Source organism: Petromyzon marinus, chromosome 4 (genome assembly GCF_048934315.1).
Source record: "Petromyzon marinus isolate PM22_M1 ecotype Great Lakes invasive population chromosome 4, UKy_Petmar_22M1.pri1.0, whole genome shotgun sequence".
Classification (NCBI taxonomy): Eukaryota; Metazoa; Chordata; class Hyperoartia; order Petromyzontiformes; family Petromyzontidae; genus Petromyzon; species Petromyzon marinus.
The window spans coordinates 14,682,430-14,826,608 of record NC_133670.1 but is presented as its reverse complement, the minus strand read 5'-3'; the positions used below and the strand labels follow the sequence as shown (position 1 = coordinate 14,826,608).

Genomic DNA, 144,179 nt, shown 5'->3' with positions numbered 1-144,179 from the left:
AACAGAGACTATGTAAAATAAATGTAGGCTATTTTCAGATTGAAAATTATCATAAGAATTTCGCAATTCAAGCCGCCCACGTCTGTAATATTTTCGGTACCCAGCTTTAAACCATTGTATGGAATCACAGTATTACCTGTACAGCTTCTCTACGAAGCGCTTTCAGTAACGCACACGCACACTTTAAAATAGATAGGCCGCCCTTCTCTCATTGTTGGCCATGATGCCCGTCTTACCTCTCTACCTGTATTCCCCTGGAGCTGCTGCTCCCTGAGTTTGCCGGAGCTGCCACTCGCTGGCCCTGCCCACCTTGATGCTGGCATCTCATCATCGGTGATATTGACATCCACCTGACGGACGTGGCCGCCATCACGGCCGTGCTCCCGCCAGACGCTCTCACTTGGGCACTGCAGTGAGAGCAGACGATGTGTGGGGTCCTCACTATGCGGTGAGAGTAGACAATGTGTGGGGTCCTCACTATGTGGTGAGAGTTGACGATGTGTAGGGTCCTCACTATGCTGTGAGAGTTGACGATGTGTAGGGTCCTCACTATGCGGTGACATTGACGATGTGTGGGGTCCTCACTATGCGGTGAGATTGTCGATGTGTAGGGTCCTCACTATGTGGTGAGATTGTCGATGTGTAGGGTCCTCACTATGCGGTGAGAGTTGACGATGTGAGGGGTCCTCACTATGCGGTGAGAGTTGACGATGTGTAGGGTCCTCACTATGTGGTCAGAGTTGACGATGTGTAGGGTCCTCACTATGTGGTGAGAGTAGACAATGTGTAGGGTCCTCACTATGTGGTGAGAGTTGACGATGTGTAGGGTCCTCACTATGTGGTCAGAGTTGACGATGTGTAGGGTCCTCACTATGTGGTGAGAGTAGACAATGTGTAGGGTCCTCACTATGTGGTGAGAGTTGACGATGTGTAGGGTCCTCACTATGCGGTGAGAGTTGACGATGTGTAGGGTCCTCACTATGCGGTGAGAGTAGACAATGTGTAGGGTCCTCACTATGCGGTGAGAGTTGACGATGTGTGGGGTCCTCACTATGCGGTGAGAGTTGACGATGTGTAGGGTCCTCACTATGTGGTGAGATTGTCGATGTGAGGGGTCCTCACTATGTGGTGAGATTGTCGATGTGAGGGGTCCTCACTATGTGGTGAGAGTTGACGATGTGTAGGGTCCTCACTATGCGGTGACATTGACGATGTGTAGGGTCCTCACTATGTGGTGAGATTGTCGATGTGTAGGGTCCTCACTATGCAGTGAGAGTTAACGATGTGTAGGGTCCTCACTATGCGGTGAGAGTTGACGATGTGAGGGGTCCTCACTATGCGGTGAGAGTTGACGATGTGAGGGGTCCTCACTATGTGGTGAGATTGTCGATGTGTAGGGTCCTCACTATGCGGTGAGAGTTGACGATGTGAGGGGTCCTCACTATGTGGTGAGAGTTGACGATGTGAGGGGTCCTCACTATGCAGTGAGAGTTGACGATGTGAGGGGTCCTCACTATGTGGTGAGATTGTCGATGTGAGGGGTCCTCACTATGTGGTGAGATTGTCGATGTGAGGGGTCCTCACTATGTGGTCAGAGTTGACGATGTGTAGGGTCCTCACTATGCGGTGAGAGTTGACGATGTGAGGGGTCCTCACTATGCGGTGAGATTGTCGAGCAAGATGGCCGCCCGAGGCGTGCGTGCCCCCGGGGCGCCCCCGGGGCGCTCCCAGCAGCGGCTGGCGGGGGCCGTTTGTGAGGGGGCTGAGGGAGCCATCAGAGGAAGCCGATGGAGCCGAGGGGGCCGACGGAGAGGGGGGGCCGGGGGGGGCCGACGGAGCCAGGAGGGGAGCGACAGAGCCGGGAGGGGGGGGCGACGGATCCGGGCGGGGTGACGGAGCCGGGGGGGCCGACGGAGCTGGGGGGGGCAACGGAGCCAGGGGGGAGCCGATGGAGTCGGGGAGGGGGGCGACGGAGCCGGGGGGGGGGGGGGTGGGCGACGTCGCGAGCAGCGGGAGCCGACACTGACTCACTCACACATCATGCACTGACTCACTCACACATCATACACTGACTCACTCACACATCATGCACTGACTCACTCACACATCATACACTGACTCACTCACACATCATACACTGACTCACTCACACATCATGCACTGACTCACTCACACATCATACACTGACTCACTCACACATCATACACTGACTCACTCACACATCATACACTGACTCACTCACACATCATACACTGACTCACTCACACATCATGCACTGACTCACTCACACATCATACACTGACTCACTCACACATCATGCACTGACTCACTCACACATCATACACTGACTCACTCACACATCATACACTGACTCACTCACACATCATACACTGACTCACTCACACATCATGCACTGACTCACTCACACATCATACACTGACTCACTCACACATCATACACTGACTCACTCACACATCATACACTGACTCACTCACACATCATACACTGACTCACTCACACATCATACACTGACTCACTCACACATCATACACTGACTCACTCACACATCATGCACTGACTCACTCACACATCATACACTGACTCACTCACACATCATACACTGACTCACTCACACATCATACACTGACTCACTCACACATCATACACTGACTCACTCACACATCATACACTGACTCACTCACACATCATACACTGACTCACTCACACATCATACACTGACTCACTCACACATCATACACTGACTCACTCACACATCATACACTGACTCACTCACACATCATACACTGACTCACTCACACATCATACACTGACTCACTCACACATCATACACTGACTCACTCACACATCATACACTGACTCACTCACACATCATACACTGACTCACTCACACATCATGCACTGACTCACTCACACATCATACACTGACTCACTCACACATCATACACTGACTCACTCACACATCATACACTGACTCACTCACACATCATACACTGACTCACTCACACATCATACACTGACTCACTCACACATCATACACTGACTCACTCACACATCATACACTGACTCACTCACACATCATACACTGACTCACTCACACATCATACACTGACTCACTCACACATCATACACTGACTCACTCACACATCATACACTGACTCACTCACACATCATACACTGACTCACTCACACATCATACACTGACTCACTCACACATCATACACTGACTCACTCACACATCATGCACTGACTCACTCACACATCATACACTGACTCACTCACACATCATACACTGACTCACTCACACATCATACACTGACTCACTCACACATCATACACTGACTCACTCACACATCATACACTGACTCACTCACACATCATACACTGACTCACTCACACATCATACACTGACTCACTCACACATCATACACTGACTCACTCACACATCATACACTGACTCACTCACACATCATACACTGACTCACTCACACATCATACACTGACTCACTCACACATCATACACTGACTCACTCACACATCATACACTGACTCACTCACACATCATACACTGACTCACTCACACATCATACACTGACTCACTCACACATCATACACTGACTCACTCACACATCATACACTGACTCACTCACACATCATACACTGACTCACTCACACATCATACACTGACTCACTCACACATCATACACTGACTCACTCACACATCATACACTGACTCACTCACACATCATACACTGACTCACTCACACATCATACACTGACTCACTCACACCATGCACTGACTTCCTCACACATCATACACTGACTCACTCACACATCATACACTGACTCACTCACACATCATACACTGACTCACTCACACATCATACACTGACTCACTCACACATCATACACTGACTCACTCACACATCATACACTGACTCACTCACACATCATACACTGACTCACTCACACATCATACACTGACTCACTCACACATCATACACTGACTCACTCACACATCATACACTGACTCACTCACACATCATACACTGACTCACTCACACATCATACACTGACTCACTCACACATCATACACTGACTCACTCACACATCATACACTGACTCACTCACACATCATACACTGACTCACTCACACATCATACACTGACTCACTCACACATCATACACTGACTCACTCACACATCATACACTGACTCACTCACACATCATACACTGACTCACTCACACATCATACACTGACACTCACACATCATGCACTGACTCACTCACACATCATACACTGACTCACTCACACATCATGCACTGACTCACTCACACATCATGCACTGACTCACTCACCATGCACTGACTCACTCACACATCATGCACTGACTCACTCACACATCATACACTGACTCACTCACACATCATACACTGACTCACTCACACATCATACACTGACACTCACACATCATGCACTGACTCACTCACACATCATGCACTGACTCACTCACACATCATACACTGACTCACTCACACATCATACACTGACTCACTCACACATCATACACTGACACTCACACATCATGCACTGACTCACTCACACATCATACACTGACTCACTCACACATCATACACTGACTCACTCACACATCATACACTGACTCACTCACACATCATGCACTGACTCACTCACACATCACGCACTGACTTCCTCACACATCTTACACTGACCTACTCACACATCATGCACTGACTCAATAACACATCATGCACTGACTCACTCACACCATGCACTGACTCACTCACACCATGCACTGACTTGCTCATCACGCACTGACTCACTCACACATCATACACTGACTCACTCACACATCATACACTGACTCACTCACACATCATACACTGACTCACTCACACATCATACACTGACTCACTCACACATCATACACTGACACTCACACATCATGCACTGACTCACTCACACATCATACACTGACTCACTCACACATCATACACTGACTCACTCACACATCATACACTGACACTCACACATCATGCACTGACTCACTCACACATCATACACTGACTCACTCACACATCATGCACTGACTCACTCACACATCATGCACTGACTCACTCACCATGCACTGACTCACTCACACATCATGCACTGACTCACTCACACATCATACACTGACTCACTCACACATCATACACTGACTCACTCACACATCATACACTGACTCACTCACACATCATACACTGACTCACTCACACATCATGCACTGACTCACTCACACATCACGCACTGACTTCCTCACACATCATACACTGACCTACTCACACATCATGCACTGACTCAATAACACATCATGCACTGACTCACTCACACCATGCACTGACTCACTCACACCATGCACTGACTTGCTCATCACGCACTGACTCACACATCATACACTGACTCACTCACACATCATACACTGACTCACTCACACATCATACACTGACTCATTCACACATCATACACTGACTCACTCACACATCATGGACTGACTCACTCACACATCATGCACTGACTCACTCACACATCATGCACTGACTTTCTCACACATCATACACTGACTCACTCACACATCATACACTGACTCACTCACACATCATACACTGACTCACTCACACATCATACACTGACTCACTCACACATCATACACTGACTCACTCACACATCATGCACTGACTCACTCACACATCATGCACTTTCTCACACATCATACACTGACTCACTCACACATCATGCACTGACTCACTCACACATCATGCACTGACTCACTCACACCATGCACTGACTCACTCACACCATGCACTGACTTGCTCATCATGCACTGACTCACTCACACATCATACACTGACTCACTCACACATACACTGACTCACTCGCTCATCATGCGCTTACTCACTCACACATCATGCACTGACTCACTCATCGTGCGCTTACTCACTCACACATCATGCACTGACTCACTCACACCATGCACTGACTCACTCACACATCATGCACTGACTCACTCACACATCATGCACTGACTCGCTCATCATGTGCTTACTCACTCACACATCATGCACTGTCTCGCTCATCATGCGCTTACTCACTCACACATCATACACTCGCACAACCACTGACCCATTCACTCATCATACACAGGTTCACTCATCGTGTGCTGGCTCACTCGCACATCATACACTCACTCACACTGCCGCTGACTCACTCACACATCATACACTGACTCACTCATCATACGCTGACTCGGACATCATACGCTGACTCGCACATCATACGCTGACTCGCACATCATACGCTGACTCGCACATCATACACTCACTCACGCTGCTGCTGACTCACTCACACATCATACACTGGGAGTGTCGTGCTGCCAGCTGTGGCTGCAGTTTTTTTGTCGTACGTGTCAAGTATATCGGGTTTTTTTCTTCTTTGGTTCTTTCGGTAAAGTCACGTAGAATGAGAATAAAATAATAAATTGATAAAATAAAATAACACAATAATGTGTTGTTTTATTTTTTTATTTTATTTTATCAATTTATTATTTTATTCTCATTCTACGTGACTTTACTGAAATAACCAAAGAAGATGAATCATTGCAGTCACGAAAGCTTTAAATCGAAATTTATATCGTTTTTTGTTAAATTTAAAATCACAGTTCCTATGATTATTGTTGTTACATTATTTTTATAGCTTTATTTTGGTGATTCAAAAACATATGGTTAATCTAAATTGTCTAATGGTTGTTGTTGTTGGCTTGCACCACATTGATTTTTGCACACAGCGTTTTAATATTTTTTTTGTGTGGAATATTTGCTGGTTTATTCCAGGATGTTTCTGTTACGCGTTGTCGCTTTAAGATGTTCTGTGTTCAAATTCTGTTTGATGCGGTTGCACCCGGCTTTAGAGCCGCATGGCTCACAGGGCTATACCTAATAAATGAAACTTGAAACTTGAAAACTTGCGAGTATACAATGTGTGGGGTCCTCACTATGTGGTGAGAGTAGACAATGTGTGGGGTCCTCACTATGTGGTGAGAGTAGACAATGTGTAGGGTCCTCACTATGTGGTGACAATAGACAATGTGTAGGGTCCTCACTATGTGGTGAGAGTAGACAATGTGTGGGGTCCTCACTATGTGGTGAGAGTAGACAATGTGTGGGGTCCTCACTATGCGGGCCTCCGCTGTCTAAGTGCAAGTTGCCGTCACCTAGGACGCTGCCTCTCCTACGCCACCTCTTCAACCCGTGTCTCCGCATCATCCTCGCTGTCTCAGTTTATTTTTCTCTCTCTCTTTCGTTCTCTTTCTCTAATACTTTTCCTTCCTTCCACCCTTCCCTTTCTCCATTCCTTCCACCAGCCTCTTCCTTCCCCACTCAGCACTATTACCCCGTCTTGCATTCCCTTCGTTTCTTCCTTTCATCCTCCATTCCACGATCCCTCCATCCTTTCTCCCTGTCCCCCCCTTCCACACTTGAACCTCTCGCATAATGTCCGTGATGCAGTCATTTTTAGTCTGTTGATGGTCGGCGATGCGGCAATCGATAACGGATTTTTTTATGCCAATGTTTGGAGTTTCGACATCGCGGAGTAGCACTGATTTCGGATTGATTGGTACCCCAGTCACGGAGTTAAGTACACCCCTGTAAAAAAAAGTGTCCCAGAAATAAAATATTTAATTGCCTCGGCCACTTTGTATTATTTGTTACCCCGGGGTACCGCCATGAGGATCACTTCATCCCCCTCCTTACTCGACACAAATCCCCTTCTCTCTTTCCCATCCTTATCACCCCCTCTCTCACTACTCCTCATGTTTCCTCCCCAACTTGTTCTCTCTTCTCTGCTTCCCTCCCTGTTCTGCAAATAAACCTCCGCGACACAGGCGTACCGGTCGATCTACCCAGCGATCTTTCGGCAGCCTACTTGTCTTGCTTCTACTCCTTAGAGGTGAAATAGAAGGTAACCCTGCGCCTATACCGCTTCTTCCTTCCTCTTTATCAATTGATGCTTCTGAATTTACGATTTACTCTCGTCTGGATATTCTTCATCTGCACATCAATGGTCTCTCAAAAATAGCAAAACAATCTCAAAATTAATATCTACAACCGCGACCAGGACATTGTCCATGTTACTGAAGCCTGGCTCTCACACACACACACAAAAACATGGACTCACTTGGTATAAATAACTTAAACTCCTTCCCAATGAAAGACTCTCCAAGAAAGGCAGTGGCATCCTCATGTATGTCCAGAGTTTTTTTATTCCCTTCCTCCGTGCACCAAAACCATCTCGAAGCCCTCTGAGAATCAACCTCCCTGGCAACCAACAAATCATCCTCATGTGCTGTTGTTATTGACCGCCGAAAAGCCGTAGCTCTGAGTCACCACAACTCCTGTCGGTGCTGCATCTCAGCCCTACCTGATGGGGAGCCGATTATCACTGCGACTTAAAATGGCTCTGCGACAATCCCCCAGCTGAAGCCTAAGTGCTCACTGACAAATTCGACAAATCAAAGCAATAAACTTATTCAAATCTGAACTAAAGGGGTATTTATTTGTACAGGCATACGCTGGATAATAGGCATTTATATTATGGTACAACTGACTCGTAACATTTTGGCCACTCCACCACCCCTCCTGTGAAGGTTCCCCTAATTCTGGCGAAATGTTGGGATTGTGGTCTGGGGTATGGAGACGAAAGGATTTATTTATTTTAATACATTTTCTCTGTGATGAGAATTTTCTTGTTACGTTAATTTTTTCTCTCGTTGTTTATGTATTCAGATTTGCTAAGTAGTGGAGTATTATTTTGTGTCATCTGTGTAAGGGACTGGCTAATTGGTGTGCATCATTGGCACGAATGACGCTATATAAAATGAAGTTATTATTACATTCAATACCTCCCAACAGATCTGCTCGCTGATGCAGCCCAACATGAAAAATACAGATCGATATTCAATTCTCAATGTTATTATTTTATCAAATGCTTCTGAAAAGTTTGTGAAAGTAGTTTACTGGGGAACTACCCTCGCGACCATTCAATTGTATTTGCTACCGGACACTCAAAAGTACCTGAACTCCCACATACAATTTTCTTCAAATGTTCCTTGAAGTTGCTTTGCTCATCATGATCCCAAACGTTTCTGTAAAGTCATAAAGACCGTTAAAGGTAAAATGTCCGACTATGGAGTACCATCGAGGCTCTGCCTTACTGATCAAGTTACAATTATGAATGGGTTTATGTATGTGTGTTGAACTTCTTTTGCACCGTACATACCCAACCGTGCTAATCGGAAGTGTTTAACTCACACTTTGCATCTGCAGCCCATACCTTCGGCACAGACCCCCAGATCAATGGTACCCCTTTTGACCTTCCATCCACCCACACCACCCCCCCCAAGTAAATTTATATTTAAATTCCTACCAATCTCAGCCCTTGAAGTCTTCACGATGCTCTTCTCATTAAAACGTCTTCTGGTGATGGTGCCAATGGCCTGCCTATCTTTGCCCTCTATCATGCGACAGGACCTCATGGCAAAAACCTCTAGCCCATATATTTAACCTTCCATTCTTGAGGCATCTATTTTTCTTGAATGGCAAACAGCCTTGGTACGCCTGCTGCACCAGAGGTGGTGCTACGAATGACCCAAATAACTACCGCCCCCCATCTCAATCCTCTCTCCTCTCCTGAAAATATTCGAAAGTATGTTTTAAATTGCAAAATCACCATTCTTCATTTTGAACAATGACCTATTCATTCCCAAGCAATCTGGCTTACGAGAAAAAAAACAGCACAATATCTGCAGTACTCTAAACTCTTTAATTAATCGTCACCAGTCTTGAATCTCGTAGCCAATATGCAATTCTGTTTCTCGACCTGTCCACAACATTTGATACTGTAGCTCATGATATAGTATTACAAATGTTAAATGCTTACATTTTTCAAAGTGTGCAATCAACTGGATCCTCAGCTACTTGTCTGACCAGTTTCAATATGGATGTGAATTCTGAAAAGACCCCCGTTGTTAAGGTGCGGCGTGCTTGGTCCTCTCCTGGTCAAACTTACACACTGGCATTAATCCATTTGCCAATTACACCGCCTTGATAGTCTCGGGGAAGTTCATGGATAATTTACAGCTACAGCAGACCTTTGATCATTTACAACCCCAGCTTAATTCCTTAAAGATAGTCCTCAGTGTTATAAAGATCAAAGTCATACTGTTCTCTGGCTACTCCAAACCTAGTTTGGGCTCCCTTGCTTTGTGTTTCTGGTCTCACATCCCATTGAACAGATCGATAACTCTAAGTATCTACGTGTCATCATGTACTCAAAACTGTCCTTCAAGTCCCACATGGATTATATGGCCAATAAAATAATGTATATAACAATTAGATTATTTTCTTTGTTCTTTGGGTCTTTCGGTAAAGTCACGTAGATAAGTTCAAATTAATAGAAATAAAATAAACAAAACACTACGACGTTTCGATCGCAACACAAGTGGTCGTCATCAGGCGGAGAGAAAGGGGGGGTAAAGCCTCTAAATGCAACTGTTTACAAAGGTTTAAAAGTGGGTGTAGCCCAAGTGTCAGAACGGAGTGGGCGGGGCACAAGAGTCTAGGCTAGCAGTGGATAGAGCATCCTATAGAGATGGAGTCTAGGCCATGATAGAGCAAAAGCTATAGAGATGGAGCCTAGGCTAGCAGTGGATAGTGCATGCAATCGACATGGTGTACTTGAGGTAGTCTAGGCCAGCAGTGGATAAAGTATGCTATTACTAGAGGTAGTCTAGGCCATCAGTAGATAGAGCAAGCTAAAGGCGTGGTGTACTCGTGGTAGTCTAGGCCAGCAGTGATTAGAGCATCCTATAGAGATGGTGTACTAGAGGTAGTCTAGGCCAGCAGTGGATAGAGGAAGCTATAGCCAGTAGTCTAGGCCAGCAGTGGATAGAGCAAGCTATAGACGTACTGTAGCAGTAAGCACAGCATCCCACCTCGCCTCCATTTAGATATAGTAAAAGCCACCATCCTCCCCATCTTTGACTATTTAGACATCATCTACGCCGAAAATGACTTGTTCCATTTTGTCCACTCGGCCCCCGCTTTGCTCGGGACGCTCCCCTCCAAAACGCATCATTGCAACGTCTACGTCACCTCCGATTTGTCCTCCCTGAACACCGTGAAAGTTCTATAAAAACTAATTCGTCAAATATCTAAAGGACCTTGTAAATTCTGCTAATTCTCAGCCGCAACCTCAGGAGTGCCTCCTCCCTATTCCTCCTTAAAAAATACCCGCTGCTAAAAACTCGGTTTGGCTTCATGTCCTTCCACGCTGCTGCGTCCCCCCCATTACTGGAATGCCTTCGCCTCTCATCTTAGTCTTGGTTCCCTCCCTCCACTCCCAGCTCAGAATGCGCACAGTTCGGCTGCACCTGTACCTGCTCGTTTGCAGTTACTTTTCGCATTGCCGTGATGGTTGCTGTTTCATTTTCTTGATGGGTTTGTTTCGCCTCACTGTCATCTCCCGTCCAACCGTTAATACCTTGCCATTCTTTTTGGTGCAATATGCCTCTTTACTGTATAGTGTTCACATTATTCCGAAAGAACCAACGAGTAAACATCGTTCTTGTTTGTTCTCTGCCGTTATTTTTGCCCGCATCTCCCACGCTTAATGTGTTGATGTTGCCTGTTCCTCTGCACAGCTCACTTTCAGACTGGAGGAATCCGATGAGCTATGAAGCTCTTTTATACAGATGTCCAGGAGGGTGTTGTTGCAGTTGTTCTGTGCCGATCCGCAATGGGCCTCCCTGGAAAACTATCTGGTTAACTGGCTAAGCGGGAGTTTCCGCTGAACAAAATAAATACCGAGTTGAATTGCAAATTTGTGCAGCGTCTTGAGATGCCGTTGCTTTGAGACTCTTAATCAATGCAAATTCTACCTATGCGACTGTGGTCTTTGGAATATATGTTGCTCTTGCTGCAGCTCAGTAGCACATGCACCACTTCATTTTTTATTGGAACTGCTTAACAATAAAAAAAAACAGATTGAAGAGCCAGCACAACCCTAAGTGTGTGTATGCTTCGAGTGAATGACACAATGAAGTGAGCATATTTTACAGCCACTTAATACAAGTCCCCACCTAAGCTCTTTACAGAGCAAGCCATTTTAAAATATGTAGGCCGGTCTGTGGTGCATAATATTTATGTATACGTGTTACAATGTGCTGAACATTGCTCATTGTATATATTATAATAGGGGTTTCCCCCTTTTTTTTGGCAACAAAACTGAAACCTTTTTACAAGGATTCATGTCTGCATTAACAACAATACCTGCAGTCAAAATGCACACAAAAAAACATACTATGATAATATATGCATTGTCCTTCAAACTGATTGGTCCACACCAAGGGACGGCTTTCTTTTGAGCCTCGACCCAATTGGTGCTCGACCAGATGACGCCAAAAGGCGTACAGGTTAATGCAGACATGAATCCTTGTAAAAAGGTTTCAGTTTTGTCGCCAGAAAAAAAGGGGAAAACCCCTATTATTACATTTTGGTACTGGCAAAGGAGGTCTAATAATGTATATATTGTCAAGTGGCGCATTATTCCCCTTTGAATCGACGCCAGTCTAAAGTTATTCAATCATCAACATCAATTTTATTTTGCCTATTATAGCTTGACACACGACTTTTTAATCATCAGATTAACAGTTGCCTGAGTAATGTGTCAGTGTTGGTTAACAACAGGATGAATTAGGTTTACAATTATATGTTTCATTACCATCCATTTCAGGCCGCTATAGATTAAGTCAATAAAATCAATGGGACAATTACACATCTATATGTGGAGCGCTCCCATTAATTTGCAGGGTTGGGACCCCTCAAGAATCAACAGGGCATGAAAATGATCAGTGGAAAGTAATTAAATAACTAAACAGAAAACCTGAGCAAAAAAATACAAACACATTTCATCTGTGGCTATTTGCCAGAGCGCGCCTGCGTGTGTACTTGAATATTATTTCGACAATCGTAAATCATGCTGTGAATAGATGATGTTCTTTAAGATCATGGTAATCTAAGATGTTATTATTTTTCAGCCTCATGTGGGAAATCCTGCATTTTGTGTTTATTTTTATTGGCACTGTATTGCGTTTAACGTTCCTCATTTTCTGTATCTCTAAACTTCTGCTGCTCCTGATTGGGTACCGTTTACGGTGTGTCCTCAAAAGAGACCTGTTATTTTTATATTCCCACAATGCATATTCCCATGTTTCTCTCTCAAAAAGGATCATCCTATCTGCATGCATTGCAGATTCCCCTTCTTTTTTCAACACCAATCAAATTATTAACTCGTGCATTGTACAGCTTAAACACCTGTAAAGTGCTTGTTCATATATCATCGCAAGTAACTTAAGCCAGAACTAATTTTAAAATGATTGCTTATTTTTTACATGGAGAATTGCTGGCATGTGTTGGGTCCATAAGTCGGAGCATCTGATAAGACCCTCAGACATTATTACTAATTGGTATATGTATTGAGGGAAGTTAAAAAACATTTTAATAAACAAACCGATCATTTTACAGCCGATGAGAGTTTATTGCAAGCTGTAAATAGAGCCATATTACTTTTCCCAACACATTTTTTTTCCAACTTTCACAAATTATTAGGACACACTTGGTCATGTAGGTGGGGGCTGCTCATCGCACCCACATGTACACATGACAAGAGGCCTCATCACATGCCTCAATCATGTGATCGGGTCACTTTCAAGATCACGTGGCACGTAGCATCCAGGATTATGGGGCGATGTAATGAAATGTCAGCCCAGATTTGAGTAATAACCACAGCAATATTCTTCTGTTTGGGGTCCCAGGAGCGCACTGGGAATAGACCTTTTCCACTGTTTATCCAGCGCTGCCTGAAATTAAACGATGTTGGTTTGCGAGCGCCGCGCGGTGCCATCTGGCGCCGTTCTCCTTGCCCAAAGCGTATGTTTAGCAGACGCGTATTCCACGCCGCGAGCAAGGCCCCCATATGTGTGCAATTTTGTTCCTGCTTCGGCCCGCCGATGGACAGCCTCTGACTTTGTTTTTTTTTTAATGATTGTCCAATGTTATCCCTCTTTGCCCCCGTCAGTGTGCGGAAATTCTCGCTGCCCACACTGACGCAAGTCGGCGAAAACCAACGATGCGATTACATCACACGCGGACGCACACTTAGCGATGCTGTTAAAGTACATGTAGTAGAGTAGAGTTCAAGTTCTTACAAGATGGATTTTGTACACTAAAACCGCAACATTATGGACCAATCTCTCAAAAGCGCGCATATTCCTAAAATGACCCCTGCAAGTGAGCACATTTTTACAGCATCCATAAGCATTGCTAATTTTTATCTTGTTAAATTTTCACAATGTTTCAGGCTGAATCTGCGTCTGTACTTTGTAAAATGAAAGAAATCGCAAGGGCTTTTTGGGCCTGAAAATTGACTCTCATGAAATACCATGTTTACGCTGTGAATACGTAGGATGTTATGACAGTGTACATTAATGGTTGAGGCTTGAATGACTCCTACTAAGCTTTAAGCTGATCTGTGCTGGATAACATTAGGCACCCTGTTTGCCTTGGCTCTAAGTGAGGAGCTTTGCGTTAAAGAGACACCATACGATCTAGTTACCTCCACAGGGAGGGCTGCTCACCATTGGATGGAATTAATTGCATGGCACAATCCAAGCACAGAATTACCCTAGTGGTGTATGAATTTTGCTTCAAACCATTGCGAATCTTTTTATAATATTTTTTTACATTTTATTTAAAGGCACCAACGCTTATGAGTTAAAAAATTGTACCCTTGCAAATAATCCATTATATTTGCAAAAATTACATTTGAAACTTGACGTAAAGCACATGTTGTTGTAATCGCATTCTGTGAGCTTGAAATTAATTATTGGACATTATCCATTTTCCCCACCATATTTTAGGAGAATAGCATTTCCCTGACTTACTGAAATGTAGAGAGTTGTGATGGTGTCATTCTATTTTTACCTAATGTTCGTTTTAAATTCTGATTTAATTACATATGGGTTGATGGTGTTGCTTTACTCTGTAATAACTTTACATTATAACTTTAATAAAAACAAATGTATTATTTTTATATCAATATTTTGCTTGGGAGCGGTGACACAGTGGTTACCTCGCTGGACTATGAACTAGGTGACGTGAGTTCGGTTCTCAATCACAGATGGTATCAGCAGCATGTGGTGTCTAAACGTGCCATGCGCTGCCTCATTCACCAACGTGCACTGACCAGCATGGTGAAGTATGTTAAAATTATTCCCGTGATTAACTAAGCATGTGGACGCCTTCAGCAATAGATAGACAAGTTATAATTATTTTAACTTTGCATTAGTTCATACACATAAGTCATTACTTATATCTAATATTTTAATGTATTTTTTTTACATCCTCCATTGACGAGTCAACAATAATATTACCCAGTTTTCTAAAATTCTGGGATAAAAATAAATAGTGGAACATTTTCAAGTGGATAGCCTGAACTAAACATTGGCCTTATATGATGAAATATTATTTGTCAATGACCTTCATTTTGTTTTCCATCAATTAATTCAACACACTGCATGACGGATGAGAAGTCAGAGCACGAAACTTCACTCTCACTTTGGGCAGCACAGACTTAGCCCGTAAATTCACATTTTATCATTCGCTTCAGCCTGGGAGAGCACACACACACACAGGTGTGAGTGAGAAAAGCCTCCTCTCCCCCTCAGGTCCTCTCCATGGCCCGGTGATGTAGTGCCGTCCGGATTAGCAAGTTAAATATGCCGGTAATCTATCGCCACTCCTTATGAAAAGGACCTAATTAATTCCAACTCTCGCACTTTATGGGGGCATTTCATTAAACGCCTGCCTGCAGTAGGCTCCTAAATGGGGGCTCCAGGGAACGGGCCAGAATCGCTAATTTATTACCCAACCGCATGCTTCTTTGTCGGCCGCTGGTGCCCGGTGGAATCTACTGCGCGTTCTGCGGGCCGTGGGCGATGAATCTGCCGCGTGCTGCATCATGTGTATAAGGGCGGTACTCTCTTTACGTTTGCGGCATTTAAGAGTGCACCGCAATCCACCATGAGTAACTGCCGCATCATAAATGCAAAAGAAATGCATTATTTTAATATTTTCTGCAGGTGACTGCGGTTCTTTTCATAGCGGGGAGGCCATTTCTGTGCAAAATAATAATCGCGAGCACTTAACATCGCCACTCGTAAAAGGAAAATTATGTGATTTGATTAAATGCAACCGTAATTAAACCTCCCTCCTATTGCAGTAGTTTGATTGTCACTCCGTTTGGAAGGTGTTGAGGTTGTGCACAATAGGCACATGCCGTGCATTCTTCCCTTGCAGCAGTTATTCTTATATTCATTAGGCACATCTGGCTCATGGGCATATTGAACGTAATTACATATCCTCTCGTAGCAGGTGAGGAATTCAAAGTTGACTAAGAACCGCATATCTTCATTTTTTACCGCCCGCGGTGGGAGCATAGCGAAACACAGAGCAGTTGATGACAACTAATAAATGCTGAACTCTGATTGTGCACACCACTTAGCAGTCATGGATAAGTTTTGAATAATAACGAGGATTTTATAAACGATGTACTGAAGAGGGAGGCGGACGGGGTGGGGGGGGGGGGGGTGAGAGAAGAATCCGGGAGGCACAATCATGTTCACAATTTTGCAGATGAATCGTTGGCAGTGCCTTAACCTTTCTGACGGCCTTTTATAAAACGGTGTGTGTTTTCGCATATTTATTTTTCATTATTAAGTCTAGGGCAGTTGAGGAATTGCTGACATTTTGGGACAGGCACATTAGGTGATCAAATCGTGCAGTAGCTAGCTGCGAGCACGGGCGTTGTGTCCTGCACCACCCGTCGCGCCAGCCGCCACGCGCTCGCAGGGACCGCGTTGCCACCGGCTAACTCCAGAAGCGACGATGCAGCAGCAGCAGCAGAAGCGACGATGCAGCAGCAGCAGCAGCGGCAGCAGCGGGAGCAGCAGCGGCAGCAGCGGCAGCAGCAGCAGTAGCGGCAGCAGCAGCGGGAGCAGCAGCGGCGGCGGCGGCGGCGTCAGCTCCCGTGCGTTTGAAACCCGCAGAGTGGGCACAGCGAGAGTTTTACAGGCAATGGCCAGGTGGCTCAGAGGGGAGCTAACTCCCGTGTCACGGAACTCCGCCGGCACCGATGAGCTCCCGGGCTCCGGGCTGGGACGAGCATAAATTGGCACAGCTGCCCCCAGGGTCAGAGGGGTTCTCAACGCGCTCAAGTGATGATGACTGTAGGAAAAAAAAATACATAGCGTTGATATTTGCATTTCATTCAGCCGCACTCTGAAGGAACAAAAGAGACATCAGAGACGCAGCTAAATAGGTTTTACAGCTTACGTGCACCTTCTGCAGGGCAGGTAAATGGTGTCTGGGTGGACCAAAGGTTTTTGGAGATCTTCCAAGTGCAATGTTTGATGGTCTGTGACCCAGTTTGAGTCTTCACCTCAGCCTTCTTGATAATATGCTGCGGTAATAGCATGCAATCAGCCTTCCTGCCGTCTTATGGACATCCCATTTGGTCACTGGTATTTGTGTAAGATTCTATGGTATTTACTGTAAGCCTAGAAGATAGGGCACCAGCGGCTCACCCGACTACAAACCTCGGGAGGGGGGGGGGTGGGAGGGGCACAATTGTTTCTCCAATGTTGTACAAAGTCACTCAATTTGGGAAGCAAATTTTATTTCATATCATAGTTCATAGTTCATTTATTTGGTATAGCCCTGTGAGCCATTCGGCTCTTGAATCGGGTGCAACCGCAACAAACAAAAAACATGAACAAGAAAACATCTTAAAGTGATTATGTGTGACTGTGCAAACAGAAAATACAGGAAAAAAATATCAAAATATTCCTGAAATAGCACCGTACACCAACGCTGTGTGCAAAAATCCCAGTGGGATGCAAGTCAAATAACAACAACAACCACAAGACAACTAAGATTAAGGCCATCAGTCTAACTCCGTACTACAATAAACAAAAACATGGCCAAAACAAACAAAAACTTTTCGAAATCACCAAAATAAAAGCCATGAATCCAATGTAACAGTGATCATAGGGACTGTGACCGAATTTTTAACAATAAACTACATAAATAAATTATAACACCAAAATCTAGAGCCATATTTTAGGCCACTGAATAGCAGTGGCAGCTAGGGTTGTACAACTCCTCTAGAGCAGTTTTGAGTGAAGATCTCATAGGTAGTGATTCAAGTTGCAGTTTATTGGCAATAGCATTCCAGACCCTGGGGGCATCAATAGCAAAGGCCCTTCCTCCAGTTTTTGTACGGCAATAGGGAATGTGAAGCTGGTAAATGAGCGAAGACCTGAGGTCAAATTTGTTCTTTGAAACAGAGAGGAGATCCAGTAGGTAGTCTGCGGAATTTTTTGTAAGTACATCGTGAATAAATAAGATCTGGTGCACAAGCCGTCGAACATTAAGAGATGTTAAGTTTGACCCAATGTAGAGATCACAGTGGTGAGTCCTATATGGGCAGTTCAATGCAAATCTTAAGGCCGAGTGATAGATGGAATCAAGCTTCTTCAGTACAGTACTTGGGGCTGATTCATACACGATGTCACAGTAGTCAAGTAGAGGCAGTATGGTAGCTTTTATCAATTCCAAACGGAACATTGGGGGGAAGCAGTGCTTGTGTCGATACAGAAAACCAATTTTTATTTTTGTCTTTTTACCAATATAATCAATGTGATCTTCAAAACTAAGTTTTGAATCCAGGATAACCCCAAGATACTTATAGATCTTGACTTGCTCTATTTGATAATTATTCAAGGAATGTAATTGGGGAAAAATAACTTCCTGCTTTAGTCCCGGAGAGAAGCATAGCACCTTGGTTTTGGAGGTATTCAGGACTAGTTTAAGAGAAACTAGCTGATGTTGTAGTTTGTTGAAATCACCCTGGAGCTTAGCAATCACGTCATCCGGAGAGCGGCCAGCAGTAATCAGTATCGTGTCATCTACAAAAAGATTTACCCTGGAATGATCCAGTTCAGTGCCCAAGTCATTGACATGAAGAGAGAACAAGAGGGGGCCGAGGATAGATCCCTGTGGAACCCCTTTTGTTATCTTCACACTGTTTGACCTCCAACCATCTGTGAATACAGTTTGGGTGCGAGAAAAGAGGTAATTTTTTAACCATTTTACTGTGTTCTTGGAAAAACCGAGGCAATTTAGTTTACTAAGCAGGGTGTCGTGGTCAACTGTATCAAAAGCTTTGGACAGGTCAAGAAAAAGACAGGCACAGTACTGCTTATTATCAAGGCTATTGTAAATTTGATTCAAAGAGTCTAATGCAGCAGATGTGGTGCTGTATTTTTTCCGGAACCCAGATTGTTTTAGATGTAGTAGATTGTTGGTGGACAGGAAACTGCTAATTTGGTAGTTCAATAATTTTTCACAAATTTTCATCAATGGGGACAAAATTGAGATAGGTCGGTAGTTATTGGGATCATCTTTAGGGCCCCCTTTGTGAAGTGGACGGACATAGGAATGTTTCCATTCTAGAGGAACTGATGCTTCTTTGATGGACAGGTTGAAAATATGGGCTATAGGTTTGTATATTAGGTGACCAACAGTTAGTAGAGCAAAGACAGGAAAACTATCTGCTCCGGTAGAGGAGGACCCTTTGAGGTAGGACAGTTGTTTCAGAACATTACTTTCGTAGATTGGTTGGAAATTAAATTCGTTTAATGTTTGGACAGGGGTGTAGGAATTTTCAGGAGCAGGGGTGACTCCCAATACATTATCAAAAAGATTACCAGCTTCAGAAAAATGAAGGTTAAAATTGTCAACTATTTTTTTGGGATCTGAAAAATATTCCCCATTTCGGTGCAGCTCAACGGGCAGATTTTCTGTTTTGGATGCCTTTTCGATAGATTTGATTGTTTTCCAAAAAGTCCTGGCATTTCCATGTGATTGAGAGTGGAGAAAAAATAGGCATTTTTTGCATATAAAATAGGTTTTCATGATGTACCGAATAAATGTATCTCAAATTGGACTAAATATCAAGAATGATAAACGAAATGTATTCACAATTTTACATTCGTTAAACACGGCTTTGACGAGACACACTTCTGTGGTGGAGCGACTGTGCCCCTGCTTTTCCTCCCCGTGAGTGCAGTTCTGTTGGGCACCATGTTCTCTGCTGGTGTGATCTGTGTGCAGCGAGTCTCACGATCCTATAGTACAAAGAAATATCAAAAGTAACTTCTCCTTAACTTGCTTTCAAGGATCGTGTGTCAAAGTCGCGCAGATGGTGTCGTCCAATCGATATCAAAGTCAAGGTAAGGGTTCTCACTGTGGGTGGAAACAGTTTCTACAAATTTGACAGAGAGGCCAATACAATAGGGGCATTGTGCAAGTCACGGTGCACACGTTGCTGAAATATTATAGCCCGGTGTGAGCCGTGACAAAACAAGCACAGACCAACGTTACGAACATGTGACGGTGACGGTGGGGACATCATCAGCGTTAATGGTGCGTTACGTCCCTCTGCATGTCATTAAGCTGGCATTTCCTGAAATTAATTCTCATTGGACATGATAATGACTTTGTCATCAGAAAATCTGAAATGGTTAAATGATAATCATTGATAACAACAAGGGTTTTAAAGTTGGGCCCAGGATAAATACGAGCGAACCCATGGTGGTGAATAAAAAAATCGCTAAACAACTGACAAAGAGAGCAGAATATGTGTACAGTACCTGAGACAGCAATTAAAGGCGGACTTTAATCAATACTATGAAAGAGAGACGTGGACGAGAGCAGGTTGGAGTGCTTTGGGAAAGCTGAACGTGATGATGAAAAACAACAAACCAATCTGCCTTCTACGTGACTTTACCGAAAGAACCAAGAATATGAATCCCTGCAGTCACGAAAGCTTTAAATCGAAATGTACTACCTGCTATGATGTATATGAATCATAAACATGGACATGAATGAAGAAATTAAGAACTTACATAAAAAAGTGCAATGAAGCGTGACGGGATGCAGGCTTGGAATTCCTCGTACATTGAGTGCCAGACAGAGGAGCGTGTGGATTCGAGGACATACGCACGTTAAAGGCACAACACCAACGGTTAGGGAAAGTAAGTGGATTTGGGCAGCACCCGTCACTGGCAGGGATAGTGACCGATGGTCAAGGGGAATGGGAGAGTGGCAGGACGCTCATCGATGAGTTGGATCTATTCAATCAGCTCGTGTGCACGTGCAACGTGGTTTGTTACGTAACAATCCACGTGCAACGTAGATGGTTACATAACAATCCACGTGCAACGTGGATTGTTACGTAACATGATCATGAGAGGTGGCGGTGGTGTGGTGAGCCCCCTTCATCTAACAATGGATTGATCATGGCTGACTGATGATGTAAGTATTATCCATTTATAAAAAAAATGCCCATTATTGTGCACATATATTTTGTCTGTCAGTATGTACAACGTATGGTTATCAAATGTTCCCAAGTGTTTCTGTCAAGTTAACTTGCATGATAAAGTCCCGTTTGATCTTTACAAATACGGTCATTGAATATTATAAAGAACTCCAATTGAAACCATCGGTGTGCGTGATACTGTTTTTTAATGACAATACATCCCTCGGTTGTCAAAAGTATTCTCTTCATGCATCTAATTGGGATAATTATAGAGCGTTGTGTGCGTAAATGGAGACACTCGATCATTTAGGCGTTGGTGTGGCGTTTAGTAAAGTGGAAGAGCCCACTAAAAGATGTCTATACAGTATAAATATACTGTACGTGGAAATGTAATTTCATCAGTAACAATATTGTGTCGATTTCCAGGTAACCGGTAAGCTCAGCGGTCACCCACTTTGCGATACAGAGAGGTATCTTGAAGAGGAGATTAACCTTTGACATCCTGTACTTTCAGCTGGATAAAATAAATAGCCCGCTTCAAGACTGCAAAGGAATATTTCTTCTTTATTCTGTACAATCTTATCGACCAATGTTGTTGTTGTTGCCTTTTTTGTTTCACGAAATAAACACATTTATGGGCATCCCTTTAATATTATTCACAGCCACGTTTCAGCAAAGGTTGCCTTTTCTCCCTGTCAAGGTTGGAAAGTAAAATTGCGAAATTGGAAAAAGTGAAATGAACACTGCAAGATTTAGCCAAGAAATATGCTACAGGGCACTGAAGCCGTGACTCTGGAATGGCACCACCACTGCGTTACCAGACACGCAGCTTAATTTCCCCTTAAACTCACCCACCGACCATTGCTCCAATTGTCATCGCCGTTTGCTGCAGCGCAGCATATCAATGGGTGTACTCGGGAACAGAGGACTCCACGTGCCAATTGGCCCGGGAACAATAATATCGCTTCGAGTGTCGGGTGTTGTGTCTGGCATCACGCTCGCACACTACGGCATGGGTCTTTTAGTAGGCACTGCGTGAGAGCGAGCACTCCGTGGAATGGAGCTGTATGACGAGCGGTGTAATCTGTGGCTAAAGCTGATGGCAATTTGTCAGTAGCAACCTGCTCCCGGACGGAACGTTGTAATAATGCAGACTTTTACAAGGACATCTGATGCAACGGCAAGCCCATAGCTGATGATAATGATGAAACTACAATAGATCACAATACATATACAATACATATATACATTAATGTAACATGAGTAAGTATAACTGTAACTTAATATGCCAAAAGTTGAAACAATGCAAGTTATATTTCGTGCATTTCACTGTCGAAAGTCGCCGATGTTGACTAAATACAAATGAGTAATATTTTTTTTTACTTTTTTAAAAACACGCTTTAATGAAATGTACCCTACTAGTAATGGCAGAACTCCACGACTCCAGGAAGTGGCCCCAAAGCTTGCCATAACGTAAGGAACCGTGGTGATTTACATCCAACGTGAATTGAGCGTGGACAATTAGACCCAAGCTGAAACATAACATATAAAAAATAATGTTAAAAAATATATTTAAAATTTTTAATGATAGAACATTGTATTGTCATCAGTATGACATACATATACCAAGTTTGCAGTCGATACCACATTGGGAAGTGGGTTAAAATTGAGTTACAAGATTTGAGGATACAACAGAGTGAGTTAATAAAAAGCGTGTAAATAAATAATAAAAAGATACGCCAATTAACGAGGCCCGATTTTGTCCAATCATGCCGAGCGTGGTTGCCTACGTACGGCGCGAAAAAAGTTCAACTTGCATTCATCCCACAGTTCGGGCACTGCACGGCGAGATGCAAGGGCTTCGTCACGATCACGGCAGCCCCTCCAGGGCCACTTTAGTCGCACGATTTCGACAATGAGCAGCGAAAGTAATCGGAGAGCATCACATTTGGGCATCAATAGGTCGCTTTGCGTTGGACCATAATTCCTTATTCCTTGCCCATTGAGTCAATTTGGACATTTTTACCGCATGTTCAGTAGCTGCTGCTGCTGCTGTGTAAACATCTGCTGTTGGCAACACAGCGCAGTCAAAACAGTTTATGAACACTGATGCCTGAAAAGAACATCCTCCTCATATTCTTTACTGAATAACACTTTTTTTAACTGCCGTTACAATATTGCAATGTGTACTTTTCGAATGAAAAAAACCATTGCAATATTGTCAATTCATGCCACAATTGGCGCAACTCGGGAAAAGGAACCCATCAACCAACGTGATACGGCTTGCTGCGTTAAATAAAATATTATCCGTTGCCCGAGAGGATTTCTCATTGCGCAGATAGGGCAACAGAGCCTTCTAACCGGCATCACCATGTGGAGCAAGCATCAGCCCCTGTAATGCCGCTTATTTATTTTGACAAATTATGTATTTAATCATCCGCGCTGGCAATGAACGGAATCCCCGGTGGGCTGATTTGAGTAAAAGCGTTAGCACCGCAATTAACCCCCGGGCAAAACAGGCGGGGGGGGGGGGAATCGCCGCGGAAACAGCTGCCACAGGGCGAACCCTGCGATATTCTGTAGCGGCAAGTGTGAAAAGAGGCGCGTGCTCGCGCTCGCAGGGCCAGACGCGGGGGGTTTGGGGGGGGGCGCGTGCAGCCTCACGGCTTATTTACGCACATGTCAGGAATATAAACCGATTTCGATAACTTGTGTCGGGTTCTTGTGGGGGTTTTTTTTCTTTCACTTTCACGCAACCTATACACGGTACTCACGTCTGTGGATTTAACGCCCCCGTTCCCTTTCACAATTGGTGTAGAATTATTTGAGTCCTGATTTATTGTGCATGTTTGTGTATATAGAATATATATAGGGATGCTGCCATGACGTAATGGCTAGCACACTGGGTTTTATCTTCCGATGTGGCAGCTTAAACAGGTAGTTAACATTTTGCCACGGTGTTGAGATGCTAAATACCTCGCCTGGTACACAGGAGGTTATGGGTTCAATCTCGATCCCGACACATGCATATTTGGAGTTTGCGTGTTCTCCCCGTAGTCGCGTGGATTTTTTTTACCGGGTCTTCGTTTTTTTTTCCCTCAACATTTAGAAACATGCATTTCGAGTATTAGACAGCGAGAAATGTCCACGTGATAAGCCGCTTCGTTGAGCTACCATCTGTGGCCAGACTGCTGCTGCTGAAAAAAGAGTTATATAGCTCAGTGGGCCTTACCTGTTACAATAAAAAAACAATTGTTTGGTTGAGTTTAATGGAGAAAGTTTTTGTTCAAGATCAAAAGCTCTGTCCACCCAGCAGCACAAAATGTGTACACCATGGCTGAATGGCAAGTTGCACGTGGTGGGGTAAAGTGTGGCTACTCCCATATGGTCAGTGGTGAAGAGATCCGCTAGAACTCCCTCGAGGAGAAGCCTTACTGCCAGCAGTAGCGTGAGTAAGCACTGGCACGACTGCATCCCGATGTTTAATTCCACTTCTAGGTACCATCACCTCCTTCTCTTGCCAAGTCATAACGAAGGAATATTTTTTATTGATTCATTGTGTATCATATGCATAATATTACCTTAACATTTTGAGGAATAAAACACATTTTGTAATGTATATTTAACCAATTCCAAAGATCACTATGAAAAAATAAATGCATCTCAAGATGCTGGACATCATGGATTAAAAGGAGGCTGATTTCTTTTTTTTAACGCAAAGACTCAGTTAAGGCAAAGAAGTTGAAGATTATGATGTTCTGGGACAGGGAGTCGAGAGCATGGACGGCTAGGAAAAGGGATTTTCAGACCTCTCGAGCAGCAGAGGAGAATGAGCGACCTTACACGGAGCGAGCCCTGGACGCTACAGTGGAGGTGCCGTGAAGATGAGCCGAGTGGGATGAGTAACGAGAGTTTTTAATTAATTCGATTCGCAAATTCATATTTCCTCAACATAATGTGCTTCCATTACAGCCACATTTTCCCATTCCGGGAAAGGTTTTTTTTCTTATCTCGTCAAAAGCATATTCACATTTATTAAACCACATTTATTGAGGGTAGCCAGAAGACAGAAGCAGAACAGCAATGGATTATTTAAACTATACAATGTAATGCTTTGAGTGAACCTCCCCCCTTATATATGTGAGTTTACACCAGGTACCACAATTTTCTTTCCCATACTAAGCATTCAATAATTAAAGGAGTGCCCAAACATCCATTGCAAGACCTTCCTGAAAAATAAATAAATACATATGAAGATTCGATGAGGATTTCCTGGGTAAGCGGACTGAATATTATTATAAAGTGCATCCCTGCCTTATAATGAGCTATGGGTGGTGCTCATCTCTCCAGACATCCTTCAACCAGTGGTGGAAAGTCCAATTTCCCAAGACAAGATTCAGTCCTCTCCACGTGACAATTTTTGACATCTCACAAAGGTACATATTTCATTGACCATTGAGAATAATGGTGCCGAATCGACCCCACGATCTGGATGTGAACTTGTAACCTTCTCATTTGCAAGTCCACCACTGCCACGGTCCTTGCCAGCACAGCTGATCGAATCGAATTCCCAGCAGCCCTTCCCTTTTGTCCGTCAGATCCCCTCCTTCAGTCATTGTTGTTTGTCTCCCAAAATTTCTGCTCTCACCTGGATCGCATTGTCCGCTTACCTCCCCCCTCTCTCTCCCCCTCTCTTTCGCTGCCTCTCCCTTCCTCCCTCTCTGTGTAGCACCAGGAGCCATCCCTCCTCCCTGTCTCCTTTTCCCTGGGTCCCCCCCGATCACCCACCACCACCACCACCACCCACAATGACCCTCGACGCTCCCCACCCCCTGAAGCGGACGGCACTGCTGCCCCAAGCCGTGACACCGTCATAGATCTTCCTGACGGCGGCTGTCTCTCCCACTCATGACGTGGGACAGACAGCCGGGACCCCCGGGGACACGGCCTGACAGTGAGCCTCATGCTGACGGACAGGGCAATAATGAAGGTGGCCGCACGCCTCCCCTCGCTTGCGCCACCCTCTGCACCCCCCACCTCCTCCTTCCCTCGGCGGCCGTGCAGGGACTCATGCTGCTGTTTAACCCCACATCAACCGCGCAGAGTCCCCCTCCCACGCTTAACTATTATCATTGCCTCGGGGACGTTCAATCTACTCCGCCGAGGAGGCACCGAAAATACAGGACCATTTCCAGGCATTCTTCTGAATTTTTGCCCACGCTTTCTGAACGCCTTCTGCGGCCTCGTTATGTTGATGAGGCATCGCTGAGTTTTCCCCAGACTGAGACACTTTTGAAGCACTAATTAATAGCTTTAAAAAGGCCGGCCGTGGAACGAAGTATATATCGCGTAAATGTTGACTTCGTTTTAGTCGAATTTAAGTGGGCGTTGGCTGCGCACGTGTTATTACGTGGTTGGTCAATTATATCCAATTATTATATTTTCATCGGGCGAACACTGGGCGAGACAAGCCGTTTACTACACGTATACCCCTCTTCCTGTGCTTCCAAGCTCACAGGCCCGGCCACGAACACAGGTTACAAGCCCTGTCGCCTGACGTGATAAATCACTTACCGAGGCAGGCAGAGCACCCCACAAACGACAAGGGATTTGCCTTCACTCTTCATTGCAGGGTGCCGAGCAGAGAGGCGCAGTTGATATTCAGTCGCTTCGTGTACGGTGCAGCAAGGAACATTTCTAAAAGAAAAACCTGTTTGAAACAAGGCAGATGTAACGTAATCATTGCCCAGTGGCTTCATGGAGTCGAGCTGAGAGCCCAATGCAAAACTTCGTGCATTACATCACTGCCGTGTGCTCCTCTGTGTGTGGTGTGTGCGTGTGTGGATGTATGCTTGCTGTACAGGATGGTGATTGCGTACTAGACACTGAAACAGAATATGCGTTGCTGATAGATAGTTTAATGTCTAATTTAATGTGAGTACATAGTTTATTATATATCACGATTGCTGAGCACAGCAGGCCCAAAGGTCCGAATCACCAAGTGACTCACCACACGCAGCGCCATTGAAGGTGCAATATAGGAAAGAGTTTAATACATTTAGTGACTTGAGCATGGTTACTACTTTAAGAGCTTGGGAAAAGAGATGACAGGGGGGAATTTCAAAATCGAGCAGTGCAAGGTAAGATGCAGAGAAAATTGCATTGACCTGCAGTGTGGTGGGTGAACACAGCGTGGATGAGATTAAACAATGTGTGATTACTGAACTTCTTTCGCACCGCACATAGCCAACCGTGCGAATCGTAAGTGCGAAATAATAAGTCTGGTAGACAGAGCCCTCAACATGGGTTGAGGAATCAATGAGTTAAGTACACAGGAACAGTGACCATGGTGGTAGCAATAGAATAGTTGATCAAGATACAATTGATCACCGGTGAGCGAACAACTGTTGAGTGAATCAGCGAGTGCTGGATCAATCAACATTACTGCGTTACGCTCGGTCAAGTACAGCGACGAAGGTAGGAGGTGCTCCGCCACAGATATGCCGGCTGGAGTCCAACTTCGGCAGAATGTTCGCAGTAAGAATTGTTCAGAGTTTAAGAACACTTCGGCTGTGTTTACATCCACACGAGGCACTCATCCTCACCACACACACAAACACACATTCGCTCTCTATCCACGCGCTGCCAATTCCACTCACATCGTTTACAATTGACCACATGGACCAAAATATTTGCTCATCCACTTACTCTGCACTCTGCCCAGACCAGTACCTGTGAAGTAGCAGCCGGCACCCGTTCCTCCTCTCGTGCTGTCCCCACAAATTACCATATACAGCTTCATCCACCCCTGCGATTCTACCAGTTGTCACTATTAGGGGTCACAGTTAGATTTGGAACTGTTTTCACTTTCCTCCCGCTTTTACCATCTCATTTGTATTGTTTTTCAATTTTCCGTTTCATTTGAACGGTTTTGCGAACTGCATGGTCATGTTTGTTACATTAACATGTAATGTGCATACAATTAGCATTCATAATTAACAATTGCTTCTTACACACACCATTTTACGCAATATTTCGTGAGCTGTGTCCCTATACTTTCCAAATTCTGCAATGCACTTCCAAGACAGTGTGCACACTTGCAACGCAGAACACTGCTCATTTAGACGCCACACAGAAGGTTACGAAACAAAAGTAAAAATACCGCTTGTCTTTTTTTAAACATCTTGCATGAAATGTATTACGCATTGAATAATGCATTGACCAATCTTAAGCTCACGATACATGTGTAGTGTAATAGCGCCGGCTGGTGGACCGCAGCGGTAACTGTGGTGGACAGACAGCGCACGTGCCGGTGAGGGCGTGCACGGTGTGTGGGCAGGGAGGAGGAACTGGGGCAAGGGTCACGGAGGACCCCGTCTGGAGGCCCCTGGAACCTGCTGGCGGGTTCGAGAAGGGAGGCGCGGTCAGGGCGGGGCCAGGCTGCGCTGGGAGCATGAAAGGAGCCGAGAGCGGGGAGCTCGAGGCTGCCGGTGCTGGGAGTGGACTCGTCTCGTCGTTGCTGTCGTCTCGTCGCCGTCGTCGCTAAACGTCTCCGCTGGACATTGCGCTACGAAGGAGAGCAGTTGGCTATCTCAGTCAGTGCCGTCAGTGTTAGACTGCTAGTGTTGTATACAAGCTAGGTTGAGCTACTGTGGAAAGTGTGCGGACGAGACCGTGAAAGTTGTTCATAAAGAAAGTGCCTCCTAGAAACTCTGTCTCTGAATCATTAACACTACGCATGCATCGAATACTGCCAGAGAACCAATTTGAATGTGATACAAATCATATGCTGTCCTAATGACGCTAACAAAGTGGACAATACTTTACAGACGAGACTAATCAACATAAGGAAAAAATAAAATAAGATGGCAGCAGAAGCGCGATAGAAAAATAATTTACTTTTTAATTGAACCTCGACCCACGTCTTTACAATTTACTGGATCAGCACGGTGTGGTTTTTTACATGATCTTGTAGGGACGATTGCGGTGGAACGCACGTGTATGCTGCCAGTTTAACTCCCCAGTTGAATTCCCCTCATCTCCAATGGTTAAAAAGATAGTGATTTATAATCACAGCTAATTTATCTTCCTGAAAACGCAACAAGTATGTAACCCCTTGGTGTCTATACCTCTAACCCTGCCCTCTGTCTTTAAATAGCAGCCGTGACAGACAGCACCCCAACTGCTCACATGCTTCACATGCTTTACAAATACCGGTGTTGTCTCTCCATTCAAATAAAAACATTTGGGGGTGGGGTTATGCACTGCCTCTTTCTTTTTGTGGCAACCACGATAAGTTGAGCCCTGTCTGAGTGTGAAGCAACTCATGCTATAAATCCATGTTTTGTTTATAGATTGCAATTTTTACTCAAGTTAACGTTTTCATTTCAGTAATTAATCCAACTGCATCTTTAACAAATTGATAAATCGCTCTCCGTGGTGCTAACATAAAAAGAAAAACCCGCTACTTTTTTCAAATGTTTTTGCTGTGCTTTTCACAAATGATGATGATTGCTTGTGTTGCAGTCGAAACGTCGTGAGAATTGTGTTGTTTTATATTTTATTATTTTATTGTTTCCCTTCTACGTGACTTTACCAAAAGAACCAAGAATATAATACTAATTGAATTACATGATTCAACAGATGCATCTGCAAGTTATATAAAAAAAAAACATGGCAGCCCCGTAGAGAGGCTTGCAATGTTTCTCCTGTGATTCTCAAAGTTTTGAAGGAGGCAGCAATACAGCTAATAAGGTTGCTGGCCTGTCCGTGACAAGTTTAAGTGATATTTCCTCATATTTGCGGGTTTTCTTCAGGCACTTCAATTTTGTTCACAAAGTCAAATAATCAAAACAGAACTGGCCAAAACATCCCAAAGCCAGGCCCCCTCAAAGAGACTCAGCGAGACGACACCGGGTAACCAAGTAAAGTGTAGTAGAATGTGCAGGAATCTGGATTTATTGTGACGAAACTATTCACATTTTGCCTACATCAAAATCACTGTTCATGCAGCCAATCCCGTTGAATTTCGGAGACTTGGAAGGATCAAGTCTGGTTAGCACTTAGATGAATGACCACCAGGGCTTGCCAAGTGTTGTGAGAAGGGGAACTGCTATGTTGCCAGGATAATTCGGCGTTGACTGTCACCCCTTAGTAATATCCAGCTTTGCTCCCACATGATATCAAACACGCATTCATGGCATCACCCAAACATCGCGATGCAAAATAGTCTTGAAAACTCAGTGGGGCTTATTGTTATTTCCCCCCCCCCCCCCCCCCCATTGTATACATGAAGCAATCTGCAAGTGTAATCTGGCAATGTCGTGTAACAACTCACACCGATAAATCATACGCAAGAAATGCTCAAGTTGCACGCGCCAACACAAGACGATATTGGAGTAAAGTGAAGTAAGCCTCATGGTCCCCCAAAATGTCACGATATTGGAGATGACGCATTACCACCAAATCTCCTCATCCTCCTGGTGGGTCCAAACACAGCGTGGTGTAAAGATCGGGTGTCCTGCTACTAGCTTAATTAAAACTACACAGACAGAGATTTCATAACACTGAGCACTCACTATTCTCTGGCCTAGCTGTACCAGTCGTCTGTCCTTTTCCTGTCCGTTGTTCTAGTCCACCAGCGAACGTGGCTTTGTTGCTCAATGTCTTTGGTAACGAGCAGTGGAATGCTCTCTTTAAAAGGGGACATTGTTTTTAGCACAGGCTTAAATAACAAAACGTTTTTGAATACACCTATAAAATACAGAATGTGCATTCGATCACCGTGCATTCCCTCCCCCACCCCCCCCCCCCCCCCCCGGTTTACATAAGTGAACGGATGTAATGCCAGCGGCACACTTTGGGTTTATTTTCATTTATTTCCCGAGGGCTTGCTCAGCAGCTTATTTCAGCGTGATTACAAACTTTACATTACCATGCACACCATCAGTCTATCTCCCTTGTTACTCCACAGTCCGCTCTCCTCCCCCAACCCTGCCTTGCCTCTAAGCGGTGTTACTGGGGCGCCTTATGACAGAGGTTAGAGCAGGTGATAGAATGATGGATGGCAGGCACCAAAATTTCCCTTTATCCAAAGCCTTCATCTGAATATTAAGAGCCGCATACTTCTGTGAGTGATGCATCAGGTATGAAGGGATGCAAGTTTAAGGATGGGTTGCTTTGTGCATTGGTATTTTTGGAGCGTTGCGCCCGCCTTTGTCTTCCTTCCCCTTTTCCGGCACGCGTTCATGGCGAGACGGAGCGCGGCAGGGAGAAGTGCAGCCACACGAACGCGGCCAACATAGCCCGCGCTTGTCAACGTTGGGGCATGCGAAGCCGCCACTCCGTAGCCCGTGCCTGCCCCCCCCCCCCCCACGCGCGTTGCGAGTCCTTGCTCATTCAAGGAGATGCATCGGGTCTCCCCGCTGTGGGTCTGGCTCCTGCAGCGCACGTGCTGAATTTAGAGAGAGAATATGAATGTAACTTTTTGGGGGGGGGGTTTTACCCCACACCCCCCCCCGCCCCACCCACCCCCGCAAAGTCTAATTAATTTCACGGCAAAAATAACGACCGGAAGATCGGAAAGCTTGCGGTGTAAAAATAACGTGGACATTCTTTTTCTCCGACAACATATCTACATTTCCTGTGTGAGTTACCCACGGTAGTTCACACTTTGATTGATTAAATTAACAGGAGGCATTTTGTCGGCGCTGTTTCCCCCAGGTAAAACATGAGCCTCACGCCGAATTACACGTACATCATTTTCAGAGCCCTAATGAGTCTCCTCACCCTTACCCTCCCACGGTACCTGGCCTCCACTAATTAAGACAAAGCGGTGCTTCTGATGGCCCAGTGGTATGCAAATAGACCGTCTGCTGGTGAGCAGCCCCCCCCCCCCCCCCAAATTAACGGCTTCTTTGAGTAGGTGGCACGGCACAAGGACAGGCAAATGAATGGAAACCGGGCTACAGTGCCCGCATCGATGATAGCACGCAGCCCAGTGTGTGTGCGTGGGTTCTCTGAGCGCAACTGGATAAAACAAATCCTGTGTGCGGGTGTAATCCATTTTACCCACAATGAGGGTTTCAGGTAAAAGTTCTAACGTTCTATTTTAGGTCCTCCACACGCACTGATCGTTTGAGTAAATTGTCTCCTAGTCGATTAGGAATGTTCTCATTTTTCACGGCACATGCATGCACATGTTCCATTCAGATTGAAACCCTGAACTCTGACAAATAAAAAAAATACAATCATAAATATTTTAATTTAATTTAGAACACTATTCAATCCTAACATTTTAATAAAATGTGTTCAGATTAATTCTCTTTTGGTAAAATATCAACCGTTACAGTTAAATTCTCAGAATTCCTAAAAAAAACATTAATGAATAAGGCAAAGACAACTCTAAACTATGGCACGCCTATGCAAGAAATCTGGATAATTGAATGGTTTTATATATTTTTTATTAAAATTATGAAAAATACTTCACGCGAATTTAGTTTTCGATTTAAAGCTTTCGTGACTGCAGGGATTCATCTTCTTGGTCCTTTCGGTAAAGTGACTTTACCGAAAAAACCAAGAAGACGAATTTAGTTCTCTGAAAATGTGGCAAACATAATAATGAATCCCCTGTTGGATAAAGACCTGTCTGCAGCAGAACGGTCATCAGGATCGTTCGAGCATACTTGACCGTAATGGTCAGTGTGAATCAGCAAAGGGGGAGGGGGGTGGTCGTGCCCAGTTCAGATATATTGTCACTCATGTAAGCTGTGGTCAGAAATTAAACTTAGGTCGCCAGGTTCATAATGTGATGCACCAGCGCTCTCCTTTGTCAGAAATAAACATTGTGAAAGAACGCTTGCTAGCTTTCTCATTGAATCAAGGTACTTAGAATGGAGAATGCGTCTTTGAGTTCAGAGCTAGCATACACATGAAGAAAATGAATACCTTTTTCAAAAAATAGTCTACAATGTAGACATGTAGGACCTAAATGGAGAAATTTAAACCGTAATTGATCAATCCCAAAATGTCAGGCATGTCTCTGTCTTCAGTAAATAATGAGCATATGAACAGCTCCTGGACCAGTTTAACACGTAGGCTTTTGCGACCAGTATTATTCATAATAAAGGTTGTTGGGTGAATTCACTCTTTAAACACACCGGTGGGCTGAAGAAGCAACTAATTGGCGTTTTGTTAACGTGACACATTCCTTACTGATTGACGGTGTCGGGTGGTGGAGGGTTGCGATACATTTATACTTACGCGATCTAATCCACAAACCTTAATTATGAGCTCCTGGACCAGGTGGTATAACTGTGGACACCATAATCGTAGCGGAATCAGCTGTTGAAACACAACCGATTGCACTTTTTTTCCCATTGAAGACTGATCCAAATTAAAGCTACAAAATAAAGAGAACACGAGCAGGGTGGAGTGACTTTGGAGCATCGAACACGATCATGAAAATGAGCAGAACAATGTTTCAGAAAAAGATCGTTTTCAAAAAGCGCACACAGCCACCTCTAACTGGCAAAGAAAATAGAACAAAAGTAAACATGCTTGAAATTATACTCAGAGACACACAACACGAACACCTAAATCAGGGAACAAACACAAATCAGACATCGTATTGACATTCAGGAATAGGCTTGGGCAGTGAATGGGCTTGGGCAGGACACATTGGTGCGTCGGGATGATGTCCGATGGACGAGATTGGTGATGGAATGGTGTCCACGCCAGAGAACGCGCCCAGGAGGACGACCACCGTGTCGATGAAGAGATGAGATCAGTTCTTGCGTAGGAGTGAGACGGATGGAAGCAGCACTGGGTTGTCAGGGTCGGTAATGGCATGGGGAGTCCTTCATCCAGCAGTGGATAAGCAGTGACTGCCGCCACTGCTGATTACGATGATGGAGGCAATGCTACTAAACCCACCTGTTTACACACGGCGAAAAAAGCATGTAAATGCCTTATGTTCTGGAAGATGTAAAAGGGGATAAAAAAAAACAATCTGGCCTGCTTATTCGATAGGGCTTCTTTAAATAATTGGATTTTAGCCCAAGCCATCGGATTATTCATTACATGTAAAGTGGCGTGTTTTACAATTGGCGGAGCAAACATAGATGCATTGTGTGTGCCCCTTTCTTACTCTTAATATCCTTTTGTTTGACTTTAATCATTTTGGGCTTTCATTGGATCGGACAGGAAACGCCGGATTTGTTAAAACTAATATTCAGTTCAGTCTTTGCATTTTGCACGGTTTGTGATGTGACACCACATATAAAATATCGGACCCTCTAATCCAGCAGAAATTGTGGAGATTTCATATTCATTAATTTCTGTTGTTGGCTTTTTTTTGTTTAAAAATTGTGTAATCTAAATGATGAGCTGGGTCTTTTATTGAAGACCATTAATGTTTGGCAATAGCCCGTAATTTTCGAAAGTAAATTAAACATGTAAACTATATCACGAGCATCGAATAACACGTAGAGCCCCTTTTTAATCCACTGCTCGATGGGAGCCACCTCACACCATATGAATCATGGGAGCGATATGATCATAAATCACCACACTGATGGGTGCATAGAAGTACAGTCCAATCTTGAATGTTTCTGAATTGCCCTCTTCTACCGGCAAATGTAGCTTAGCATCATGATTTGTAAAATAGTTGCTTTCCAGCTTAGGAAATATCTGATCAATATTGATATTTCCAAACAAACAATCCTGCTACAAATGTAATTCTTGACGCACTATGATAACAGGTGCAAACTTAAAAAAACGCGGCAATAAATCATGCAACACTGAATTAGATACAACGGTAGCAGTGCCTTCATCCTCAAGAATGAGATGCACATTTAAACACGCATAGGCCCTGACCGTGTCACGGGATATTAATTGTCTCCAAAAATGCAAGTGTCAACTCTGCAGTAACAGACAACGGCAAAAAGTGTGCAACCAGTCACGTGGGTAGGAGGGGGCTGATTCATGCAGACTCAAGGAGGGTGATGGTGGGGGTGGGGTGCAACTGAGAAGAAAAGGGGGTGATAAATAATAAAAAAACAACGGCCTTAGCACCAAGAAGGCTCGTGTTTCATACCTGTCAGCGTCCTACGATTAATTTTTGGATGAAGAACGGCGAGCTCCTTTTTTTTTTGGGGGGGGGGGGGGGATGCATTTCATAGCCCAGTGGCCACATATTGTTGTGTCTGATTGAGCCTTTGGCCAAGGAAGTGGCCTCTCGGTTAGGAAGGAGGGGAAAATAAAACCACTGCCATTCACGCTTGCGTAATTGCAACATTTTGAGGCGCCGATCGCCGCTCACCGCCACCATCCGTCATCTCGGAAAAAGGAACCGTGGCACGACAATGCACAGTAATTATCTGTAAGTCATCCTTTACGCCAGGGCTCTGTTATACGCAGATGAGAAATTCCACAACTTTTAAATACAAATGAACGCATTCAAGGAGAAAAATGGAGTGTCTCTTTTTTTACTCTACCCCCCCCCCCCCAGGATCTATGAGTGAGAAGATGGGAATGTAACTTGCATGTGTATCCATTCGCTTGTCTCTTCTCCAAATCGACAATAACGGGTGCCGCCTTTGTATATGCATCCCCCAGGTACCATCACAATGGCAGATTTGGTCAATTTAGCCAATTACTGCACTTTGTACAAATGCTACCTTTCTGATGTCCCAAGTTAAAAAACAAATGATCGGAGAGGAAATTTAAATGCATCAAATGTATTCAAATTATATATGCTCTTACTGTCTGTTATATATAAGTGATATTGATTTCACGTGTTGTGTTTCTGAGCGGGTTATGAAACTCTCACGAATGAAAAAAAAACTCGCACTGACCAGCGTGGTAAAATTTGGTAAAAACAACCCCGGTGACTGACGTGTTCATAATTTACATCTAGAAAAACAAACGGTGGAAAAGTAATGTGCAATGACTGCTGATATGCACAACATCACACCACAACAAAACATCTCTGCATATAAGGGTATTTCCAATTACAGTAGAAACTCACATCTTAAATATGCTGTCCATTTATTCAAGCAGAATAAATGTCTTTTTGTTTACGCTACGTTCTTGCAAGTGTTTCACGCATCATAATACAGTTCTCTGAAAACGCAGTCCTCCTGACGTATCACATCGGGTGTTTTTTTTCTGAAGGGAATTTATTGAAATGAACTGGTCCACGTGGACTTTTAATGGATGAAATGAATTATATAAAAAAGATGCATCTAATTTCCCTTGCTTTAAGTCCTTGTTACACCTCCGTCCTAGAAAGTATAAGACGTCACATTTGTCAAAAGCTGGTTTGAAGACGGGAAAAATAATTAAAATGCATAGCTAGACGGTGCATTTTTATAGGATATTGGTCATTTGGAATGAAGAGTTGGATAAATGGAATAATTTTTGCATTATACATTTTTTATTAATATATTTTTAAAAGGTATGCATTAGTGGGAAAAAACTGAATACATTTTCTGTTGATATGTATACAATATTTATAATTTACAACCTTGTCATTCCAATGGATATTGTTATTTTGAAAATTAAATTTTGGCATCGCATTACATTACCGCATTACCGACCGCCCTCTTGCTGTTAACTTGCAACGTTTCAAAGTAGCACGATCGTATGAAATCGCACGCTGCTCGGCTTGGCGAGCAGTGGTATTGTCACCGGCCGAGCGGTCAGCCCTCTCACCTCCTCCATGCCCCAGTGTCACCGTAGGTGAGCTGCCAGGTGTATTAGTTGAGAGTGGCCAGGGTGCGTGACGGCACAAAAATGAGCTCAAAGTGGCAGCCTTCACTTCGCGCAGGACGCACGTGTGCGTGCCATGGGCAGAAACGGCATTTCGGAGTTTTCAATTATTCCGGGTCATAGACAGGTGTTGCTGGGTGCAGATCGCGATGGTAAAGGTTTTGCACGATCCGCAGCCAATATTACACTCTCTTGGCTGATGCGTGCCTTCATATGGCCGGGCTTTTTCCATCACAGCTTTTTCACTTTGCAATACACTACCTCATGCCCTTTCTGCTTAAAGAATGTTACCAACATTTTTAGACATCGTTTTAATATTAACATTAGTAAACCATAAATAGACATGCTACAAATGCATACAAGTAAACATATAATCATCGGCATCATTAATACCAGCAGCGGCAGCAGCAATGCTCTGTCTGATCCTGGATGAAGACCTCTCCTATAGTCGCTACTCCCTAGAGTCCCTTGATGCCAGAAACATCTCACTCCTGCACACGGGCTAAGCTCATCGCTTCAGTTCCACGGTAGTCATCCTCTTGGGTGCAATTCCTCCCCTGGCTGCTACTCCGTTCCCAATCACAAGCCGATATACTTTTCTTCATGGTTAATATGATGCCTCTTAGTTCACATTCACTGTCTGGTCCATGTGTTCCTCTTCCTGCCTCTTAAGTTAATTCCCAGCGTGCATATCTCCATGCTTCCGACTGTTTCTGTTTTTGTTGCATTTCCCTTTTCGTTGTCCATGTTTCCTATATATTTGTCATTTTTGTAAACTTTCTTCTTTGGATATATTTGTATGTTGCTTCTGATTAACATCATCATCTTCAATCTTCCAAAAATTAAAACAACCTTCGCTCGCACTTTTCTCCATTTCATAAATTTGATTCCTAAATATACTTTTTTCTGTTGTGCTCTCCAGTAATGTCCCTCTAACATTTTCTTTTATGATCTTTGTTCAGCTCATATTTATCTTCAGCATACGTATAATGACCCTTGTCAACAAACCTGAGGTGTATAATCTTTTTTTACATTCATGGCGAAGCCTTTAATTCTGCAGTACAATGTCAGAAAATATCTTCTGTCACTGTCAATTACCTTGGTGAGATCGTATCTACTTGCGTGACTCCACTTCTAATTTTATTTTGTTAAATTCTTCACGCAAGCTCAGTGTAGCTGTGTCATCTTCATAAATGGTTTCATAATTTTTATACACTTTTATTTATTTAAGACCTTTGTTTGTGAGAGATTGGATGATTGCCTCGGGTTTCCATTGAATCAAATGCCTTTTTGTGAACTGAAAAAGACAGGCATAGCGGTATTTGATATTAATCTGTATAATCTATAATCTGATCAATCGTGTGGGGTTAGTCTTAGAGAGGAAAAAACAATTCGAATTCCAGCTTGTTGCCGTGGCTGTCTACATCAGTAGTTATCAACCTTTGTGTTTGCCTTTATACTTTGTCTGTGTAGTCCATTATAATGCGAGTTACCTCACTATTTACAGCACTTGGTGACATCTCATTCATCAGTTTGCCTCTCCAGGGCTGTGAATGTTACCTAGAACCAGTCTAAATTCTCCTACCCCTAGAACTAGATTTGTTTTTATGCTAACCATCCTACTTTTCCCTCTAATTGTCCTTGCACTCTCATTGTCTATGATCGAACTTGCATTTCACCACCCGTGACCACTTCATGCGTGGAATGAACTAAAGACAAATACGTCACGTATCATGTCTTCATATGGACTCCTCCACGTCCGTTACCTGGATCTATTTTGAAAGAGGTGTCCGTTGTCATTGAATCGCTGCTTTCAAGGAACTCTCGTCGTCTTTAATGCAAGGTACGTAAATCGAGCAGAGATGAGAGGATGTCAACACATGGCAGTGCATTTGTCTAAATGCTCTGGCGAGAATTACTGAAATAATATGAACGCAGTTGCTGCATTGCACCGCTGAACTCACAATATAAACGTGGGCACGTGCACACACGCACAACGAATGACCGCAGTGGTCATCTGTGTTGAGGTCCGTATGAGTAACTCTTGATTATTCATGGGAAGATTATCTGGGGTTCAGATCAGCCATGCTTGTGTAAAAAAAAAAATCCGTTGAAATGTTTCAATACACACCGGTTTCACTCGGCGAGGGTCAGCGACTCAGTGCACGTGAAGAAAACACCAGCAACTCTACATCTTCACCCCCATTTAAGATCTCGAAATAATAAGTGTTGTATAGCCTAATTTACATGGTTTGTATTAATATCTCTTTGTTTTATTTTGCACGACCCCCCCCCCCGCCCCATAATCCCAGATAATCAGTGCTGGTTGTTTTTACTTTTGCTTTAGATGTCAGTGCATCACGTTACGAATTTTAATCCTTTACAAAATTAAACACGATTGCAATGTCAACATATTTTAAACGTACCTCATTTCAGATAGCCTCATTTGCTTTTGAATAACATGGCGTTTCTGTGTCAATAACTGCAATATGGAGCCCTGTGTAAGTTTTATGAGCACTGATTGAAAAATCAATAGACTTGCGTGTGGGTTTCTTTGAAGGCAATGGACGCATTGCTTGGGGACTTTTGTTTTGTATTCACACACTGGTTATAAAGGAGGGGGGGGGGTTAATATGTCACAGTGTATTAAGTGCTACACGTATTTATCTGCATGCTTTTAAACCAATTCCAAGCTCCAATAGAGAGCAAGGCAGCAACACACAGGGATCTCAGTGCACGCGCTCTGGCTGTAAGCAGAACGCATTACACAATCATTTATTCTGTACGCATTATTTCCTCATTTTAGATGTATTAATAGTCAAAATGACACGATTAATCCTATTTTTCAGAACACAATTTATCCCCTCTGAGCCACATGGATTTGAAATGCCTTACAAAGCCATTTAATCCAAACCATTTGTTTTCCTCTTCCCCCCCCCCCCCCCTGCTCAGCTTTCTGGTATCTCTCATCCCAGCTATGTCCCTGGGTCTTCTTTGTGTGCCACTGACAGATTATGTAAAATAAAAAAAAGGGATTTTTTTATTTAATAGGTGCGGCTACAGTGGGGTGGGGACGGATGGAGAAGGGTGCATGGCAGTGTAACAACGCGGCGGGATTATGGAAATTCTCGGCCAGCCAAGCGTGGCGTGTTGGGTGCCGCTGAGCCCCCGCGGACGGGCGAGGCGTCACCGCCAGCCCCGCGATTGAAATGCAAATGGTGACGTGGGGGGCTGGCGGGTGCCGTGCCACTCAGAAATTGAAAAACGGGCTTTATCTATGCAAATGCATGCGGCGTAATTGAAGTTAATCAATCAACGCCGGGCGCCGGGCCGAAAAACCGGTGAGCATGATTGAATAAAGTAATTATCGCGCTGTGGAAAATGATGAAGTTGTCGACAGCGCGGACCTGATTAAAGGAGGGGTTGGAGGCGTGGGAGCCTTTATTTAACTAATCAAAAGACGGCGAGCCGTGGCGAGGCCTGACAAACGTGGGCCCGGGCGGAGATTTGTCTTGGTGCCGTGTCACAACGCGGCACCGCGGATTAGTAACACGTGGCCTATCAGATGCAGATAGGTGCCACCCGTTACCGTTTAAACAGCTGCAACCCAAACTGAATTGTCTCTCATTTGCCAAGTGACAAATGAAATTTTCAGGATTTTTTTTCAATACCAGTCCATCATTACTGCTAAAAAGTTTGACACTGTCTCTCCCTAGGTTAAATAAAGTATTTTTTTATCCTTATTAAATCTGTTTTTTTTTATCAGTTCGCAGGATGTGTACCGCGTGTCACGTAGATGTAGAGATGGGTAAGTAAAAAGTCACACGCGTGCAGCAAGGCGCCAAATGGCTCGTAAATTGCTTGGCATAAAAACATGTCACGTGTTTGTATTCTAATTTGTTTTTTTTTTTATACAAAACCAGACGTAAAACTTTTATATTTGATAAAGTTACAAAATAAATTGAAATTCCAAAAGGTATGGCTTGAAAGCATTTTTTTATTATTATTCTAAAATATATACCGGAGTGATCAAATATATGTATGTACAACCAAAGGCATAGCGCTCTTTCACATTTATGCATTTTTTCAATAAATAGTTTGGGTGCAAACAAAACCAAAAAGTGCTTATCTCGCACCTTTCAAGTAATGGCTATTTGTTACTCCAAGGCTGAATATGACCACAATTACAATAAAGTGCTTGGAACGCACCTTTTGATTAATGCCCACTTACTTTATGCAAAATACGCTGAACAAGATGCAAAATGCTATCCAACGCACCTTTTTAAGCATCGGTCCTAATAAATTATACCCTTGTCTTAACTGCCGCACGCCTCCACTCCTCATGCTGTATTTTCCTGACACAACAGATAATAATGCAGGCGTCACAGTGCTATTAGGAGTCCGACTGAAATTAGCTTGGGATTAGGGTTGGCTTTTTGGCACAGTAATGTTAATTATAGGGTATGTTTGATTGTAGACATAAGATCTTCTCCCCTAGATATTTATATTTGAGCTCAGGACAAAGGTGTATAATTGTTTTACGGAGGGGTGCACACAATGATTTAGTAATATGTAGTTTACGTGTGTTTTTATCAGACAAAATATGTAGACTAAATGTGAATTTTACGAAAATGTGTTTGATATTTCCCATCCACATGCAGTAACTTGGAATCAAGGCGTCAACGCATATGTACAGCCATTTATGTCAATCCACTGCTGAATTAGAGTATCCCCAAGCTTGTGCAGGTCACTGGGGTTTATTTGCTCATCATTCATGACCGTGGTCAGTTGGTTGGTGAAAGCATATAAGTATGGTACAACAGTGGGGTTTGCTGCAATGTTTTGCACGCGCTCACCACGTAGACATGCATCCCGATGGCAACCTGTTTATGCGTGAGTAGTCCACCCATACAAAACTATCCAGGCTCAACTTAACTTGGCTTCCATGATCTGGTGAGATGAGGTGAGCATATTCTGGGTGATTTGCTGTGGGCAAGAAGACACATGACCCATCATTAAACTGGTAAACAATATTCCCCCCAAAAAGTGAAAACATCCAATGCATTTTCAATATTGCTGGCCGGTGGTGCACAAGCGCAAATCACCAACAACAAAAACAAAGACATTCGTCAATAGCACTGCCCAAACGATGACGTACAAGCGGCGATGTTTCGGGCAACGAACTTGCGTCGTGCCATTGCCCCAAAAACGTCGCAATTTATATAACTTTACTGTTTCGAGCAGTGTCATTGACGAAGGTGTTCAATATGCTAAGTAATGCATGTTCAGAGTAAGGAGCGTATTTGTAAATACAGTACTGTATTGCTTTTGGCGATAAAATGACAGTCTCCCAAGAGAAGAGCAGAGAGGGAACGCGCTGTCACGGTGACAAACCAGAACACTCGACAGACATCCGCAATCCCAAGCCTGCCCTATTGTTTGGTGTGTGTTGGCCTTCCAAAAGTTGTTATTTCTTCCTCTATACACATGTCGCCGGAGCTGCACGCTTACACTGTGAAATTATTTGAGTCGTAATTGTTAGCCACGGAACTCAATTTCACTGCTTGGGAACAGTTTACATTTATTTAGCAATTTTGGGCCGATTGCCTATTTTAGAGGGGATTTATCGTGGAAAAATAAACTTGGTTCTTACAATTGAAATAGAATATTACATAATATAATCACAAACTCATGCTTCTATTTACCAAACAAGGCTGTAGCTCTGGAAATGCAACAAATCAACCTCAGCCAATTCCCTTCCAAGATGTACAACCTCGTATACTTGTGTAACAACCAGACTTTATGCAATGCTTCCACAGTATGTGTTTTCATAATACTGTATGCGATTCGTGAGAACTGCTACAATGAGAGCTCATAACAATTCTGATTGCCAAAATGTCATTACAATTAGGACCAACCTGTGATTACAATTGATTAAAATACAATGTTTTAAAATAAAAAGATACATCCGAGATATCTTGCCTAGAGTATATTAATGAGATCCGTTGCCTTACGTAGAATTGGTCAAGTTGCCTCATAATATAAAAATTTAGTGACGGTACATGAAAGCAAAATTGCATTAAAAACTTGTAACCATGGCAACGTATAGAGGGGTACTGCACTCCAACAAATCAAGGTGCCTGCATTTGGCAACAACTTCAGATTACATTTAAATATGGAAAATTAAACCCCTTCATGGGCATGTCTAGTCAATTGTGTCAGTCCCCACTGCTTGATGAGGGCCTTGCCATCCTATGAGTCGTGGATGTAAAATAACCATACTTTACCACGTTTGTAAGTGCAGGTTGGTGAACGCGGGGAGCAGATATTGTATTCGGGTACTGCGATGGATTGATCGGTACTGCCCTATCACATACGGCAAATTATTTGTGCACTTCACAGATAATTCTAAAATCAAAGCACAATGCCCACTGCACATATGAAATAAAATACGGTCATTTACACATTAATTGGCACGAATTTGCAAACGAATCCACTGAAAAGATGAAAATATACAAAAAGTAGTAGCCCTTGAACATGAAGATAAAAAGGACACAGGAATAAAATGTGTGCAAACATTGAATCTGGAAGCAATCGGGAGATCATACATCGTTAAACAGAGAAAGGGCGACCACGTAACAATCGTTGCTCATGACGCTGGTCAAGCATTTTACTGAATAAAACTGGACTTTAGTTACCTAAAGCCTGTATACATGTATTCCTCGATTTACGAACATTCAGTTTTACGAATTTTCACGCAAACGCAATTGACAAACTATAGACACGTTTCGATTAACGAAATCGAATCTCCGCACGGATGAAATCTCACATGGCATGCGCCATGTCAAACAAGAAGCGTCCGGGAGGCTGCATCATCCATCCACGAGCAACACAGAATCCGTGCAGTGCAACAGTAACGCCTCCACATCGCCTTTCCAGTCATTTTGGCGAGTTCCCTGAAAAGTTGAATGTCTTTTTATTTTTATACATTTGTATATAATCGCAAAAATAGTTCATTATTATTTTGTATTGTGAATTTTTTTTTGCTTAGGAGTAGGGTTGGAACGACTGTCCGAAACACCTAATTTTGTATTAAATTAATGGGAAAAGTCATTCCGATTTACGAAAATTAGTTTACGCGTGTTTTTTTTTAAGAACGCATCCCTTTCGTAAATCGAGGGACACCTGTATTCATGTGCAGCCGTCGACATGCTCCTCATGAGCAGTATAGGAGTGCGCCACCTGGTGTCTGCATCCAGAAATCGATGCTCACACAAGGACCTCACCGGGGCGTCATCGCATTACCGAAGTATACGCAACAGCTCTATCACGTGAGCCCATACAATTACTATCCTAGCCACCAATCACCGTGGGTCACTGAAACTCGCGCATTGAAAAAAAAAACCCATAATACCTCAAGACGCCCCACAAACCATCAACAGGGCCAAAATACATCAAGAACGTGAACGAATGTCCTCACCAACACCCACACTACCCACCCAGATGAAGCGTTTTTACAAGGAAGCTGGTAGGGAGTAAAGCGTGTTAACAGACACCTCCAAAAGTCGGGCGTGACGTAAGTGACTAAAGCCCAGGTTTTCTTACGATGCTCGTCAATATGCTCCTCATGACGAATAAGACCGGTGCCAAAGCCAATATACTACTGGTGAGACAAAATCCAAACACAACCGAGATTAATCTATTTGATTACTTCAAATAGATTAATCTCGATACCGCCGTGGGAGAGAATCACTATTCCAACACAGCCACCCTGACAACCCACCGTCAAGTTTGTAATATTTTTTGAATGTATGCGACAAGCCTTCACACTGCCACTCTACAGATTTCCTCCAAGGAAACGCCGGACATGCTTGCCCAAGACACTGCCGTGGCTCTGGTGAAAGAGGCTGCACTTGCTAATCCGACCATGGCCTCTGCTTCCTGGATACACTCTCGTACACATCAAGCAATGTGTGCTGCTTCGAAGCCGCATCTTTATCAATCCGCACAGAATAGAAATCGGATCCTACGTGCGCCATGCCTTAGTCAGCCAGAGGTAAAAGGAACGTGCCCTCATTTGATTCAAGAAATGCAACCTGGCTTCCACCGAATACCAGCAAGGATTCGGGCAAAAAGCCTGAAATCTCACGGACCCTTCTCACCGATGTAATGGCCACAATACTGCCTCGATGGTCAGCAGCTTCTCAGAACAAGTAGCCAGTAGACGGCCTGCAGAGCGTTGCAAACTGTGCTGGTTCTAAGGGGCAAACCCTGCCACAATTAACGGCTTTTGCTGCTTAATTCCCAAGCAAATCTTGCTATTATTCATAAAGGACCGATCACCATTCCTTTAAACTGTGGAAAGCCGATATGGTTGAGGCCCTCACTTTCAGGATGGCCAAAGAGAGGTCCCTCTGCCACTAAAAACACAGTCCACAATTTTTTTTTTAAATAAGATACATCAAATGTCTCTCAGCACATCATACAACAAAACCCTTCCTGGTACAGTTATAAAAGCACCAGAGGATATCCACCACTTCAGAATCAAACTTTGCACCTCTCATAGTGGCCCTAAATTATTGAAATCTAAACTCGCTCTTTCAACTGAATCTGAATTCACTGATATCAGACGAAGAGGCCAATACTCATCCTCGAAGAGAACCATGGGATCTGAGACCCAAGACGTCCTGCCTTAGTTTAGTGATGAGGATTGCTCGTGCCCCTTCCATAGTCAGTTTCTCCAGGACCTTGGGGATCAATGAAACTTGAAGGAACATGCACCACATGGGGAAATCAAGGAATTCGTCACAAACACCCTGAAGTGGAAGAGCCAATAAACTGGTCTTTTCACGTTGTCTGTTTGATGAAAACCAGTGAATTAGTGACTATTTGAACTTGGAAACAATGTGGGCAAAGGTTTTTGGATGCAGGTCCACTCACCTGAGTTTACCTTCTCCCATCGATCAAATCTGCCATGCAACTATCCACACATACCATATGCCTTGCCGTGAATCGAACGTCGTGGCTCACCACCCACCAGAGTAACATGAAAGACTATTTCCAGAATAAGGCTCGGCGAGCCTTGCCGATTCACCACCACTACGGCCATATTGACATACTGGACAAAAAACATTTCCCTACCATCACTGCGTGGCCAACCATTGTGAAACCAACATGATGGAGCTATGCTCCAGCATATTGATGCATGAGCTTTCCTCTGCTCGGAATCACTGGCCTTGAAGCACAACCTATTCACAATGGGCCTCCTAAACTGAAGAGACCTGCATCCATTTCTATCCACACCTATTCTCAGAAAAAGGTTAAGGGTTTCCTTTTGAAATGCGCATCCACGGCACCCACCACCATCTCCTATGGCCACCTGATACATTGTCTAATGTATCAATTGAAAGGGGCCCCACTGGCAATCCAATACGTTTTCCAAATGTTTGTAAAAATAAGCTTTTTAAAAGTCAGAAATAAGTTACGAAAATAATTAAGGAAAAAAACTAGGGGTCATGATGCCCTTGTTAACGCAAAAAAAATAAAGTAAAAACAGGCAGGTCACATCTTGAGAACAACGAGAGATGAACAAAGCTATGGAGCAGAAATCAAGATGGAGCAAAAGAAGCAGAGTAAGACGTGATATATTAAATAATTTAGAGGCCACTGGTGAACAAGAATAGACCCAGAATCGGATTGGCTTTTAGCCTGTGAGCAATGGGGAGTTACTGGCTGATAACTAGTCGAACAGACCCCACTTTAGTCCCCTCATGTGCAAACACACCCAAGACACCATCTCTACCAAGACGGCCATGTGATGAGCTACCAGGTAGGCCTTCATTCGCCCACCACCTCTTGACAATAATAACTGCTTTGCCCAGTCTGTCATTCTACTTTGGTGTCCGAAATGCCTTCCCTTGCCAAAAGTGTCTTCGACAGCACCCAGGTGCATAGTTCATCCAGGTGTTATCAGACAGGTGGCCCCATGAGCACACAGGCCGTTTTGATTCAGACTGGTGTAGAAGGGCGTAGGCCCAAAAATCGAAGCATTGCAGAGGGTAGTTTTTCTGATGTCACGTGATGGCCTGTTGTGTCTCAGGGAAGCCCCTGCATGTTGTACATAATTCTGGGTGCGTGCAACAAGTGACGTTTTAATCTACTCTTCATGAGAAGTGTGATGGCAGTTGTAATAAAATCTGAAATTGCCGACCTGCACTGTGTGAAGTTCATAATAATAATTGAATTTTGTAACACGCACAGTATTCGCTCACTCTCAAGGAATTACTCTGAGGCGCGATAAACCATAGACAAGCAGGAAGGCAGCAACGTGGTTAACCGGCACCAACAATCGGCCAAGCTCTGGAGTCCTTGATATATGTTTTCAGCCAAGTGTGTATGTGTACAGAAACCAGTACACCGACAGAAACTCCAGATGAGGGGGAAACACTTCCATATAGATGAAACAGATGGAGACTAGCCCAATAAAATATAAGATAATTTTAACTAGCCTGACACTGAAATATCATTTTATTTAAATCATATTCTTTGGGTCTTTCGGTAAAGTCACGTAGATAGGTAACAAATAACACTTGTTTTCAGTTCAATAATCAGCTTAAGCATTTTTTAGCCAAAATAAGTTAGTGTCATAAGGAAATTTTGTCCCTAATTATACATGCAACAAATTATGCAACTACAAGACACAGCATGTAAATGCTTGTTTTATTTTAGTACAATAACAAAACCAACTGCATACAGTAGATAATTCGGCTGAAATACAGCGCAAAATTAGTTTCATGCAAAAAATCAGCGATGAATGTAGCAGTAGCCCAGACCCTCTCACCCAGTGTATTTCCTCGAGCAATAGCTGGCACAGTGCTGCAGACACCATGCACTCGCGTCACTGTGTGTTTCACGCTCAATCAGGAGCAGGATTCTGCCAAGCCATCCAAATCCTTCGCTCCTTAAGCTGGAACCCACCTGTGCTGAAGCTGGATGTCAGGCACGTTTGCCACACCATAGTTCACGTCTTATCTCAACAGACTGCATTCACTTATATTACAAAGAGGGGATTCTCAGCCAAGTGAAGCAGAATGATACCTATGGCTAAAGCAAATATAAAACGAAGACTGACATGAGATCAGAACGGCTCTCTACGAGTGGTTTGCCTGCAATACAAATGGGTTGATCGTATTTCCATGCTCAACTGTTCTCACGTCGTGCACTGCAGACAAGAGATGTGAACATATATGGATGAAGGAAATGCACTAGGTGAATGTAATATAAGCAAAAATAAGCCTCAAAGCATTACAGCAGACAATCATGCATTCAGCACTCTGTCCCAATCAATCATAAATCAAGTTATGCAGTGCTTAGAAAAGTTATAAAATCATAAATGAAATACAATCAATGGAAATCTATTCATTTGTCCATGCTTTCTCTTGTGCGTTTTGTTGCTATGGCACGTGAAATGTATGAATGAGCAATTGAAATTGTATATAATGTGGCAACTCTATATCAATATATTATTATATTGAGATCAATAGATACCCAACCTTAAAATATCATAAAAACAAGAACATAGATAAACTACTTTAAGCAAAATGAAATATTCCAAGCCAAGAGTTTAAGACTTTGTACCTTCATGCAAATAAACCTCAAATAGCCACAGCTTGAAACCATTAGATGAAAGTGAACCAATGTCCGCAGATAAAACTGCGCAGTGTAACCAATGATCTTATAACATACATGCATCACACACATGCACAAGATGATATTCTTATGGCACTGTCAACATATGAACAATTTTGGCACCACGTCTGGCGTTTGCCATGCAAACAATGAGCACTAAAGAAAGGCCCATTGCGGCAGATGCGACAATGCTACTAAATTGGTCACCAGAGCGAACCGGGACTGCAAAGAGGCACTGCATATGCTACTTGCATTGTAAAGTAAAGCTGCCTTATAGTTGGTATGTGCGCAATTTTGACAAAACTCTTGAGAGACTCAGAAGAAATTTGTGGTGATGACGCAGACTAGAGTCCACCTCCGCTCCGGGCCACGGGGATGGCTTCTCTCTGCGGCTTGTGCTGCTGTTCTGCTCCCGAGAAATTCTCTGCCAGCTTCATCAGAGTGGCCAACCTGCTCTCCGACACCGAGCCCATCTTGACCGCACTCATCAGCTGTGCAGTCGGGGCGGGGAGGGACACGGAGAGCTATTAAAGAGGTACAGGGCTACTAATGGCCATCAGTATTACTGAGCGTGTACGATAAGTGCGATTTGTAGGTAATTACTGCACATAGATGGAGTTTAATTTAATTTAAAAAATATTCACATTAGGGAGTTGTGAATGCAATGCTCATTTCATAACAAAATAATAATTAAAATGTTAAGTGGCTTTCTTGTATTTGATTTAGAAATACATCCCATTGTCATTTGACTTCATATTTTTGATGATGGAAATATTGCGATATATTGAATGACATTCATAAAACGCATAAGCACACGTGGTAATTTTTGTTAAATGCAAAAACAGATTTTTATTTTTTTAATTTTACATGTGAAAACCTGAATAGTATCCAGGTTTTCCTTGCATAAGAGAAATTGGTTTGCACTGTATTCCTTGCACGATGCATACAATGGGGTAAGGAACTATGATTTATTTTTTACTTTGACCTTTGGCCGATTGGTGGGTTAATAAGGGGCAATCGCTCACCTGAAGGAACTCATTCAGCTCCACTTGCCCATTCTTGTTCAGATCCACTTCGTTCAAAATCTCGTGCAGTGTGTTTTCATCAATCTGGTCACCGGCACTCTGAAGATGGCAATGAGAACACTTAAGCTCTCTCTCTACCCTGAGTGACAACTCTAACAAGCACTTCCGCAGACCTCTACATCTCAACATAAAACTCATTGGAGACTTTTGTTTTATGCAGATTCTGGATGTGTAAAAAAAGAATCACCAAAAAATATTGGCAAAATTGCTGTGATTATCATCGCAACAAAAGAAAAGGTAATCAAACACAGGCCAGTCGATTATAAAGTGTATAAAATTCCATCCCCAACACAGATAATTTAAGTAAATAATTGTACTTAAAAAAATAATTCCCGTTACAAATGTCTTCAGCCATTGTTCAGATAAAGGATAAAGACACACATGCAGTTCATGGAGTGAAATTCAACACGAACAAGAATGTTACATTCACGGAAATATACACATCCAGACAGCGAGAGCAGCTCCCAAGAGCCACTGTGCAGTGAATGTGTGATGTGAAAGAGGGGAGAAAACTACTCTGTGATAGGAGAGAGAGAGAGAGAGATATTTCATTCAGCATGTTACACAATACACCATACAACTTCTGCTGCATATTAGAACACCGCACAACCTTTGGTTCACAACTCACTCGACTCACTTCTTTCTTCACACGTGCCGATCTTAACAACAACAACGCCCCATACATAATTATGGGAGACAATTATATTCACCTTAAACGCTTCTTCTCCATTTTTAAAGTGCTTGAAATGTTTCCTCCTATAACTGTGCAGGATCTTGAGATAATGTATTTCGACGTAATATATCTTACACATTGTGTGGCCATGTTGCTACGATGGGAATACACATGTAATAACCAAGCCTATGAAGCAAACTCTAATCTGCCTCTGATTATACGGGACAAAAGAATTGTGGAGATTAAAAAGGACAAATGAGCTGTCGATATTAAGGCAAAGACATTTGACAGAAATACACGGCCGTGTCTAAAATTTGGTTACTTGCAGAGCGTATAATTAAAGCTCAACACTAGAGAAATAATTTACACACCATTTCTATGATGTGGATGTTCACAATATTGGCCAAGAAAACGTTTTCAGGAGTGAAACTTAAGTTACCGTTCTCGTGTACCCGGTATAAACGTGTGACGCTGATGCATGCTCGTGGTTTAGAAGGAAATGCCACCACAATCGGACAAGGAATGTGGGACAACAGCACAGGGTCCACTTACTTCCAGAACTGCCTGCAAATCTACGGTGGTGATGAAGCCCTTATTTTCTTTGTCAAACTTTAAAAATCTTTTCTTGTATCTGAACGCATCACAAAGCAAATATGAAAATACAATTTGGTAAACGCAAGCAATGGCAGCAAAATAAAACAAATAACAAAACATGTAAAAAATAGCAGTGGTGGAAAATTATAAGCGTACAAATTAATGACGGGTTAAAAACGATAAACCGCATTACCGATCGATTTCGGCTGGGTTGAGGTTAATTTCGGAGGTGTCTGTAAGTTGCTCCCATCGTGCCTTGTAACCCATCTCAGTGTAGAGAAACGTCTTGGCAGTTTCAAGCTCCTCCTGAAATTCAAATGAAGGAAGAATAACAGCAGCATCAAAATCTGAATATATATTTATCCTCGAGAAATACGATGAGCTATAAAGCTCTTTATCACAGATGTTCAGTAGGCAGGGAACAGAAAGTTACAGCAACAATATAAAAAAAAACGATAGGAAAGGTAAGCAAGTACGTCGTCACATATCCGACCATCAATAATTATCTGCCCTGATCAATTAACCACCCACAACCGAGGGTGGTTTTGTGCAAGGTGTGACTGCCATTGTTCATAGATATTTATTACCAATCCGTCCTTTCCAAACACAGTCATGTGTCCCTCTTCTTGCATTATATATTCGCTCACTTCTAAAGCAAGTCAAGCTCCGTGCCCATGATCTCGACGCTTTATCCTTGTCCAGTAACCTACATGTACAGAATGGTGTAATACTGCCACTTTCGATAGGTGTTCACGTGACTTTTTCACATATTAGCATACATGTCAGTCCCCCCAGTGAGTCAGCTATGCAACGTTGTACTGTAATTAAGAACAGTGGCACGCTAATAGATGGATGCGCTAAGAGGCTGCGCGGATGCCCTCTGGGCTCGACCCCCCAACCCCCGGGGTCCCCCCGCCACCCCGCCGCCCCCACCCTCCCTCCCATCCCCTCCTCCACCTGCTTGCGCTTTTCGCTCCAGTTCAGCTCCTTGCCCATGATCTCGATGACGCGCGGCAGGGCCTCGTCCGCCGCCTGCACGTTGAGGAAGGCCAGGCGCGTGCGGCGCGCGATCACGTCCGTGGCCGTGCACGCGTACTCCTGGATGGCGAACTTCACCTGCCCGGGCGGCACATGGGGAAAACTCGCGTGAGCGTCCTCTCCGACTTCACACATTACAGAACGAGCACAAGAGCACCGCACGCCCACTCCCCCCTCCATGCTAACACTACACCAGGAATATGTTTATACTGGTTTGTGTCTTGCTCTGCGATGCGTTTTCAGGTTGTGCCGCGTGTTGTTTGGCATTATTGCCGATGTTTTGCTCCATGTGCTGGTGGGAGCTTGTTCAGGAACTGGTGGCTTTTCCTCGAGATCGAGCTGGGCCATGAAATGTCTGCGTCTTCTTATTTACTTGGCTTCCAATGGACAACACTTATAAGATTACTTGTCTTTACGGGGATTAAAAATTATCAACGTGCGTCCACATACCCAAACAAGCGTTGGGGCGGTTACTCATTGCCGTTGCTTGGCCAGTGGTGAAAATGCCACACTGATAAGGCAAGGAACGATTCTGATACTATTCATTTCGCATCTCCGATTAGCACGGATGGCGAACGTGCGAAAGAAGTTCAACATACATGAATGTACCCAGAAAAGCCCCACCAAGTCTCGACAGACTTTTTTTTTTCAGGAGAGTCTTGGATTGGGATGCTAGGCGAATTCTGTTAATGATTTCTGGACTTTGTGTGGGGAGGAAATCCGAGAAAACCCCAACAACCAAGAGGGTGACACTCAACACTGCCACCTCTGAGTCACCACACACTCCCATGCCTACATCTGGTAAACCAAAGTGGTCACCCATCCAAATAGTAACCATGCGACAGTAGCGTCTGAGATCTATAGGACTACTACTTGTTCATTTCCCCCAAAATGGCAGTCATTTTATGACCCCAGACAAAATATCAACTGATTCAACTCTTATATGTGATTCAAATTCACAACCTTCCAATTGTAAGACGTGTACTTTACCACTGTGTCACATAGCCAGATAATGAAATTAAAATGTAGTCGACATTTAATGTTACATTTGCAACAATAGTAAGTCAATTGAATGGCTGGAAAGATAGCTAATTCACCCTTTGATACCTGTGTTTATATGTAACTTAATGATATGGAATGATACATTAAGAGACAGAAGGCCCATTGCCATTAGATTTTAATAAAAAAAGACTTGGAGACATTGAAATTCACTGTGGATAGAGCAAAATACACGTACAGACTTTTGTCAATCCACAGGCCTGTGCTGGTCGCAAGGGTTATATGGCCATACTTTCATTACGGTGGTCAGTGCTGTTTGGTGAAGGCAGGCAAGATAGCCATGAAAGCATAGAAGTACAGTAATGTTTATTTTTCTTCAATGCCCTCTACTACTCACCACAAAACCCCTATATGATAACCTGTTTGTGCATGGTGGTCACCCATCCATGCAATATCCAGGCTCAACCCTGCTTAGCTTTTGAGATTTTGCAAGATTGGGTGCGTTCTGGGTGATTTGGCCACAGGCGCGCATTTAAAAAAAACACTTCAAAGCCTTTACAGGCTGAAAACGAAACTGCATTTTTGTATTGAAAACCCAAAGTTCATATTTAATTAATTTGAGAGTAAAAAATAACGAAATGCTTCCTAAAATGTTAAGCAGCCATTTGTGACCAAACATACATACGATCATGAACACATGAACTTGTACATACACAGGTGAGTGCCCTATGAGACCATGTCTCTCTTGCAAAGGAGAGACAAAACACAATACCTCAGCCTCGATGTACGGGAACTCCGAGACGAGCCTCTTGCCGACGATGGGCCACCGCTTCCCGGTCACCTTTGCCATCTTGGCGATTTGAAAAGCTTTGTCCCCATAGCTGGAGGCCAGGTGCATTGCCACCTGCACACGAGCCAGAGGCAGGACGCGTCATCGTCCGGTCTCGGCCAACGCCGGGGCGCAAAAGGCGTTGTTGTTCGCACGGCGAGCTGACGTCCGTTAAAGATCCAATCCCGTCAATTACATTTTGATGGGTTTAAAAAAAAAAAAAATTAAGACTCGGGGGGGGGGAAAAAAATCACGGCGCACGCTCCCCTCTGCATGGAGGTCGTTCGCACTCAGCGGACCAAGGCTGAACAGTGTTATTAATACTACTCTCCCCTCTTCAGTGTTTCCTTCCAAATCACATAGGCGGAGAGCAATCACAAGAGCCGGGCATGTCAGAGCTGGGCAACCCCGAGCGTATCCCGACTCAAGAGCCAAATGGCTCACAGGGCTATGCCAAATAAATGAAGCTGAAACTGTATCAATGTCAGGCGAGGAGAAGGGCAACCATGGGCGATAAACATAGCGGTGTGGGCAGAGGACGCCCGGGCGCACGAGTTTCCCCAGGAATGTACACGTATGCACCACGTGGCCGGGGTGGCGTGATTGGCAACTGATGCTAAGGCACCGCCAGTCGGATAACCATCGCGGTCAACTGGCTTCAGAGGCCGAGTTGAGAAGGGGCTTCGTGGCGACTGGTCTCATGCAGGGAGTCACAAGTCACATGCCTATAAATATACGCACGTGACAGAGCACAGCTCGGGAGATGCTCTAACTCGACAGGGTATTTTTGGAGCGCGACATTATTTATAGAAGCTGTGTTTCATATTCACATATTATTGATGGTTGTTGTGCTAATTTTATCATTTACGAAACAGGGGAGGGAAATACTTGTATTGTCGCACGCTGCTTATAATCCACTAGATTGTTCTCTCCGTGTGTTCAATCATCACTATCTTTATGTAGGCTGTACCTTTGGCGGCAGTGCAATTAAAACACAGCACTAATTGCGTGCGCCATGAAAACCATTACGAAATAAATGCAATTATAGCATCATAAATACAGTGCACCAGCGATGCAACCATAATCCATACTTAATGGCATTCTTTAAGGGGCTTTTGCATTTTATTTTTTGTTTGACAATGATTCATGCAATGATTTAATTCCACATAAACATATTTTAACATGCCAGTAGACGGATGGTTCTAGATGCTTTAAAACAAAACAGTGCACCACGTGTGTGCAAAAAAGCGACTTGAAATGAGCCCAAATCAGGTCCAACTCTACTGTACATGAACATATGCTAAAATTGCAAGTGATTAACATGTCTGACTGACAGATGCTGTGTTTAGCAGCGGAACCATTATTAGAAGCGCAAATTTGTTATGTCTGTCATCTATAAAATCTAAATCTGGTTAACAGTGCTGTAAAATATGAGCCCGTTTTAGAGCTGCAGAGCAAGGAAGCGATATGTTAAAACGTAAACAGAATTCATTAAATGTCTGCAAATTAAGTGTTATGCATTTAACCTTCTGGCGGAACATGAGGGCTTTTTGATGTATTCAACGGCAAATGTTTACTAGTGAAGACACAGCACATGCCATGGTGCTCCAACTTGGTTCACGTGTGTAATTATGACAGCACATGCGCTCAGCGGATATGGAAGAGTCCCATTTTTGCAGAGAAAAAGGCAACAAAGAATATCAGCGACAGTCATTACAAAAAATCGTCGTTGTTTCGCTACAATGCCAATATCAACTCTGCAACGCATTCAGAGATTATATACGATCAATGCCACGTCTGTGGCATTGATCGTATGTGCCACGTAACACATAAGCAAATCCTTGCAGCAAGCCATCACCCTACCTCCCAGGTCATTACCACAATCAAGTCCATTAAAACTTGGCTTGTTGAACCGAAATCAAGCTTCCGTCCATGTCAACGCAAGCTCAACACAGCTTCTTTTGTGTCAGGAGCCAACTTGCGTTGATCTGCCAGGAACTTCAAAATCATTTCTCATCTCAAGATTTCTCAGCAGTGATAAAACAACGGTGCTTTCCTTTGAAGAGCACCACTAACGTCAGGGCTGACGCAGGCGACGGGCCGGAAACCTCCCCAACGAACACATTCAACACCCTGCCAAGAGCTGGCAAGGCTCTCGGTGACATCGTCCGAGCATTGTGAAGTTGTTAAAATTAGCCAACAACAAGTGCCGGCAAAGGCTCATTGTCAACAGATGATAATACGGAGTCACGTCGAAAAGTTTTACGGTGCCGAACGCAAGAGGTGACCCGCACATCTGAGCAAATATGTCCCCCCTCCTATTTCTATGCTGCATGCCGTTTGAGTTCAATATGACACATGCCACCGTCGCAGCAGCCTGCAGTAGGTAAACGACCCTCTTAAAGCTTCCACACCGTCTGGTCCCGTGACTCCGTACTTTCATCTTTATCTGAAGCTGAAGGACAACCTCTGAGGACATATCAGGTTATGAGAGAACGGAGCCTCAAAGAGATGTCCAGCAACAGAAAGACGAGCACCAGAAGGGATGGATTATACTGGCAAACCGAACCCAACCGGGCGGCACACGTGTGCATCCACAAGGGGGGAAATCCTTTTTTTAAAAACGAACATCTAGGGGAGGTGACCGGGTGGCCCAGGGGGGATGATGATGCATGTGTTAGAAAATTGGGCCCGGCTATCGTGGGTTCAATTAAACCAGGTTACCAAGTGAGGCGAGTTCGCTGTCTCAGCGCAGTAGGCGATGCGTGTGCACAGAAGCATGGCAATTTAATTATTCACTTAATAAGCCTGATAAACGTAAGCGTAGTCGCTTGCATTAAAAAAAAAAAACCTCGCACAATGGACATTCGACCGATCACTCTTTGCACAGCATGTTCTCCTAAAACGCGTAAGTTGCGTTCCTGAAGAATACCGCGTTATGGAAAAAATCGAGTTATAATAAATAATATATAATATAGGGTAAAGAAAAGTCCGCGATAACACGCGACATGTCTATGCGGGCTGAACAAAGACTTGAGGAGCGTGTGTAGCAATCTAGAAGCATCCAGCAGCATCCCGCCTTGTGACGCTACGCCAAGGTAGTCGTACAAGCACTTATTCCCTACTCGCGCGACGTAGTTCCGTTCACTCAATAACGTAATATCCAATTCGCGTTACAAACAACACCACGCGTTATAGGGGACTGCACGTGTCAAGTTCGCTGGTGACAATATTACACACGCACAAAACAGAGAGCGTTCTATGCTCAAACAAGCAATGGAATGGACACTCCTCTCTGTTCACATACCGGAGGGACATTAGCATAGTCGGGGTGGGGGGAGTGGAAGGCAAAGTGTTCCAAAAGATGACCCGAGACTGACTTTGCACAAAGTGGCACTCATGTTAATAACCCCAGAGGGATAAGATCTGTTATGAATGCCCATGTAATGCGAGTTTTATTTTTCTGCAGGGGTAAATTCAATGTACATGTGTGCACCCTGTGCATTAACTCACACCTGGGATCGTCAAAGTGAAACATCATCAGTAGTAACAGCCGTGTTCTATCCACTGTTGGACGAGTGACTAACATTATAGTTGCCACTCCCCAGAGTTCCATGATGCCACAATCCATCTCACTGCCACACATTAATAGCAAATGTGCGTGATGAGAGGCTAATTCTTCCAATTAGTTTTATCTCCCTATTTTGAATAGGATAATGATGAGGAATTGTTCCAGACTGAGGTACTTCTTTTCTGTAGAAAATATGAAAAGGTCCACTAATTTTGATTCAACAGTTAGGCCTCATTCTTTCATGATGTAGTTAGGTGTTACGCATCTGATTCAGAAAGGTTCCGTTTATTGACATCGAATTATTTGACAACTGAAAACATAATTTGAATGACACCCCCACGGCACATGTGATGTGCTGTTTAATTGCTTACATTAGTTGCAGAATATGCTGAAGCAGCCTGTTAATATTCTGTCAGGAGGGAACAGACTGAGCCCTGCCGCATCATCTGCCACACACCCCCTTCCCCGCGCCCGCCCATCTCACCACCAAACATAGTCAAGAATAAGTGAGCTAACTTTAGACCATATCATGATGAGTTTGAGAAACACTGATCTAAACATTTTAAATTAGCTCGTGTGCAGGTGCTAGGCGGGTTATTACATCGCAGGGCCATGAGAGATGATGGCAGGCTTGGGGAGGGCCTTCATCCAGCAGTGGATTGACCATGGCTGATGATGATTACAAAATGTATATTCTTTGGGTCTTTCGGTAAAGTCACGTAGATAGGTTCAAAGAAAATAACACAAAAATTACAACGTTTCGATCGCAACGCAAGCGGTCGTCATTGGGCTGATGATGACCACGAATATGAATTCCTGCAGTCACGAAAGCTTTAAGTCAAGAATTACAAAACGTCTTTTATAAACCCAAATTTGACAATTGTATTTCAAACAGGAAATGCTTTAAATAAATGTGGGTAATGATGCATTGTACATTTTTATTAAAAAACTGTGAGCAGCCTACACGTCCTCTGGACGTGTCCTTCTGTCCAGTCGGATGGATGGCCAGCCAGCCAGCAAAACTTGTCTATTATAGTATGAAGAATGATGGTACAATTTAATATCCCGCACATATGCGTGGGATATATGGCCGTGGTGGAGGGTCAGTAGGTGGGAGAGGCGTGATGTCAGCGCCACGCGCACATAAACCCAGCTTCATGCTGTGGGATGTGGGTGCACTTGACCGCCAGCCAGGAATCCAGCCAGTAACACGTTTTTTCTAAAACAGCATTTTGATAATCATGGACTTTTCAAAACATTCCGTGTAAGCGAGGGACAAGCTGGTTCCTGAAGATGAGCCCTGTTCCCCATATTTAGTGAATGTTTTCACACCGAGCAGGGGGAGCAGCAAAGCGGTGCGCGATCGTGACAGACGGTGCGCCGAGGTGGTGGCGGTGCGTGCCCCACCTCGCTCTCCAGCCCGTAGTCCTGCACGAGGCGGATGAAGAGGGTGGGGGTCCAGCCGTGCGCCCCCTCCAGCAGCAGCCCCACGGTGCGGCACGGCGACGTGGCCCGCAGGCCGTGCGCCGCGATCGCCGCGTTCAGAGTGTCCTCCGCCATCGAGCGGTACGTCGTCCACTTGCCACCTTCACCCGGGTGGACAGGGCTTGTGAGATACCACCTTTCCCAACGGTCCCACCCACCTCAGGGCAGCGACTGTAAACATCCGAAGCCTTATAGGTACAGTGAGGGAAAAAAGTATTTGATCCCCTGCTGATTTTGTACGTTTGCCCACTGAAAAAGAAATGATCAGTCTATAATTTTAATGGTAGGTTTATTTGAACAGTGAGAGACAGAATAACAACAAAAAGATCCAGAAAAACGCATGTCAAAAATATTATAAATAGATTTGCATTTTAATGAGGGAAATAAGTATTTGACCCCCTCTCAATCAGAAAGATTTCTGGCTCCCAGGTGTCTTTTATACAGGTGACGAGCTGAGATTAGGAGCACACTCTTAAAGGGAGTGCCCCTAATCTCAGCTTGTTACCTGTATAAAAGACACCTGTCCACAGAAGCAATCAATCAATCAAATTCCAAACTCTCCACCATGGCCAAGACCAAAGAGCTCTCCAAGGATGTCAGGGACAAGATTGTAGACCTACACAAGGCTGGAATAGGCTACAAGACCATTGCCAAGCAGCTTGGTGAGAAGGTGACAACAGTTGGTGCGATTATTCGCAAATGGAAGAAACACAAAAGAACTGTCAATCTCCCTCGGCCTGGGGCTCCATGCAAGATCTCACCTCGTGGAGTTGCAATGATCATGAGAACGGTGAGGAATCAGCCCAGAACTACACGGGAGGAACTTGTCAATGATCTCAAGGCAGCTGGGACCAGTCACCAAGAAAACAATTGGTAACACACTACGCTGTGAAGGACTGAAATCCTGCAGCGCCCGCAAGGTCCCCCTGCTCAAGAAAGCACATATACATGCCCGTCTGAAGTTTGCCAATGAACATCTGAATGCTTCAGAGTACAACTGGGTGAAAGTGTTGTGGTCATATGAGACCAAAATGGAGCTCTTTGGCATCAACTCAACTCGCCGTGTTTGGAGGAGGAATGCTGCCTATGACCGCAAGAACACCATCCCCACCGTCAAACATGGAGGTGGAAACATTATGCTTTGGGGGTGTATTTCTGCTAAGGGGACAGGACAACTTCACCGCATCAAAGGGACGATGGACGGGGCCATGTACCGTCAAATCTTGGGTGAAAACCTCCTTCCCTCAGCCAGGGCATTGAAAATGGGTCGTGGATGGGTATTCCAGCATGACAATGACCCAAAACACACGGCCAAGGCAATAAAGGAGTGGCTCAAGAAGAAGCACATTAAGGTCCTGGAGTGGCCTAGCCAGTCTCCAGACCTTAATCCCATAGAAAAGCTGTGGAGGGAGCTGAAGGTTCGAGTTGCCAAACGTCAGCCTCGAAACCTTAATGACTTGGAGAAGATCTGCAAAGAGGAGCGGGACAAAATCCCTCCTGAGATGTGTGCAAACCTGGTGGCCAACTACAAGAAACGTCTGACCTCTGTGATTGCCAACAAGGGTTTTGCCACCAAGAACCAAGTCATGTTTTGCAGAGGGGTCAAATACTTATTTCCCTCATTTAAATGCAAATCAATTTATAACATTTTTGACATGCGTTTTTAAGGATTTTTTGTTGTTATTCTGTCTCTCACTGTTCAAATAAACATACCATTAAAATTATAGACTGATCATTTCTTTGTCAGTGGGCAAACGTACAAAATCAGCAGGTGATCAAATACTTTTTTCCTTCATAATAAAGGTTTTTTGGGTTAGATCGCGTTTATTTATAAATGTGTCGTAACCCTCCACCACCCGACACGGCCAATCAGCAAAAAAGTGTCACGTTGACAAAAGACAAATAATTCACTACTTCAGCCCACCGGTGTGTTGAAGAGTTAATCCACATTTACAGTTTGTACTCAAACTGTGAAGAGTTAATCCACATTTACAGTTTGTACTCAAACTGTAAATGTGGATTAACTCTTCAACACACCGGTGGGCTGAAGTAGTGAATTATTTGTCTTTTGTCAACGTGACACTTTTTTGCTGATTGGCCGTGTCGGGTGGTGGAGGGTTACGACACATTTATAAATAAACGCGATCTAACCCAAAAAACCTTTATTATGAATAATATTGGTCGCGAAAGCCTACGTGTTAAACTGACTTTTTCCTTCACTGTAATACTCCTGTTTACATCGGTCGGGGATGAATTCCTGGAAGGTGCAACGGCGAATATCAAAACAACGTAAATCAAACGATTTACTGGGAAGCAGGTGGAGGCATATTTGCGAAAAAGGGGTAGACGTAAGTCGGGGTATTACTGTATGTAGAAGACTGACAAGAACCTGCATCAGAGGGAGTTCTGGAGAGCCATTCTAAAGGGTATTTGGCTGATTCTTTCACACTGGCCGGACACCTTGGAAGGTGTGGGTAACCACACTTTATTGCATCACATGCGACCGGCCGATCGACTGACTTATAATGTTTATAAATAAAAGCCCAATAGTCGTAATATTTTGTTCCAAATTGGCTGTTTTTTTCATGAATACATATTTGTGGGAACGGCAATTAAGTCAATGCAGGTGTTAGTTCCTTGTTTCTTCCAATGGACCCACTGTAAATACTGTATATGAGAATAATAGAATATGTAAAGGAATACTCAGAGAGGTACTATCATGAACCATGAGTAAAAAATGAATGAAAGTGGAATATTTAAACTCTGCCACATTGAAAAATGTTAACATGAAATTATAAAAGTAGGTCTCAGCCTTCTATATATATAAAAAAAAATATCCAAACAAACTTTGACAACATAAAAATATCAAGAAGAAAGAGGGACTATCAACTGCTGCAGAATGTAAACGTAGTTGAAAACCACAGACCATTTGTTTGCAAAAAAAAAGAGCATTCAATGTTTGGTCTCACATTTTTGCGCTCACAGTATTAACTTTTGTTCCCTTCCAGACGCCACGTACGTTTTGCATGACGGCCGTTTGTTGGTTGAAATGACTGTGCGTTTAGCGCACATTTTGCCATTCAGCACCCAAAATGATGCCACGTGACGATCAGTGCGAGTACAAAGTTTGCCGAGGATGGGTTTGGGGAAACAGTGAGTGAGGTGTGAGTCGCTGGAAGGCCCCAGCTCTCTGTGCACTGCTGGGTTCATTAACTCCGCTTTATTCCCTAATCCGGGCAATCTGTTCCCTATGCCCCCCAGACTCTCGTCCCATCTGGCCGCGGCGCGAGCCAGTTTGCGTGCATTCCGGATGCATTAACTACTGCCCATCTGCGGTGCAAGCGATCCAAGCAGGGCCAAAACCCTCCTCGAGAACCAACAGGGTCAAATTCCAAAAAAACGGTAAATGAAGTTTTTTCGTGAACAACTTTGCACGAAAAACAGACCTGGATGGCCTGCCTGCCATGCCAGCCCCAACAGGTGGAGTGCGTTTAGTGCAGTTCCTACTCCTGCGGTGAACGCATGTTATCCCATCAATTCTGACATCGGTCATTTGTACAATCGAAGCTATTAAATCAAACCTATATTTAAATCTCAAAACAATGCGTCTCTACCACAGAATGTATAACGTTAATCGCGCAATTAAATAATCAGAATGATAATTAAATTAAATCTCTTCACGAGTTACAATTAAGGAATCAGAGAAAAATGTGTCCAAATCATAGGTGCCTGTGTTAACTTTGAAGATTTAGAATAAAATAGCTAACAATCAACACTGCCAATGTCCTGTTGGATTCCCTGCCCCTAGCTACCGCTAGCTACCGCTAGGGGCAGTGGTAAACAACAACTTTGGCGCTACCACCAAAGGACACACTGCACAAGAATCCACTACAAAATTCAACATGCAGCATATGCTTTAGTGCGATTATACGGCGGATTGTTAACATAAATCCTGATGGACTTAAAAAGCCCAGTATAGCGTTCGTAGTTTGTATTTGCAACGGGTATATTTTTTTTGCAAAATACAAGGAGACAAGATGACTGAAAGAGAAATGCTGAAAGCTACTCCGTGATATTTGTCAATATAATGCACTTAAAAAAATTATCAAAATACCCTCATGGAAAGTTGTAGCATCTGTGTTTATTCCACAGCTGTTTTGTTTGCAGACACTCACCGGCAATGGTGACCATGCCACTCTCGCTGATGTGCACTACGTGGTTGCGGGAGATGGACTGCGTGTCCTTTGAGTTAGGGTCTGTCACCAGAGGGCGAATCCCACTCCAGGCCGCTAAAACGTCTCCTCGGCGAACTGCAAGACAAGCGCCCGGACAAGCAAAATCACTGAAGTGCCCCTCACAAGACGGCTGGGGCCATTCTGAAGATCAATGGCAGTGACACCAGACACCACAAATGAGTGCTTCAACAATTTGGGTCAGAAGAACCGACTGATGGTCAGCATGCTCACCACTGATGCCATTCAAGCATGGAGGAGCCAATGAATCGAATCCTGTAATAACTGCATGCAGACGTTACCAAAGCACACAGCTCCTGTCGCACTGCGAAAACTACACCGCAAAAACGCAACCCACCATTCACAAATGTAAACCACTGTGTGCTAATGTTATAATCAAAAACCCATGCCTTAAAATCAAACCTGATAAAAAAAAAGTGTATTCTTTTAATCCATAATTTCCAGTCCTCCAGTGCAAAATATAAGAAACGTGAATGGGTTCCCAATTGTTAAGGCAGAGTCCTGCTAGCAATCCACTCTCAAGGGTAACATTGGCCTACTCTTCCACGTTGGTCATACATCTTGGAATAAGAAGCATGACCCAATATTTCCAACAATACACATGACCTACCATTCGGTAATATTGGCCTACTCTTCCACGTTGGTCATACATCTTCGCATAAGAAGCATGACCCAATATTTCCAATAATACACATGACCTACCATTCGGCTCATTGTGGTGTTATGTTTGATGGACAGAGTTGGGGGAAACGTGCCCATTGTTCTCAACTGCCGTACTGGCAGATCTGCGCCAGGAGATCGAATCGTATCGGTGACCTCTGGATCGCAGTGCGCGGACTCATTACACACCACGGCAGCATCCTCTACGTAAAGCACACCAGTTCAACGCATCTCGCTTATCACACAGGACAAACGGCGTCACTTTGCCCCCCATCCCCACACCTTCCACGTCGGGGCTGAGGTAGCTCCGGACTTCGTTGAGGATGAACTGGATGTCCTCCTCGCGTGGGGAGGGCGTGTCCGTGATTTCAGTGGGCGTGTCGGTGGTTCCCGCCACCGTTGTCCTCTCCCACGGCAGGAAGAAGATGACCCGGCCATCGCTGGTGGCAGGGTCCAGCAGACCCATCTTATCTGGGCTACAGGGAAAACGTGGAGAAGTGTGCACTCGTCACCGGACGGACGTAACCAGGAGATGTTTTCACATCGTTTCACCTACGGTGTATATTTTCGTAGTTGCGCTGTACTATTATGTACGCTGTTCCATTCAGTTCCAGAAGAAGCTTCCAGCACGTGGAGGGAAACGTCGGACATCGTGCCGAATATAACACGCGATACAACGCGGACAGACGTCAGAGCTACACTTTACCACTGAGAAAAGAAAATCGTTAATGGCTCTGCAGTGAAATTATTTGAGTTCCGTCCTTAAGAATTCAAACTTGACAGAAGCACAATGTGCGTGCATGTTATAACAAATTTATGAGAGCAATATTAATCACCTATGAATTGCATTAATTTCTAGAATCCTGCTCACATTTAGCAAACCAAGCGGATGCACGATGCTCCAATTGAACATTGCACTAATCATACGCATAAACATTTGATTTGCATGCAGCCATGCATTGATATTCCGGGTGTAATAATTCGGCAAGTAAAAGCATAACCGTGAACACCCAATGCGCTATAGAAGTGCCTCCACTTCGGCAGCACTGTATGGCCATGCAGCCACATTGTGCAAACACGGGTCCCCCTGAGATGGAATTTCAGGCTGTAACGTTAGCCCGAGCACTCTGTTGGAAACCAGCGACCTTCACAAGTCCGCTAAGAGTGCTGCAGACGTAACTGAATCGAGGGACAAAAGAAGGACAGGTATCGCCCCATTTTAAAATCGCACTATTTTCGGGTTATTGTTTTTTTTTCGTTTACCTGTAATAGCCGGGCATTATTATGTGGACACCAGCACTTGGCTGACAAATTTTTGGGGTATCTTTGTTATCCATCTGGCGCAGTATGTCTGTGAAAGGACCTGTTGCATTGATAACGCACTTGGCGCGAACATCAAATTCCTTTCCTGCAAAAAAAAACGTACAAAAACATTTACAAAAAATTATAACGCGACTACAGATAATTAAAAGATTATACCACGCAAATTTGTATTTGTATTATAACACTGCAAAAAGTAATCCCTCGTTCAAAATGATGACACTGTATTTTCCGCACCCCACTTAATACTCGTTAAAATTATACACGAAACGAATTTGGAATTCAATGAGCAGTCTTGCCACAGCCCGTGGTGCACAGGGAATGACTCCAATTTCTGACACTATAGTTCCACCTGCGATTGCTGATCACCATGAACCTCTTGAATAACATTGAGCGTTTCGTCTGATATTCACAAAGGAAAGGCAAGAAGCGTGGACCACAACTAGGCATATTAATGATGCTTGCTTCATCAATTAAAGTCAATTCTTACTCTTACAAAACATGCATCGAATTTTATTTGTGAGATTTCATTTACGACTTCAGCCCATGATATGCAAATCATATGTTACATTTAACACAATGGGATGCATAAGACTACATAATAAATAGAAACAAAAATCATAAACAATACAAATGAGAGGAAAAAAGAATAGCGGCTATTTAATAAATCACTGGGTAGGTGATTTAATAAATTAACATGCCGAATACATATGTAAGCATAAACATTTATATCTGTTAAGTGGCATGATTCTTGCAGAAATGAACCATGTGTCTTCTGCGGGTAGTGGGGTTATGATATGCCCCCTCTACAGGAATGACCCTACCTGAACCCACCGTAGGGCTCTGCAAGCCTTTCCAACCTGCCTGACCTGCCCATGAATGGTGACTTTTGCAAATTCCTGCCAAAACTTTTCCTTGCATGCCCAAGTGAGGATTCCCACTAACCACAACTCCTCGTGTCCACAATTTAGGGGGGTTTTGGCTTCCACTAATGCTAATTGCAAGCATAGGTATTTCTCCCTTTCGTCCATGTGAGCAGAACACGAGTGTTACTGGACTGAGACAGGGAAGCCAGCACTGCACTCAATGCTCATTATCAGGCATTTAACGCATTGGAGCTCACGTCGAGTGCTAATATGGCTTGCTTCTGTGGGTGTATCTTTCTGCATCTTTTACGTTTCCTGGCATTAACAGCAAGCAAATCATCAGCACAAGTGGTGAGAAGAAAAAGGAGCCACACACGAAACAGACAAAAAATCCACCGCATCACGTACAAGCAATGAGTATTATCGGATTACCAAGCAGTATCTTTTATATATTTGAATGTCAATGAAGAGGGCAAGAATTGATGTCATCCACGAGATGGGCGACACAAACATTTACACTTGCTTTCTCATACATTTAACAAAAAAATATCAAATGCAAAGCCACCTGTATAACCACCACCATGCCATCGTGCCACCTAATGTGTGGGCAGAGAAACAATGCAGGGCCCTTCTTATAAATACTTAGAGTAATTGAGGGTATGGGATAAAATTGCACGATGCACCTCAATAACAACCCAGACCATACGTCACAGGCCTGTAACGCAACACCTACGTGCTGCTACCCAGATAAAGGCTTCCCCGCGGCCCTAGCAGATTGGTTACCGTCGATAACAGTGCACGTTAATGCAATGCCTAAGTAATGAGTAGTGTGGCATACACTCATGGTCGGAGAGAGATGTGAGCTCCTGAGACCTGACGCTCTTCAATTTCTTAATATACCTCCATGCAAATTATACCTGCCAGGCCGTGTTCAGTTATTATTTATTGAGCCCGTCATAGAACACTGCACGTCTATGCCACCCTACTTTTACAGTGTTTAGTGTTTTTGTTAATGAAAGAATGTGATGACTACAATATTGTCCAGCTATATTTTTTTGGGATGACAGAATTACATTTGAACACATTCTCACATGCGCTTCAGTTGCCGAGTTTTGGAAAGAATATCCACTATGAATAACAGTATACCGAACATGATCAACATTGTTAATACTGAATATAAGCAGGGAAAGTGAAGTGTATCCAATTTATAATTCCAATAGCCATTTTGACTAAAACATGAATTTTATATTGTAACCTAAATGCGTACAAAATATGGGGTTAAGGTACGCCACTCACCACTGTAAATGCAAGTCTCCACTCACATGCATTAAATTTACCTTGATTTAAAATCCCAACGATTTGCAGCAATAGACTCCCATTTTTGTCAACGTTTACCATTGTGTAATGCATTTCCCCCTGAAACGTCCCCCTGGCATTCTACTTCCAGGACCCTATGTACACAACGTATCCCCCCAAGAGATTATTTAATTATCTTCGGGTTCATGCCAGATCGCCCTTGCTAATGAAGACTTGTCTCAATACACTTTCTCTGCTGGTTATCAAACAACAACACCCTTTGCTGTTCTCTTCCACTACATCGCAACTCTGCTTGGGTCGACGACAATGACTGCTGTGCAGACGGTTCAACAACGCTGGCGACATCGTCAAGGAATCCCCAGCAGAAAACTTCAGGAATAGAATGTGTAGAACCTAAACCTGTACCGGAAAGGGAAGGAGCAGTCACAACGGTGGCTGCTAATGAGGAAGATGAAATGAGACAATCCCATCGGCGTGCAAACTCGGATGCCAACACATGACCCACAGCCCTCGTGCAAACTCGGATGCCAACACATGACCCACAGCCCTCTGAGCATGTCAGGACAACACCACCACAAATAGAGCAAACAAATCATTAAAGGACACAAGCCAACATCTTCCAATCCATATTTTTGGTTCTTTCGGTAAAGTCACGTAGAAGGGAAACAATAAAATAAAAAAATATAAAACAATAAAATTCTCACGACGTTTCGACTGCAACACAAGCAATCATCATCAGGTGTGTTGCAGTCGAAACGTCGTGAGAATTCTATTGTTTTATATTTGTATTATTTTATTGTTTCCCTTCTACGTGACTTTACCAAAAGAACCAAGAAAATGAATCCCTGCAGTCACGAAAGCTTTAAATCAAAATCTTCCAATTCCATTTGGAACACGCCAGGTCACGACACACGCGCTAGACCTAGACACGGCGCACGATGTACGGCTTTGCTTCACGTTGGCACAAATGCACGTCCAGCCGACAGACAATGGTCACCGAAAAAGGCCATGAGCAGAGACAAATCAGAATAAATAATGGGAGTCGAAAGTGTAAATAAAGGTCTTTATAGAAGAAATATGCGAGAGCATTCACGCAAGTAATTGGCAAATATGAAAGCGTTAAATATGTTGGATTTCCATAATTTACTGCAAATCTGTCCTATACCACAGGACATTTAGCATATCATTATTTGAAAACGCGATGGTCTAATGTTATTTTCATGTTAATTGGGGTGAAATTTCATACATTGTGTGCTCATACACAAAAAAAGACAACTAACCCCCATATAGCATTAAAGACAGACGGGGAAAGTGGCTGTTCGTGATCCATCAAGGCCGACACGTCGCGCAAGGGGTAGGTCTGGCAAGCACCACGCCTCTGTTTCCACACAGTGCTGATGTTTGAACATTGCACCAGGCACTTGTGTAAGATTGAGACGACCTAGGGGAGGCCCAGGACAGGTTCGAATTTCATACTCTCCACTGATTTTAGCCATGTCCTGAATTCAAAGTCATGTCATTGGGTTCGTAGCACTCGTGGCGCAGATTCACAACAGCACCCTTCCCCACTCGCACGCCCATAGGCGCAATTCTCGCAGGGAGAGCCGTACCAGTCAAGTTGTCGCGGCATCTTGCGCCACAGATTTTCTCTTTGCCCGTCTCTGGGTCTGCAATTTTGAGCAGTTGCATCACCTCCGTGTGATTGGCCACGGCCGCCCCATACCGTGCGGCCGTCAGAGCGATGGCGATGTTCATCCGCGCATCGTTGTGCTGCCCTACAGACACAGGAAAGGAAACAGACAGCGCAAAAAGATACCAGGTGGATGTTTGACCTTGCATTTTGTGGGGTTAGAGCCATGTTTAAATAACACTGCAAAAACATTAACTTCCTGCTTTACTTGATAGCACAGATATATTTTTGGAATCATAAGTAGCATAAAAAAACACACGGTAATAGTATACAATTGAAATAGATGGAAAGTTTCCCTTTAAGATTGGGCTTGTATGTGATGTTAGCAGAATTAATTAAATGCATTTTATAGAGATGTCATTTCAATCAAATATCCTAGTTAGCTGCACTAATGACTGATTATCGTAAAGCAATCAATGGCCATAATTGTGTCATCACATTGCGTCTTTTCTTTGTTTGGCAGCATACTTTCAAAGCCAAGTACGGTAAAATGGCAGCAGTAGCAAAAACAAGAGGATGAGAAATTCACTATTGGACACAGCTGGTGATGAAAAGCAGCAAGTGTACCTGGGCTGCCAACAGCCCCTCAAGGTGCCCGTAATGTGCCAGGACAAGATGCTCGTTGAGACTGGCCAGCAGGGCGTACTAGTGCCATGGCAATTTGGGCACAGTCGTCTTGACGGGTGGAGGATCAGCACCCCCTCCCACGCAGGAGCAAGTGGTTTCTGCTCGCCGCACTTGCTGATCACCCCACTGTGAACCCCGGTATTGCAGAGGAAGAAATGTAACAGAAGCACAGATGCCATGTGGCCACAAGCAGTGATTGCCAACACTGAATTCTAAATAAATATGCGTGGAGAAGTTGAACTTACAAATTTTGAGGCTAATTAGTTGAGGGGTTTTTTCTTCAAAAGTGAATGATTCTGTCTGATCTGGTGGAATATGACAGCGTTATTTATTTTCTGCCAGAATTTTTCTAAGAAAAAAAGCCATTTTGGCTAAAACCAGAGTCATTGGGCAATTTCACTCCAAATGGTGTTGAAAACGATTTCAGCCGACACACATATAAGGCGCAACATATTTTCTCTGCATTTTGAACGAACAAATATATTAAACTTGTATTTATCGCTTGGTGCGTAGTGAAATAAAATATGAAACATGTCGAAGGAAACACATTCATTTCAATAGTATAGAACAAACGTGGAAATAATTGAAATATACCAAATAATCCATGGGAAAATGACACAATGTAAAGCGACAGCCATCATTTAATAACAAAACATTTTTATACAAATTTTAGAAGAAAAAAGATCGTCAAAAAAAATTAGTAGTAGGGCAAGGAGAGTGGAATGTCAGGACATGGGACGGGCTGGTGAAGGTAGGTTATCATCAGATAGAACTCGCAGCATGTGCAGCTGTCACGAGTCATCAGTAGCAGGGACACAAAACAGCAAGATCCAAGTGGGGGGGGGAGAGCCACTTGCCTGTCGGCTCCCATTCCCCCTCAAATGCCCACACTCGTTCTATAGAGAAAACCCCTCCGTGGTTCTTATAGACACACTTATCGGTGAATGTTTTGTGGAAATGGAGCGCATATGGTGAGATGTATGAAAACACTTTTGAAGGCTTACGCTAGTGCTAGTTATAAGCAAAAAAAGCACGTCATTTCAATACATTGAAGAGTAACCCTCCTTAGAAACATCAGACAAACTGAATTGTCGTGATTTTTCTTCATTTTTTTAAACAATAAACTCTTCCGTGTATCTTTTACCACCCATTCTACTGCCTATTAGTATGTGTGCATTGGCCACTGCCCTCTAATCTACCAAATCCCCCAAAGACAGCAGGAGACCGGCGGAAGAGTCGCCCGGGGTTACAGTAATCAGAAGTGATGTGCTGCACAAGCACGGGTTGGGGGGTGCGGTTTACTGGCTGGCTGTCCGGCCGGCTGGATGCCTGGATGGCTGGATGGATGGCTGGATGGATGGCTCAAGGCTCGGCTACGGCTCAATGCGCTGGATGCATTCCCATGCAACCACTGGCCCCTGGTCACCTTCACCTCCCCATAGCCGGCTCCACATCACACCGACAGCACGACCGAACTGAGGGTCACCCAGAACTCGCCCTCCCGCAGCCTGGAGGCATCGTCTCATGTGCAATCGAGAGCCTTAAATTTCGCTGCAGGGATGTAGACCTGACTCTCAGGAGGCCACCACAAAAGCGTTATCACGTAACTTACATTGCTGCACAACCGCCGTACGACCCAAGTAACTTAGTGTAAGAGAGCATTTCTATTTCGGAATCTGTGCAAGTGGCGGCACAGTGGTTGTCGCACTGTACCAAGAACCGGATAACCTGAATTTGGTTCTTGGCCACTGTTAACACAATTGTTGATACATCTGAACCAGTCCTGGGCGCCACCATCACACCAATCCGCACTCGACAGCGTTGTGAGGTATGTTTACACAATCCGTATGGTGTGGGGAGACCTTCATCCAGCAGTGGATTGACAAATGGCTGTAAATCATTACATTATAATGTATTTTAATGAAAAGCAGCATACCGATGTGGCTAAGGAAGGACTTTTAATCAGTTCATATCACCTGCTCTATGAATCAGAAACATGAACATTGATAAGGAAATTGAAGCAAGAGCTCAAGCGTCCAAAGAAGCATGGAGAGACACATACGCATCATAAAATTAAGTGGGCTTGGGTAGGACATGTCTCTCGAAGGGTTGATGGCCGATGGGCAACATTAACGGCTGAGTGGCAGTCAAAGGACGGAACACACCTGACTGTACATCCACCGCAAAGATGGGGAGTGATAAAATGAGCTCGTTTGCAGCTGCTAGGTGGATCACTAATAATTGCAGCATCATAAGAGATGGTGATGGCTGAGGGATGCATTCATCCAACAGTGGATTGCTAATAGCTGATGATGATGGTGAGCATTGTGCCAGAATATTCGCACAACAGTTGAAAGATATCCCCGATTCATTACCACTGATTTCAAGCACACATACATACATGAACAAATGCAGCTTGATCTGTGCTACATTCCAAGCAAGAATCAAGGCAAACCCATGGCGAAGGCGCAGACCTGCAGTAATAGATTAATTGCGGACAAGTTGCAGGCACACACACACGCACAAAGGGACAAACGTGCCCAACAACAAATTGGAAGGGTTTGGCAGCAGTCTTGCGGCACCATGGCAATTTAAAACAAACTTTCAAATGGAATCTGCGAATGCACGATTGTGTGTTTCACAGACAGCCACTGAGAGAGCTTGTTGTTTAACAAAAAAATATATACACAGATATTTGGGTGCTCATTGTACTCAAGTTATCTCCAAGAATGCATAAAAATAAAAAGATGTTCTGTTATTTAAAAAGTAATATGTAAACAACTGTTGTGTACAGTCCACTCTTATTTAGACTTATAGGATAGTCCATATTCGAGCATAATACAATGATGATTTGGTTCACAGCTCTTTGTCAATCCACTGCTGCATGAAGGTTTTCTCCAGCATGTGTTGGTCGTGGCAAGTGTTTGTCCAGACTTCATCAGGGTGGTGAAAGGAAACTAGCACCGTTCCTAGACATAATTGGACACTAATTTTAGCCATGGCCGGGAATCAAACTTAAGTTACCAGATTCATGGCACAGCGTGCTCTTCACTTGGCGAATGCTCCACCCCCTGCCAGAATTAGCCTTCGACCAACTTGCACACTCCTTGCCAATGGAGAATATTAACTTAACTCGTTCGGAGATGGACTAACACCTGAATTCCCTCACAATGGAATTTGTTGAGATTCACTCAAGTTGTGGGGTACCTCACTCCCAAATCCTCTACACCAACAATGCAAATGCGGATATAGCCTTGCACATTAAATGCATGCAAAACTACACGAGACTTTCTCAATACATTTTCAGAACATTTATGCAAGTTTTACATTAGATTTTAATGCATATAAATGCAAAGAAAAAAATAAACCAAACCCTTGCCTATTGCGCGGGTTACGTTCTTGAAAGTAGCCGTAATCGGAAAATCCGTGAAACGCAAACTCAAAGGCAAACAGGCAACTAGGGTTTGGTTCATGGTTCGTAATACGACAACCCCCACCTTTTGTATTACCCTACATTAACTTAAAGAAGAAACTGGAAGTATGATTCATGTAAAATATTATGAATGTTCTAAAGTGTTAAATATAACTTCTACAATAAATGTAAAGAGTGGGAAAAATATTATGTAGGAAGAAATATTGCGGGCTGCTAAACCTCACTGCCTCCTCACTGGACACCGGGAACAACACGTGACCTGGGCGTGTGGATTCCTCAACAGCAGCATCATCGTGAGCAGTGTGCAGTTATAGTACCTGTACAGTACTTATTTATGATGCGTACTATACAGGAATCTCGCGCTCAACTGCAAATGGTCGAGCCACTTGGGCAAGATCGGCGAATTGCACTGCAAAAGATTTGGCGCAATTGGTCAAATCCGCGATGGGAATACCCATGATGGGCGAGGTTTTGGTGTATATGCAATATACATTAGGTATATAAAGTGTTGCCACCCTGGTGATTCAGGGTTTATATTCTCTTCAATATGTTTGTTGTGCTATTTCAATTCGGCATGTTATTCTGATTGGTGTGTGTAACCCCTGCAAATATATTTTGTACATTTTATTAAAAACTATATTAAATCACTTTCCATTATAAAAACAAAACTCAACAACCTTGCAATAAAATATAATTCTGATCTCCAAAGTAATCAGAGTGAAATTTACGCTGATTATGAACATCACATAAATATACATTTATGCAAAATCCGATTATAAAATATATAATCAGTGTGACAGGAAAACAGAAAGGGATTGCAATAAATCAAAAGAATAGTCAACCGGATAATGGCAAATAGGGGGGGGGGGGTGGAGTAAGTGAAGGGCGAATGATGAGAGAAACCGAGCAATGGCACCGGCGCACGTGCAGACACCGACGGCACCACATTTGGTCAATGACTCGCCAGTGTGCTCGGAAGCGCTCTCGCTCAGTGGGCATCCTGCTAAATCACAGCATGGAGCCTGTAGGACAGCCATTGGCAGTGGAAGAGCAGGGGGAGAAATGCCAACAATGATGTGGGGGGAGAACAACCATACAGGAAGGGAAAGAAAGAAAACCCCGTATGGTATGTACATATTGGAGATGGCACGAGCCTCATTATTCCTAGAATGTGTTTACGATTCCAATCATAGAATCAAATACGATTCCCTAACGGTATCATGGGATCAATTCCCCAACGGTATCATGGGATCACCGGAATCATAGAGTCGAGGAGGAGCCAAGACGTGGAGCCCAATGTGGTGTTCAGGTAAGATTGAAGAGCCTGTGGGAACCTTGCCAGGTCTCATGGAATTGCCATTGAAACATAAAATGGTTGTTGCCTATGCAGTTTGTTCTATGGCGACTATGGTCTATACTGGCCAGCTAATATGATGGTCGATTCCAGCCGGCCAGTACCGACGCCAGAATCGCCACTGGAACATACGGCTTGTCCTTAGCTATGCTAAGCATGGCCGAAGCTTAGCTAAGCCAGATTCGGAACAAAATCACAAAAGAATCCTATTCTACTTTTCAACGCTTCCATCACAGAATCCCTGTTTGAATCACACACATAGGAGAATCACAATTCCTGAATGGTGGAATCACAGGTATCGAACAAGATTAATGTATTTTCATCCACTTCATATTTGTATCATAAGATTCGGATACGATTCTGGATGTAATCACCCAGTTCTGATAAACATTCGCTGCATACGTGTCTCTATGTATAGGTTTAAGGCCGAGATGATGTGACTGTACGTAGGGCGGCTGTCTCAGTGGAAGCGAGAAGGAACGGCGGTCCCCTCGTGCGAGGGGCCGGCCGCACCAGCAAGCCTCCACGGGGAGCACAGTAATGGGGACGTGCCAGCGAGCTAACTACCGGTGTCAGTTCCCTCATTAGGCGCGTCCCTCACGCGTCAACCCCAATCAATTTTACCGACACAAACTGTGCGCCCTTGCTCCCAAACTTGAAAACCACGCTCCGGGGATATAGGACCCTCCGACTCAGTTTGGATAATTGGCTCTTGCTCTCGTATTGACATTTTTTGTTATTTTTAGAGGCAACACTGATAAATCTTTTATAGGTAGGCAAAGGTACGCTGCTACCTTCAGAAGGCCAGAATTTGCATGAAATTGAGCTGGATCGTTTTTAAACGTGATCAGAAAACTGTTTCATTCTTGTAAATTTCCAACGCAGACCTCAAAATGAAATCCTTAGCAACATGCATTTACTCAGTAGGTGAATGTATGGCCATGCATTGACACATGGTAAGACCACTTATAAATATATATATAAACACTGTTTACAAATTGTCAACATAGTTTTAATATCATGCACATGATCCCTGCAATCACTTGCTTGCAAATTCCGGTTGATAACAGATTGTGGAAAAATATAATGTGAATGTGGCAATGACTTAATTTCAAGAAACAACTGCAAATTAACTTAATATATACACCATCTTTGTTTCTTTTAATATTGATATATTATGAACAATAAAATATACACTTTGTAGCCCCAATAAAAAAAAAAGCTTCATAAGCCTCGACCTTAACCTTTTCTCAGGCCTCCAATTAACATTCATTAACAAGAAAACTAGCAACATAAAAAAACTTCCCTCGACAAAAGAGCGGGGGCACGGGGGGGGGGAAAGAGAAAAAGGGGGAAAAAAAATAGCACACAACAGAAACACAGGGACCACTGGGGACTGATCGCTCTATGGGCACACCCCTCCACTCTCGCTGCCCTGCCTTTCGCCAGCCACTGGGGAGAAGCGCAGCGGACCACTGTCGCAAGTGATCTGTCCCTAGCCCAGCAGGCTTCTGTTAAGTGGGGTGGGCTTGGCAGGCTGCCCAGTGCGGAAAGAATAACAGAATGGATCGGCGGTGGTCGTTTGGTCACGTTGTGCGGGGCCAGCGGTAGGGAATGTGCGGTCAGGTTGGGGTGCCTAGCGATTGGAGAGAGGTGGCGTCCGTAATGATTACCATTCGACAGTCTTGGTGCCACTTTGCTCGAGAAAAACGTATGTGCACATGCAAGTCACAGAGCAGAACCAAATGCAATGCTCATGCCCTTCCTTTAATTTGCATTCATCTGGAATCATATTTTTCCGATACAATGTTGAGAAATGTGTCTTCGGTGTCACTGTGAATACCTTTGGTGTGAGTGCATCTCTTTTCTTGACTCTTGCGAATTGTATTTTAATACTGAATGCAATCTCTGTGTAGCTGTTCCATCTTTATAAATAGTTTTGATTAGTTACATAGATTTGCTTTTATTAAGGTCTTGGTTTGTGAAAGCTGGAATGACTCCAGCAGCTTCCACTAAATCAAATGCCTTTTTAGAGAATAAAAAATCCAGACAGTGCTATTTGATATGCATGTCTTTTCTACCACCGGATTGATCATATGTGGTCAACGGTAGATTCATTAGTTTTTAGAGCACTTACGTTTTGTAACATTTCATTCTCGCATGTGTCACTGTCACTCTCACCATTTCCATACAACGAATTTTGTGCCAAGTGCCACGAAGAGTGGAGGAGCAGCGGAGGCGGCTTGGTCCTGCACTCCTAGAGAAACTCACTCTCCCTCTGCACTTTTATGACCTTCCACATTGACTCCACCTCAAGGACCTCGAATGTTCTCCTGAGCCTCGAAGTTGCCGGGAAGCTGGACTTCAAAACCTCCATTGTTTTCTGCTTAAATTTGTATGTTGAACTTCTTTCGCATCATACGCAGCCAACCATGCTAATCGGAGGTGCGGATTTCACCCACGCAGGAGACGTATACTGAAGCCCTGATACACACCTCTGCATGAGCATTCGTATTGCTAGCTTACCCTTTTAAGGCCGTCTAAATGTTTAAAAAACACACATGCGACGTACCAATCAACTGTCATTTATATTGCTGGGTGCACACAAGAGGTGGGGGAATATAAGAAACTTGGAGCAGGAGATCGGACCATCGACCTCAGGATTACAAGTCCAGTGTGCGCATCATTACATGCCACAGCAGCATCATGAAACTTATGTATATACTCTTTTCCGTTATTAACACCTTACTTATATTTTTATGTATGCCAACAGATAGGGTGTGATATGGAGAGCGGCCTTCTCAGTATACACATCACAAAGCGTTTGTCATTAAATGAGGCTGCAAGCGCCGCGCTTGTTCAAAATGCGATCAAAGATAACTAAACGATCAGTAACAGGTCAATATGTGGCAGTCCCATCATTTTATTGTGTTTCCTTCCTCGTGTCTGCCAAATTGAAAGAGAACAGCATTTTTGTTTCAAATCTTTTTTTCCTCTTCTTGAGAATGTGTCTCTGGCAACTTGCCTGGGTGGCCGTGCTGAACTAATGAGTCATAACGAGGGGCCCCAGGGTCATTTCCAAGGGTTGCACCCTATGGAATTTTCCAGGTCATGAATTGCCGACATAACGCTTGGGAGACAACAACAGTCACTGGCAAACAAACTGGATGCTTTGAACAACATCAAATGTGATAGTTCCTCACACGAGATGCAACGGAATGGGGAGAAACAAAGCAGGATGTCCTGCAATTCAAGCCACTGGCATTACCAAGTCTCATCCAAAATACCTGTTTATGTGTGAACGTGCATTAATACCGAGTTTATTATTATTCTTGTTCTAAAAATCCATGTTTTCATAAACAATAACATCAGACGACAAGGGCCTTGTTTTCAAGTGCTTCTATACCATTTAGAGACCAGAACTAGCCAGGTGCTTACACTTGTTCAGACACTTTAAAATACAGGCACAATTGAACTCTTTTGCTGACCACATCTACGCATTGCGTACACAGAGGTAACATTTCATGTAAATAATGTCATTCTTACTACGACCTAATTTAATTCACTGTAAGTATAGCACCAGACTATCAGCACCATTAACCCATTTCAGAAAGAGCATTTTCCAATAGACGCTCGGGTAAGGCTTATTATTGATAATTGTTTAGAATTCCTAAAGCTCGTCCACCTCTGTACCCTACCTCCTGCTACACACTGGGCAACACACACACGCTCACAATTCGGAGGCCGTCACCCCCACCCCAGCACCCTCCTCCCAGACGCTGGCGCTTACCGTCGTAGTAGACGATGGCACCAACAAGCTTGTCTCGCTTAAGCATGGGGAAGAACTCCAGAGCCCGGCTCTTGCTGATCAGGTAGCTGCTCCGAAGGCACTGGCTGCCAGCAACCAAGTCGTACATCTTAATCCCAAACCAGTAATAGGGCAGCTGCCACCATCTGCCAGAAAAAAAGAGGCAAGCAGACGAAGGCAAACAAGCCATGTGAGCGGGCGAGTGGCACGGTATGATTGACGTAGACTTATCAAATGTTGCTACTCCACCGAGCGATATGAAAGAATATGAAGAAATAAACTTTAGCCACCCAATGTGAAAGCACAAACACGTTGTCGTATAAGGCAAAGAAAGCACAATAAGGTATTGTCCTGCAACATTTGTGAGTGGCATTCACAACTGAACCGTAGACCCCATGTAAACTGGATTCAGTGGCTGATGTAATGAACACAAGGAAATGCACAACTCAATGCATTTGGAGAAATTGGAAACAGCTTCTTTGAAAAGATTATACACATTTACGACGTAGGATTTCAAGGTTGCGCTGTAGAGCACCATGATCATGTGTCTTTGGGTTGTACCACGTGTTGTTTGGAATTAGGTCCAATGTTTCACTCTGCATGCTGGAAGCTTCTTCAGCAGGTGAATGAATGTCGATTCGCTTCCTCAATAAGCTCCCAGCACACGGAGCAAGACGTCAGACAATGTGCCAAAGAATAAAAGGTTGCAAGGAGTGTAGAATTAGCCGGATCAATTGTCACCATAACTGTCGCGCCAGAGTTAGCATTCATCGCAGGATCAGTTTCCATTGGTTGTATTTAGCTCCGCCCCACTGCCCGATAGCTCCGCCCCACTGCCCGATAGCTCCGCCTCACTGCCCGATAGCTCCGCCCCACTGCCCGATTGCTCCGCCCCACTGGGCAGTCCTACCCAGGGATATGCCCAGCACCGACAGGGTTAGCAAAATGCAAAGATGAGACTATTTATGACATGTTGCAGTCCCGTGCGTCTATGAATAAATTCCAACCGGCCCAGCTGAACTCTATTTCTGGATCCTCTTTACAGCATTGTGCAAGCTAGATCGTTTGAAATAAAGGGGACAGAACTCAACTCACACTCCAAGACCTCTGGGTGAAAGGTGGTTTAAAATTGTAAATTATTATCATAACGCAGCGCATTACACATCACTGGGCATTTCTGGCCAGTAGAGTATTAGCAGACAAGCACGACGGCACAACCCGAAGCCTCATTAGAGCTATGACACCTACATTGGCGGCACACACTCAACTAAACTGATTTACCATTAACTTAACATTGTGCTCAACAGTGAGTGAATGCCACGAAAATATTTCTACCATTCTAATTACACGGTGGCAGTGAGAAACCAGGCACCAGCCTCTACTGACATATTGCTACACGCACGTTGCATTCGGAGCAACTGAGCCCAAGTCATCTCCACGGCAATTTAAGTTGACCGTGCTCCATTTATAGAGTTTAACCCACAGAAAACTGGACGTGACTGATATATTTTTTTAAACATGACACATCTTGAGTCTTTATGGCATTGCAAGATTTGTTTTCTCTCTCTACAGCTTTTAAATCATTTAATTTAACGAAGAAACTAGATAATGCTGAAATATAGAGGGGCGTGGGGGGGGGTTGGCAAATTATATATTGACACATTACAATCACGTGTCCCATGTAATGCTGTGGATTTGCAGCAGAGGCGGTTTATTAATAAACTGGCAATTTGAAAAAGCCGCATATAGAGGGCAGCAGGGTGTTGGACTAGAAAAGTTCCCTTATGATAGAGGCGTCACATCAATTGATTGATTCATATCTATTATTATTCTCACCACACATGCATTGAACTGTGTGCATACACACCTACGTATTTTGATTCTTAAAATGTTGTATGCAATTGGTTTTATATCCCTCTTAAAATGTTGTATGCAATTGGTTTTATATCCCTCTCTCCAGCCACTAAAGGCCGCTATATTCACCAGAATACTAAAAAAAATCGGTTCTGAATCCAATTGTGCCAATTTATTGAATCGCTAAAAGGGCCATTTTGTTACTGAATTCGCATCTTTTTTCCTTTGTAAAATTTAGGCTAATCCATTACTCCTCGGCAGCTGATTGAATATTGTGAAGCGATGACTATCGTATTTTACAAAAGAGAGTGTTAAAATATATTTTCAGTGTATTGACATTAGTGAGAAACACGTCGAGGCTTTGATATAAAGTGTAGTTTTCCCCTACAAATCCTCCCTGTTGTTTTGGTATCTATAAATAGATAACCCTGCATCATGGTAATTTTTTCACGTGTAGGTGCAAATCTTTGAATATCTTCTGCAGAGCAACAAATTCAATCTCTCATCTGTATTACTTTATATTTACAAAACCGAATTGCTTTTGGAAAAGTGTGTCTCCTTGTCCGATTCCCCTTCTGAAAAATATTTTATTATTATTTTTTCTCGCAATCTCAATGGAGCTCTACCAATTTTCATAACTGTTTTTTATTACCTCGAACTTGTTATTTATTTATGCCTTTGTAACACCTTGGATGGTTGCATCAATTTCCACGACATCAAATGCCTTTTCATAGTCAACAACGATGATGCATAATGCTATTTGATATTTAATAGTCTCCATTTACTCACTCAGTAATGTACTTAATAAAATATTAGGCCATATTGTAATCAACTCTAAAATATTTCTTCTCATCTCATTGTATATACCTTAATTTCAAAAACTACACAAGATTGTATTACGAAACCATTTTAGTGCTTACCCCTCATGTAAAACAATTGTAAAATGAAACAAAATATAATGCACATGGTAAAATGAACGCACTAAAAAACCCACCATCATTATATTCATTATGCTGGCTAACACAGCATGAAGTTCCCTCCCGCGAATGCATTTGCACGATCGCTGCATAGAAAGTGCACCTGAAGTAAAGCTCTCGCCAGCTGTGGTGTCAAAGAATGGGGTCGATCTCAGCTGCACATTCTATAAAACAAAAATGCTTATCCTCTCATGCAGGAGGTTTCTATTAAAAGAGTTAGGCATCCATGCATGTGGCTAGGACACTGCCCTTGATAGTTGATTAATGTGGCTCAGTATTCATCATGATCTATCCACTACTGGATAAAGGTCTTCCTAAGTCATCATCAAATGTTCCAAGGTCTTGCAAAGCAAAAACCCATCTACTAGCTTCTGCAAAGAAGCTGGATTTCATCACTCCATCTCCATGGTGGACATTGCTGGAGTCCATTTAAATGGTCGTTATAATTACCAGGTCATCATCAAATTTGAAATATTTAATGTTTTTTACAAGAATGTGTATGCTCTAATACAATATTTAGAAAACATCTTCGGTGCCACTGTGAATAACTTTAGGAGATTATGGCACCTTGTCCGACTAGTTATTTTGGTACATTCATGTCACCTTAATGTGGATGTTTAATTTTGATGGTTTTCATGATCTCTAAATCTTTATTATTTAGACAGTTTGTGAGAGCAGGGATGACTGGGTAATTTCTACCAGGTCAAATTATTATTTTTAATAGTCTACAAAGGCCAGGTACACTGTTAATTAAAATTTGTTCGTGTTAGGCACATCAATTGAATTTCCATTTGCGCTCTACGTACTGCATTCCGCTTATACACTTTGAGAAATATTCAAGAACATGAAACATTTGGCCAAATCACCAATGCAACAAGCTAGTTAAAAGCACAGTTGTCCTATGGATGGAGAAGGATCTCTCACCATCGTAATGTGGAATTCACACCATCGGCACAGGATGGTCACGGAGATGAGTATAGTCCAAATGTTCGTTTGAAAATGGATATATTTTGACTTCTCAGTAATAATTGCAGTAACATTAACACAAGTAATACATTCAGGAAAACATGAACGACTATTAAGGCTAATTTGAGCAGCGCCCTGTATGAGTTGAAGAGTGAATATGATTTAACCCTAAAGCTTTGATGTGTTTGGGCACATATCAACCTCCATACATTATCCCACATCACAAAGACTCTAAAAAACTTACACTGGTTACCAATAAAATACAGAATACACTTCAAAATTATCATTTTAACATACAAAGCAGCACACAACCAAGCTCCACCTTACACCAGAAACGTCATACAGATCAAGCAAAAACAACGGATCACTTCGCTCCGTAACCCAAACACTTCTCCAAACGGACAAAACCAATCGGAAAACCACGGGGACAGATCTCTCTCATTCACAGCACCACACCTTTGGAACAACCTCCCCGAATCCATTTGCACAGTCGACTCCATCGTCACATTCACCGTCATAACCCAACAACGCATCTCTTTGCACTTGCATGATGGCCACAACTTGATGTTATTTTTTTTTATTTTAAACAACTATAGATGGTATTGATTTGAAGCTTTCATGACTGCAGGAATCCATACTCTTTGGTTCTTTCGGTAAAGTCACGTGGGTGGAAAAATTAAATAAAACTAAAAATAATATATCACGACGTTTCGGTCGCAACACAAGCGGTCGTCCCCCAGGTGGAAAAAATAATCCAGCAGTGGAACTGCTGAACCAGCGAGAGAGCTGTTTCTTTCCAGCTCAGACCCCGCTTGCTTGCCCATCGCCACATATATAACCTTGTTGTAACAGCTCTCTAGCTGGTTCAGCAGTTCAACTGCTGGATTATTTTTTCTGCCCGAGGACGACCGCTGTGTTGCGATCGAAACGTTGTGATATATTATTTTTTGTTTTATTTTATTTTTCTACCCACGTGACTTTACCGAAAGAACCAAAGAGTATAGATAGTATATTTTGAATATAATTGTTTATGTGTATGAGTACAGTATTAATGTGATGGCACTTTTAAGTGGAAGATGTTTTGCCAGAAAGGTGCCACGTGTTTAAGCAAAAATAAAATTGGCTTGACTATCACGGGGGTTAACCTCACTTGTAGACAGGCAGCATAATCGGCAGTGGGGTGGAGAGATGAGGTGCGATCTCCAGCAAGTTGGCTCGTTCGTGAAGAGCCTCCTTCACCATGCGATACTGACTCACGGGGAACACAAACACAAAGATCCTCCATGTAACTTTAACATAATTCTTAGTGAGTAACATCTGTGAAGGCTGGCATGGCACACAAGGAGGTGGCCAACACCACACCCGGCCGCCTTTGTCTCCACAGTGCTTATGTTTACACAATGCACAAGTTACTCATTAAAAACTCAGACAACTAAGAGGAGGCCCAGGACCAGTTCAAATATTCACCAGTTTCTGGCAGTGAGCAGGACTGATCTCGGGTCACCAGGTTTGTAGTGCAGAGCACTAATCACTATACTTCCACTCCTAAATGATAAAGATCCAGCGTTTAGCCTCCAGACTGTTGGGGCAAGTGCTGTTAGCAAGCACCTACGAAGGCCAGAACGGTAAACGGGGGGGGGGGGTGGGTGCACAGCAACTCGATTGGCCACCTTTTTCTTCCCAGTGGGGTTGTTTTCAAACTGCACCAGGTACTCATTTGAGGCTGCATCGAGCTAGGGAGGTCCAGGACCGGTTCAGATAATCGTCACTGGTGTTGGACATGAGCGGGAATCAAACTCTGGTGGCCGGGTTTATTGGCTTAAGCCTGCCTGTGTCTCGCGAAAGGATACAATTGTAAATACGCTTACAGCAGCTTTGTAATACAAGCCTGTGAATGTTACAAATCCAATGCACGAATGGACGCGAACCTGCTCGGTGTCCAGCCTCATGATGGCTTTCTGGAGATACCGGACACCCCCATGAATGAGCTTTGTGCTGCGACTGCTCGTCCCAGAGGAGAAGTCATTTTTCTCAACCAACGCCGTCTTCAAACCTGACAGCGGGAGGAGCAGACGGCCACAGGCAGAGATCATCACCACCCAAGCGAAACGGGGGGCACATCCCACCAGCATTATACAAGGATCGTTTAGGTGACATTTTATCATCATCAGCAGCAGCAGCCATGATTTATCCACTGCTGGATTAAGGCCTTCCCAAGCTGCCATCGTCATCTCTTGATTGTCCCACGATGCCGAGCGGTAATTATGCAGTTTTATCCAAGTCGGTGAGATTAGATCAGCAGTACTGGGCAACGGCTCTCATTAAGACGACCACCCCACACCAGTGACACATTAATAATATTGAATATAAATTAAAGTTAAATTAACTTAAATGAGTTACAACTTAAATGTATACAAGTTTACGTCTACGATATGTCAACAAATGCATTGAACAGCCATGGTGACGTAGATTATATCTATGTTGATATAAAATACATCAATTCGATATCAAAAAGACAAGTAATAAGCACTGAAAGACATCCATGGCATTCAATGTGTTTTTTTTAGTTCATGAATTGATATGCTTGTTGGTTTAAAAATTAATCAATAATTGTCTGCTTCTTTTGAAACGCTTCATCATTATAACAATAGTGCTGGCATCCCACCCTGGGCTCCGGACTGGAATCGTTTAGCAGGAAGAAAAAAAAAACGAGGCCTGTGAGAGTGCACGCCTTGCCTACAGCAAACAGAGTGGCGCTCGGCAAAACCCAGATGTTACCATTATTAGACTTGGATAAGTTTCAACTATCATCTGCTCAGCCCTCACTGCCATCCGGCTTCGAGGTTGGTGGTTATTTTTAGCGCAGTGTGATGGCAGTTTGAACATGTTTTAAGTCAGTTTTATAAACCCGTGCTAGCAGAGGAGTCAATGAGTCAAAAAGCCGTTAGCAACGGGAAATTGATTTCAGACACAGATAAAAACACCATCGTAACGAACACGTACCGCATACAATAAAGGCAATGATGTTCATCGTTACCTAAATTTAACAATAGAAAGAAGGCCTAAAAATACCAGTTTGTTTACACAACACTCTGGGAAGCGCCAGTGAGTCTGGGTCCTGCTTTAAAGGTGTTTGGCCAATAATAATTTTTAAAATCCATAATCTGCACGCCTGCATTAAAAAAAAAATGGTAAAAGCCAACGCAGAATTAACTCTTCGAAATAATACAAATCCATCCTGTGGAAACAACAAAGCTTCTCGAGGAGCGTTCTTCGCTTTGCCGCGCGGCTTTTTAAGAGGCGTCACGCGGCGCACGGCTGCGAGTGCGGCCGGCGTCTCTCTCCCAGGAGCCGCCCGCTCGCCCGCTCGCCCGCTCGCTCGCTTGCCTCGCGTGACGGAGTCAAGCGCGCAGCCGCAGCCTGTGGCGCCCCCGCCAATGACGAGGACGTCAAACTGCTTGGTGGTGTGCAGGCTGATGAGCTGGGCGTCGCGCGATGGCATCCCTGAAGGGGGCAGCTCGTGGGTCAAGCGCTCGGCAGCCGCCACACTCCTGAGTTGCGCCTGCACGAGAACGATCAACGCTCAGCTGCAGCGGAGAGCCCAGCCCGGACAACGGCGATGCAAGCGCGCCGCGCCTTTGACGCATATATTAAAGCATTGTCACGCGCGATGTCCGTTAAATGAGATTCAGTCTTTTTGTAAAAAGGTGGAGCGGTAGAGTCGTTGGTGCTCCTGCGCTATGAACCCAGCTACGTAAGCAAATCCGATTGCCAGTCGTGGATCATTTTGGCGGTGAATGGTATCTGAAAGAGTCCCGGACTCCCATTTAACCAACCTCCACCAACTCACGTGTTGATGGTGGTGGTGGTGAAGTATGTTCAATAGAATCTCCAAGGACAACACAGCGTGGAGAAGACTTCATCCAGCGGTGGACTGACAAAGGCCCGTAATTTTGTATTTCTTTGATTTTAATATTAACAACAATATATATTATTGGTTATTTCGGTAAAGTCACGAAAGAACCAAGAATATGAATCCCTGCAGTCACGAAAGCTTTGAAGCAATATATATGTTATTACAGCCTCCGTCATTTCACAGCTGGATGAGGGGCTCTCCACAGTATCAGTCATGGGGATTGTTTGACCATACTTCATCACGTTGGTAAGTGCAGGTTACTAAAGTGGAAATGGGGTTTGGGAAGGGAGGCAGAACTGCTCCAGAGATCAATCTCCACTGAAGTTACCCATTGCTGGGACTGGAATTCACGGTGTGGGAGTCACACTGCAATCTGCTAGGCACTGTGCCACTGGTGTGCCCTAGCCATATACGATGGCTGTGTTCAATGCATTTTCTTATTTTTGTGTAGGTTTTAAATAACCTCGCCTAGTTATGGAATTGTGTCATGAGCAATTTAGAATGTTGTGATTTCAACACAATGGCCTGCTGCTGACAACGCAGTCACCGGCTGTTTAACAGATATTATGCAGATGAATTTCCCAAGGCAACTCCTGGCCAAATGTGGGAGGCAATCTACAATCATACTTTTTTCCAATTCACAAAACTAACGGACGTGAATGCTGACTCGTCTTACTAGCTGCGCACATTTAAAACATCTCGCAGTGGCAAGATGTTAACTACCTCACCTGGTATACAGTAGGATGTGGGTTCGATCCCGACCCTGACAACTGTATATTTGGAGTTTGCATGTTTTCCCTTTCGGTCACGTGGATTGTTCTCCAGACCCTCCAGGTTTTCCCTCCACATTTAGAATCAACATGCTTTTAGATTATTTGGCTGCTATAACATTCCACGTGATGACAAGCCACTTCGCTGAGCTATGATTTGTGGCCAGGTCGCTTCTACAAAAGAACTATAAAGCTCAGTAGGCCTTACCTGGTAAAATAAAAAAGTTTATGAAATAGTTGTATAGTTTAAAACACCTTTGAAAACACAAGTCGTTTGCTTTTTGTCCGTCTGCACTGCCTAATCGTACCAGGCCAACCATACAGATATAAAACAATATATTGATAGTTCTAACATTTACTTAAAATATTAACTATTTAACTAAGTGCATTATATGAACAAATGCAATAAATATCCTGTTCTGGATGGTATTTCAAAGCCAGAAAAATAAATTATAAACTAAACAATCAAGATTATTGTAATTGTCTTTCCTAATCCCAGAAATGGAACAAGAATTACATATTATAATAGGGTTTAATTGTACAACAATACAAATTAAATTAGTGCAGTGGGAATAATTATGCCCTACATTTAAAAAAATGTATGAGAGTCCTCATATGCCTAATCTTTACAAGAATTTAAGATAATCTTCCCATTAATACGACAGCAGTTTAATTAAAAATAACTGTGTAAGTAACTGTGTACCATATGTTTGAAGAACAAAAGTACCGCATATTCACATTTTTTTAATCAAATATCAGTAAATAAAGACAAAAAAGTAGCATTCATATAAATAAAAATTGAACAATCTAAAAACTATTTTTTTTTGTAAAGAATAATCTTCAATAATTTGATTCGACAATGCAAATTGACTTGTGTAATTAGTCATGGAATTTTATCTACAAATGAAAAAAAATTAAATTGTCTTCTTTACACTCGTAAAATAACTTATGGCTAATAAAGTAATGTTAATTATGGTTATGTAAGAGTAAATGTGAAGTTTACAAACCATGTTCAACAGATGTGCGGCGCTACGACTTATCAGAAAAGTATTACATGGGGGGAGTTATTTTCCATCCATTCCAACGTTTGGACTTGCTTCAAGCTTTCGGCAGACCCTGCGTGTGCTCTTGTTTACCTCCCCATTACGCATAGGATGTTCTGGAATTTATAAATACCAAAACATGCAAAGTCTACGGTTCTGGAAATACCATACATAAAATGTTCAAACTTTCACATACGTTTTAAATTAATGACTGCAGCATGTTGCTAATATCAGACGTCAAACAGACCATGTTCCACTTCCCTTCGCTTGTGCCGCACGTTAAACGAACTGTGAGAGATCACAGCGAGTGCCTTTGCGGTCGACACCACGAAGGGGCCGTGGTGACTTTTTCCCGGCTCTGCAGAGGGCGGCAGCTGCTGGACAGACGCTGCCTTGTCTCATAGCATCCTCTGACCCACGCGCGGGTTTCCCTGTGACGTTGTGCGAAATCTCTCCTCGGGTACACCCACCTTGTGCTTCTTATATTCCATGAGCTCCGAGAGTCCATACACAGTCACGAGCGCCCCTCCGGCTGTAAGCAGGCTTCCTGTCACCACTTTGCGGAACGCCATGATTGCTACTTTTTTTTTGCAGACACACGCAGACACGCACACGTGTGCACACACACACACACGCGTGAAACAAAAAAATAAGCTGAGGTCAACGTAGCGCATATGAGAGCCTGGTCAAAGAGTTTAGAATGAGATATGAACACGCAAGGCATAATTTGAATCCTCCATCTTTGTGTATAAATAATTGATTATGGGATACAATATTGAGGATTAGGTAATAAACGTGACCTTGTGTATCCCTTTAGTATCCTATTCTTGGAAATCACAATCTTTCAACAAGGAAATTGTGATATTTATATTATAGACGAGTATAATATTTCTACACTACCAAAATAAGCACCAGAAACAGAATCTTGATTTATCCTGGAAAAATCCGATTAGCTTTTAAGCTCTCTTTCACAAATCTCCAGTGGTTGACTGTTTGTATAACAAGGTGTATGATTTTAGTTCATAGTAGTCTCCCATTGGAAATTAATTCAATCCAATCATGTAGAAAACAAAGATTTAAAAATCTCCGGTGTGTGACTGTGGTGACCCAGAACAGACCGTGGAACATTTAACAACTCAATGCCTGATTCGCAAATACAAAGGAGGCATTACAACGATAGACTCCGCTACCCCTAACACAATAATCTGGTTCAACCATACCAATGTAATATTTTATAGTTGTTGCTCGACATCAACATCAAACAAATGGAAAATAAGAACGTGCAGTAGTGATAACCATGTGGTAGTATATTTAACTACTCTTATACGCGGCCAAGGCAAAGCCAACCGTGCTAAACTTTAACGAGCACATAACGATAAATAATAACACTGTTTAAAAAGTATGTAAAAGTACTCCATTCCGATGTCCAGGTCAGCTGGTTATATCTGTCAGGGGCGGTCAAAGAATAGCGTGAATATTCGGCACACACCACATCAGTCATCAGAAATCATTGTCTGGTTGTATAACGCGACAAAGGCAGCATTAACCATGGTAAACTCTCAGCCGCTGCTTTGAGGTGTCAATTGGCTGCCAGGCCCACATTGGCCATTTTAACATGAATACTTACACACATAAACAATTATGTACACACACTGTCACACATAAACAGATATGTACACACACTGTGTCAGTGTAAGGAATGCGACTGTTTCACAAAATCAGACGCTTCATTTGTATTTATTGCTAGCAGTTTGTGTCATTTGAGCCGGAGAAATACAAAACGTGCACATCTAAAAGTAGATGGCTTTTTTATTTTTTTGCATTTTTTATATTACGTATTTATTCGACATGCTCTTTGACCACGTTACAAAATGTTATACTTTACTTACAAAAACACAACATGGAATTCCTTTTAATACACGAACAAGAAATTGTAATATCAAACATATCAATACATTGAGAAAATATGCGTTTAAAAACTATACTGCAAGGCCATTAATTGACAAGCTGAAATAAGACACTTCTGCTTAATCAATCAAACATTTGAAGAACAACTATCACTGCGACCATACATTCTCATTAAGTGTTGTTAAAACCGAGTACTGGTGAAAAGGCGGTAGACTTTTGATTATAATTATTTTAAACAAGTTACAGATGATATATTAATTCGTTTGAACAGTATTTACTTTATCATTGAAGAAAAACGAATGGTCAAAAATAATGTGTATGAAACTAAGCATTTAGCTGCTAAAAGGTAATTGTGATCAACGTCTCGCAGACAAAAGGTCAAAAAATGTGAATCACCCCATGTATATACAAATTATATCCGTATTTCACAGAATTCCTTTGTCAAGAGTGGCTTAGTGATGATGAAAATGCATTTCTTGGTTGATTGGCTATAGACTCCTGAGTTGAAGTCCCGGGAACACCCAAGGAGGAGTGTTTAGATGCTGTTATTGACATTAGTTAAGATAAAACATACTGTGCAAGGAATGCGTATATACCGCGCATGCATGGATTATATAACTCGTTCCAACTTACGTTTGTCCTCAGAGGTATTTAACTGGCAATACTAGTTTAACACGTAGGCTTTCGCGACCAATATAAACGTTTTTGGGTTAGATCGCGTTATTTATAAATGTGTCGTAACCCCCCACCACCCGACACGGCCAATCAGCAAAAAAAAAAGTGTCACGTTGACAAAAGACAAATAATTCACTACTTTAGCCCACTGGTGTGTTGAAGAGTGAATCCACAACATTTGCAGTTTTTGAGTACGACGTTTCGCTGGTAATTACATCCAGCATCATCGGGCAATTCGCCAGAATGGTGAAGCCCTCACTTGCTCCCGGTCTTAAATAGAGCAGCAGGGTGACGTCATCATTCCAACACACCGGTGGGCTAAAGTAGTGAACTATTTGTCTTTTGTCAACGTGACACTTTTTTTTTGCTGATTGGCCGTGTCGGGTGGTGGAGGGTTACGACACATTTATAAATAACGCGATCTAACCCAAAAAACGTGTATTACTGGCAATAATAGTTTACATTTCAAACCACAGAAGGTAACGTCACCACAGCATAATGACGGGTTCCGTCGAGCAAGGAATGACATCATCAGGAGGAGATGCTTCCCCTTTTATCGCTGGATTTTGTCTCCAAGTGTTTGGAAACCCTTTGATCAGTGTGGCCGGTTTTTCTATTGAGTAAGTCCCTAATAGCAAGGACACTTTATACAGTACTACAGTTTGGTTCAAATTGTAATCATCCTTCCTAGAGTTATTGTGCCCACCCCCCCCTCTCCACACCGCCACCCACTCTTCAAACAGATGGACGGAGATGTGCATAAAAATGTCGTATTTATTTGGTGACCATGACTTATACAGGCTCAAGGGGCACCTCGTGTCACTCAGATTTCGGACAATGTTTAAACACACCATGTAAACCGACTATGATAAATCACCTCGTGCATGGAGAAGCAGGGCCTTTCCCCATATTAACTTCCATGTTGCACACTGTACACATGTCGAACACACACCAAATGTTCCCTTATTAAGTTGAAATATCCGCCTGGCGTATGTTCAGGGGCGAAGACATTGCAACCACTGTTTTTAACAGTACTTGATTGTTTATTACAGCAGTTGTATTGTGCGGGGATGGATGGAGAACAACGTGCACCGTGTTTTACAAGTTGTGGATTCACAACGGAGTGTGCAAGGCTGCTGAAAAGAAATCTACATTTCCCACTCCCCTACCAAAAAAGACTCGCTCAGTGCCCACGATACCTACAAAATAGACAAAGATTTCCCATATATCATAAACAGATTGTTAGGGCAAGTGAAGGCCGGCACGGCACACGAGGAGGTGGATGGCCAACACCAAGCCAGGCCGCCTTTGTCTCGCCAGTGGCAATGTTAACACACTATACCAGGTACTCATTTGAGGCTGAGTCGACCTAGAGGAGGCCCAGGACCGGTTCAAATAATCGCCACTGATGTTGGCCGTGGGCGGGAAATCGAACTTGGGTCGCCGAGTTCATAGCGCATTGCGCTAATCACTACATAACCACTCCCCACATGATATATATCACAAACTTGCCAACCCTAAAGACCTAACAACACAAACCTCAATGCATTTGACAATAACGCTGCCTTAAAATAAATAAATTATATATAATCGATTATGCTTCAGGCTGTGGTCCTTCTTCACAGGACATAAATCGCCAATTTAAGCAGCAGGCTCTTGATGGGTTTTCAATTAATTTTTATTCTCTACCGAATTTCAAAGAGTTTAAACTAAACGCTGTTTTTGTTTTAAAAAAATTGCTTTTAAATATTGGTATGTGGTAAAATGACGGATTTAAATATCGGCAGCATACCACTTAAATCAGTCCGGTTGGTGGGCATTGTTTACAGCATGTTTTATATAAACATTCACACTGCAGTACCGAATAAAATCAATATGCAAGGTAACTACGGGGAATATTAGCTCATTTAGTCTCTGAGTACATGTCCATTTTAGAAATCAGCAAATCTACTCCAAGCATAAAAAACATAAACTTAGAGGCATCATTACACGGAGAGCATCGTTTACATTAGCCCATTATAATAGGACTGTTATTTTTATTTTATAGTCAACCTTTTGTTAATCAACTGCCAGAATAACCCGCGTGTCAATGAGTGTCTTCAATTGTCCAATATTCCCCCATCACCCCACCACCCCTGCCCCCCAGCTGTGAATAAATGAAGTCATGATTAAGGTTCACAATTAAACTTAAAAGAAAAGTCTCGCCAAATATCTCTTTTGTATTATAGATTTTTTTTAGCTCTCGTTTGAACTTTTGTTCTCTCCATAAGCCTAAATGTAACACTAGCTGCGTGAAATCTAAACAATGAATTTTCAAAAATCTAAATAATCAAATCTTCTTTGGTGTTCATTTTGAGTGTACGAACCAGTTTTAAGTGATTAATGGATGATGCATCACTATGTGCCAAGTGACCAACCAGCTCTATGTTTGTTTCAAGAATCGCGTCAAATTTTGTACTTCTGTTAATTTTTACAATTGTTCTGACAAATATCGTTTTCCACGTTCGGCCACGTGTTGAGCACATCTTCTCTCCAGATTATGCACCGTGAAAAAAAAAGTTACATGCTACGGTTGTTTCTGCCTTCATACATCTCGTACCTCACTTTGTTGGCACACTTTGTTCGGTGTTAATGATGTTCTGTTTTAGACCTCCCCCAGGTCTCCCTTGAAAAAAAAGACGCGTTCGTGTTCATCGGCTCTCACCTGGTCATAAAATTCTCACCTGGTCATAAAGTTCGTGCACGACGTGTGTGCCACGTTTAAGTGCCACCGCCACACAGCGTTGTTTCAGAGGTAAACTGATATTTTTGAGCCCTTCAGCATATTCCTGACTTTTGTAAATGGCAGATTAATGTATTTGGAATAAGCAGATTATTCTACCCTTAACAAATATATAAGACACTCCTGATAATACCCCCATTGAGGTATTAACTAATACAGCTACTCTATAATAAAGAACACACAACTGTGCACTCTGTGAATTACATCTGCATTTATGTAACATATGTAAACAAATATCACTAATTCACAACTCAACCGCCACCCATTGAGGGCAATACATTTGCATTTTCAAATGGTTAAAATGCTGTTGTTGTTGGGTTTTTGTTATTTTACACGCAATTGCTTTTTTTTTACGGAAAAAAAAGCATTAACATTTTGCGCTTTGAACATCGACCATGGGAAAGTAAACACCGTACTTTGATCATATTTCAGGAGCCAACAAGAATTGGTGTCACAACTCTTCCACAATGGCGCTTGGCAACCTCAATTCTATTTCAGCGCTAAATATCCAAGCGTAATTTCATCCGAGAGGCGTTTAGTCGCTAAGAGCGTTTCTTAGCGTTTCTTAGCGACCCCACTGCCCGTGCCAACCGCCTTAGATTTAAGAATTGTGCTACGTGCAAGCCTCGCTACCTTCCGTCTACCGATAAAACTAATCGCTTCAATCAAAAACGAGCAGCATCGTACGACTGATTCAGTAAGCATTTTTGTTTCAACCATTGCATGCTTTATGTGCAAGCATCTAATGCAAGAATAATTTACGCATATGCAGTCCATGGGACTAGTGCTTAAAAATGCGCCAACAAATCTGACAATGTCTCTTTTCCGTTATTTTACCACTAAACGAACCGAATTTCAAACACAAATTTAAGTTTGTTTTAATTGATATATTTAACTCAGAGATAAGTTAAACAAAAAAAATGTAAAGCTATAATTAAATAATTAATTACTATTAATGTATTGATTTATATTATTTAACAGCTGCCATGATTAACTATCCTTCTAATAAACTAAAGCCAATAAGTCCCCTGACAAGATGAAAGAGATGAAACAGGAAAATATTTTATTGAAATGCTATAAAAGACACGCATTCCACTAAACATGTTAATAACGTTACCATACAAGGATGAGATTTCCGCCGCAGGTCACATGATGACGGACACACACACACACAAAGAAAACAACATTTTGCATTCCTATTTATTATTCATTCATATGCAATGATTCACAGACGCACGGACCCGCAAGCGCCCACCGCCGCTTGCGTGCGTCTCTCTCTCTCTCTCTGTGTGCGCGCGCACGCACGCGCGTGCACATCCACCGCCTTTCCATTGCGTCCCCGACCGCGTGGACAAGGCACCCCCCGAACCAGCCCCCGTGCGGGGATGCGCGCCGATTTTTCCATGACGCTCGTTAGCGGATGAAGTCATTCATAAGCTGGAACTAACCCTTCTCAACCCCTGCCTGCTAACGCGCAGCTCGCGCACGGCAGCGCGCAAGGCGGGGGTGCGGAGGACGGGGGAGGTTTCGAGGAAGCACGCAGGGGAAGTGAGAAACAAGGAGTCCGGGCGATCCAGGAGCGAGCGCAGCGAATGCGCTCGGCACGACTCGGTGTGAGCAAAAGGACCCTTCCGTTCATTGAAGCCAAGCACGACGCACTGATTTGGCCACGCTCACAATATGAAATTTGTAGGGGTGGGAGAATGAGAGAAGGGTTAGGAGGTGGTGTAGGGGGGGAGGGAGGGAGGGGGGCCTCAGGGAGATGACAGTGTGAACCCCAGCACTGCGAGCTTGTTTCCATGGAGAAGATAGAGTCACCAAACACAATTACACAAGCATCTGCTACAAACGAAGCACGGACAGCCGCACCGCCGCCTCGTGCAGCAGCAGCAGCCTGCGCGCCCGAAGTTCGGTGCAGTTTTAGAAGACGAGCGAATGGTTCTCAGAAAAAAAAACACAACGTAGCCAGCGAAAATCGGGAAACTGTGTCGAGCAGACACGAGGAAACACGTATAGGTATAAATAGCAATAGATATAGTCGTGTAACAAAACTGCGTTCACAGTTATACGTTTAAAAAAAAAGCTTTGTGGTAAACATGACCTCATTTTGCACTTTTACTATTTCGCTATGCGGCGTGCTATACATAGATTCTTTTTTAGTCGTGATGGGGTGGTTTTTTTGTTCCTCCAAAAAGGAAATGCACGGACGAGGACGCACACGGACACCAGAGTAACACGCAAACGATTATCTCTCACGGCTCGGCAGTGCGTCGAGTGCACACAGGAAGCAAGTGCATACTTGCACGCACACACATCCACGCGTCGCTCTGGCACTGTAAGCGGTGGAAGGAAGTGATCTTTTTTTTTTGCAAATGTGCAATTGCGCAAGAGCTCTGGAAGGATAGCACCTTTGGCAGAGGATGCGCAGCATAAAGCATCTCCCCCGATACCAATTCCCGCGACGCAGGGTTCAAATACGTGCAACTCACGGACATTCGTTTCCAAACCTCTGACCTAACCAAGGCCATCCAATTGCCTGCGTCAGGTGAGCCCAGCTGGCACAAAGCATGGCTTGATGGGGGGGACGAGGAACCCAATGGCAGATTGCAGTTGCCAAATCTCAGACGATGGGCCACACAATGCACCACTGCCTGCTTAAATCATTCACTGGAAGTATTTCAGAAATTCAATCAGGCTACTACTGAAGCCATCCAAATGGCTCACTAACCTTGACCTGAACATATAAATGTTGTTGATCAACCCACCAAAACTACCAAAGGAGAAGAGACTTGAGGAAGGTTCTAGTGGACCACAACGACAGATATGGCTGAAGAGCTGCCCTCATCGTTGGCCAACGGGGCTGAAAGGACAGGCCAGTCAAATGATCAGCTGACCTCATGCAATAATATGACTTTTGGCTCAGAAGAAGCTGCTGTCCAATTGCACCTCAAATTGTATTATTCCCGTACTTCATTGTAGTGCTCGCTTTCAGCATCTGGATTGTCAAGCAACTCCCACTGTAAATATAAAACCCACAAAAAGCATACACAACAAAATCTACAGAATTCATAAAACCACCTAAGTTTGATTCCACACTTCCCAAGGGCCTCCTAAGGTCATGCAACTGTACAACTCGGGACCGCAGAGAATGCAACATTTGTTGGAGTTGGTCTTTAAGTGTCCAGTGATACTTTTGCATTTTGCCACCATGGAAAAATAAGCGAATTGTATTCCAAACTGTAGTCTACATTTCCGTCAGAAGCTAATCTCTCTCTTCCGAACACAAGTTTGCGTTTGACTCATGCAAAAAAAAATAGTGAATGAAGACCCCTTAGTTCCGAAAGCGTAGGCAGTTGATTTCATAAAAGAGAATTGATGGGAGTCATGAACTAGCATCCACTGCCAAGCATCAACACAAAAAATGCATCAACAAGAGCCTCATACAAGCAAAGACACTACAGTGGCACTAATGTTCCAATGTTCCAGGACCACACTCCGTATAGCTTGTTTAAAGTAAAGAACTGGGGTGATATTTAATTTCGCTATGACACAGAAACTATTGTACATCTCTCTACAAGTATTTGGGGCTTGGCAGAGGTAAATACCAGTATTCATCTGAATTACGTGTAAGGAATGATAAATACAGAATAAACAGCCACTTTGTCGAATTGAAATTACCGAATACATTTGACAACCGGAGGTCCCAGTAGCATCACTTGCGCATAAAGCATTGTATTATAACACAGCACAATGCAACGCTTAAGTTTGCGGACTGCATTGACGCTGTTGATGTGTTTGGATACTTGGCACAGCAACAGTACAAAGAATCCAATGTGGCTCCTTCAGTTCCCACCTATCAACATGGTGCTCGTTTCATAGTAAAAACAAAATAAATATGCACAACTTTGTTAATTTACTGAAAGATGAAGGCCTTCCCACAACCATTGGTCATGAAGGGGTTAGGGCTATACTTAACCACACTGGACAGCATAGGTGAGGGAAGAGGGAACCAGAACATTCAGATATTACTTGCCAACAATGCTCGTAGTGGCCGGGAATCGATCGCAGGTCGAGCGCAGGGCGCTAACCACTGATAACATGCTCCAAAACGCCACCCCAACACTTGTAAAAGCATGGAATGACTGATAAAAGAGTAGGATGAAAGGCTACATGTTGACCGTGAATGTACAATAGGACATTACAGGAAATACTTGGAAATCATACACCATATGAAGTCGAGACAAACAGAGTTTATGCAAATTCCAGTGCTGCATAATCAAGACCACAGTTAGGTCCCTATAATTTGCGAGTTGTATGTATATTGAACTTCTTTAGCACCCTATGTATCCAACCGTGCCAATCGGAGGTGTAGAGTCATTATGATAATGTTAAACTTTGCCACATTAGACAGACTAACCATAACATTTTGCTGCAATGTATCTACGCTCAGAAATTATGTTGCAAACGTTATATGGTCAATGTTACACGATACCCCATACAAGTGCCACCCATGCAATGCTTATAACCCTCCCCTCCCCAAGATGACACAAACACTGTGTGCTAATTCAAAGATCATGTTTTGTACATTTAAACTCAAATTTGGCAACACCAGAGGGATGGGTGGTGCTTCTTCCCATGCTGTATGGACCTACAGATCGCTGTCCATCAACATTTTTTCACAGACTACAATGCAGTAAAAAAACACGTTTTTTTGCGAAAAAAATAAAATCTGCAACAGTTTTGCAGACCTACCCACAGCCTTGAGAAGACCATAGGTTGGGGATCACCACCCTAAAAGAAAAACGTGAAGATTCTCATGCCGGACGCCCCTCAATCACATGACCCGACCCACGTGCCCTCAGTTTTGCCTGTATATCTAGTGCCGTTGTGTTAACTCACCCAAGTGACATTCAATGTGGCTGGGAATCGGCCCTAGGTCACCATAGTGAAGAAAATAATTTTATAATACATGAGGAGATTGTGTTTGTTTCTGTTTATTTATGTGTATCCTGAAATGCTTTTCGGTATTTTTTCCTCATTGGTTAATTTTTTCGTCGACAATTTGTATAGCATTGGGCCAGGTTTCTATTCGTCCCACATGGTTGTGGCCACATTTGCAGCCAACATTTCAACTGATGGGAGAAGGCTCAAAGCGAGCCTGAATTGTGTACAAGGGGCCTCTGAAGACCGCGGACACCTGTGGTAAAGGGTGCGACTGCACCCCGACCACAACACGCCAGGGTGCCAGGTATATCAAGCCTCGCCCCGTTGGCTGTTCCAGGCATGAGCAGTGCAGTGGGTGCTTGTTCCAGGCTTGCGGTGGACCTGGCTGACACAGGGATCTCCCGAATTCTCGACTGCGGGTCAGATATAGTGAGACCCAGGTGACGGAGCCAAGTAATGCCGAAAATACAAATGCTGTTGACTTTGTATAAAACTGGTACTCATCGTATTCACCCTGGAGGAATCACACACCACGGAGATGGAGCAAAAAGATCGGTCTATGTGCAAGTGTGAGATGGATGGGAGCAGCCCTGGGCCATGATGGACAACAACAGTATGGGGAGACATTCACCCAACAGTACATAGACAATGGCCAATGACGATGATGATGCGGCTCTTAATACTATGCCACTTAATAATAAGGTTTTTCCCCTTTTTTTCTGACAACAAAACTGAAATCTTTTTTACAAGGATTCATGTCTGCATTAACGACAATACTTTCAGTCAAAATGCAAACAAAAACCACACTGATAATATATGCATTGTCCTTGAAACTGATTGGTCCACACCAGAGACAGCTTTCTTTAGAGCCTTGTCTCAATTGGTGCTAGACCAGATGACGCCAAAAGGCGTTCGCTCAAAGACAATGCACTATCAAAGTAATGAGGGCTCGGGTCAAGCATCTACATCATTGGACCTCCTTTGCCAGTACCAAAATATAAACAGGTCCTTGCAGGGTGGGCTGGTAGGAACATTTGAATTTTGTTTACACCCAACAGCACGAGATTTCACTTCTGAAAGGGGACGGACGGACGCATTAATCTATTGCAGGCTGGTACACTCAGTTTACAACTTCGTTCCTACCAGTATAACAGGATTTTTCCCCTTTTTTATGGCAACAAAACTGAAACCTTTTTTTACAAGGAATCATGTCTACATTAACCACAATACTTGCAGTCAAAATGCAAACAAAAACACACACTTTGATAATATATGCATTGTCTCGATTTAAAGCTTTCGTGACTGCAGGGATTCATCTTCTTGGTTCTTTCGGTAAAGTCACGTAGAATGGAAATAATAAAATAATAAAAACAAAACATAATAAAATAAAATACCGAAAGAACCAAGAAGATTTTTCGATTTAAAGCTTTCGTGACTGCAAGGATTCATCTTCTTTGGTTCTTTCGGTAAAGTCACGTAGAATGAGAATAAAAATAATAAATTGATAAAATAAAATAACACAATAATATTCTCACGACGTTTCGGCCACAACACAAGCGGCCTTCACTCCAGCGCTGTCCTACCAGACAGTCTCGTCCCTTCACCTGATGAAGGCCGCTTGTGTTGTGGCCGAAACGTCGTGAGAATATTATTGTGTTATTTTATTTTATCAATTTATTATTTTATTCTCATTCTACGTGACTTTACCGAAAGAACCAAAGAAGAAAAAAACCAAGAAGATATGCATTGTCCTTGAAACTGATTGGTCCACACCAGAGACAGCTTTCTTTAGAGCCTGGTCTCAATTGGTGCTAGACCAGATGACGCCAGACATGAATCCTTGTAAAAAAAGGTTTCAGTTTTGTTGCCAGAAAAAAAAAGGGGGGAAACCCTATTATTATATTTTGGTACTGGCAAAGGAGGTCCAATGATGAACTATGCCACTTTTTACGATAACATTTCAAAAACCCCAAATGGGTTTCCTGATCAAACAAGGATGGGAAGGGATTCCTCTGAAGTCCATGGATCTGAGCTGATGGCTAACATTCTACATTCCTATGACGGGACAAAGTAATTCCATGAGACCACTCTTGACTTCCCACACACAGGTACTCATATTCTTAGCTCTTTCGGTAAAGTCACGTTGAAGGGAAACAATAAAATAATAAAATATATATAAAACAAGAAAATTCTCACGACGTTATTATTTTGTTTCCCTTCAACGTGACTTTACCGAAAGAGCTAAGAATATGAATTACTGCAGTCACGAAAGCTTTAAGTCAGGTACTCATGTTACGTTAGCTCAGTTTCTTGAGCAGCCAGCGACCTGCTCTCCCTCCGATGGCGATCAGAAACTCGCCACCTGCTTAGAGGTTGTGCACTCTAGCCACTAGACCACCTGGCTGGATATATATTTTTACCATCCTATTTATTCAAATCATTAGGGGGGGGGTGCTGCTGTGGTGTAATGGTTAACACACCAGACTTGCAATCCGGAAGTCACCAGTTACATCTCATTCCACTGGTTCGATGGAATGTTATAAAACATGCTTTAAATATATAAACTACACAGAAATGTAGACTTAAAGCTTTCGTGACTGCAGGAAATCATATTCTATGGGTTTTTCTGTAAAGTCACATAGATAGGTTAAAAAATAATAACAAAAAACTGCAGTGTTTTGTTATTTTATTTTTATTTGAAACTATCTACGTGACTTTACCAAAAGACCCAAAGAATATACAGAAATGTATCAATCTACTGCTGCATGAATGCCTCTCCACACCGTACTGTTATGAGGGGCTGTTTGACTGTACTTCACCACACTGTTAAGTGTATAATTGGTGAAGGGGCAGGGGAACCCTGGAATGCTTCCGATATCATTCGACGATGAGGGTAGCAATGGCCAGGAATCAAATTCAGTTTCCTAGGTTTCGAATCCAGTGAGCGATAGCGAAAGGGAAAAAAGAGAAACAATTTATGTTGAACTTATTTCGCACAATGTTTCCAACCGTGATAATTGAAGGTGCAAGGGAAGGACAACAAACTAAACACAAAAAGCATTTCTAAATAAATAACAAATTTAATATAGATTCAAGAGTGCACAGCTCCAGTGGTTTCCTAACATCGGAAGGAAGAGCGTTCTAGATGCCCGCAGAAGTTCACCATATTGTTTGGAAAAACAAAACAAAAAATAAAAACGTATTGAATCGATAAGTGATTCTGAACCGTGACGATGAATCAACTTTCTGGCAGGAGCGACATGGCGGTGAAGCATGGCATGCCTACTCATTTGCATTCACTCCCATTTGAGAATCACTACCACAGCCTTCTCTGCACCAACACCTTTCGCAACGGAATCTGCTCATAGATTGTATTATTTCGTCTACGTGTACAACAATTTGACAAGAGGTTCAAAACTGACCCTCTTTCAAAACCCTGTACAACATTTGGTACATTTTAAGCACACAATGTCAATATACTCAATTTGTCGTGCGTTCGTTTACGAATTCACTCCAGGGCAATACGTTATCAATTGTCTTTTTTTAAATGTTCATCATTCTAAGTTCATGCGTGCTTCTGCCTGTGTGCAGCGATTTGTTCAGTTGCTCTCTTTAAATTCATTGGCACGTGAGCGCTTGTATACCAGTGTGAGGCACAATATCAAGTATTAAATAATAAGGATGATAGCTAGAGAAGGCATTTTGACAGAACTTGACAAACACGCTGTAATGTAACAAAATATATGAATGGATTGATTCATTTAAAAAAAAAACTTTCAAAAACATGTTCCGGCAGGCACCAGTGTCGCAGTTGATGCGGCTGCGAGACACTGAGGGGGCGGTGCCTCTTTTGGCACCCATAGAGACATGCCTCGCCCACGCACCCCACAAAACACACACGGTGCAACCCACAGCATTATGACACATGCAGGGGAACGCACTCAAAGGGCGTTAAAACTTGTACAAAGTTCAAATTGTTCACCATCACACTACAGTGGCGTACTTGTGGTACGTGCCTTTTACTTTGTTCATCTTTATCATGAGCCCCACGCTGCAGCCTTTTTAATTAAGTCCTTCTGTTATTCTGTAGGACATGACCAATTTTTTTGTGAAAATGATTGTTTTTCGCTTAACAACTGTGGATATGTGTAGGTGGAGCACAACTGGAAAACACATCAGAGAGCACCAGTGACGTGCGGTGAGGTCAATGGCTGGGGAGGCAATGGCTAGTGTCAGCCAGATTCACACAGAGGAAGGCGTGGCCTCACGGAGGAGGCGTGGCCTCACGGGGGCGTGGCCTCACGGAGGGGGCGTGTCCTCACGGAGGGGGCATGGCCTCACGGAGGGGGCGTGGCCTCACTGAGTGAGGCAGATGTGATAGTTGCCTCCCCTGGTGCTTTTTCATTGCAGTTTCATGACAAGACCAGCAAGCCTTAATATCTTTACACACATACGTGAAAAAAGTTACCTGGAGAATGGAAGGCGAGAACATGAAATGAAGGGGTCTACAAACATCACATTGGTGACATACTGAGATAGTCACAGGCACGCGCTTATTGCCCGCGCTCCATACAGTTACTGAGGTGTTGCGCAATCAGAGGGGAGGCTGAGCTCGTCGCTGCCTCACCTCTCGTCTCTTCCTCTATTTGCAGCGGAGCTCCGCAAATTTGGCGATTTTGACTACAAAAATGATTGGAATCGTACAGAAATGACATTTATAACACAGATACGTGGGAAAATCTTAATATTTATTTAATTTGACTGTTCTTTTTTTTTACTTTTCGTAACAGCTATTTTCATTGGAGATGACAGGTGAGGCTCTGCCTCCCCTGCCTCCCCCGACCGCACGCCCCTGGAGTGCACGTATCTATTCTTAGGGCAGCTATTGGAAGGTAGACCGCAGTCAAAAGTTACAATGAAATGGCATACAGGAGCAGCGTGGAGTGATTTTTTTTTACTGAACTTCACAATGAAAGGAGTTATGAAAAAAATTGCCAAAAGGATAACTTTTTTTTAAAATCAGAAACATGCTATGGACACAGACGAGGAATACGGTACGAAGGCTGAAAAGTGAACAAGAAGCGTGGAGAGGTGCATGCCTGTAATTACACTGTTAAAACAAATAAGAGGAGAGAACTTACCCATTGTAAAGACACAAACATTGACCGCTAACAAAATGTAAGTGAGCGTATGCAGGGCAGGTGGTGGTGGAGACTAACGGAGGAGTGGCAGTTAAAAAAGGAAGCACCCTGCCCAAGAGTAAAGCCACTGCCGAGATGGAGTGGTGAAATCAGCTCTTACGCTCGAGACATAAAGATTGTTGCATTGCGGGACCGTGAGGCATGGTGACGGTATGTGGATCATGCACCCTACTAGTACTGTTTTGGCAAACAACATAATAGTCTGCCCCTCTCCAGAAGAATGTGGAATTTCCACCACTTAACCAGAACCACCGAGTGGCGAGCAACGCCTTGATCTCATTTCATTAGGGAGACATTGTGACTTCTAACCAATTAATGCACTGTACATGAAGAGTGCTACAAGGTGTGAGCCTGATTTAAACAAAGGTATTTCTTGCAAGGGAGACCCGGGGGAAACAGCGAGAATAAAAAAAACAAATCTTCATGATTATCTCCATATATATAAAAGGTAAAGTTGTGAATGTGTGTCTGTTCAAAATGTTTAGCGTACTTCACGACATGCAACAAAATGGAAATTTGCCATGTGGGTACTTTCCAGATTGTACATCATGCAAAAATTATAAAAATACACTTTTTTTTAGGGGGGGGAGCTCAATAATGCATATATATTTTGCACGGCAAGTGAGCTGTGACGTCAAATCTGTCACGTCACCCGCGCGTGTGGAAGCGTAACGCATTGTAGTGTAGTGGTTAACGCGCTGTGTATGTGTCTGTGTGTCTGTGTGTGTGTGTCTGTGTGTTTCTGTCTGTGTGTGTCTGTCTGTGTGTGTCTGTCTGTGTGTGTCTGTCTGTGTGTGTCTGTGTGTGTGTCTGTGTGTGTGTTTGTGTGTGTCTGTCTGTGTGTCTGTCTGTGTGTGTCTGTGTGTGTGTCTGTGTGTGTGTCTGTGTGTGTGTGTGTCTGTGTGGAAGCGTAACGCATTGTAGTGTAGTGGTTAGCGCGCTGCGCTACGAACCCGGTGATCCGAGTTCGATTCCCGCTCATGGCCACCACCAGTGATGATTACTTTAACCGCTCCTGGGCCTCCCTTAGGTCGACTCAGCCTCAAACGACTAGCTGCTGTGGTGTGTGAACATCGCAACTGGGGAGACAAAGGCGGCCGGGCGTGGTGGATCCAAGTCCCGGGCGAAACCGGGTAGTACAGCTAGTTCAGTATAAAATAAACACTCATGTATTGCTGCGCGACCCAGCAGTATGTTTGCGACAAGCTTGACTGCCGATGAAGACCCAAAAAGCTTGAAACTGGTCCAGGATGTGCAGTTTAAAAAAATACATTCTGGAACACATTGTTCTTGAATGCAAATAGGGTAACAGAATAAAACAAAATATGTAATTGAATGTGGAGAGACAAACCAAGACGTGTTTTCTACATTTTCCGACAATTAATAATTACAATCAGGCTCGCAAAGGAAGAAAACAACTATAACAATTAACATGTTTAATAAATACATACAGCAATGCAGCGTTGTACTACTATACGTAATGTCCACCATGTAACGTACACGTAAATAAAAAAAAAGTGAACGCACAAAAAGCTCGCCTTACCGTAGAGTCCTGTGTATTGTCGCAGATGTTATTGTGTATCGCCAATGCAACGCACACGTAACTGTCTATGCTATTGCAGCAGATACCTTGGATGTATATAGGAAGCACAGACTGAAACGAGATAAGCTACATCACAATGCGAAAGGCCAAGTCCCTGACTAAGCGCTGGCTGTTTTATAGCGTTCGCCCAATGCGCAAAAGTGTCACAGCTATCACCCTGAGCAGTTAATCCACGCGCGCCCATCCAAGTTCAAGATCACGGCTATTTAAAGTTAGGAGCATTGAGCCAATGCAGCGCAGTCCTGTGTATTATGCGCTCAACACAAACACGGAATAATTGCATCGTTCCGCAATACTGTGGACTGCATCAACAGTTCTAAATGACATTACCGTATTCGTTGTTTAAACAAAAAAAACGTGTACATGTTTTGTCTGCTCCACCGCAATTTATAAAATGTGTATATATCGTTCATATTTAATTAATCAGGCTTCATCTATTGTTAAAACGAAAAGCAATAACTAAGCTATGGCCAGACAGCTTATTAATAGCATTACGCTATGATAATTAGACACTTGGAGCAGGATTCACGCTCAAGGGCAATTAAGGCAATTCAAGCCACTTGTGCTTTTTGGTTGCGTGTGCATTTCATTAGCCCAATTTACACCTGGAAATCTGTCACAAATTGAATGTGGTTTCACACGCATGTGTACCGCTACGAGTGGAACAATGAATGCCTTCAGAAAATAATACTTTACAGGATTATATTTTGGTGTGGGGGGGGGGGGGCGATCAGTCCAGGCCGCGGCTAACATCAGTGGCGAGTGGTATCTGAAGCAGTGCACACTGACCAGTGTGGTGAAGTATGGTCAAACCCCCCCCCCCCCCATTACCGACATGTGGAGTGAAATGGCCTTCATCCAGCAGCGAGTTGACAGGAGTGTAAAATATAAAAATATATATTGTTTAATCATTCACATATTAATACGTGTCTGCCAAAAATGAAATAAACCTTGCATATAAGACAGCTCTTTGCAGGATGTAAAGCACTGTACAGCAAAATGTGAAAGAGGTGTACGGTTAGCGGGGCCCCGACTAGCCAGATTTTGGCATTAAAAATATATACAAATGAAATCCCCAAAAAGTTAATATAATAGAATAATGTACGTACAATATACCTTACAATGTTACGTGGTACATAACGTACGAATAAAATCCACGAGAAAGCACTGCGTTGTGTGTGGTGGATATTAAAAAAATGAAGTTAAAAGTATGATAAATGTACTTGTGGCAATACGTCTGTACAATAACACACACTAGTTCATTGACAGTCGTACAAAGACAAAGACCCCCCAAACTGTTTGGGGGAAATGATGTTAGCGAGCACCTATGAAGGGCCAGCATGGTGCATAAGGGTGGTGTGTGGTCAACACCATGCCCGGCCGCCTTTGTCTTCCTAGTGACGATATTTACATATCATACCAGGTACTTATTTGAGGTCGAGTCGACCTAGGGGGAGGCCTCGGACCGGTTCAGATAATCGTCACTGGTGTTGGCCACGAGCGGGAATCAAACTCGACTCGCCGTGTTCGTAGTGCAGTGCGCTAACTGCCACGCTACGTATATAGTAACAGAGGGATGCTATTTTGTAGTTTTTACATTGATTTTAATTCGTTTTACAGCTATCTGGACTTTGACAGCGAGTGAGGCTTTGCTGTCCTGTACAGGGTGGTCCAGGTGCCTTGTGACCCCCATTTAATTATATGAAACAAAATAATTAAAGGTTTATTTAAAACACGCCCAGTTCAAACCTTTAAAACAGCCTGCCTCAGCAGCTTTCACCGCTATTGCTTTTTCTCCTGATGACGATTGCTTGTGTTGTCATCGAAACGTCGTGGCTTTTTGTTATTTTCTTTGAACCTATCGACGTGACTTTACCGAAAGACCCAAGAACATGATTAGGAAAAATATGTCAGCGTATTCTTTGGGTCTTTTGGTAAAGTCACGTAGATAGGTTCAAAGAAAATAACAAAAAAAAAACAAAAAACTACGTTTCGATCGCAACACGTTCGTCTTTGACGTCGCCCTCCGATCTTACATTAACATGCTAATCTGTCACATTAACATGCTAATCTGTCACATTAACATGCTAATCTGTCGCATTAACATAACTAGCCCCGCCCACTTTGTTCATGACCCTTGGGCTACACCCATTCGAAACCTCAGCAGCTTTACTCTTTTCGATTTAAAGCTTTCGTGACTGCAACTCCGCCCACACAGCTTCATAGACGCGGTCCTTGCATGACAGCGTTCATTCAAGCTCTGTCTTCCGGACAGACCTGTCTCTTCACCTGAAGAAGGCCACTTGTGTTGTGGCCGAAACGTCGTGAGCATTTTATTGTCTTATTTTATTTTATTATGTTATTCCCATTCTACGTGACTTTACCGAAAGAACCAAGAAGCTTTACTCTTGTTTCCTCCTGATGACGATCGCTTGTGTTGTGATCGAAACGTCCTAGTTTTTGTTTTATTTTATTTCAACCTATCTACGTGACTTTACCGAAAGACCCAAAGAATATGAATTCCTACACTCACGAAAGCTTTAAGTCAAGATTAAATATGTTAGCGGTCAATTAATTGTGGGGGCGGTGTCACAAGACATCTGGACCACCCTGTACACAAACAAAGAAAACGAATCTCCATCCTAACCGCACTCACGCATGGTTCCAGTGCCATGTTCCTGTTTACGTCACATTCAGCTGCGCCAGGTATTCACAACCATTGTATTTTAAGACTTCTTAGGTTTCGTGTAGAACATGCCAACAAGTGCTCTCTTACTGCTGTCAAAAAAAAACATGATGTCATGAATTGTACAGTGGGAAAAACATTGAGAAAAACATTGTGGAAACTGTTGACATGATACAACTCTTAAACACAAATGTTGCTAAACTGTGTGAAACATTTACTTTGCCCTTTATAGTTAACATGCTTTTCTTTTCACGTTCAAGTTACTGGAATGGCAGTTGCCCGCAATTCTACAAAATGCAAATGACAATGAAAATATTACTGTACGCAACGTGGATATCCTGAAAGATAAGATTTGGATGCAATTCGATAAATTGCATACAACGTGAAAAAAAATCGATTCTCCGATGCTCAATTTCAGGCATGTATGGTAAACAAAGAAATCAATAACTGCATTAATACACGTGAATTGTTAAGAGCCGAGGGACATAGGCAAGTCTCTGAGGGTACAACACCTCCCATTTGGTGGTTAACACGCGGTAATTAGACACTGCATAATGATTCGCCCACCCCCCTTCCCACGTGCTGCCCCCCGACAAATTGTAGCAAGTCAAGGGCACGATTTGATAAAAAAGCAATTCTTGTCTCCTCTTTAACTCTTTTATAGTTTTGCTTGTTCCATTGGCCTATATTATGTAACATTCGCATATCATGTCCATATCATATTTCCAGAATCAAAAATAACTCGGCCCTTAAACAAGTGATTCGATGCATATACAGCACCGTGAGCTTGCGAATATTAATCGAGAGAAATACATTTATCGTTACACCCCTAAAGTCTTGCTCCTCATTTAATACCGAACGATATCTGTTGCTGATGAGGATTTTTTTAAGTGTGTACATGTATAAAATTGTAAGCACTGTTCTGATGGTAAAGTGAGTGCACTAAAATGCATGCTCAGTCCTTTGAAGTCTGTGCTATGTCTTTGTTGTGTATTTTTATTTCCATGGCTGTCAAGGTCAATAGCACAGCGAACGCCTTTGATTCATAGCAACAGCCGCCATTCACCACTAAATGGTGGTGACGTCACCACAGCGCTTGTGCCAGGCTAGGTGCACTCTGAGGCTGCGTTAAGTATAAAAGTCGTGCTGACAAGAGGTCACGGGACAGACCCAGGCGTTATGGGTTGACTGCCTGCGATGACTGGCAGATGCACCACCTGTGCTCCATACTGTGCCATCTTGATGCGTGTTAGCTGCCCGGCGCTCTGGTCGTTGTTGTGAGCGTCACTTCTCTGCTATCCGCTGTTGCTGGAGGATGACTGCCTCAAACTGCCCAGTAGCATCCTTCAAGTGCCCCCTCCACAGAGACGGATCTTGACACTTCTGGTAGCAGTATCAGCGGGGCCACTCAGCTCTACATCCTGCTGTACCACATCAACCCATCTCTTCTTTAGTCCGTGCCACACCCATTTAGCACCCCCTCCCCCGCCTCTCTGTCTTGCCAAACAGAAGCTTCATGGGCATAATCACTCTGACTTGGTATGGGAACTCCTCCACTCTCTCCACAATTGCCCCATCAGTCAGAACCAATGAGGCTCAGCAGAAGAGTTATCCAACTCCTCAGAGCGAGCAGCAAATACGAGATCATTAACATACATAACATGCTTGACCAATAGGAAGCCATCCCTTGACCTCACCCGGGCATTGATCAGTTTTCCACTGTATCTGTAACAGATAGAAATTCCTCTAGTACAGCCATGGAAGCTTCTCAAACTATGTGGTCAAGAAAGGTTGTTAATAATGTAGGAGCCAGAGGACATCCGTCTCACCTAAAGGTGAACAGGGAATGGTTCCGACTCCCAGCCATGCAACCTGCTCACCATCACGAAGGTCCTTAATTATTGTGAGCAGCGGTTCATGGTTCCCGAAAGCAATGAGAATAACCCAGAGCCCTGGCCTATTGATGGTATCAGAGGCCTTGATCAGGTAAATAAAGCATAGATGTAGGTCCTTTTGAAATTCCCTACACATCTGCTGTAGCAGACATACAGGGAATATGGCATCTGTGCAGGATGGACCAGTTCTGAAGCCACATCAGGGCTCTGCAAGCCATACCTTCTTTCCTAGTCTGGTAAAACAACTCTTACATCCTCAGTGGTTGCCAGTCGGTTACACTGTGGTGTACTGTGAAATGCCATTGAGGGGAAGTCTAATAGTAATCCGCTGTTACCCTCATGGTGTGATTGCAGCCACCACAGTAGCCAACAAGGACTCTGTATTGGTGCAAGGGGCTTGTAACATCTCCATCTTGAATTAAATTACCAAATTACCATGGACAAAATACCATAATCTTGTTCTGGAGGGTCTGGCATCTGAGATGTTTACTGACAAAAACCCCTCCCCCCCACCCCCCACGAGATTTTTTCCATAAAAAGCAGAAAACCACTACGAGTACCCTCGTGAAAGTTCAAACACACTGCGGATAAAAGGCTGCAACTCCTCTGTCGGTAGCTCGACCAACACAACCTGAACGTCTATGGATAGGTCTGGTGGGCTGGTTCTGGCTCCAGTTACGACGAGGGGCGGGCCGTTCCCCACTCAGGGCAGGAAATGACCAAACAACAGGGACTGGCTCTTCTATTGAACAGAATAATGAAAGGGGCATGGTTGCATGGGGTGAGGTGTGGGAAACTGCAAGTCTCAGACTTCTGTGGGCTCGCCTCTCCATTAGTGGGAGGCAAGGAATAGTAGTGGTGGCGGTAGCTTACACAGACCACTGACGATGAAAATCTGTGGAGAGATACAGGCAAAGCTGAAGAGTCAAATGCCTCCTATGGTCTCCTTTCCCAGGGGCTGGTTAAAGTGGCCCCTCGGAATAGAGTCATCCTTTTGGGTAACTTTAATGGGTCCAAGCAAAAACATCTGCTGGATTATTATAGGGATGGGAACAGCAGATGCGGGCCCATATCCTTAACACCAGGACCTACAGTGGAGTTGATCTGCCCATTGACCATCGACTTATCTGTATGGGCCTGCCATTCCTCGACTGCCATTCTTCGACTGTGGTGGGTGTCCACCCAGGACCCCATTATTACCCAACAGCTGGTCTTGGTTAGCTGATGAAAATTGCAAGCGAAAATGTCATCATCGCTTGCAGCTGGGGTTGGCATCGTCCCCCCCCTCCTCCTCCCGATACTGATGGAAAATGGGTTAGGTTCAGGACTGTGGCTCATGCAGCTGCTTTTGCTGCATTGGGCATGTAGTCCAGACCTCCACAGAAACCCTAGCTGATAACCAGTGGTGTCCCAGCTAGCCGAAAGTGACAAGCCCACTCCGACCGTCTACTGGAAATCTCTGAAACTACTAGACATCTGTGAAAAATATATTTAGAGATCACCGGATTCCTCCAGTATAAATACATATTCTTATTCTGATATTCGAATTGTCTACACATCCCACATCGAAGAGGCTGCTCACAGTAACCTTCGCTCAGTGGTTTGAAGAACCGCACAGTGTTGCAAAGATGAGTGGTGGTTGTGGGTTGCTGAGGTGATAGAAAATGCCTCAGTAGGTTGCGATCGCAAATCACTCTTTAAGTCTATCAAAAAAGTAACTTGCGGCACCACAGCTATTACCATCCTTAAGGGAAAGAACGGTGATCCTATTTCAGAACCTCCCAAGAACATGTCTGAAGGTGTGCTGAGCATTTATGTGAGGTCTTGGGGGAGGGGAAACCCCATGGGGCAAGGGGGGATGAACCTGCTGGCTGAGGCTGCAATGCATTAAATATTGGAGGAAGCAGCCACCCCCAGTAAGTGGCTGGCTGATGTGCCATCTTTTGAGGAAGTACCAAGAGCGATCCAGAATCTGAGCACATCAACATCGAGTGTAGCACACTTAAGATTAACAAAATATTGTTCGTCCTTACATGAACATTGCCGTAAGCATGTCTTTATTAACAATTCGAGCAAAAGTTACGTGTTTAAACGGTAGCTTAAAAGTAGATGAGGGGAGCGATGGTGCAGCCGTTAGCGCATTGTGCTCAGAACCCTGCGACCGGAGTCTGCTTCCCAGGCACAGCTAACATCAGTTTTGAATGATATGTGAACCGGTCATGGGTCTCCCCTTAGGTAACCGACACTGACAAGTGAAGTGAAGTGTAATTAAACTCCCCCCGCCCTTCCCCTAGGTCGACATAGCATGTGGAAACCTTAATCCAGTAGTGGACTGACAAAGGGCAGTAAATTATAAATTATTACTATAATTATATGCATATCAACTTTAAACCAGTGATGATAATAAGGAAATGCTGAAACATAAATCTCAAGATAGTTGGAAGCTCCACCATAAGGAACTGGGGACTTGGGCAAAGCATCTAGGCAAATGCTCTGAGTATTCAGTGGGTGATCAAATAGCCCCCACTGGGAGCCCAGACGAAACATGTTGACCTTTTGTTAACAACCATCAACCTTGAGGTCCCATGCTCATCTAGGCTAACAGCTTCTTGAAGCTGTTAGCCTAGCTAACAGCTTCAAGAAGCTGTTAGCTTCTTGAAGCTGTTAGCCCAAAAAATGTCAGAGAAATTAAAATTATGGTCGTGTTTTTTACTTTCACCCACCTTCGGTACAGCGAAAAAAGAATAACACTTTTCTCACGTTTCTAAATCTGCAGTGTGAATTATAAAAACTAAAAGTAATCATGTATGCGTAAAATATATGACATGGTTCATGGTAGAGGTGGAACAATTCAGCCCCGAGTGATTTGGTTAATTGGCGCAATTAGGGAATGTGATTAAATTCAACAATGTTTTTTTTCATTAGTGTAAAATTCATGCCACTAGTGGCTGAAGGGTTACTGTGAACCCATTACATACAATGTATACACATTTAAAATATCAATTCTTACACACGATTCAAGAATTAAGACTTCCTATCGAAAAACTAATTTATCATTCCATCCATACAGAATAGTAATTGAGTACTGTATATTAAATAAGTCATCAACTTATTCGCCAATTACAATTTACCGTATTTGTTTTTTTCAAAATGTATTCAACTGAAATTAATGTTTTTATGAAGTTAACATGAATTCAGATTTTTTACAAATGTTCCTTAATTGCCAATGCTGATTATTTAAATTACACTCAACAGATTCATGATTAACAATGCCCTAAAAGTAAAAAAAGATATTTAAAAATATGCGTTTTGGGCATTGGCACTTCTTCACAATTGTATACATTTATATACCCCATATTTGCATTATTCATCACTGCACATGCTCTTTAGTAGGCATATAATGGTGCATCACTTCTTCGATCACAATCAATTTTAATGATCATGATGCATATGCAGAGTTGCAAATAGTCCAGATTTAAGTGGTAGGCTTCCTATCTTCAAACCATTTCACCGCCGTCCGGCAATACTGAAAAGTGCATTTCTAATAGCTCCTGAACAGGGAATCCACCGTGACGGATGAGACCCTCCAAGCTATGCCGCAAAACCCCATGGAGCACCACCTTGGTGAGCCATGAACCATCAGTGCGCTGAGGTGTGCCATCAGGAAGATGAAGTCCAAAAGAGCCTGCGGTTCGGATGGCATCCCAGCTGATGTATTCCAAGTTGGCAGCCACCTGCTCACTTCAAGGCTCCACAAGCTGATCCTCAGGATCTGGGACGAAAAAGACCTCCCTGGCGACCTCAGCAATGCGACCATAGTAACAATCTTCAAGAAGGGGGACAAGTCTTGCTGTGGAAACTACAGGGAGATATTTTCCCTTTGTCCATTGCAGGAAAGATTATGGCCCGTATCCTGCTCAATCGAGTCCTGTTGCTGAGGAGGTCCTGCCGGAGACACAGTACGAATTCTGCCTATCCCAGGGCACTGCAGATATGGTCTTCGCTGCCCGCCAGATAAAAAAAAAAGTGTCGGGAGCAGCATCACGAACTGTTCTTGGCATTCATCGACCTAACCAAGGCATTTGGGAAGCCCTTCGGAGTGTCTTCCAAAACCTTGGCCCACCCGAAAAGTTGACACCATCCTGCGGCTCCTGCACAACGACACAACGACATGACTGCCACCGTGCTGAGTAGGGAATCTGAATGATCGCCCCCACCTCATTCACCATCAATCTGATTATGGTCACCCTCGGCGTCCTCGGTCACCTTCGATCTGGCATCAGCATCCAGGACTGTCTTGATTGGAAGGTCTTCAACCTCGGACGTTTTCGGGCAAAGAAGAAGCGGACCACAAAAGATGTCCACGGCCTGCAGTTTGCGGACGACTGCTGCGTGGTGGCTCACTCTGCACAGGACCTCCAGAGGACCCTCGCTCTATTCAACTCTGCATGTGAGAGACTTTGCTGAACCTTGAACATCACCAACACCAAGGTCCTGCACCAACCGCCATCAGACCAGTCAAACATCCTCCCGACTATGTATGTCAATGGAAAGGCATCTTGAATGTGGAATATTTCCCTTACCTCGGTAGTTATTTATCCTAAACGGTCACCGTCAACGAGGAGATCCAATACAGAGTCCAGTGCGCAGTGCCACCTTCTACAAATTGCACCAGCTTGTCTTCATTAACAAAGATCTCCGCAGAACAAAGCTCCGAGATTACTGGGCCATTGTCATCCCAACGCTCCTCTACTGCAGCGAAATGTGGACAACCTACCGGCGCAACGTCACTGCGCTCGAGCGCTTCTATCGGCACTGCCTCCACAAAATCCAGGGCATGACGTGGACACCCTCAAGTTCTCTATGAAATGTGAAAACATCGGCCTTCAAGACTGGGGGGAGCAGCCTGCCGACCACCTAGGGCGGCGCCGCCCTATCCACCAGGCCATGGCACACTTTGAGACCCAATGTCTCGATGCCAAAGTGGACCATCACCAAAAAGAGAAAGAAAAAGGAAGCAAACCCGAAACAGTGGACAAAGCGGTACTAACAAGACGTAAAAAAGAGCATAAAAAGATGGGGAGACAAAAAACAACAGATTTTTTTATCGAATCGCAGAGCCAAATCGTGACAAATCATGAAATCAACAAGGGGTTTGGGGGGTTGATTAACACGTGCCTACTCTTTAAGGATGCTCTACCATTTTAATTCCCCCTTGGTGGCTTTAATAAACGGCAAACACCCATCTCTACAAATGATGCACATGGTAAATCTTGTGCCTACAAAACAAGTTTCTAAATCAGTGCATAAAATCAATCCCTATAATTAGTGATTTGAATACATAGAATGTTTGGACAGAGAATACACAAATGCAGTCTTTAACGGAGTCCTCAAAGAGGCCGCATCATTCATATGGTGTTTTTTATTAATCCGTGTTCGTTAAAAGCAATTGTCACACGTGAGCTAGTTGTTTCGCCAGTAATTACAACTAGCTTCATCAAAGCTAGTTGTAATTACTGGCGAAACGTCGTACTCAGATTGTAAATGTTGTGCTTGGCTCTCCAACACACCGGTGTGCTGTACTAGTGACGAACTGGCACGTTCTGTTTACGTGACAACCCTTACTAGTTGGCTGTCGGGTGGTGGCGGGTTTTAACGACACATTTATATATTCACGCGATCTAACCCAAAAAACCTCTTATGGATGATAATGGTCGTGAAAGCCTACGTGTTCAATAGTGGTGTACTTTTATAATCAATGTTACTCGCTGCATCACTAATACACGCCATGCTTTCAACACACCCATAACACCATAAATCTGCTCTTAAATATTTCATATAACAGTGAATCGACACACAGGACTTAAGCAAAAACAGTATTTTATAAACCTGACAAAGAAATGAACTGCAATTAATCACTGAACACGCTAACAGCAACGTTAAATTCACAGTACACTATTTACATCCAATTTTAAGTGATGCATTATTTTAATTATTTTAAATAATGCATCAATTACTGCAGCATATTTGGGTTATATGCTGAATGTTTAAGGTGGCATTGCTGGCATTGTCGGATCATCAACATAAATGCTGTGTTCATACTTGAGTATCTTAACAGTATCCACTGAAACATGGTATCCTTGCACCATCACATTCCTGCAATCACAAAGCAGTGCTGGTGCAATGATCTGTTTACAAATACTCATGGTCAACCCTGATCATTGAACTCAATCTTTAGACAGTCTGATTTTGAGACATCTGCAGCATTTTAAAAAACTGCACAACTCCTCTTATCTGTGGCTATTACCCATGCTTTCTGTAATCGATGGAGAGTCCACAAAATCTATTACCCATGGTCCCATTATTCCTATTATCTACGATTATCCGCAGGTTTTTTTCTCTCATCCCGTTTTGCCACTATCTGTTTTCATGGACAAGAGTACATGGGCAAATTCATCCTCTTATTCACGTGTAGCCCTGAAATTAATTACAGATAAGTTCAGCAAAATTGCAGATAGCACCACAGATAATACGATCCACAATGTTCATCTCTAACATCACTGTGAATAACAAGCGTTATCTGGTAACTTTATTGAAAGTGACACTTGGCTTTGAGTAGCTATGCAGCTTTGGCCACTTTTAAGGAGTGCCCTAACCTTGCGTAAGATGAAATGGATCTTAAACAGGCTCCATTCACTGAACAAGATATTTTACTGCCCTTTGAAAACAGGATATTCTGAATGTTCAAATAAATGTTATTTCTGTCTTTGGTGAAATAATAGGCATGTGTTCGCAAATTAATTGCTTTCCACAATTTTCGCCAACTTTGTAAATTGCTCAGTTAATGAATTACGGATAATTTGTAACACATGTGGCAATGGGCTTCTTCATCATTTACGACACCTGGACGCAAGAAACTAGGTGCAGAGTCTGGTTGGTGTCTTAGCAAGCATTTACTTTATATGCAAACGTACTTTTTACGTACAAGTAAACTGTACACTAGTTGAATATTTTGTCACAATTGAGACCTTTCCTGATACGGCTCGAGTTGGTGCATTTAGATGCTGAACTTTTCTTTAAATAGATTACTAGGTCGTTCCACACCACATAGCACTGTGGACTTTTTCATCACATTTCTTAATGGTAAACGCAGTAAGCATGCCCTCCACTACAAAATAAACCCATCAACACCATCAGCAGGGAAAGGAAGGAAACACCTTGTTTCACTACAATTTTACAAATACTGTAATACTGTTAACTTTTTTTATTTTATTGCAGTTCATGACTGAGTGGTTATTTGACCGTGACTAATATTAAAGTAAAAAAGAGACGTGTCACGCATTATTAACTCTCACAAAGTATAACATGCTCTCTCAAATAGTTTGGGTAGAAAAAAATCTAAATCAAATTCCTTGACGTGTATATTACAATGATCATATAGCTTGTAAAATTACATACCCTGAAATTACAATTACTTTATATTTTGCTTATTTTAAGACACCATTCTTTGTTTGTGAATGTACATGTCTTTATTTTTTACTTCTTTAGCACCGTTTGTAGCCAACCGTCCTAATCGGAGGTGCGGGGGAAGGACAACAAACTAAATACATGAGTTTTCAATCTATATTTAAAAGTACACAGCTCCAGTGGCTTCTTATTATCCACAGAGCGTTTCAGACGGCTACAAAAGCACATTTAAAAGCACATGATACAGTGACCATCTTTGTCCGATGGCTAGCGAAAAGCCGCTGCTAGGATGACCGGACTTTTTTCGCGTGATGGTTTATGCTCCTTGTTTGATGTTACTTTACTTTCAAGAGAAGTCGCCAAAAAGTGGCCGGGGGGGGGGTTCGAGGGGTCAGAGCACTGAGCTGCTATGTATGCATTTATGTTGAACATCTTTCGCACCATAACAGAACTATGGCTGAGAACATGAATTCGATTCCAAGGCAGTCTCATGTCATCAAACCGGGTTCTCAACGGGTTGGTCACACCATTGACTGCACGCACAAATATAGTGTTTATTTTAATTAATTTGGCTTCTTACAGCTTGAACACTTAACCATGTTTAGTTGTATTGACATGCGATAAACATTCCTTGCAGGTCTGCCCCTAGTGTGGACACAGACCTATTCAAATCATTTCGGAAGGGAGCTCTGTCACTAAATCTTCTCTGACGCAATGTGTGCTACACGACTATCGTACTATCAGTAAAGTTCTCCGTGAAAATGTAATCATGACATGACACTGATAATTCAATTAGATTAGAAGAATAAAACATAATACAAAAAAAGTGCACACAACAATCTTTTGATAACACTTCCTTAAAATATCCATTTTTTTTACTTAGCATCGTGGAAAATGCTGACAGTTTAGTTCTATACAAGGGATGGAGAAATTCCGACTCGATAATAATAAATAAGGAGGGAAGATGAAGAGTGTCGCACAATGTGCTCACGTTTTCAAAACGCCTAAAGACTATTTATCATGTAAGGATAAAGCTAGAATAATAATATACCCAAGGTTAACAGGACTTTCAATACAATAACATGGTTATTTACATCTTGACTTTGGAATAAAATACCATGGGAATTAACCTATATTATTTTTTTATGTGTAGCTACGTAAGTTTTCATATCAAACTCGTTTTTAGAGGAAAGCTGCAATTTAGTTAATTGTGTCAGTGTCCAAATCCGTTCTGTAATCCACAGTGTTTACGTAGCAAGTTATGATACAACAATTAATGTGAAAATCCATTTCATGTTTTCAATGTTACACGATTGTCCTATGCACAAAAACTGGACAGCATCTATGGCCACGGGAAAATCTAAAATTGTCCACAAGAGCAACATTGGCACTTTTCCTGCAGTAGTGTTGGATATCCTTCATCTTATTTATAGCACAAAGGAATGATGTGCATGTGACTGGTCAACATTGTCTTAAAACTCGTCTCAAGAATGGACCAGGATTACTTGCGTTGTAAAGCCCAATCAAACATAACAAAGAAGATATCCAACCTGCCCTGAACAGCATAATTAAGTACAGTATGGTCAATCAACCCCCATGACCAAAACGGCATGGGCAGGTCTTCATCCAGCAGCGGATTGAAAAATATCAATGTGAGGTTGACCACTGTCAAGTTAGATTCATTCATCAAATTCAAATTAAGATTTGCTTCCCATCTGCCATGTGTAGTTTCACGAAGATGACAACACTGGAATATACCAATTTTATAAACAAGACACTGCTGCGACTGCAAGTTATGGAGCTCTGTAACGAATGACAAAAAACACAGGTCTCACATTTAGAAATAAACCCACCCATTCATGTCAGTTAATTTATTATTAATGGTGCTGATATTTCAACTTTTGTTTGAAACTAACATGACATTATTTGTTAATACTGTATTGATGTTTCAGTGCCAGCTTGAACACTGTCTGTGCCTTATTTCTAGAATTTCATGTTTTATTTAAGCTCAGAGTGATATCTGAACTGGTGCTGAGCACCACACGCCCTTGCACCATCATCAATCCCCACTGAACACCATCGATAGGCATTATCAATCAACTCCAACAGCCGGCAGGGAGTGTGGAAGAGGCCTTCATTCACAAGTGGATTGACAAAAGACTTTAAATTATTATCATCACGTCGAAGTAAATGTCTACAAGTAGATGTATACGTAGATTGACAAAGGGATGAAAATTATTACGTAAAAGTTTATATTCATAAGTACAGTACGTGTATTGTAAAATCAAACCACAAAATCAAGAGATGATTGAACAATTGGAGAAGGGAGTTACCCCAAAACAGGAGAGAAGCAGACAAAATCGGATAAAGCACCAGAAAAATGCGGTATTACTGCCGAAATGTTGAAAGGGGTCACAGAATGTGAGAGGTGATGCTCAAGGTAATCAAAGCTGCCTGAAACAGGGAACAGCTTGACTGCCACAGGACTGAAACAAATTATCATTCACCTACATAAAAAAGGGACAGAAAGGAGTGCGATAACTCTACGGGGGTAAATCTGATGAGCATTTCAGGTTATGTATTTATCAGAATCTTACTGAATAAGAAAAATAAACTTAGAAAAATATGGGCAAATTGGTGTGGAATTTAGATTACGGAGTCTGTACTTATCAGATATTTACAGTAATACAGCCGACAGAGAAGAGTTGAAAGAGTATGGGGAATATTTATTTAATAAATTTTAAGCATGTCTATGATCCTGGCTGCGGAGAGGCTCTGCGGGAACTGCTAGACGGTTATGGCATCCCAGTAAGATAAGGCGGCTGCTTCACAACTTCTATGATGGCGTCTGCATGAATAAGATGAGACGGAGGCATGATTTGATGTTGGACAGGTATTTGTCAATGTTGTATTCTGTCTCCTACATTATTTCATGTTGTGCAGGTCTGTGGAATAGGACTTGGCTGGAGCATGTGCAGTTGTTGGAAGCCTTAGGCACCGAGGCACGCTAATGGGGTCTTAAGCAAAATTCATCACAGTTGCTAGAAACGAGACTTCTGTAGCAGGATCACAAGTCCTGGTCGGAGGAGACACGGTTGAGGTAGCAAAAGGCTTTGAGTCCTTAGGCAGTAATGTCCATAATGCAGGGGCCTGTGAGGAGGCCAAGAGGCAGCATAGGTTTTTGATGGCCAGTAGAAACGACTTTGCAAGACAATAGAAATGAGTCCAAGTGAAAACGAAAGCGTATTTGAGGCAAGAGTGTTTGCCGTGTTTCTGTACGAATCAGAGAGCCGGACCCTAAATAAGTAGCTCTAAAAGTGTTTGCTGTCATTTGAGCACAGGTGTATGAGATGGATGCTAGGAATGTTGTGGCAAGATAGGATAAGCAATGCAGAAGTCCAGAAGAGGCCACGACGGTTAAGCGTTATTAATACGATCAGGCTCTGGGAGAGCCGGTTCAGAATCAGCATCTTTATTTCGACTGGAGAAATCCGATGAGCTATGAAGCTCTTTTTCACAGATGTCCAGTAGGAGCAGATGAGAAAGGTGCAACAATGCCGAGAGAGACATTGGAGGTTCGGCGACCAAGGGGAACACCTAAGGCTAGATGGGAGGGGGGGGATGATGCTGTATGGGCCGATCTTGGGAGGCCACATGTCGACTGTGCAGCAGCTGTGGGATTTGACAGTTGATAGAAAGCGTTGACGAGGTATGGTGGCATCAACATTTATGGACATAACATCTTGATATTATAAAATGAACAAAAACATCTTATGCTTATACTTTTTCCAAAAAATGTTCTCATTTTTCACAGTTATGCAGTTAATTTATCATAAAATATTAAATATTATTTTTTACAACATTCCCACTTCAATGTAATTGCCTGCTCTAAAGGTTCCAAACAGCGTCTACTGTATATATGCTGTTTCACTGTTCTGGATTGCATTGCCGTATGAAGGTAAATTGCATCATTGCACAGCACAACTTGGACTTTGAATAGCTAAGAGTCGACAAAACAATTACCGTATTCTCCAGATTATAATACACTCTGGAAAGTAAGATGCATCCCACACTTGTGCCCGGTGTTGTACAAATCTGGTAACGTGCACACTCATACCCTACTGGATAATAAGACACACCCAGACTTTTGCTTTAAAATACAGGAGGAGAAAAGTGCAGTCTTATAATCTTGATAATATGGCAATGGGCTTGGAAACATCAACTTTCTAAAAGCACACTCATTCGCAAACAAAACATTCGTGGTAGTGCCAACAGAGCAATAAACAAACGTTCGAACAAGGTTTTCTTGACTCATGATCTGATATAGAGGACTATATAAAGGTGGTCAACATTAGCAAAATTAAATTTGTGCCAATTAAGTCGAATATTCACATTACCATTATGGCAGCTGTTTATCCCAGTCAGCATAATTAAATAATACATCGTGTAAATATTCTTCTATAACGATGACCAATGCCATTCCACAAGAGACCTTACTCAAGACTTGGCACACAGTTCCCGGAGTTAAGTATCGTAACTTGTACGACGATTTTATTCTTCAGCATCATCATCCATGATCAATCTACGACTGGATGAAAGCCTCCCCAAGTTGTCGCCATCTCTCACGGTTCTATGATATAATAATCTACCTTGCACCTGCACATCAGCCAATTTCATCACTCTATATCCTTAGTGAATGTCCTCTCGAACACAATCAATTTCATTGGCTGCAGCTGGTTGGATGGGCATGCGTTAGTTGTATCTGTAGGTGTTTGGGTGATTTGTTTCGCCTATCCTGTACTTTGCACTAGAATTATGTTGTTGTACTGTTTGATGCAATAACGTTCTTACCTGCCCCTATTAGATATCTGTGAAGAGCTTTATAGCTCATAGGATTCCTTTCAGTATAAATACAAATTCAGATTCTGATTTTGACTTTATCACTTTTCTTGCCACGTGTCCTTCCCAAACCCACTAACTTTTTCCTGACGATTAGAAGTTTATCTTTAACCTGCGTAAATTCTCTAATCCATATATTCCTCTTTCTGCACCCCTAATGTGATTCCATAAAATATATATCCATGCAATTTATTTAAAATAATTTAATATATTCACACAGAATGATACATTTGGAGGATACTGTTCATACATAAACAAAAACTGGAATCCTGACACACTTTTGCGAGAATATTATTAATGAGAGTGTTACAAACTTGTTCACAACATTTGGCTTATCTCCACGAATTGCTTGCAAAACCGGTTTACACATGCACTTCAAATATTTGGATAACTGACACTGCCAAAGTATGTTCTGAGACGATGCCAAAACACGTCTATGTTTTGTTGAACAAGCCGAGATTAAACATTTTAAATTAATCTGAAGAACTTTGGTGATACAGTGTGCCATCGGAGTAAAGTTTTCAATCAGTGTGTATTGCCTGATTTAACCTATACTATACATGGGAAACATTGACACTGATAAGGACACGTAACAAAAACATTAAAGTACACAAAGTATGGAAATATGCATGCTGGTAAATACATTGAGAGGCAGAAAGAATAACACATGGATCACATAACGAATGCAAATTAGAGACATTCACATTGACTCTTGACAAAAGCACTTGGGCAGGACCCATTGTTAGAAGGGAAGATGGCCCGATGGACGAGAATGGTGACAGTGACAGCCAATTAAAGAGAACACGGTGGAGAGGATGACCACCATAATTAAAACAGAACCATTAGATTCAAAGCATGAAAAGTTTAACAAAATTACGTACGAAATAAAAGACATGAATACCGCAATAACAATGAGCCCATTACTCAATGATACTGTTTCGAGAATGGTCAAGTCCAAACCCACAATCTCGAGAGATTACACTTGTAATTTTGCCATAGCTTCCCTTAAGTTGGTTTAGTCGATTTCAAATAAAGACACACGGCCATGAACCCTATGTTTTACTGGCACAAAGTACATAAAACCATTACCCCCCAAAGTCTCTTGTTTAACCCATCTATCTGTGACGTTTACACATTCATAGAGGCTTACAGTGAGGGAAAAAAGTATTTGATCCCCTGCTGATTTTGTACGTTTGCCCACTGACAAAGAAATGATCAGCCTATAATTTTAATGGTAGGTTTATTTGAACAGTGAGAGACAGAATAACAACAACAAAATCCTGAAAAAAGCATGTCAAAAATGTTATCAATTGATTTGCATTTTAATGAGAGAAATAAGTATTTGACCCCTCTGCAAGCATGACTTAGTACTTGGTGGCAAAACCCTTGTTGGCAATCACAGAGGTCAGACGTTTCTTGTAGTTGGCCACCAGGTTTGCACACATCTCAGGAGGGATTTTGTCCCACTCCTCTTTGCAGATCTTCTCCAAGTAATTAAGGTTTCGAGGCTGACGTTTGGCAACTCGAACCTTCAGCTCCCTCCACATATTGTCTATGGGATTAAGGTCGGGAGAATGGCTAGGCCACTCCAGGATCTTAATGTGCTTCTTCTTGAGCCACTCCTTTGTTGCCTTGGCCATGTGTTTTGGGTCATTGTCATGCTGGAATACCCATCCACGACCCATTTTCAATGCCCTGGCTGAGGGAAGGAGGTTCTCACCCAAGATTTGACGGTACATGGCCCCATCCATCGTCCCTTTGATGCGGTGAAGTTGTCCTGTCCCCTTAGCAGAAAAACACCCCCCAAAGCATAATGTTTCCACCTCCATGTTTGACGGTGGGGATGGTGTTCTTGGGGTCATAGGCAGCATTCCTCCTCCTCCAAACACGGCGAGTTGAGTTGATGCCAAAGAGCTCCATTTTGGTCTCATCTGACCACAACACTTTCACCCAGTTGTCCTCTGAATCATTCAGATGTTAATTGGCAAACTCCAGACGTGCATGTATATGTGCTTTCTTGAGCAGAGGGACCTCGCGGGCGTTGCAGGATTTCAGTCCTTCACGGCGTAGTGTGTTACCAATTGTTTTCTTAGTGACTATGGTCTCAGCTACCTTGAGATCATTGACAAGATCCTCCCGTGTAGTTCTGGGCTGATTCCTCACCGTTCTCATGATCATTGCAACTCCACGAGGTGAGATCTTGCATGGAGCCCCAGGCCGAGGGAGATTGACAGTTCTTTTGTGTTTCTTACATTTGCGAATAATCGCACCAACTGTTGTCACCTTCTCACCAAGCTGCTTGGCAATGGTCTTGTAGCCCATTCCAGCCTTGTGTAGGTCTACAATCTTGTCCCTGACATCCTTGGAGAGCTCTTTGGTCTTGGCCATGGTGGAGAGTTTGGAATCTGATTGATTGATTGCTTCTGTGGACAGGTGCCTTTTATACGGGTAACAAGCTGAGATTAGGAGCACTCCCTTTAAGAGTGTGCTCCTAATCTCAGCGAGTTACCTGTATAAAAGACACCTGGGAACCAGAAATCTTTCTGATTGAGAGGGGGTCAAATACTTATTTCCCTCATTAAAATGCAAATCAATTTATAACATTTTTGACATGCGTTTTTCTGGATTTTTTTGTTGTTATTCTGTCTCTCGCTGTTCAAATAAACCTACCATTAAAATTATAGACTGATCATTTCTTTGTCAGTGGGCAAACGTACAAAATCAGCAGGGGATCAAATACTTTTTTCCCTCACTGTACCTAACATGAGGCAATCAGCAGCAAGAGCACATAGCTCTTGCTGCAACTTTATGACCTGCCCCGACTGGCATCTGTGAAAAATAAATTCATAGCTCATCGGATATCTCCAGGATAAATAAAGATTCTGATTCTGACATTGCCTTGTGTTAAAGACCCCTCGATGAGATGGCCTGCTATTACTTCATGGCCTCCGCATGCAAATATGATCACCAAGTCTTAACCATCCACTTTGCAGTACTTACACACTGCTTGCTGGTGTAGCAATAATACTGAGCAGAAATGACGCTGTGGTTACAGAAACTGAAGAGGAACACAAACCGTCTAGAGCAGTGGTTCTCAAAGCGTCGTCCCCAGCCCACCTATGATGCAAATGCAGTTGATCCAGAAATAATGACCAAGCCTATATCTTTTGTTTCAGACATTAATTCACATCTACTTATACTGTTTAACACGTCGGCTTTTTAGCTGAGGGGCCATGTCGGGTGGTGGAGGGTTACGACACATTTATAAATAACGCGATCTAACCCAAAAACCTTTATTACTTATACTGTATTTAATTTTGGAATAAAGTTAGATAGACTACCCTGATTGAACTATCCAAACCCTAAGCTCTAAATGCCCCCCCCCCAAAAAAAAATAGACGTATAGCTGTGTAAAAATATGTTTTTTATTAATTATTTTGTATTACTGTTATTTAGAGATAAGTGAATGCATTTTGTCACAAGGGTGGGGGGCTGTGTGGTCCGCGGAATTGTTTGCATCGGCCGAGTGGTTCGTGGGCCAAAACATTTTGAGAAACACTGCTTTCGTGGTATCACCAGACTGTCGCAGTCTCCTACTCCCGTCGATAAAAGCCATGGCCAGGAATCAAACCCGGGTAAGGTTACTGGGTTCATAGCTCGGCGCATTAACCTTCGTGCCAGATAAAAGTTACTGAGGTCAATATTTTTTTTAAGTTAATAATAGACTGGCAAAAAATAAATGTATATACATTTGGTGTTATTAGAATCGTAGAAATTAATACTGCTCTTTGACAACTGAAATTGCTTCGGCTAAACTGGTGGACTGCAAATGAGGGTCGTGAGAACATGGAAGTGCCAAATAAATCAATCAGGACTGTAACCCAACGGTTAGCAAATAATATTACAATGATTAACCAAATACTCTGCACAATTATAATAGAGTAGAATGCAAAGGGTATATTTTCAGTTTAGGAAAGAACCACGTTAAGGATGATGCATTTGCCCAGGTCAATGGGTTTAGCTGCCTGACAAATATAGGCCTGAGAGCCAACACAGAATTGTACTGTGTTACCTACGAACTGAAGGCCACGAGTTATGGCAGTGCCATGCAGTACAGGGAAGGACAGTATTTTCCTGCGGCGAATAGAGGGCAAGGCACTGCCCTAGATAGATCATGAAACGCTCCCATGGTTAAGTCACACGGCAGAGGTCTAGGATACTGGAGAGAACAGTCCATAGATCTGAGGACACTTAAGAGGGTATCACACATTCCCCCAAAATACAAGATGCATAGACCCATGAGTACAGGAAACGTAGGCCCAGATAGGTAGAAGGAAACTGAGATAGCTTTAAGTTTAGGACAAACCCAGGGGCACAGTGCAGGTCAGTATACTTGTTAGATACACAATAAACTGTGCAGTAGACACTCCCAAGATACAGGACAGACACGTCCTCGAGATGAGTCGTTGGCCACGAGGCCGACTCGAGGACATTTTCTAAGTTCCTGTCTCTGGCCTTGTCCTCAAGGGTGTGCCATCGGTTGGGGGACTTTTCTTAGAGGCATGCTACCTTCATACCGGCCTCGGACAAGAGGATCTGCGCCTGGTTTTATCAAACACTTTAAGTGTTTTAGTGTCTACTTACGGGTAACGTTGTATTTCCCTACAGGGAATGCTTAAGGTGTTTTCTGCAATTATCTTAAGTGACTACACATTTATTTCCAAAAGTGCCACGTAAAAAAGGCCATATCTTAGTACAAATGTCTTGCTCCTCTTTAATCCCTGTGCATGTTCCTAATTTTTTCCTCAATGTGGAGGCCACGCTCCTTTTAATGTTGAACAACGCCACACACGCAGTTATTATTTTGTTGGCTTGTTCAGGATTTATAAGTTTCATATGAAAGTAATGAAAAATGTCCCTTACGCTGACAAAAATCCTGTTTAATGACGACCCGTATTATTAAATGATATTTGAAGCTTTCATGCAACATACAGAAAGTGTATATGCATCGATGTATGTACTGTAGTTTAATATTTTAATTAATCACGCTATTTAAAGAAATAACTTCTAATTTACCTTCACGACTGACTTAAAGGGTTAAGCTCAGGATAGCAATGTCATCTAGCAGCAGCCCGTTGTAGATTTCTGCCCCAAAATCTCTGCCATTCTTACTTTCATTTAAAATCCACAAACCATGGGGTACACCCAGGCCAATAAGCAACAATATTTGTAATCATGCACTATATATTTAAACTGTACATCGTTCTTACTACTTACACAGGTTTCCTTGCAGTTTTTAAAGCACACAAATCCTTAAGAACGCCAGCAAATTTGTAAACAAATCAACAGTATCCACTCTCTGCCTTTTTATTATTTGGAAATATTTTAAAATCTCCTAGGCTTTGAAAATTGCGCATTCGCAAACTTTGTGTACAATTCCACATGGTGAATGTGGATATGAAAATGTATCTTCAACTTTTTTTGCACGGAACCTGCCAGTTGGAAAACATCAAAGTGCCAAAGATGTTCCTTCTTTGTATGAAGAAGTAAATCTTCCTCCAACATTGCACACGTTTCAAAGACAATTTCTGTCCATGATTTCGAAAGGATTTCCCCGGTCGATAAACACGCTTTTTTGGAAACGTGGCTCCTTCATCTTTTTAAAAAAAAATTGTATTGTTAAATAGCATAAATCACAGATGTACACACGTGTTATTTATTGCATCTCACTTGAGGTGCCCGATTTAACCTTCACCTCAAGTCTTACTGTGCAATGCCCGTTCCACTTTAGCAAACACCCTTATATTACAAATATTTCAGTGGACCACTCAAGCAGAATTTCATGCATTTTCACTCAAGGAGTTCCCTTAAATTGTCTCATGCAACGTACTAAAGCTGAAATAACAATAAGGGGGACCACACTGATTGAACTTGACTTAATCCGTCTTTTGTAACCGGGCAATGTGGCCTTGACTGGCATTGCCACTGGCCTCGACCTACAAGGCTCTCCCCTCTCGTCCTTGGTCTTGTCTTGAATCCAACACAGAGTCAGATCCCTGTGTGTAGAGAGCATAACCATGCGCGTACAGGGGCCGGGACACCTTAGACCACAGACCCAAGTGCGACTCTGTATCCGGCTACACTCCCCTGGGTTTATAGCACATGGAGGCCTGGGGGTACATCATCCTGCTTTGGTGTTCAGGGCTCTGTCCTGTACACAATTTAATCTTCCTGTGCAGAGAGGTACCGACCTGTTTAGACCCCCGTGTGCACACACACACCCTGTAAGACTTCCCTGTATGATGCAGCAGAGACCGCCTGCGGCCAAGACAGAGGCCCCCCCACGACTAACGTGGCCTAGGCAGCCTCAGGGCTGCCTTCCGCGTTGTGGCTAGCGTGTTTATCGATCACGTGTAGAGTTGTGTGTTGTTGTGTGTACACGCATGGGCGCTGCGCCCTTTAAACACACGCACGAAGAATACAGTACACAACACGTGTGTCTTGTCTGCACGGCGCGCACGTGTATATATAACGCGGACACAAGCGCCTGCACTGTACGCAGTGTGGGCTGTGTATATCCGCTTACATAACTGTAGGCAAGCGTCTGTGTGTGTCTGTGTGTGTGTTTGTGTGTCTGTGTGTGTACATGTCTGTGTCTGTGTGTGTGAGTCTGTGTGAGTGTCTGTGTGTGTGTCTATGTGTGTCTCTGTGTGTGTGTCTGTGTGAGTGTCTGTGTGTGTCTGTGTGTGTCTATGTGTGAGTGTCTGTGTGTCTGTCTGTGTGTGTCTGTCTGTGTGTGTGTCTGTGTGTGTGTGTCTGTGTGTGTGTGTCTGTGTGAGTGTACGCGCAGTGCAGCCGCCAACAGAATCCGCAGTTGCGGTGCGTGCACGCTTCAGGACGTGTACGCGGCCCTGCAGGATTTATCCACGGGCGCACGGCACGTTACAATAACAGTGTTGGGGGGTCTTGCTCTCTAACGTGCACACACACACACGCCAGGCCGATCGATGGACTTCCTGCGCGCACCCAAATCGCTGCGTCTCTGCTCTGTGCGTCTGTGTGGAGGGGGAGCGGTGGCGGAACGGTTAGCGCACCAGCGACGGATTCATGAACCGGTTCTGGGCCTTCGCCGCCTAGGTCGACTCGGCCTCTCAAGTGTGTAGCTGCCGCGTTGTGTAACAAACATCAGCATTGGGGAGTCACAAAGGCGGCCGGGCGTGGTGCTGGCCACCTAACCTCCCCCCCAACCTTCGTGCGCAGTGCCGGCCGTCAAGGGAGCCCACCAACAGCACTTGCCCCATCAGTCTGTTACAGACTATACGGGGGATCTTTGTAATGCAGTGTGTATGAATGTGCACTGTATGTAGTGCATGAACAGTACACACAGCTGTTGCCATTGTTAGTGCGGCGTATGCAGCGATGTACGACTGTGCACGTGTACTCTATGCGCAGTGTAGTGTACATGTGCTGTGTGTAATGTACTGGAGCGTGTGCACGTGTCGTGTGTGTGTGTGCCCTGCGTGTGGCGTGAACCATGTACACTCTACGTGTACGCTACAAGAATGTCCACGCGGTGGTTTACATGTGCTGTGGGCACGATGAACACGCGTGTACTGGGCGTGTACATGGGCACCACGCGTACCAGGGCCCAGGTGAGCCGCGCGCACAGGTGTGTGGGAGGAGAGGCACTCACCTCGAAGCGCGCCCGCTCCTTCGTCTCCCTCCCACTCTCTCTCTCTCCTTCTACTCCCTCTCCCTTCACTCTCCCTCCACTCTCCCTCACGCACCGCCTCTCCCCGCTGCCTCTCCCCCTGGCGAGTCACGGCGCACGCGCGCGAATCCAGGACGACCTGGGGGGATGGTGGGTGGTGCTGGGTGTAGATTGAGGCTGGGTGGTGCTGGGTGTAGATTGAGGCTGGGTGGTGCTGGATGTAGATTGAGGCTGGGTGGTGCTGGGTGAAGATTGAGGGTGGGTGGTGCTGGGTGAAGATTGAGGGTGGGTGGTGCTGGGTGTAGATTGAGGGTGGTGCTGGATGTAGATTGAGGCTGGGTGGTGCTGGGTGAAGATTGAGGGTGGGTGGTGCTGGGTGAAGATTGAGGGTGGGTGGTGCTGGGTGTAGATTGAGGCTGGGTGGTGCTGGGTGAAGATTGAGGCTGGGTGGTGCTGTGTGAAGATTGAGGCTGTGTGGTGCTGGGTGTAGGTTGAGGCTGGGTGGTGCTGGGTGTAGATTGAGGCTGGGTGGTGCTGGGTGTAGATTGAGGCTGGGTGGTGCTGGGTGAAGATTGAGGCTGGGTGGTGCTGGGTGTAGATTGAGGCTGGGTGGTGCTGGGTGAAGATTGAGGCTGGGTGGTGCTGGGTGTAGATTGAGGCTGGGTGGTGCTGTGTGAAGATTGAGGCTGTGTGGTGCTGGGTGTAGGTTGAGGCTGTGTGGTGCTGGGTGTAGGTTGAGGCTGGGTGGTGCTGGGTGTAGGTTGAGGCTGGGTGGTGCTGGGTGTAGGTTGAGGCTGGGTGGTGCTGGGTGTAGATTGAGGCTGGGTGGTGCTGGGTGAAGATTGAGGCTGGGTGGTGCTGGGTGAAGATTGAGGCTGGGTGGTGCTGGGTGAAGATTGAGGCTGGGTGGTGCTGGGTGTAGATTGAGGCTGGGTGGTGCTGGGTGTAGATTGAGGCTGGGTGGTGCTGGGTGAAGATTGAGGCTGGGTGGTGCTGGGTGTAGATTGAGGCTGGGTGGTGCTGGGTGAAGATTGAGGCTGGGTGGTGCTGGGTGTAGATTGAGGCTGGGTGGTGCTGTGTGAAGATTGAGGCTGGGTGGTGCTGGGTGTAGGTTGAGGCTGGGTGGTGCTGGGTGAAGATTGAGGCTGGGTGGTGCTGGGTGTAGATTGAGGCTGGGTGGTGCTGGGTGAAGATTGAGGCTGGGTGGTGCTGGGTGTAGATTGAGGCTGGGTGGTGCTGGGTGAAGATTGAGGCTGGGTGGTGCTGGGTGAAGATTGAGGCTGGGTGGTGCTAGGTGTAGGTTGAGGCTGGGTGGGGCTGGGTGTAGGTTGAGGCTGCGTGGTGCTGGGTGTAGGTTGAGGCTGGGTGGTGCTGGGTGTAGGTTGAGGCTGGGTGGTGCTGGGTGAAGATTGAGGCTGTGTGGTGCTGGGTGTAGGTTGAGGCTGGGTGGTGCTGGGTGTAGGTTGAGGCTGGGTGGTGCTGGGTGTAGGTTGAGGCTAGGTGGTGCTGGGTGTAAGTTGAGGCTGGGTGGTGCTGGGTGTAGGTTGAGGCTGAGTGGTGCTGGGTGTAGATTGAGGCTGGGTGGTGCTGGGTGTAGGTTGAGGCTGGGTGGTGCTGAGTGTAGGTTGAGGCTGGGTGGTGCTGGGTGTAGGTTGAGGCCGGATGGTGCTGGGTGTAGAATGAGGCTGGGTGGTGCTGGGTGTAGATTGAGGCTGGGTGTAGATTGAGGCTGGGTGGTGCTGGGTGTAGGTTGAGGCTGAGTGGTGCTGGGTGTAGGTTGAGGCTGGGTGGTGCTGGGTGTAAATTGAGTCTGGGTGGTGCTGGGTGTAGATTGAGGCTGGGGGATGCTGGGTGTAGGTTGAGGCTGGGTGGTGCTGGGTGTAGGTTGAGGCTGGGTGGTGCTGGGTGTAGGTTGAGGCTAGATGGTGCTGGGTATAGGTTGAGGCTGGGTGGTGCTGGGTGTAGGTTGAGGCTGGGTGGTGCTGGGTGTAGGTTGAGGCTGGGTGGTGCTGGGTGTAGATTGAGGCTGGGTGGTGCTGGGTGTAGGTTGGTGCTGGGTGTAGATTGAGGCTAGGTGGTGCTAGGTGTAAGTTGAGGCTGGGTGGTGCTGGGTGTAGGTTGAGGCTGGGTGGTGCTGGGTGTATATTGAGGCTGGGTGGTGCTGGGTGTAGGTTGAGGCAGGGTGGTGCTGGGTGTAGGTTGAGGCTGGGTGGTGCTGGGTGTAGGTTGAGGCTGGGTGGTGCTGGGTGTAGATTGAGGCTGGGTGGTGCTGGGTGAAGATTGAGGCTGTGTGGTGCTGGGTGTAGGTTGAGGCTGGGTGGTGCTGGGTGTAGATTGAGGCTGGGTGGTGCTGGGTGTAGATTGAGGCTGGGTGGTGCTGGGTGAAGATTGAGGCTGGGTGGTGCTGGGTGTAGATTGAGGCTGGGTGGTGCTGGGTGAAGATTGAGGCTGGGTGGTGCTGGGTGTAGATTGAGGCTGGGTGGTGCTGTGTGAAGATTGAGGCTGTGTGGTGCTGGGTGTAGGTTGAGGCTGTGTGGTGCTGGGGGTAGGTTGAGGCTGGGTGGTGCTGGGTGTAGGTTGAGGCTGGGTGGTGCTGGGTGTAGGTTGAGGCTGGGTGGTGCTGGGTGTAGATTGAGGCTGGGTGGTGCTGGGTGAAGATTGAGGCTGGGTGGTGCTGGGTGAAGATTGAGGCTGGGTGGTGCTGGGTGAAGATTGAGGCTGGGTGGTGCTGGGTGTAGATTGAGGCTGGGTGGTGCTGGGTGTAGATTGAGGCTGGGTGGTGCTGGGTGAAGATTGAGGCTGGGTGGTGCTGGGTGTAGATTGAGGCTGGGTGGTGCTGGGTGAAGATTGAGGCTGGGTGGTGCTAGGTGTAGGTTGAGGCTGGGTGGGGCTGGGTGTAGGTTGAGGCTGGGTGGTGCTGGGTGTAGGTTGAGGCTGCGTGGTGCTGGGTGTAGGTTGAGGCTGGGTGGTGCTGGGTGTAGGTTGAGGCTGGGTGGTGCTGGGTGAAGATTGAGGCTGTGTGGTGCTGGGTGTAGGTTGAGGCTGGGTGGTGCTGGGTGTAGGTTGAGGCTGGGTGGTGCTGGGTGTAGGTTGAGGCTAGGTGGTGCTGGGTGTAAGTTGAGGCTGGGTGGTGCTGGGTGTAGGTTGAGGCTGAGTGGTGCTGGGTGTAGATTGAGGCTGGGTGGTGCTGGGTGTAGGTTGAGGCTGGGTGGTGCTGAGTGTAGGTTGAGGCTGGGTGGTGCTGGGTGTAGGTTGAGGCCGGATGGTGCTGGGTGTAGAATGAGGCTGGGTGGTGCTGGGTGTAGATTGAGGCTGGGTGTAGATTGAGGCTGGGTGGTGCTGGGTGTAGGTTGAGGCTGAGTGGTGCTGGGTGTAGGTTGAGGCTGGGTGGTGCTGAGTGTAAATTGAGTCTGGGTGGTGCTGGGTGTAGATTGAGGCTGGGGGATGCTGGGTGTAGGTTGAGGCTGGGTGGTGCTGGGTGTAGGTTGAGGCTGGTTGGTGCTGGGTGTAGGTTGAGGCTAGATGGTGCTGGGTATAGGTTGAGGCTGGGTGGTGCTGGGTGTAGGTTGAGGCTGGGTGGTGCTGGGTGTAGGTTGAGGCTGGGTGGTGCTGGGTGTAGATTGAGGCTGGGTGGTGCTGGGTGTAGGTTGGTGCTGGGTGTAGATTGAGGCTAGGTGGTGCTAGGTGTAAGTTGAGGCTGGGTGGTGCTGGGTGTAGGTTGAGGCTGGGTGGTGCTGGGTGTATATTGAGGCTGGGTGGTGCTGGGTGTAGGTTGAGGCAGGGTGGTGCTGGGTGTAGGTTGAGGCTGGGTGGTGCTGGGTGTAGGTTGAGGCTGGGTGGTGCTGGGTGTAGATTGAGGCTGGGTGGTGCTGGGTGTAGGTTGGTGCTGGGTATAGATTGAGGCTAGGTGGTGCTGGGTGTATATTGAGGCTGGGTGGTGCTGGATGTAGGTTGAGGCTGAGTGGTGCTGGGTGTAGATTGAGGCTGGGTGGTGCTGGGTGTAGGTTGAGGCTGGGTGGTGCTGGGTGTAGGTTGAGGCTGAGTGGTGCTGGGTGTAGGTTGAGGTTGGGTGGTGCTGGGTGTAGATTAAGGCTGGGTGGTGCTGGGTGTAGGTTGAGGCTGGGTGGTGCTGGGAGTAGGTTGAGGCTGGGTGGTGCTGGGTGTAGGTTGAGGCTGGGTGGTGCTGGGTGTAGGTTGAGGCCGGGTGGTGCTGGGTGTAGGTTGAGGCTGGGTGGTGCTGGGTGTAGAGTGAGGCTGGGTGTTGCTAGGTGTAGATTGAGGCTGGGTAGTTCTGGGTGTAGATTGAGGCTGCGTGGTGCTGGTTATAGGTTGAGGTTGGATGGTGCTGGGTGTAGGTTGAAGCTGGGTGGTGCTGGGTGTAAATTGAGTCTGGGTGGTGCTGGGTGTAGATTGAGGCTGGGGGGTGCTGGGTGTACATTAAGGCTGGGTGGTGCTGGTTGTAGATTGAGGCTGGGTGATGCTGGGTGTAGATTGAGGCTGGGTGGTGCTGGGTGTAGGTTGAGGCTGAGTGGTGCTGGGTGTAGGTTGAGGCTGGGTGGTGCTGGGTGTAGATTGAGGCTGGGTGGTGCTGGGTGTAGGTTGGTGCTGGGTGTAGATTGAGGCTAGGTGGTGCTGGGTGGTAGTTAAGGCTGGGTGATGCTGGGTGTAGGTTGAGGATGAGTGGTGCTGGGTGTAGATTGAGGCTAGGTGGTGCTGGGTGTAGGATGAGGCTGGGTGTTGCTGGGTGTAGATTGAGGCTGTGTGGTGCTGGGTGTAGGTTGAGGCTGGGTGGTGCTGGGTGTAGGTTGAGGCTGGGTGGTGCTGGGTGTAGGTTGAGGCTAGATGGTGCTGGGTATAGGTTGAGGCCTGGGTGGTGCTGGGTGTAGGTTGAGGCTGGGTGGTGCTGGGTGTAGGTTGAGGCTGGGTGGTGCTGGGTGTAGGTTTAGGCTGGGTGGTGCTCGGTGTAGGTTGAGGCTGGGTGGTGCTGGGTGTAGGTTGAGGCTGGGTGGTGCTGGGTGTAGGTTTAGGCTAGGTGGTGCTGGGTGTAAGTTGAGGCTGGGTGGTGCTGGGTGTAGGTGGAGGCTGGGTGCTGGGTGCTGGGTGTAGGTTGAGGCTGGGTGGTGCTAGGTGTAGGTTGAGGCTGGGTGGTGCTGGGTGTAGGTTGAGGCTGGGTGGTGCTGTGTGTAGGTTGAGGCTGGGTGGTGCTGGGTGTAGGTTGAGGCTGGGTGGTGCTGGATGTAGATTGAGGCTGGGTGGTCCTGGGTGTAGGTTGATGCTGGGTTGTGCTGGGTGTAGGTTTAGGCTGGGTGCTGCTGGGTGTAGGTTGATGCTGGGTGGTCCTGGGTGTAGATTGAGGCTGGGTGTTGCTGGGTGTAGGTTGATGCTGGGTGGTGCTGGGTGTAGTTTGGTGCTGGGTGTAGATTGAGGCTAGGTGGTGCTGGGTGTAAGTTGAGGCTGGGTGGTGCTGGGTGTAGGTTGAGGCTGAGTGGTGCTGGGTGTAGATTGAGGCTGGGTGGTGCTGGGTGTAGGTTGAGGCTGGGTGGCGCTGGGTGTAGGTTGAGGCTGGGTAGTGCTAGGTGTAGATTGAGGCTAGGTGGTGCTGGGTGTAGATTGAGGCTAGGTGGTGCTGGGTGTAGATTGAGGCTGGGTGGTGCTGGGTGTAGGTTGAGGCTGGGTGGTGCTGGGTGTATGTTGAGGCTGGGTGGTGCTGGGTGTAGGTTGAGGCTGGGTAGTGCTAGGTGTAGATTGAGGCTAGGTGGTGCTGGGTGTAGATTGAGGCTAGGTGGTGCTGGGTGTAGATTGAGGCTGGGTGGTGCTGGGTGTAGGTTGAGGCTGAGTGGTGCTGGGTGTTGATTGAGGCTAGGTGGTGCTGGGTTTAGGATGAGGCTGGGTGGTGCTGGTTGTAGGTTGAGGCTGGGTGGTGCTGGGTGTAGATTGAGGCTGGGTGGTGCTGGGTGTAGATTGAGGCTGGGTGGTGCTGGGTGTAGGTTGAGGCTGGGTGGTGCTGGGTGTAGATTGAGGCTGGTTTGTGCTGGATATAGACTGAGGCTGGGTGGTGCTGGGTGTAGGTTGAGGGTGGGTGGTGCTGGGGGAAGATTGATGCTGGGTGGTGCTGGGTGTAGATTGAGGCTGGGTGGTGCTGGGTGTAGATTGAGGCTGGGTGGTGCTGGGTGTAGATTGAGGCTGGGTGGTGCTGGGTGTAGATTGAGGCTGGGTGGTGCTGGGTGAAGATTGAGGCTAGGTGGTACTGGGTGTAGATTGAGGCTGGGTGGTGCTGGGTGTAGATTGAGGCTGGGTGGTGCTGGGTGTAGGTTGAGGCTGGGTGGTGCTGTGTGTAGGTTGAGGCTGGGTGGTGCTGGGTGTAGGTTGAGGCCGGGAGGTGCTGGGTGTAGGTGGAGGCTGGGTGGTGCTGGGTGTAGGTTGAGGCTGGGTGGTGCTGGGTGTAGGTTGAGGTTGGGTGGTGCTGGGTGTAGGTTGAGGCTGGGAGGTGCTTGGTGTAGGTTGAGGCTGGGTGGTGCTGGGTGTACATTGAGGCTTGGAGGTGCTGGGTGTAGCTTGAGGCTGGAAGGTGGTGGGTGTAGGTTGAGGCTGGGTGGTGCTGGGTGTAGATTGAGGCTGGGTGGTGCTGGGTGTAGTTGAGTCTGGGTGGTGCTGGGTGTAGAGTATAGCTGGGTGGTGCTGGGTGTAGGTTGAGGCTTGGTGGTGCTGGGTGTTGATTGAGGCTGGGAGGTGCTGGGTGTAGGTTGAGGCTTGGTGGTGCTGGGTGTAGATTGAGGCTGGGAGGTGCTGGGTGTAGGTTGAGGCTTGGTGGTGCTGGGTGTAGATTGAGGCTAGGTGGTGCTAGGTGTAAGTTGAGGCTGGGTGGTGCTGGGTGTAGGTGGAGGCTGGATGCTGGGTGCTGGGTGTAGGTTGAGGCTGGGTGGTGCTAGGTGTAGGTTGAGGCTGGGTGGTGCTGGGTGTAGGTTGAGGCTGGGTGGTGCTGTGTGTAGGTTGAGGCTGGGTGGTGCTGGGTGTAGGTTGAGGCTGGGTGGTGCTGGATGTAGATTGAGGCTGGGTGGTGCTGTGTGTAGATTGAGGATGGGTGGTGCTGGGTGTAGGTTGATGCTGGGTTGTGCTGGGTGTAGGTTGAGGCTGGGTGCTGCTGGGTGTAGGTTGATGCTGGGTGGTGCTGGGTGTAGATTGAGGCTGGGTGGTGCTGGGTGTAGGTTGATGCTGGGTGGTGATGGGTGTAAGGTTGAGGGTGGGTGGTGCTGGGTGTAGAGTGGGGCTGGGTGGTGCTGGGTGTAGGTTGATGCTGGGTGGTGATGGGTGTAGGTTGAGGCTGGGTGGTGCTGGGTGTAGGTTGAGGCTGGGTGGTGCTGTGTGTAGGTTGAGGCTGGGTGGTGCTGGGTGTAGGTTGAGGCTGAGTGGTGCTGGGTGTAGGTTGAGGCTGGGTGGTGCTGGGTGTAGGTTGAGGCTGGGTGGTGCTGGGTGAAAGTTGAGGCTGGGTGGTGCTGGGTGTAAGTTGAGGCTGGGTGGTGCTGGGTGTAGGTTGAGGCTGAGTGGTGCTGGGTGTAGATTGAGGCTGGGTGGTGCTGGGTGTAGGTTGAGGCTGGGTGGTGCTGAGTGTAGGTTGAGGCTGGGTGGTGCTCAGTGTAGGTTGAGGCTGGGTGGTGCTGGGTGTAGGTTGAGGCTGGGTGATGCTGGGTGTAGAGTGAGGCTGGGTGGTGCTGGGTGTAGGTTGAGGCTGGGTGGTGCTGGGTGTAGATTGAGGCTGGGTGGTGCTGGGTGTAGATTGAGGCTGGGTGGTGCTGGGTGTAGATTGAGGCTGGGTGGTACTGGGTGTAGGTTGAGGCTGGGGGTGCTGGGTGTAGGTTGAAGCTGGGTGGTGCTGGGTGTAAATTGAGTCTGGGTGGTGCTGGGTGTAGATTGAGACTGGGGGGTGCTGGGTGTAGATTAAGGCTGGGTGTTGCTGGGTGTAGATTGAGGCTGGGTGGTTCTGGGTGTAGATTGAGGCTGGGTGGTGCTGGGTGTAGGTTGGTGCTGGGTGTAGATTGGGGCTAGGTGGTGCTGGGTGTAAGTTGAGGCTGGGTGGTGCTGGGTGTAGGTTGAGGCTGAGTGGTGCTGGGTGTAGATTGAGGCTGGGTGTTGCTGGGTGTAGGTTGAGGCTGGGTAGTGCTGGATGTATATTGAGGCTGGGTGGTGCTGGGTGTAGGTTGTGGCTGGGTGGTGCTGGGTGTAGAGTGAGGCTGGGTGGTGCTGGGTGTAGGTTGAGGCTGGGTGGTGCTGGGTGTAGATTGAGGCTGGGTGGTGCTGGGTGTAGGTTGAGGCTGGGTGGTGCTGGGTGTAGGTTGAGGCTGAGTGGTGCTGGGTGTAGATTGAGGCTGGGTGTTGCTGGGTGTAGGTTGAGGCTGGGTTGTGCTGGGTGTAGGTTGAGGCTGGGTGCTGCTAGGTGTAGGTTGATGCTGGGTGGTGCTGGGTGTAGATTGAGGCTGGGTGGGGCTGGGTGTAGGTTGATGCTGGGTGGTGATGGGTGTAAGGTTGAGGGTGGGTGGTGCTGGGTGTAGAGTGAGGCTGGGTGGTGCTGGGTGTAGGTTGATGCTGGGTGGTGATGGGTGTAGGTTGAGGCTGGGTGGTGCTGGGTGTAGGTTGAGGCTGGGTGGTGCTGGGTGTAGGTTGAGGCTGGGTGGTGCTGGGTGTAGGTTGGTGCTCGGTGTAGATTGAGGCTAGGTGGTGCTGGGTGTAAGTTGAGGCTGGGTGGTGCGGGGTGTAGGTTGAGGCTGAGTGGTGCTGGGTGTAGATTGAGGCTGGGTGGTGCTGGGTGTAGGTTGAGGCTGGGTGGTGCTGGGTGTAGGTTGAGGCTGGGTGGTGCTGGGTGTAGATTGAGGCTGGGTGGTGCTGGGTGTAGATTGAGGCTGGGTGTAGATTGAGGCTGGGTGGTACTGGGTGTAGGTTGAGGCTGGGTGGTGCTCGGTGTAGATTGAGACTGGGGGGTGCTGGGTGTAGATTAAGGCTGGGTGTTGCTGGGTGTAGATTGAGGCTGGGTGGTTCTGGGTGTAGATTGAGGCTGGGTGGTGCTGGGTGTAGGTTGGTGCTGGGTGTAGATTGGGGCTAGGTGGTGCTGGGTGTAAGTTGAGGCTGGGTGGTGCTGGGTGTAGGTTGAGGCTGAGTGGTGCTGGGTGTAGATTGAGGCTGGGTGTTGCTGGGTGTAGGTTGAGGCTGGGTGGTGCTGGATGTATATTGAGGCTGGGTGGTGCTGGGTGTAGGTTGAGGCTGGGTGGTGCTGGGTGTAGAGTGAGGCTGGGTGGTGCTGGGTGTAGGTTGAGGCTGGGTGGTGCTGGGTGTAGATTGAGGCTGGGTGGTGCTGGGTGTACGTTGAGGCTGGGTGGTGCTGGGTGTAGGTTGAGGCTGATTGGTGCTGGGTGTAGATTGAGGCTGGGTGTTGCTGGGTGTAGATTGAGGCTGGGTGTTGCTGGGTGTAGGTTGAGGCTGGGTGGTGCTGGGTGTAGATTGAGGCTGGGTGTAGATTGAGGCTGGGTGATACTGGGTCTAGGTTGAGGCTGGGGGAGCTGGGTATAGGTTGAAGCTGGGTGGTGCTGGGTGTAAATTGAGTCTGGGTGGTGCTGGGTGTAGATTGAGGCTGGGGGGTGCTGGGTGTAGATTAAGGCTGGGTGGTGCTGGGTGTAGATTGAGGCTGGGTGGTTCTGGGTGTAGATTGAGGCTGGGTGGTGCTGGGTGTAGGTTGGTGCTGGGTGTAAATTGGGGCTAGGTGGTGCTGGGTGTAAGTTGAGGCTGGGTGGTGCTGGGTGTAGGTTGAGGCTGAGTGGTGCTGGGTGTAGATTGAGGCTGGGTGTTGCTGGGTGTAGGTTGAGGCTGGGTGGTGCTTAATGTATATTGAGGCTGGGTGGTGCTGGGTGTAGGTTGAGGCTGGGTGGTGCTGGGTGTATATTGAGGATGGGTGGTGCTGGGTGTAGAGTGAGGCTGGGTGATGCCGGGTGTAGGTTGAGGCTAGGTGGTGCTGGGTGTAGATTGAGGCCGGGTGGTGCTGGGTGTAGATTGAGGCTGGGTGTAGATTGAGGCTGGGTGGTGCTGGGTGTAGGTTGAGGATGGTGGTGCTGGGTGTAGGTTGAAGCTGGGTGGTGCTGGGTGTAAATTGAGTCTGGATGGTGCTGGGTGTAGATTGAGGCTGGGGGGTGCTGGGTGTAGATTAAGGCTGGGTGGTGCTGGGTGTAGATTGAGGCTGGGTGGTGCTGGGTGTAAGTTGAGGCTGGGTGGTGCTGGGTGTAGGTTGAGGCTGAGTGGTGCTGGGTGTAGATTGAGGCTGGGTGTTGCTGGGTGTAGGTTGAGGCTGGGTGGTGCTGGGTGTATATTGAGGCTGGGTGGTGCTGGGTGTAGGTTGAGGCTGGGTGGTGCTGGGTGTATATTGAGGCTGGGTGGTGCTGGGTGTAGAGTGAGGCTGGGTGATGCCGGGTGTAGGTTGAGGCTGGGTGGTGCTGGGTGTAGATTGAGGCCGGGTGGTGCTGGGTGTAGATTGAGGCTGGGTGTAGATTGAGGCTGGGTGGTGCTGGGTGTAGGTTGAGGCTGGTGGTGCTGGGTGTAGGTTGAAGCTGGGTGGTGCTGGGTGTAAATTGAGTCTGGATGGTGCTGGGTGTAGATTGAGGCTGGGGGGTGCTGGGTGTAGATTAAGGCTGGGTGGTGCTGGGTGTAGATTGAGGCTGGGTGGTGCTGGGTGTAGATTGAGGCTGGGTGGTGCTGGGTGTAGATTGAGGCTGGGTGGTGCTGGGTGTAGGTTGAGGCTGGGTGGTGCTGGGTGTAGGTTGAGGCTGGGTGGTGCTGGGTGTAGGTTGCGGCTGGGTGGTGCTGGGTGTAGATTGAGGCTGGGTGGTGCTGGGTGTAGGTTGAGGCTGGGTGGTGCTGGGGGTAGGTTTAGGTTGGGTGGTGCTGGGTGTAGATTGAGGCTGGGTGGTTCTGGGTGTATGTTGAGGCTGGGTGGTGCTGGGTGTAGGTTGAGGCTGGGTGGGGCTGGGTCTAGATTGAGGCTGGGTGGTGCTGGGTGTAGGTTGAGGCTGGGTGGTGCTGGGTGTAGGTTGAGGCTGGGTGGTGCTGGGTGTAGGTTGATGCTGGGTGCTGCTGGGTGTAGAGTGAGGCTGGATGGTGCTGGGTGTAGGTTGAGGCTGGGTGGTGCTGGGCGTAGATTGAGGCTGGGTGGTGCTGAGTGTAGATTGAGGCTTGGAGTAGATTGAGGCTGGGTGGTGCTGGGTGTAGGTTGAGGCTGGGTGGTGCTGGGGGTAGGTTTAGGTTGGGTGGTGCTGGGTGTAGGTTGAAGCTGGGTGGTGCTGGGTGTAAATTGAGTCTGGGTGGTGCTGGGTGTAGATTGAGGCTGGGGGGTGCTGGTGTAGATTAAGGCTGGGTGGTGCTGGGTGTAGATTGAGGCTGGGTGGTGCTGGGTGTAGATTGAGGCTGGGTGTTGCTGGGTGTAGGTTGAGGCTGAGTGGTGCTGGGTGTAGGTTGAGGCTGGGTGGTGCTGGGTGTAGATTGAGGCTGGGTGGTGCTGGGTGTAGTTTGGTGCTGGGTGTAGATTGAGGCTAGGTGGTGCTGGGTGTAAGTTGAGGCTGGGTGGTGCTGGGTGTAGGTTGAGGCTGAGTGGTGCTGGGTGTAGATTGAGGCTGGGTGGTGCTGGGTGTAGGTTGAGGCTGGGTGGCGCTGGATGTAGGTTGAGGCTGGGTGGTGCTGGGTGTAGGTTGAGGCTGGGTAGTGCTACGTGTAGATTGAGGCTGGGTGGTGCTGGGTGTAGTTGAGGCTGGGGGGTGCTGGGTGTAGATTAAGGCTGGGTGGTGCTGGGTGTAGATTGAGGCTGGGTGGTGCTGGGTGTAGATTGAGGCTGGGTGGTGCTGGGTGTAGGTTGAGGCTGGGTGGTGCTGGGTGTAGATTGAGGCTGGGTGGTGCTGGGTGTAGATTGAGGCTGGGTGGTGCTGGGTGTAGGTTGAGGCTGGGTGATTCTGGGTGTAGATTGAGGCTGGTTTTTGTGCTGGATGTAGACTGAGGCTGGGTGGTGCTGGGTGTAGGTTGAGGGTGGGTGGTGCTGGGGGAAGATTGATGCTGGGTGGTGCTGGGTGTAGATTGAGGCTGGGTGGTGCTGGATGTAGATTTAGGCTGGGTGGTGCTGGGTGTAGATTGAGTCTGGGAGGTGCTGGGTATAGGTTGAGGCTGGGTGGTGCTGGGTGTACATTGAGGCTTGGTGGTGCTGGGTGTAGATTGAGGCTGGGAGGTGGTGGGTGTAGGTTGAGGCTGGGTGGTGCTGGGTGTAGATTGAGGCTGGGTGGTGCTGGGTGTAGTTGAGTCTGGGTGGTGCTGGGTGTATATTGAGGCTGGGTGGTGCTGGGTGTAGAGTGAGGCTGGGTGATGCCGGGTGTAGGTTGAGGCTGGGTGGTGCTGGGTGTAGATTGAGGCCGGGTGGTGCTGGGTGTAGATTGAGGCTGGGTGTAGATTGAGGCTGGGTGGTGCTGGGTGTAGGTTGAGGCTGGTGGTGCTGGGTGTAGGTTGAAGCTGGGTGGTGCTGGGTGTAAATTGAGTCTGGATGGTGCTGGGTGTAGATTGAGGCTGGGGGGTGCTGGGTGTAGATTAAGGCTGGGTGGTGCTGGGTGTAGATTGAGGCTGGGTGGTGCTGGGTGTAGATTGAGGCTGGGTGTAGATTGAGGCTGGGTGGTACTGGGTGTAGGTTGAGGCTGGGTGGTGCTCGGTGTAGATTGAGACTGGGGGGTGCTGGGTGTAGATTAAGGCTGGGTGTTGCTGGGTGTAGATTGAGGCTGGGTGGTTCTGGGTGTAGATTGAGGCTGGGTGGTGCTGGGTGTAGGTTGGTGCTGGGTGTAGATTGGGGCTAGGTGGTGCTGGGTGTAAGTTGAGGCTGGGTGGTGCTGGGTGTAGGTTGAGGCTGAGTGGTGCTGGGTGTAGATTGAGGCTGGGTGTTGCTGGGTGTAGGTTGAGGCTGGGTGGTGCTGGATGTATATTGAGGCTGGGTGGTGCTGGGTGTAGGTTGAGGCTGGGTGGTGCTGGGTGTAGAGTGAGGCTGGGTGGTGCTGGGTGTAGGTTGAGGCTGGGTGGTGCTGGGTGTAGATTGAGGCTGGGTGGTGCTGGGTGTACGTTGAGGCTGGGTGGTGCTGGGTGTAGGTTGAGGCTGATTGGTGCTGGGTGTAGATTGAGGCTGGGTGTTGCTGGGTGTAGATTGAGGCTGGGTGTTGCTGGGTGTAGGTTGAGGCTGGGTGGTGCTGGGTGTAGATTGAGGCTGGGTGTAGATTGAGGCTGGGTGATACTGGGTCTAGGTTGAGGCTGGGGGAGCTGGGTATAGGTTGAAGCTGGGTGGTGCTGGGTGTAAATTGAGTCTGGGTGGTGCTGGGTGTAGATTGAGGCTGGGGGGTGCTGGGTGTAGATTAAGGCTGGGTGGTGCTGGGTGTAGATTGAGGCTGGGTGGTTCTGGGTGTAGATTGAGGCTGGGTGGTGCTGGGTGTAGGTTGGTGCTGGGTGTAAATTGGGGCTAGGTGGTGCTGGGTGTAAGTTGAGGCTGGGTGGTGCTGGGTGTAGGTTGAGGCTGAGTGGTGCTGGGTGTAGATTGAGGCTGGGTGTTGCTGGGTGTAGGTTGAGGCTGGGTGGTGCTTAATGTATATTGAGGCTGGGTGGTGCTGGGTGTAGGTTGAGGCTGGGTGGTGCTGGGTGTATATTGAGGATGGGTGGTGCTGGGTGTAGATTGAGGCTGGGAGGTGGTGGGTGTAGGTTGAGGCTGGGTGGTGCTGGGTGTAGATTGAGGCTGGGTGGTGCTGGGTGTAGATTTAGGCTGGGTGGTGCTGGGTGTAGATTGAGTCTGGGAGGTGCTGGGTATAGGTTGAGGCTGGGTGGTGCTGGGTGTACATTGAGGCTTGGTGGTGCTGGGTGTAGATTGAGGCTGGGAGGTGGTGGGTGTAGGTTGAGGCTGGGTGGTGCTGGGTGTAGATTGAGGCTGGGTGGTGCTGGGTGTAGTTGAGTCTGGGTGGTGCTGGGTGTATATTGAGGCTGGGTGGTGCTGGGTGTAGAGTGAGGCTGGGTGATGCCGGGTGTAGGTTGAGGCTGGGTGGTGCTGGGTGTAGATTGAGGCCGGGTGGTGCTGGGTGTAGATTGAGGCTGGGTGTAGATTGAGGCTGGGTGGTGCTGGGTGTAGGTTGAGGCTGGTGGTGCTGGGTGTAGGTTGAAGCTGGGTGGTGCTGGGTGGAAATTGAGTCTGGATGGTGCTGGGTGTAG

The 144,179-nt window shown here is 44.8% G+C and overlaps 1 protein-coding gene across 4 annotated transcripts; it reads right to left on the bottom strand.

Annotated features, from left to right (window-relative positions):
• Positions 1-48,047: 48,047 nt before the first annotated feature.
• GPD2 (glycerol-3-phosphate dehydrogenase 2) lies at positions 48,048-130,038 on the bottom strand. Of its 4 annotated transcripts, none has more exons than XM_032946065.2 (17): positions 129,915-130,038; positions 88,632-88,741; positions 85,820-85,994; positions 84,361-84,485; positions 83,583-83,680; positions 78,618-78,781; positions 69,334-69,498; positions 65,484-65,628; positions 64,503-64,696; positions 63,483-63,617; positions 59,230-59,408; positions 54,195-54,326; positions 52,343-52,501; positions 51,579-51,691; positions 51,344-51,422; positions 50,059-50,157; positions 48,048-49,524 (listed from the first exon to the last, which is right to left on the bottom strand). In XM_032946065.2, the coding sequence occupies exons 2-17, from the start codon at positions 88,731-88,733 to the stop codon at positions 49,378-49,380; spliced, it is 2,211 nt and encodes a 736-aa protein (XP_032801956.1). In that variant the 5' UTR covers positions 88,734-88,741; positions 129,915-130,038; the 3' UTR covers positions 48,048-49,377. The 4 variants fall into 4 exon arrangements, 3 of the variants coding, with proteins under 3 accessions (XP_032801956.1, XP_032801955.1, XP_032801957.1); XM_032946064.2 differs by having other exon boundaries at positions 88,632-88,738; positions 129,915-130,028; XM_032946066.2 differs by lacking the exon at positions 129,915-130,038 and adding an exon at positions 105,215-105,375 and having other exon boundaries at positions 88,632-88,738.
• Between the last annotated feature and the right edge of the window lie 14,141 nt (positions 130,039-144,179).

Bases quoted from the DNA above. Each gene is read 5' to 3' on its own strand.
- GPD2 (XM_032946065.2), bottom strand. From the start codon at position 88,733: ATGGCGTTCCGCAAAGTGGTGACAGGAAGCCTGCTTACAGCCGGAGGG. The intron at 51,692-52,342 runs GTGGAGGAGGGG...TTTGAATTTCAG, and splicing joins GGAGCGAAAAGCGCAAGCAG to GAGGAGCTTGAAACTGCCAA. The intron at 49,525-50,058 runs GTGAGCGATTGC...CCGACTGCACAG, and splicing joins AGCTGAATGAGTTCCTTCAG to CTGATGAGTGCGGTCAAGAT.